This window comes from Nannobrachium achirus (genome assembly GCF_963921795.1).
Source record: "Nannobrachium achirus genome assembly, chromosome: 19".
Taxonomy (NCBI): Eukaryota; Metazoa; Chordata; class Actinopteri; order Myctophiformes; family Myctophidae; genus Nannobrachium; species Nannobrachium achirus.
Window position 1 is genome coordinate 53,853,945 of NC_137826.1, and position 144,179 is coordinate 53,998,123.

Below are 144,179 nucleotides of genomic sequence, written 5' to 3' on the forward strand. Positions count from 1 at the left end.
GGACTGCTTGAAGAAAAAGAGGCATTGTATAAGAAGATTGTTGGCGATCTGCAGAACCAACTGGACCTCACGCAGGGCAAACTGAGATCCAAAGCTGTTCTTTGGTCAACAGAGGAGGGGAAATGGGAAACGGAGAGACGGGGCTTAGCTGAAGAAAACAAGTCTTTGGCTGAGACGAAGGGGAAACTCCAAAACCATCTGGACCTCGTGCAGGACGTACTGGGATCCAAAACTGTTCTTTGGTCAACAGAGCAGGAGAAATGGCAGAAGGAAAGACAGCGACTAGCTGAAGAAAACAAATCTCTTGCTGAGACAAAGGGGAGACTCCAAAACCAACTGGACCTCGCGGAGGAGGAAATGGGGGAAAAAGAGACCGATCTGTTAAGGAGTCAGGAGATACGGTGGATGGAGAAACAGCGACTGGCCGGCGAAAATGAGGCTTTGGCCAAGGAGAATGGGCAACTGCAGAAACAACTTGACGTCAACCGTGATGAACTTAGATCCCAAACTGTTCTTTGGTTGACTGAGGAGGAGAAATGGGAGAAGGAGAAACAGCGACTAGCTGAAAAAAACAAGTCTTTGGCTGAGACAAAGGGGAAACTCCAAAACCAACTGGACCTCGCGCAGGCTTTGGCTAAGAAGAATGGGCAACTGGCCGGAGGAAATGAAGCTTTGGCTAAGAAGAATGGGCAACTGGCCAGAGAAAATGAGGCTTTGTCGAAGAAGAATGGGCAACTGGACGGAGACAATGAGGCTTTGTCGAAGAAGAATGGGCAACTGGTCGGAGAAAATGAGGCTCTGTCTAAGAAGAACAGGCAACTGCAGAAACAACTGGAGCTCAGCCAGGACGAACTGAGATCCAAAACTGCTCGTTGGGTTAGGGAGGAGGAGAAATGGAAAAGGGACAGACTAGCTGAGAAAGCGAAAATGGAGAGACTAGCTGAAGAAAACATATCTTTGGCTGAGACAAAGGGGAAACTCCAAAACCTACTGGTCCTCATCCGTAAAGAGATGAGCGAAAAACAGAATATTATGTTAAATAAGGAGCAAACGTCAATTAGGCAACAAATGCATTCACGTCAAATAGAAGCAGAAAAGGAGGATTTGATTAAGAGAAATGGACAGCTGCAGAAACAACTGGATACTTTCAACGGATCCTTTTGGTCACGGTATGATGCAAGGTCTCCTAAGAGGATTTAAACCCAAGAAAGCACTATGGCTTATTTCCGTTGGGGTCCTTTGTATTCAATTAATTGAGTCTAGGTCTAGACTGGAGACATTAAGGTGTGGGTCATGAGGCCTTGTGGTTAGACTAGAGTGTCCACCCTGAGGTTAGGAGATCTGTGTCCGTTCCCCGGCCCGGACACAATATATAAAAATGGGACCAAAAGAGTACTGAAGTCCTGAAGTCACTTGTTCATCCCCTGGCTCGTGGAGGCCTTTTCACTATATGGAGAATAACATTGGGTCATTTTAAAAATCTTAAAATATAAGCATTGTGGTACTTAATATCTAAAGAAAAGTAGGAAATCAAAATGAGGATAAAACGCGAACCAGGTAGGATGTGCAAATTACGTCAGACTTTGGTGCGCTATGCCTCTTAGCTCGGCACTCGGCATCAAGGGTTGGATTGGGGGTAAGTCCATGCGTCATATCCAGGGGAGGTACTTGTACACTGCTGAACCACCCGGACCTCAACCAGGAAGAACTCAGAACTCAAGATGTAAGTTAACTACTAGCGGCAATCTGACGGTGCACATGTAGGCCATATTTGGCTATGACGGTATGCCTCTTCCTGGAAGAACTGAGGACCAAACAAAAGCTGAAGGAGGGGGAGAAATGAGGAAAGATTAGCCAGAGACTAAGAAGAGACAATAATAGTTACCTTCCTAAATTCAGTATTTTCATCCCAACTCAGCTGATTCGCTGCCCACAAGGAGCACGTGAGCAATTAGGGGTTAAGAGTCTTGCTCAGGGACACACATCGACATTGCTACCCTGGCCTGGAATCGAACGAGGGACAACCAGGGGCTCTGGTTCCCCAGGTGGGCTCCCTAACCATTCAGCTATGCCGCCACCATAGGGAATACAGTAGCAGCGGGCATGGTTTACTGGTGCCACTAAAAATGGTCCATTCATTTTTCCCCATAAACCTTTTCTAGTGGCACCAGTAAACCACACCCACTGCTATGCCCTATATGCGACTCCAAAACAAAATGGACCTCAGGACCAAATATAGGACTCTGGGACTCGCTCTGCTCAAGAAAAGGAACCAACTAACTGGATCTCACGAAGGCTAAACCGAGAATCAATGCAACGCGCTGGTAAAAAAAAACACTCTGTTTTCTAAGAGTGGCAACCGGTGGCCAAGAAAGACATAAAGATAGCTTTCAAAGCATTTTCACATAAAGTAACATCGAGTGTCATTCGTTATGATCGCACAGTGTGTGAGTGTACACACACGCACGCACCCATGCATACATACATACCAGGCCACAGGCTCCCTAGCTGTTGCCCCTTTGTCTCAAAAAAATATATGTACTGTATATATTGTGAAAAGGTTCATTATTTTCCGTAATTCTTATATAATATAATATATATTTTTTGTTTTAATTTGGATTTCTATGGCATACAGCTCTTGATAATCAAACATCCATAACTCAAAATATTGCAATATTACAGGAGACCAACTTCTGAGGTCAGAGTTGAAGTGCAGTGTGAAATTTCCACAGTCAGTGATGATTTGGGATGATATGGCATCTGCTGCTTCTAATGTTTTTTTTTTCTCTTCTATATAAACAGCTGGGCTTCGAACCCCGGCCTCCCACGTGATAGTCCGATATCTTAATCAGACCAAAAATCATCTCTGTGGTCAGAGGGAGATACCAGACTTTTGAGGCTTCAGGCTGGGGCTGCGACTCTCTCCGCCACATATAATTTGTTTAGACAAAGCTGTGTGGATCTGGTTCTCCATTCCACAGGACAAATATCAAAAACAGGATTCAGGGGTCTGTCATGAGTCATGATGATAATGGTGATTTTGAAGTAATGAAAAAATTACCGTACTCGAGTAAAGTAACTAGACCAGGTCAACCTGGTTGTGCCAGACCCCCTGTCTGTCATCATCATTTATGACATCATGCCTTTTGTAGGCATGTCATCATCATGTCATCATCATATATACCCTTTATATAGAAAACCAGGACAGACAGACAGACCGACATTTGCTTATGTAGGCCTACCCATTTCATGGGTCTGGCAAAAAGTACCTCAAAATTGTACTCAAGCACGGTAAATATGCGCATACTCTACCACCACTGGGCGTGAAGTAAAGATAGCCTACACTGCTTCACTGGACCAGGCCTACACACATGCAGCCCATGACCAATGGCAAAACCCTTGTATGTGGTGTAAATGTTAGCGTTTGTATGTGGCATAATCCAATGGGAAAACCTTTGTATGTGGCGTAAATGTTAGCGTTTGTATGTGGCATAATCCAATGGGAAAACCCTTGAATGTGGCGTAGATGTTAGCGTTTGTATGTGGCATAATCCAATGGGAAAACCTTTGTATGTGGCGTAAATGTTAGCGTTTGTATGTGGCATAATCCAATGGGAAAACCCTTGAATGTGGCGTAGATGCTAGCGTTTGTATGTGGCATAATCCAATGGGAAAACCCTTGGACCCTAACATTTACGCCACGTAAATGTTAGCCTATCTGTTTCTGTTCATGTCAACCAATGGGAAAACCCTTGAAATGACAGATTGATGTCATCAACGGGGTGATGATGTCACCATCATCACGATCAGCCCAATGAGGGATCAGCATTCTTGGTGACATCTCCATCAACAAATGTGATCTCATATACATTACGAGGAGTGCTCTGCTGGCGCACAAAGGCCATACATGGCCACGAGTGCACGAGGAGCAAGTTGGCACCTCAACAGAGTGCAGTCTAGTTAACTTGCGCAAGCAGAGCGTGCAGGCGGCTGGGTATATGTATAGGGCATTAACAAAAAAGTCGACAAGTCGACTCCCACCATGCAGAAAAAGTCGAAAGTCGAAGTTAAAAAAAAGAAAATACTTTCTATTGTGAAAATAGCAGATGTAGATCGGCTATTTTCACAATGTCTGTCTCTATATATTTGACAATTTGGCCAATGTTTAATTTGCCATTTTATAGGTATTAAAAAGTCCTTAAATTGGCACTTTAGAAATGTGAAGATACCCTCTATAAACTTAAACTTTATGTTGGTTTGTTTACTGTTCAGTGAGAAAACAATGTTGCACATTAGGTTAATCATCTGGGGACCCCCCCAAATAATTGGGGGGTCGTGTGTGATGTGATGACATCATCAAACGATAAAGTCGACTTCAACTCAACTTTTTACTGAGTCGAGTCGACTTGCAAAAATCTGATTTCATTTCTTTGCTGTATAGTTACTATATCGATCAAATCATTTAATCGAATCATATCGTATCGCCATGAATGAACCAATATCGTCCATGTATCGTATCGTTAACCATGTATCGTGATGCGTATCGTATCGCTGTTAAAATGTATCGTTACACCCCTAGTATGTATGTATGTCGGTGTCCGTAGCCCAATCAGGGACCAGCATCTCTGGCAACGTCATCATTAACAGACAATGAGGGACCATACACAAGTACTTGTGCACAAGGAGCAAGTTGGCACCGCGACAGAATGTATTTCTAGTTCAACTTTGTGTGTATTTTCGTAAAAGAAAAACTGAGAAAAAGCATTAAAACAATAGCAGATCTATAAGCTCGAAATAGTTTAGGCTTCCACCGGACAGAGACAACGTCTTACTTTGGAGGACAGTTTAAAAAGTTGTCCTAATTTCAGCTGGCAATTGTCCAAGGAATTTCTGTAGAATTTATATTCCCAGAGATCTTGTGTGTGTGCGTGCATGGACAGTTAACAGCCATGACTGTTAATACATGATCCAAGCTGGTCCAACCCAGGCGCATACTGTATTTATGCATGTATGTAGTGCGGCGGCAGTGGCTCAGGGGTAGAGATACCGTCATTAGAACACAGAGGGTTCACCAGTTCGAATCCGGGCTCCCCCAGAGTTAGTGTCGAAGATTCCTTGAGCAAGACTCTGAACCCCAATTGCTCCCGGTGAGCAGGTTGGTGCCTTGCATGGTTTCCTCCGCCATCGGTGTATGAATTGAAGGGTATATAATTCCACTGGGATTTCCCCAACAGTGTGGTTAAAAGGTACTCAAATGTTTTACTCAAGTAAAAGTATCAATAATGCAATGTAGAAATGCTGTACTACGTTAAAAGCAAAAGTCCGGAATTGTATGTACTTGAGTAAAAGTACCAATTATTGGCATCAAAATGTACTTAAAGTACCAAAAGTACTCATGATCCCATTTCAAGTTTTCAAATGAAAATGGCAGATCTACAATGTGTTGTGTCGTGACATGACGCATGCTTTGTGATATAATCATAATCTACAAAGTAACTACATTTTTCAAATAATTGTAGTGGAATAAAAGTACAATATTTGTCTCTGAGATGTAGTGGAGCAGAAGTAAATACGGTAGGCCTACTGGAAACTGGAAATGCTCCAGTAATTGATTAGTCACCTTTACAATGAGGTACAGCCTGTAAGCATCAGGCATTCATGGAATGAGCAGCACAGCCAAAATACCAAGTGGGTAGCGCCCTCCAAACTCTGTCAAAAAGGCCTGCAATATTGTTCTGTTGGTTTTCACCTTTGTTGCTTGGTGCATTGAATGATTGCACTCTACCATAGTAATAAGGAAAAGGAAACACAACACATATTGGCCATTTTTACACTTTGTTAAGACTTTACACTTTGTTGGTGATAGTGAATTGCCTTCACTCTGCACTCCAAGTCACTTTCAGAGGAAAACGACAAGTGCCACCAGCAGTGTGCGCAAGTAGCTGTCTGTATGTATGTGGGAGGAAAAGTTGGCACTGTGTCGAGGTGCCAACTTGCGCCCTGTTATTTATCTCAGGTCGCACTTGGTAGTGGTGACGTCACCAAGAACACTGCCCCCTAATTGGCTAATGGTCCTGCCTTTGTACTGTCGGCCGGATACAGAAACCCGGATACAGAAACCCGGATACAGACAGCTGGACACAGAAACCCGGATACAGACAGCTGGATACAGAAACCCGGATACAGACAGCTGGATACAGAAACCCGGATACAGACAGATGGATACAGAAACCCGGATACAGAGACCCGGATACAGACACCTGGATACATGACTGCTCGCGGGTCTCCGGGAGAAGACGTTAATTTCTGTGACGCTCCCGGGTGGGATGTCTGCATGGGTTCTGACCTCACATGATTTTCTTACGTCTTACATCATGCCCTGGGCCAGACTGGCTATTTAAACTGACCAGACTGTTCAAAGTGCCTAGACTACGAGGAATGGCTAGCAACAAGGTCTATCTTTGGTTAATGGAGAAGATGAATTGGGGCAAGGTGAGCCAGGGACTGCCCGAAGAAAAAGAGGCTTTGTATAAGAAGATTGTTGGCGATCTGCAGAACCAACTGGACCTCACGCAGGGCGAACTGAGATCCAAAGCTGTTCATTGGTCAACAGAGGAGGGGAGATGGGAAACGGAGAGACAGGGCTTAGCTGAAGAAAACAAGTCTTTGGCTGAGACAAAGGGAAAACTCAAAAGCCAACTGGACCTCACGCAGAAAGAAATGGGGGCTCTGGCTAAGGAGAATGAGCAACTGCAGAACCAGCTGGACCTCACACAGGACGAACTGAGATCCAAAGCTGTTCTTTGGTCAACAGAGGAGGGGAGATGGGAAACGGAGAGACAGGGCTTAGCTGAAGAAAACAAGTCTTTGGCTGAGACGAAGCAGCAACTCCAAAACCAATTGGACCTTGTGCAGGACAAACTGAGATCCCAAACTGTTCTTTGGTCAACAGAGCAGGATAACTGGCAGAAGGAAGCTGATCTTTGGTCAACAGAGGAGAGGAAATGGGAAACGGAGAGACGGCGACTAACTGAAGAAAACAAAACCTTGGCTTTGGCAAGACTCCAATTAGAACAACTGAATTTTCAGCAACTAGAGGGCTTAGCTGAAGAAAACAAGTCTTTGGCTGAGATGAAGGGGAAACTCCAAAACCAACTGGACCTCACGCTAAAAGAAATGGGGGCTTTGGCTAAGAAGAATGAGCAACTGAGCTCCAAAGGTGTCCGTTGGGTTGCGGAGGAGGGGAAATGGGAAAAGGAGAGACGGCGACTAACTGAAGAAAACAAAACTTTGGCTGAGACAAAGGCGAGACTCCAATTAGAACACCTGCATTTACAGCAACTAGAAGCCGAAAGGGAGGATTTGGTTAAGAGGAATGGACAACTGCAGAGACAACTGGATCTTTTCAACGGCTCTTTTTGGTCAACAGAAAGGGCATGGGGCACGGGGCAATATTAGTTAAATACTTTATTGGCACTTCCCAGAAGAAAAGCACAGGAAAGTACAGTTCAATACAAGGTCTGCTAAGAGGATTTAAACCCAAGAAAGCACTATGGGTTGTTTCTGTTGGGGTATTGTATTCAATTAATTGAGTCTAGGTCTAGACTGGAGACATTAAGGTGTGGGTCATGAGGCCTTGTAGACTAGAGTGTCCACCCTGAGGTTAGGAGATCTGTGTCCGTTCCCCTGCCCGGCAACAATATATAAAGATGGGACCAAAAGAGTACTGAAGTCCTGAAGTCACTTGTTCATCCCCTGGGTCGCTTAGGTGTTTTCACTATGGAGAATGACATTGGGTCATCTTAAAAATCGTAAAATATAATCATTGTGGTACAAAAATATTTTGAAAAAAAAGTGTGAAATCAGAATGGTGTAAAGAACGCGACAAAGGTAGGATGTGCAAATTACGCCAGCCTTCGTGCTCTATGCTTCCCTGCTTGTCACAAGTTTGATTTGGGGAAATGTCCCTGCGACATACTTGCGTCATGTCCAGGGGATGTACTTGTACATTGAGGCTGCCTCACGCTGCAGAAACAACATGGCTCTGCAATATAATGGAATATAATGGATATTGTCTGTAAATCCGTAAAAAAAAAGAAAAAGTTAATATATTCTAGATACATTGCACATGCAGTGAAATATTAAAAGCTTTTTTGTTTTAAATGAAGCATAGCGTTATTTTATGCAGGACACGTGAGTCTCGCCCGTCTCACCTGTCAGTCAGATCGGTTCCTACTCCTCCACAGATCTGCTAATCATTACGTCACTCTGTCTAATCCAATCAGAGCTCTCGCTCAGTAAGGGAGGCTCGGGGCTTTCAAGCTGTGACATCATTTTGTACTCAGACCTCCAAGCAGATTTATTGTCGATAAATATATATAACTACTAAAGTATAATTCTACCACTTTCCTGTCAACACGAAAGAGAAGAAAAATTTGTAAATAGTAAAAATAGTAAAAAGATTCACGGGCGCTAGTGCCTTCTGCCTACAAAATGATGTCAGACTTAAGAGCGCCATAGCTCTGCTCGTCTTTCATCCGAAGCTTCGGATCTGCTGCTGTTTAGCTACCTCCGCCCCCCCAGCCACCACCTTTTGATCAGAGTCTGCCATAGGCTCAAATACTTGCAATGTTATGTCTGCTGATCCAAGCTAATATGTCAATGTATTGCTATTGTACTACTATTGTATACCAATGGGGGATTTGGCTTAAAGTTCCCTGATTTTGCTTAGCAAGCATGTGTGTACAACATTCAGGGAACATCTCTGAACGCAGAGCCCTTTAACGCCAAGTCTAACTGTATTCCATGTGTGCAGTAAATGGTTAAATCTACTTAGACTTGAGTGTTCCTGACTAAATTTAGAATTTTATGGCATACAGCTCTTGAAAATCAAAAATGCATTTAACTCTTAAAGAGGTGCATGGTGCCATGCATAGTTTTTTTTACCGTTTCTGTTTTGTATGCGTGTCTATGATGTTAACATGACTAATAGACCACTAGGTGGGGTTATAATGTGCAAATTTGCCTTCCTTTTATATTTGTGTTTAGGCTACTTCCTGAAAGCTGAAAGCCATCTGAGTCAAAAGTCCCAACTGAAAAACACTGAGTTAATGACATCATATAATCATCCCCTCCCCTTTTACCATACACCCAACATACCATACACCTCAGCTTGGTCACATAAAAACCTAATGTTAACACTTTATGTACACTTTTTTGGAAAAGATCTTCCTCCTAGTATAATCATAATACCTGATGGCACCCCATCTTTAAAATAATACACGAGACCACTCAAAACATGGATTTATTTGTCAACCTTCGCAAGGGGAGCACACACTGGACGCGGGCGGCTGCGCAGCGTCACAGTATCGACGCACTGAAGCGCTGCGCGGTAACCCCAACTGGTGCGGCGCTTAATAGACCCACATGTGTGGTTGTAAAATGCAAATATTATTTTCATCTGAGGAGCTGGGCAAAATATTTATTGCTTTTTACGTTCCCTGCTGGAATGATAGATCCAAACTAGACTTAAATTGGCCTTGCTAATCCCCTTGCGAAGGTTTTTTCTTTCTTTTCTTTTTTTTTTTTTGTCTTTGCTGTGTATCATGGATGTACTACTGTTGTTTTGTTTTGTATTATATTGGTATGTACAGCGGAGATGTGAAATCTGTGTTTAATCTGCCTCTTGGCCAGTTCCCATTTGAAAAAGAGACTTTGTCTCAATGTGTTTTTTACTAATAAAGGTTAAATAACAAATACAAATTAGAGGAAGCCTTTTTGACCAAAGTGCAAAAGTATCACCAGCTAGAGCAGACCCTCTCACAGTTAGGCTACAGATGTAAACTCTTAGCTTGTATCTATTGCCCAGGGCAGGTGTTGTGCACAAGTTGGTTGTGAGGGGGTCTTCAAATGGCCGCCTCTCCAAAAGGAGGGCCAAACAGTTACCAAGTAACTGCTCAGTGTCAGCTGTTGCAAGAAGCCGCTCAGTTTTTGAGGAGGCGTTGTTTCCTTTATCCATGATTGATGTATGCTGTCTATGACAAGTATGTCAACTGTATGGTATGTAACAATGTTCTGCCTTGCAGGCACTAGTCTGACTGCATTGGCAATGTCTGTCCTTTGTACATGGTATTCCTGACATACATACATACATACATACATACATACATACATTACATACATTACATACATACATACATACATACATACATACATACATACATATATATACATACATACATACATACATACATACATACATTACATACATACATAGGTCTACATACATACATACATGGGTGGGTGACGTGACGTAGCGTTTTCGCTGTCCTCGGTGTCAAACATGTATAAATAAAAAATATATTTGTCAAAAACCTTCTGAATATTGTGCAGGACATTAAGCTTTATGTGAACTTACTCAAGATTAAAACATTTCATTCCTCATTTCTTCAGAATCTTCAACCAAACATGGTAAATGTCATCTGGTGTGACTGTCCCGACCTTGTTTCTCAAAGTGGGAACTTGAATAAAACTAAGAAAAAGAATTGCTAAAATTCATTTAAAAATGAATTTAGGCAAAAAAAAATGTCTATTTGTGAGCCTATATCTTTTCAAAGTCCAAGCATAATGTTTTCAGTCATTTCTGATCAAAAAGATTTTGTCCCCCAAACCAAAATCATCTGGTGTGACACTAGTTTGGAAAAATTAAACAGGCAATAATTTGGACACCTACTGGGCTAGAGAGGTCCTTCTTCTGTAAGGCTATTCAGCACTCCCAGCACAACTGCAAGACAGGTGTCTGAGGTGAGTTATGATTTTAACATTTTCATGAAATGCCATCTTGTTGAAACTTTGACAAGTGTGGCACTTCTGGATGTCATCTGGTGTGACACCTTTTTCATTAATAAAGCAAAAGTTATTTGAAACTTTGGTCATAATTACATGTAAATCTAGGTTGTTTTGTTATAGCTAGCATGTTGTTAGCATGCTAATGTGTACCTGGTAGCCTCAAGGTAGTCCTAAATGCAGAAAACGTCATCTGGTGTGACACTTCGTCATCTGGTGTGACATATCTGCTTGTCACGCCAGATGACTTGATTGTCACACCAGATGATATATACTGTATTTTCCTACAGACATAACAATAAATAACAAGTCCCATGTTTCTTTTGTCCATTTAAAACATTTTAACATGTTTAAAACAACATTTTAAACATTTTTACATAATTTAATTTAGCTTCATTCGGTGATACAGCAAATTCATCAGACAGAGCAGAAACCCCTTCACAGAAACCTAAACCTTATATTGTGGTAACACTTTATAATAACTATCCGTTATAAGCAGTTAATATAAGACACTTGACAACAGAAAATGGGTGGTACAGAAAATGTGATTTTATTATTTCCAAAATACACAAACATACTGTATAGTGATGAATGAATGGATATGGAGGAAGGGCATTTAAACAAAACCATAGCTGCTCTTATCCTTACTTGGATACAGCAAAACAAAAAAAAAGAAGGAAAAAAAGTAGGACTACTAGTTATAGATTTAGCACAATTCAAATAAATTGATTAATTTGGACTCACTGATGTGTTCAACCAGAGGCTCAGTGCGATTGCAAGTCATCAGCTCAACTGGCTTCATCAGGTGAAGCAGTTCAGACACATCAAGGAGAGCATCCAACCCAATGAAATGGTCTTGCATATAGACTTTTCTGAGGGCGCACCTGATGGTGTGGGAGGGGTGCTGAAGCGTAAGGCAGACATGTATGTCCTCGGAGGCAGTGACCTACAAACACCGAGGGATCTGTGTGAGTATTTACAGAAGTCCTCTGAAAAAGTCACTGTCATGTGGATCGAAGAAGAGAAGATATCCAACATGGATGAAATGGTCCCTCCATCAGTGCGTCCAGTGACTGGCATCAGCACTACGCACCAGGTTCTTTCTATCTTCCCGGGAAAGATAGTTTACAGAGACCTGAGTTGTTTCTGCCAGTTTCCTCAGATCTGCACCTGTCACAACCCATGGAAATTACAGTTCGACCAAGTCTCCAGGGCTGAGGTGCCAGGTGACAAGACAAGTGATGAGTAAGTATAACTAAATCATTCTCTTTGCCAATTTTATGATACCTGTAATTGTACCTGTTTAATGACAATAAAGTAACTTATGTCATCCATTCATTCCTTTTCTTCCTTAACTAAGTGGTGGCCCATCTGCGGAACTGCCCCCTTCCCAGGTCAGCTGCAGGCCCAAAACAGCTTCCGGAGCTCAGTGAGTATAACATACTTGGCAAACTTGAGGACTTGCTAGTAATTACATTTTACTACTAAAAACAATCTACCTGACAAATAAATTACATTTAAATGTCTCCTCCTGAAGGTCTTCTACTCAGGTGCTGGACACAAGTGCATCTATTGGAGAGGCCCAAGCTGAGGATTCAGACACCTCCTCAGATGAATACACACAAGGACAGTTTGTCATAATCAAATATGAGGGAAAGCCATATGTGGGGCAGATTGTTACCATTAATAAGGAGGGGCTAGAGATAAACTGCATGAATCAACTTGGAAAAATGAAAAATGGTTTTGTCTGGCCAAAGGGGCGAGACTGCATTTTCTACAAAGAGCAGGAAGTTGTCTGTGGCATAGCAGAACCGCAACAGGGCAAACGGTTTGCTACCCTCACCAAATGTGACTGGCTGATGTACAATACAGTCTAAATGTCTAGATACCCTCACCAAATGTGACTGGCTGATGTACAATGCAGTCTAAATGTCTATTCTAATCTAATCTAATACTTTTGTACTTTCACTCACTGGACTGGACAATGAGGTAAGGTAGGACCCGAGACAAACATAGCGAAAATAGCTGATCTACAAGCTCTCAACGCATTGTGCTGCGAGAGCTTGTAGATCAGCTATTTTCGGAGTTGCACAACCCAGCACTCTTTAGCTAGTGGAGATGTGGTGTAACGACATGATTCGTAAATAAATTTGTTCAACTCAAAATGCTGTGTTCAAGTTCAGGAGACTTCGGAAAAAAGTAATACACCTGAATGCTGAGTTGTTTCCAATAATTGGTGTTAATAAAATGTTGCCTTGGCTCCCAGTGTGGCTATGCACCTTATTGTCTCTTTAAGATCCTTCTGCCGTGGGCCGGCAGAAGACTTAGGTGTGCGTAGCATTCCTGTGCACATCCTCATCATCCATCTACTACTACAATTCTTTGTTATCCTATGTTAAGGCCCAACAATACTATCCTGTTCAGAAATATTAAGGCCATGTTATTTAATGTTAAAGCAATTTTACTGTTGCTGTTTTTCCTGGGTAATTGTTTAATCAATCAGTAAAGTTCAGTACTCACTAATAGGTAGGTTAAAACACAGTTTGCTTTGACACATGAAGATATGGTCATCTGGTGTGACACTAAGTCATCTGGTGTGACATTCCAAATAGTGAGAAATCATACCTTTATTAATGATGAAACCGAAAAAATGTGTATGGTTTACATAGAAAATAGTATCAGGAAGAGTCACAAATATTTGTGTAATTTTAAAGAAAGTTTTTGTCAGAATAAAATTAAAATATGTTGAAAGATCGACAACATGGGCCTCACACAGAGTGTTGATTATGAAAAAAATATACAGATTCAATTAATTTTCACAAAACTATAGTGGATCACAGGTTAGTTATGATAAAGGACTTTGATAAAGTGAGTAACTTAAGAAAGGTGTACTCCATTTTCATTTTATGAACAATTATTGTCATGTCACACCAGATGACGGTTTTAGGCACAAGTACAACACACTGCTCAATAAAGTCTGATTCCAATAAAATATCTAAAAACAAAATGTGTTTCCATAAAGTTGAGAGTGAGTAGAACAAAAGTAAATAATTTTTATGCCTGCTATTTAAAGTTTTTTAAAAAACATGTTTTTTGGGGCGTCACGTCACTGACCCACATACAAGGGGGAGTGTAGAAAGCACAATGGATTGTTTACATTGGGGTCCTTTTGAACTCAATTCATAGAGATTCATATAGTGTGTGTGTGTGTGTGTGTGTGTGTGTGTGTGTGTGTGTGTGTGTGTGTGTGTGTGTGTGTGTGTGTGTGTGTGTGTGTGTGTGTGTGTGTGTGTGTGTGTGTGTGTGAATAAAACCGAACTCCAGTCAACCCCTATATAACCCGTGACTAACAAGCCAAAGACTTTTTTTGTCTTCTTTTTCCCAGGGATACAGTCAGTACAGGTGACTGTCACGTTACAAAGGGACCCCGCCGGATGACTCACGGAGCACAGATTACCTGGCCTCTCTCTCTCTCTCTCTCTCTCTCTCTCTCTCTCTCTCTCTCTCTCTCTCTCTCTCTCTCTCTCTCTCTCTCTCTCTCTCTCTCTTGTCATTAGCAGAGCGGGCCATCAATCATTCACCTGGTGGGGGAGGATCCGTGAATAGAGCCCAAAGACTCCTGTGTTGAGGGCTAATTGATGCTGGCGCCAGCCGAGCCACTGAAGGTAGTCATTTAGATGTAATACAGCTTCTCTGAGGGGGAGGGGGGGGGCGGGGGGGGGGGGGGGGGGGGGGGAGAGAGAGAGAGAGAGAGAGAGAGAGAGAGGGAGGGATAATTAAGAGAGAGAGAGATAATTAAGTTGTTAATGAAAACAATGTGCTGACAGTGAATTGGATGGGGCTTTGGTGGGCTTTGGTGTGTGTGTGTGTGTGTGTGTGTGTGTGTGTGTGTGTGTGTGTGTGTGTGTGTGTGTGTGTGTGTGTGTGTGTGTGTGTGTGTGTGTGGTAGAAATGAGTAAAAGTCCCCACAAGTTTAGTACGATTTGAGAAACAGACATTAAGAGAGCACATTTTCCAGGCCCTCACAAGATAATGGTTTGTTGTTATGGTTCAAATGCATCGTATTGAGTTAAACTTAATATGGTGGATTGCTGGCTGGCAAATCTTCTTAAGTTTTCTCAGAATACATCGTCACTGTTGGGCAGAAACCTTGTATCTCCAAGTTTCTGTTTTTTTTTTCTTTCTTTTTTTTCGCAAAGTTAAGCACTGCTTCATCACATAAGGCCATCGCTCAAAAGTAGTGAAATCAGCCGATCTACAAGCACACAACGCCTCGCACTTTAAAAATGATAGATACAAAACAAACGGTTTTGGAGATAGAAGGTTTCCACCCGACAACGACGATATATAGTGTGTGTGTGTGTGTGTGTGTGTGTGTGTGTGTGTGTGTGTGTGTGTGTGTGTGTGTGTGCGTGCACGTGTGTGCGTGTTTCTACTATACAGACTAGAATATAAGATATTGAAGTTGTGATAACCATTTTCCTGGTCACTTGCTAGCTCTGGTCCATCGCGTCAGCTGCACAGACGCTCTGACACACCCGTCCCTACATGAATAGGGATTTCTCAGCCCCTACAAGCGCTCAACTTGAGTCAAAATAAACTAAACTACTTCACTACTCACCAAACCAAAGGTAGTTTTGTGTTGTTGAAAGTCTATTCTCTGCGGTGGGAAACCTCTCAGCACCCCACCCACTCTGTAAAATACGTTATTTCTGTTATGAAATAAAACACATCCAACTCGACCGCCGCTTATTTCCGGGTTGTGAACCATTCTGTGGTGGCTGCTGGGTGGCTCGAGGTGGGTGCGTTTTATTTCATGACAAAAATAATGTATTTTACAGAGTGGGTGGGGTGCTGAGAGGTTTCCCACCGCGGAGAATAGACTTTCAACAACACAAAACTACCTTTGGTTTGGTGAGTAGTGAAGTAGTTTAGTTTATTTTGACTCAAGTTGAGCGCTCGGAGGGGCTGAGAAATCCCGGTCTATTCATTTAGCGACGGGTCTGTCAGAGCGTCAGTGCAGCTGACGCGATGGACCAGAGCTAGACTCTTGCCAGTGTCATTCACTATTTTCCAGCTTTAGGATCACGGTTAAAAATGGCTCGATTCATTGAAAATAGCATTCGTATCAAATCTCTGTCCTAAAAAGCTGATGTCCTCACAAGTATAGAGACACAAACCTGCGTGTGTGCAGGTTTGAACCACAAGGTATGAACCACACGAGGGTTCATACCCTATAGCTGTACGGTTTGTAGGAAGTGTTATCTGAAGCGGCACAGCTTTTGTGGTAATAGTAGTAGTTCTGAAGCAGCACATGAAGATTCATACAGGGGAATCATAACTGCTGTACACTTTGTGGTAACAGCTTTAGCTGTGACCGTCAGGTCGCAGTTACTATCAAAACCTCCACCGACTGTCAGTCTGTCAGTCACGTCAGACTTTTTCCCTACTCTTATCTCCGCCCCTATACATGCCAAACTTTGCACACACTCTCCTTGGCTGCCAAACCACAACCTCCACCCCTCATTTCTCACATGGCCCTCTTCTAGCGCCACCATGAGGCCGATTCTTGCAAAACACATTTTTGGACACTGCTCCTACAGATTTTGCCCAAAAATCACGCAAAGCAGTACACAGTATCTCTAAAGTATGTGTATCTGTCCCATTTGCCATATTCCCTCCTGATTGGCTACCATTGCCTTCTAAAGTTTGTGTATGCGACCTGACAGTCGCTTATCTCCCGATTAGGTAGTCTATATCTGCAAAGTAACCAGTAACTAAAGTTTTCAAATAATTAAGGTGTGGAGTAAAAGTACAATATCTGGAACTGAGATGTAGTGGAGTACTGGAAATACTCAAGTAAAGTACTGTACAAATACCTAAAAAATGTACTTGAGTAAATGTACTTAGTCACACCACTGTGCGTGTGTGTGTGCGTGCGTGCGTGCGTGCGTGCGTGCGTGCGTGCGCGTGTGCGTGCGCGTGTAACATGTCATAGACACGGTGCAGGGCTGGTCTGACGGGCACCACAGCCCTCCCTGAGGAATGAATGACAACACCGGCTTCCAAGGTTACAGAGGCGTCAATTGGGTACGGCAAGGTATGGCAGCTGCCATACCTTGGCTACAGGGGGAAAAAAGTAATTCTTAAAATAATTCATCATGCCTGTTGCTAAGGTATGGCAACATGACTGGTGTCTTGCACACACGCCTTGGCGCGCGTGCAAGACACCAGTCATGTTGCCACACCTCAGCTTTTGCTGAACTGACCCTGCTGCCGAGTTACAGTTCGTTTCATAAACACGTCGCGTCACCTGCCTCTCGTCTGTCACCGGGCAATTAAAGCAGACAAAAGCAATTATACGGAACGGCAGAAGTGGTTCTTCCTGTCTGATATAATACTACGCACAGGCGATGCGTGCGATTCACTTCCCCGTAGCTCACGCATGCAACGTGACCCGGCACTGTGAGGACAGAACTGTGTTGATCTGAGGGAGAGAAGGGTAGATTTGGTAAGGCTGATACATGGACAACAATCGATGAAGATTGATCGATGTGGTCGATCCTGTCTTGATTCAACTGTGTACAACACTGCACATTCAGCCATTTAGGCCTGAACGCAAATCTGTGTCACTTGAACCACTTTAACCATTATTTTATGCTTTAACTATTCAAAAATAGCAGATATATAAGCTTGTGGCGCGGCACCAAGTGCCAAACTTTGTTCTCAAACTTTTTCATGTCAAGGACCCCCAAAATGACATGTATTTGACCGCGGACCCCCATCTCAAAATATGTTGTTCCAGGGACCACCCAGAAGCAAATATTTGCGTTACAAATGTTCACTTTTAAAAAGATATATTCAAAGTTCAAAGTATTTTAAAAATAGCAGATACAAGATCGCAGCTTGTATATCGGCAATTTTTCAATAGTTAAAGCATTAAATAACTCTAGGCCTAAATGGGTAAGTTATGTGTTTTGTCAAATGTTAAATAAACTGGTAACATTTATATAGCGCCTTTATCCCAGGCGCTTTACATACTAGTAGATTGTGCATTACATTCACCCATTCACACACCGATGGCGGAGGAAACCATGTACGGCACCAGCCTGCTCACCGGGAGCAACTAGGGGTCGTTCAAGTCTTGCTCAAGGACACGTCGACACTAACTCTGGGCGAACCCGGAATTGAACTGGGAATCCTTCGGCAACCCTCCGTGTCCTAAGACGGCAACTCTACCCCTGAGCCACTGCAGCCCCCCCAAAATATCACATATAAACTCCTAAGTGTATGAAAGCTCCAGCGTAAGCATGTAAACTCACTAAGTGAAGGGGTCCTGTCAGTTTGTTGTTGTTGAATTGAGACAGGGTTTGACATTGGAATATTATATAACAGTGTGTTGAATACTAGTGTAGTAATTTGTGCTGTGGTATTGCAGGTCTGTGATGTGTGTGTGTGTGTGTGTGTGTGTGTGTGTGTGCGTGTGCGTGTGCGTGTGTGTGTGTGTGTGTGTGTGTGTGTGTGTGTGTGTGCGCGTGTGCGTGCGTGTGTGTGTGTGTGTGTGTGTGTGTGTGTCCTGGCACATCAAAGCTGCCGGTGTAATTACAACACACTGAGGTGTGTCTGTTCCCACATAACCACAACAATAAGACGCTTACCCTCATGCACACACACACACGCACGCACACACACACACACACACACACACACACACACACACACACACACACACACACACACACACACACACACACACACACACACACACACACACACACACACACACACACACACACACACAGTACACTACAAATTACTCTCCCTGTAATCAACTCCAGAGGTATTGTGGTAAAAAAGGGAAGTGGGACATAGAGAGTGTAGTCTAGCCGACCCGACACCAACTCTGGACTTGTGAATCGTTGCCCTCCACTATCTAACTAACATCATGGTTTTATGAGCACTACAGTGTTGCTAAGCTGTCGCGCCGCAATGCATCTACGTAGGTGGTGCAGCTTCTTGCCTTTCCTGGCTTTGCCCTGGGTTGGCTCCAGGGACGTGCTGGGCCCCTGATTCAGCCCGGGAAAAAGAGTTGGAGAGGCCCGCATTGGCGCGCTATAGAGAGAGAGATCTCTCTCTATAGCGCTGCTGCTACTCAAAGATTTGCCATTTCAGATCATGACAAGTTACAAGCCAGTGGGTCAATTACATTGTTAAATGTTGTCATTGTTGGGTGGAAACCTTGTATGTCCAAAACCGTTTGTTTTGTATTTATCATTTTAAAAATGATTTAAACTAGTGAAAACAGACGATCTACAAGCACACAACGCCCCGCGGTGCGAGGCGTTGTGTGCTTGTAGATCTGCTGTTTTCACTACTTTTGTGCGACAGCCTTATATGGTGAAGCAGAGCTTTGCTTTGCGAAACAATTTACACATTTGAAACTTGGAGATACAAGGTTTCTGCCCGACAGTGACGATTTACTTTGTTGACTGCCCAGCTCCCAAAATGGAACGAAGGCCGACATTTTATATTATTTTTTTTCCTAATGGCCAGCCTGGACCGGCCGGGAATGAACCGGCCGTTAGGGAGTTGTCCCGCTTTTCCCAATAGCCAGCACATCCCTGGTTGTCTCCCATAGTGTCAGTGTGCTTGGCTCTAGTTCTGGGTGTCTGTCGCCCAGGGGTGTCCCACCAAATTCTGAGCCCTGGGTATTATTACCCTGCTATTATCTGCTATTGAAAAATAGCATATATACAAGCTCACAGCGGAGCTTGTAGATCTGCTATTTTAGAAAAATCGTGAACATTTTGAATATTTCAAATCCTTCTAAGGGTTCTTTTATTTTTAAAACCTATGTTTCTATGTCAGTGGTGCTCAAACTGTTTCATGTGAAGGACCCCCCCAAAATGATATGTATTTGGCCACGGACCCCCATCTCAAAATATTACAGGGGACCCCCCTCCCCCCCCAGAAGTAGAATTTGAGTTACAAATGTTTGCTTAAAAAAAGATTTGCCCACATTTTCACAACTTTTCAAAAATTGTGCGTGGCACAGAGTGCTGCGCTGCGAGTTTGTAGATCTGCTATTTTTCAATATCCCCCCCCCCCCCCCCCCCCCCCGCAGTGCCCTGCCAGCCTCACCCTTCTCTCTCTCTCTCTCTCTCTGTCTTTGTCTGTGACCCGTGGCAGGTCCTCATAGACCAGTGGTTTTCAAAGTTTTTCATGTCAAGGACCCCCAAATTGTGACTCCATGGGAAACCTTTTGTTGCATAGTCCACCATAATTCTGAGAGTTCCAGAACTGTTGTGGTCATTCAGGGCTATATGTGGTGTTATTATTGTCTGCTAATGTCTGTTAAAAAAAGAGAGAGAGATCCACCACAAAGCCTTCACCACATAAACACCCCTAAAGTAGCCGCTCTACAGCCGCTGCGAGCTTGTAGATTGGAGAATGTGCGCCTCCACCAGAACAGGGTTCATGTGGTCAAGGAGGAAATCAGGACGGTATGGGAAGGAGAGGAGCAGGGGGAGGGGGAGGGGGGAAACTTCTCCATGTCAGAACCAGGGAGGAGAACCAGGCAGCCCCGGGAGCCCCCGTCAACTGTGACTGACAGACAGGCTTTCTGTGTGACACAACCAGAGGCTGCTGGGCAGGGACGTGCAGAGAATGTTAGAGAGGCAGGGGCTGACATTTTTAAAAGGGTCTTTTGTTGGAAATGTTGAAAATAGCCGACCAGTGACCTCCAAGCTCACAACGCGTTGTGAGCTTGAAGGTCAGCTATTTTCGGTATAGGCTACTTGATACCACACTAAAATAAGCATAATCAAGTCAACACTGGAGATTGACATACGGCATGGATTTCTACACAGAGAGGGCAATTCTTTCAACATAACATGCTGCATTCAAGTTCCGGAGAGTTTGGACAAGGCAATTCTCTTGAATGCTGCCTTCAGGTATGGCAAGGAAAAGGGGGCATTTCTTTCACCATAGTGAAAACTGCATTCATGGTCTGGAGAGGACACTTTTTAGTTTTTACAGACGGATAAAAGGGCAGGGGCTCAAGCCCCCTTTGATGTCTATGTGTGCACATGCCTGGAGCAGGGAACTCCTGAACAGTTAAAAAAAGAAAAAAAAAGAAAAAAAAAAGAAAAAGCAGAAAGGAAAGGAAAGCAGTGAGTTCCCCTGAGGAGGCTGCAGTGTGTTTGATCTGGCCGCTGGCTGGCGCCTGCCGCAAACCCTCTGATTGTCTGTGAAATAACCTCACTTTAATAGACGGCACGGCCACCGCCCCCCTCCCCTCCCCCTTCTGCTGTTGCAACGAATACATGAAAGGTCGACCTAAAACAAAGTCGACTCAAACTCGTTTCCCAACGGGTCTGTGGCCTTAAGCTAGATGCAGAATAGACCGAAATCTAATCTTTGCTTCCGGGGGTCCCTGGAACAAAATATTTTGCAATAGGGGTCCATCCGTGTAAAAAAATATTTTGAGATGGGGGTCCTTAACCACAATATGCACATTCTAAAAATGTCTTCTCAATCCTAACAGTTTTCCTGAAAATACTTATGTTGCTATCATTGTTTCTCAAACTTTGTCATGTCGAGGACCCCCAGCATGATATGTATTTGGCCACGGACCCCATCACAAAATATTTTGTTCCGGGGAGTCAGGGACCCCCAGAAGCAAAGATTAGATTTGTGTCTATTCTGCATCTAGCTTAAGGCCACAGACCCGTTGGGAAACGAGTTTGGGTCGACTTTGTTTTAGGTCGGCTTTTCCTGTTACCGTTGCAACCACCCTGCGCCATTTAGGCCTAGAATTATTGAATGCTTTAACTATTGAAAAATAGCAGATATACAAGCTCACAGCGCAGCACCGAGTGCCGCGCTGTGAGCTTAATTGGAGATCTGCTATTTTTGAAAATGTGTGCAAATCTTTGAATATATGTATTTTTTAAGCGAACTTTTGTAACTCGATTTTTGCTTCCTCGCGGGTCCCTGGAACTAAATATTTTGAGATGGGGGTCCATGGCCAAATACATAATATCATTTTGGGGGTCCTTCACATGAAAAAGTTTGAGAACAACTGACAGGTTTTTCAAAAAACCTTAGAAGGATTTGAAATATTCAAAGACTTGCACAAATGTTCACGGTTTTTCAAAAATAGCAGACCTACAAGGGTGCAGCGCGGCACTCTGTGCCACGCAGTGAGCTTGTAGATCTGCTATTTTTCAATAGTTAAAGCACAACATAATGCTTAATAATGCCTTCCCAGTCTAAATGGGTTAAACCCCCTCCCCCTATGAAGAACATTCATGGGGGCCCCGCAGTGAATCCATGTACCCAAGGCCCAAGATTTTGGTGCGATGTCACCCTGGTTGCAACCACATTAAACATTAGAGACTTTTTTTTCTTTTTTTTTAAGTTTAAGAAATACAGAAACTAGACTACTAAATAGCACACCAACAAGCTATAAATGTATAAATCACGTATCACAATTCATGATGACACAGACAGGCAAACAGGCAGACAGAGAGACCAAATTGACAGAAAGACAGACCTGACCATATTGACAAACATACCCAATCGCCAACATTTTGATCTCTTCTCAAGTCCTTCACAATTCACATGACGTGGGAACTTGAATATCGGCGGTTCGGCGCATGCAGTTTTGCTTTAATATCCTGGACTTTTAAGGTCTGGCAGTGCTAACCTCGCCTCACCAGGCTTTCCTGAGAAGGCAGTGCCGACAGCTGGAGTCACGGAATTCCACAGGTCACCAATGTCTGCGTAAACGGCTCACTCACTCCTACAAGTTGTTGCGCGGCAGCGATTGGCTCCAGTTCAGTTCCTCCATCCCGGGGCGATCCAACACCTCCTCCTGCAGTCTCACATACACACATACACAGTCACACACATAGGCATACAGACTGACAGACAGGCTGGGGGACACAACAAGTTCAACGCTACCGGACGGGATTTATTCAACTGTTTCTAAAACAAACATGGATTCTCGTTTGATTTTGCGTGGGGACAGCAGGGACGCTCATCATCACGGCAGCTCATCCGAAGAGGAGCAAACGGACGAAATGGACGAAAAGGAGAAGAAAAGAAGAAGTTCTTCTCCTCCTTCTCCACCGCAGAGATGTCACCAGCAGCAGCATCATCACCCCTTCAGCGTGGAGGCTCTGATCATGTCCACGACCACTACCACTGCTGCTAAAGCCGAACATCAGCGCGCCTCGGCGGCGGCGGCGATCAGGGCGGCGCAGAGCCGGTATGTGGTGTACCAGCACCACCAGCAGCACCTCCAGCAGCAGCGGGACCACCGGGACTACCGGGATGATGACCGGGAGGAGACGTGCAGCCCCCCCGGGCCGGGGGGCCACGGCCCCGGCGCGCCTTCGCCCGTCAAGTCGGAGACGGGCTCCGAGGAGCCGGAGGACTGCGGTTCAGCCTGGGTGCTGAGCCCTGGTCCCTTCTCCAGATCACAGAGCCGTGAGTTTTAGTTTTATTATTAAAAAAAAGAAAAACTTTTAACTTTTTTGATAGGCCTACTACAATGTTTTGATCTACCAATAAATCAAATACAGTATTATTACACTTCACTTTCAATATCTCCTATTTCACTTTATTACTGGCTATTATTTTCTCTTCCCCCTGTTTTTTTTTCTTTTCTTTTTTATGATGTCTTTTTTTTTTTTTAAATCTTTTTCCCCTTTTGTTACTGGCAATTCCCTATGCAAAGTAGTAGCCTACTGTGTATACTCGTCTGTCTTTCAATGTTATATGAGATACATAAAGTGGTTCCTGTGTAAATAAGTCGAAAAAAATTACTAAGATCTCCTTTTAGTTTACCTTGTGCCAGTGAACTGTACTATCATGAAACTTTCCTATGCAAACTTCTAATAAATTATTCAACCAACCAACCAATCAATCAATCAATCGATCCATTTGAACAATTTGTGGTAATGAACCAAGTAACCAGTGATGACGGTTCCCAAGTAGCCCAAACTATAGCCTATTATTTACAGTTCTAGGCTACTTTAATTTTTAAATAGGCTAATTTATTGCTCACATCATTAAAGCAATAGCCTAAATACAAACATTTTATTACGTGCTAAGTACACAAATCGTCTTGGTATTTAAGAGGTGATTGATCATTAGTTAATGGGTGTTTAACCTGTAGGGTTCTATGTTGACACAGGAGTTCCTAAAGGCTCCCAAGTAACCAAACTAGACTATTATTTTTAGTCTTGAGGTGCTTTATAGGCTAATTCATTACTCGCACCTACTTCTCAGAGTTAGTTTGCAATTTATATTATTATAGGCTTCTACAAAACATCAAGTGATAAATGATGATTTAATCTACTCAGCAACACATAAAGTGATTGAATTCGCACCATCTTTACCAGCTGCAAAGTTAAAGTGATAAACACATTAATGCATGCAATTACAAGCCAATATGTTTCATAATAACATGCTTGTGAGATGGACTGCATAATGACTACTTTTATAGATTTGTTACTGAATAGGTTATTTGTGTTGCCAATACTTTTGTATTGTTACTAAAGTAAAACATGGAATGCACTTGTACTTTATATATTTCTACAATGTGGCATTGCTACTTTTACAGACTTCAGCTTCAGTAAAAGTTTAACATACAGTAAAACCTGTATAATTGTTGTGATGGAGAGAAGCGCTGATTGGATCAGGCCAACTGTTGATCATGTGTTTTATTCATTAAGCCTGGTTTATACTTTGTATCTGTCTCTCGCAAAACAATAGCAGATCTACAAGCTCACAACACACGTTGCAAGCTTGTGGATTGACACAGGGGTTCCTAAAGTTGTCAGATACCCCCAAATATCCATAGGCTCTGCATGCACTGCAGCCTTTTCTTGTATTATATTAACAAGGGGAAGCCAATAATCTACAAGCTCACAGTGCGATATGTATGCTTGTGGATCGGCTATTTTCGATCAGCTATTTTTGATCATTTAGCTACAGGCTCACAACAAACATCGCTTTATTTTTTTTCTTCTGTTTTTGCAAATATTTAAAGCTTTTCGAATTTTCTTTGAAAGTAACTGCATGCCCCAAGATAGAGACACCAGGTTGGAAGAGGTTAAACTGGCACAATCACCTTGAAGATTAAATGTATGCACAGTATGTTGTGTGTGTGTGTGTGTGTGTGTGTGTGTGTGTGTGTGTGTGTGTGTGTGTGTGTGTGTGTGTGTGTGTGTGTGTGTGTGTGTGTGTGTGTGTGTGTGTATGTGTGTGTGTTGTGTGCGTGGGCACGTGCGCGCGTGCGTGCGCACTTGCGCGCATGCGTGTGTGCTTGCATGTGCGTGTGTGTATACAAAAATAGCACAACAAGTTTGGTAACTTGTGTTTGATAGATTACGTCTCTATTGTAACACACACTGTTTCTTGGCTATTACTCTTATACTGTTGTAAAGCCAGTTTGTTTCCCTTCAAATGGCATGTACAGTAGATCAGCTATTTTCACAATATGTGCCTCTTTCTTATGTAATATTTGACAGCTCGGCCAATTTGGTATAAAAAAGGTCTTGAAAGTCCCTTAGAAATGAGCAGATAGCCTGTATATATACTGTATATATAGTTCTACTGCATGTTGGTTTGTTTACTGTTGGGTGAGAAAACAATGTTGCACATTAACTCATTCGTAGTTTACGGCCGTAAAGCCCGTTAATTTCTCTATGTCTTTCACTGCCGGCTTCTCCGAGTCCTACCTGTTAACGTGGGCGCTCGTCCAGTTCCCATCGTGCGTGATCGGACACTGCTCGTGTGTTCGCGTATTCCATCAGCTTCTCAAATCCGTTGAAACTTTTTCAATTGATCAATAAGTTCTCCATCTGTAAGCCGCGGAGTTCAGACAGTAAGCTAACGGGCCAAAATAGAGGACGGACTTCCGCTTCCGGTTCCGGTTCAGGGACTCCAATGTTAAAGTTGTCCGCTCAATAATGTGTCCGTGTAGAAACCGATCACGGAGCATTAGTTCCGGCCTATTTTAGTTGCGCTTCGATAAAAAAATGTTTTTAAATTATTTTTTATTACATTTACGGGTTCTACGGGCATGGCAGAGAAGGGGTACAAAGGGGTATTTTTGGGGCAGAGTTTGTGTTAAGCCAATCATCTGGGGATAGGGCTGTCACGATTATGACATTTTACATGACGATTAATAATCACTCAAATAATTGCGATTAACAATTTAATTGTGTTCTTGTCGTTGACAATTACATTTCTGTTTGGCTTATAGGCTTTGAAGTTGCACATGGTAGATATGACACATTACAGAAATATACAAAGAAATTACTGACACATTTGACAACTTTATACTTAAAAAAGAACATTGATAGGACACGTTGTGAGCTTGTAGATCTGCTATTTCCACTATTTCTTTTTTTATTTAAAAAACAACAACAAAATATTTTGAGATGGGGGTCCGCGGTCAAATATACAGTATATTGTTCCAGGGGTCCTTGACATTAAAAACTTTGAGCACTACTGGCAACATTTATTTTTCAGAAAACCGTCAGGTCACACGCATATCGACTAATTGTCCTTTGTCGTCTCTCTCCTAACAGGACAGGCCAGTCCCGCCACGGCGGCTTTCCTCCCGCTGCGGAAGCACAAGACCAACCGCAAGCCCCGCACGCCCTTCACCACCGGCCAGCTGCTGGCGCTGGAGCGCAAGTTCCGCCAGAAGCAGTACCTGTCCATCGCCGAGCGCGCCGAGTTCTCCTGCTCGCTGGCGCTCACCGAGACCCAGGTGAAGATCTGGTTCCAGAACCGCCGCGCCAAGGCCAAGCGGCTGCAGGAGGCCGAGCTGGAGAAGTTCAAGATGGCCGCCGATGCCAAGACGGCGGCTGTGGCGGCCGCGGCAGTGGCGCTCCAGCACCCCGGCGGTTATGCGCTGCCGCTGCCCCTGTCGCTGTACGGACAGTCGTACTACCAGCAGTACCAGCAACACAGACACATACTGCCTCTGTCACACTTAGGGCTGTACTCCACACCGCTGGCGTACAGCATGTACCATTTATCTTAGCGGGGGGAAACGTTGCACCAAACGATGCTCTTTGGACCCTCTTACCACCTAAAGAGAGAGAATTAACATTGTTCCTCTATAATATCATGTACAGTATAGCCTAATGAAGTTCACTCATCAAAGGCACCGCTCACTTCACACTGGGTGTGATTTTTCTTTTACTGTTTTTATCTCTGGGATCCCAATCTACACTGTACATTGATTAAGTACTTATTTTACTTTTGCGCCACCTTATCCCTTATTTTGAAAAAGAAAAAAAAAAGAAAAGAAAAAACATTAAAAAATACGTACAAAATAGCCTATCTACAAGCGCACAACGCCTCAATTGTCTAGTTGAGCTATTTAAAAAAAAGTCAAATGTGGCTAATCTGTTTAGGCATAAGGCGACACGCAATATACAGTAGGACCCACTGTGTGTTAGGGGTGGGCAATATGGCGAAAAATATCGTTGAGATGATACAATAATACAATACCACAATATGCCTTTTCAGAGATATTGTATATATCGGGATACAATGAGGGAGCCTTACAGACAATCCTGTTGAATTGTTAATACAGAGATTCATTGCAGAATTCAATTTAAACCTGCATTTTGGTCTAAATCAGTAGTTCTCAAACTTTAAAATGTCAAGGTCTCCCCTTAGTTTGTGTTACCTTGTAGGCGGTTGTACTGTTAAGTAACTTGAAAAGAATAACCATAAAAAACATGAAAAAGAATCAAATTGTGTATCGTGACACAGCTTTGGAAGATATTGTGATATTGTATTTTTCCATGTCGCCCACCCCTACTGTGTGTCCAGATGCACCACTTTCGCTCAGTTCGTACGTACAGACCCACAAGAGTCAATATAGACCGCGGGTGGTCCCCGGACCTGACTTTGAGAACCAGTGGCTCACCCAAAAAATTACATTTTTTCCCCCACTATTAATCACTCGCCCTGCGTTCCACAAGCGAGGAACGAAGGCGCCTGGCCCTCCCATTCGGGATTCTGTTTTTGAAGTAGCAAGAATATGGATGGTTGCAAGACACTTGAATTGTACTCTTATGAGAACTGTGTTGCACTTTAGGAATATATTTTTGCTGTTTTCAATCGTGGATCCCGATATATATATTCTTTTATTCATCAGGCATTCTCTACTTTCTCCTCTCGTTTTTTGATTCTTCGTTGACCGTGAAGAAATATGACAAAAACAAAAGAAAATCCCCACGTATTCAAGGCTTCATGTAATGAGTACGTGAAAAATCACACTTGTGTGAACTGAGCGGTGGAGGCTGTGTGTGTGTGTGTGTGTGTGTGTGTGTGTGTGTGTGTGTGTGTGTGTGTGTGTGTGTGTGTGTGTGTGTGTGTGTGTGTGTGTGTGTGTGTGTGTGTGTGTGTGTGTGTGTGTGTGTGTGTGTGTGTGTGTGTGCGGGCGTGAATGTGAGTGTGAATGTGAATGTGTGTGAGTGTGCCTGGCCTCAGTGGCCTGAACAACAGCGCCCCTCCCTTAACATGTGTGGTCAAAAAAGGTACTTCAGGCTACAGACAGACAGACAGACAGACAGACAGACAGACACACACGGATACACACACGGCCACGCTATGGAGACGGTGTGACCACCGCTCAAAAAGGGAGATTTGGTGGGTGTAGTGTTCCTTTAAATAACGGTTTCATACGTTTGACGCATTCCTTCACCAGAAAGAGACACGAGGACGCTTGTTTTCTATGCAGTTCTCTTTTTTACCAGTTTTAAACGTTTAAACGCCCCCAGGAATTCAATTCGGGCTCTCCTTGTGCAGCTCACGCATTGAAGTCATACTCAGAACTATTTGTGGCTGGCTACTGCGTCACAGGATAACATTCTCGTCGCTGACCTCTGGTGGCCTGTGGACTCGTTTACATGACTCCTCTGTCACTGAAGAACAGCCGAGGGCCATGACACTGGCCGTCTTCATCGTTTACATCTGGGATAACTGGACTCTGTCTGGACTGGGACATGTGACAGTGACCAGGACATTGTTTGCAGGGGTGTCGCACCAAATCCTGGGCCCTGGGTACAAGGATTCACTGCGGGCCCCCTATGAATGTTCTTCATAGGGGGAGGGGGTTTCGCCCATTTAGACTAGGAACGCATTATTTTGTGCTTTAACTATTGAAAAACAGCAGATATACAAGCTCACAGCGCTGCACCGAGTGCCGGGCTGCGAGCTCTTAGATCTGCTACTGTTGAAAAATCTTGAAAATTTGGGCAAGTCTTGTGAGCTTGCATATCTGCTATTTTTCAATAGCTAAAGCTTAAAATAATTAAGGCCCCTCCACCTTGGGCCCTAGTAACTCAGTCCCACTTTTCCCCCCCTTGTGACGCCCCTGATTGTTTATATGCAGACTAACAGCTTGACGGTTCAGACACAAGTGCCTTCCTCTCTCTGCAGACGTTATGTGGATGTCCGCGTTGTGAACTTGTAGATTGGTTATTGTCAGCAAACGTTCCCCCCAGAATAGGGATATGGATGCTAGGGTTCAAATGCCATGTAAAAAATACAAATACATAAAAATAGGGGCCTGGACCCCCTATTGAAGACCCTTGCTCTAGAAGTTATCTCTAGGGATGGAGCTCGAAACAAAGGTAGGGTGCACTACAAACTCGATAACACATTATAAATAAGCTTTGGGCTTATCAAGCTTGCTATTGAGCATAGCAGCCCATGACGTCATGTTTAAACAATCAAGACCGGACGGAGGCGATCAAGAAATTATGACAGTGGTATTCATAACATAAAGCCAGCCATTTAACACTTATTGTACACTAATGAACGATTGTTCTAATGATATTTGTTACTTTGGTCACTTGTCATCCTCATAGATCTGTCCAGAATGTGTCATCTCACATCTACCCACAAAATATTAGAAAACACTCAATAGTGGGCTCGATAAAAGCCCGGCTCAATATGCAGGATCGTTAAGGTGCTCATTGTCAATACAAAGTAACGAGCTCCGTCCCTAGTTGTCTCTGTACACATGCCTTTTCCTGTCTACACCAAATCTCTTTGCCAAAAAATAGCAGCGAGCTTTTAGATCTGTTATTTTTTGGCCTTTAAGGTTCAACCTCCAATGGATCCAATGCAGTTATTATTATTAATCACAAGCTCTTTTTTGTACTTCGTGCATAAGTTCGATACTTATGAAAAGCCACAGACACACTTAACCTCTTTCACTTGCAAAATATTATTCAAAGAGAGTGGGAATGGCCGATCTACAAGCCTCACAATGCCTTACGAGCTTGAAGATCAGATAGTTTTGCGACAAAGTATCGCATTAATTTACAACAAAAAAGAAAAACATACTTGCACTGCAATATTGAGAAATGACTGTAAGTTTCTGCCTGACAGCCTTTTACAGCTCACTCAAACCTCATCAGAAATCATTCCACCAGTTAATTAATGTACGCCTATTTATTTATTTTTTTACTCTCTTTTCATCTTGCTGGAAATGAATGAATATTTGGTGTTGTTTGTATTTATGATGATGCATTGATGAATGTGGCACAGATGTTCTGAACAAAAACATTTTATATTTATACGTCACCGTTTTTGGCCTGAAGTCTCTTTGGAAGGGGCTATTATGTTACGTTATGCTATGCAGTTTTATAATGTGGTGTCAATGATGAATATAATCATTCAAATGAAACCAAAAATAAATTCGTAAAAAAAAGAAAAAACTCTCCTTTTGTATGTGATTTGATTGATTGATTGATTGATTGATTGATTGATTGAATACTTCAGTGTTATAATGTCAAACGTATAGGCATGTTTCCACAGCTTTCCTAGGACACTGGTTCTCAAGTCCCGAAATTATTTTGGGGGGTCCCCAGATGATTAGCTTAATGTGTGACATTGTTTTCTCACTCAACAGTAAACAAACCCTCATACAGTTTAAGTGTATATAGGGTATCTGCACATTTATAAAGTGACAATTTAAGGACTTTTTAATACCTCTAAAATGTGGAATTAAACATTTGGCCAAATTGTCAAATGTTAGAGGCCGAAATTGTGAAAATAGCCGTGCTCACAATGCCTCAAGTTGCGAGGCGTTGTGAGCATGTAGATCGGCTATTTTCAACTCTTAGTGCTCGTCAGGTTCATCACTAATACAAATATACTACAGACCACATTGGAATAAGACTCAGTAGAATCCTGAGGTACAGACTACAGAATAAGACTCAGTAGAATCCTGAGGTACAGACTACAGAATAAGACTCAGTAGAATCCTGAGGTACAGACTACAGAATAAGGCTCAGTAGAATCATGAGGTACAGACTACAGAATAAGACTCAGTAGAATCCTGAGGTACAGACTACAGAATAAGGCTCAGTAGAATCCTGAGGTACAGACTACAGAATAAGGCTCAGTAGAATCCTGAGGTACAGACTACAGAATAAGGCTCAGTAGAATCCTGAGGTACAGACTACAGAATAAGGCTCAGTAGAATCATGAGGTACAGACTACAGAGGCCAGAGAATCGTTCATGGAGCTAAACTACTGTATGCATTTTGAGGACACAACTTATTTTAGGTCAGTGTCTCTTTCACATAAGTTCTTGACTCCTTACCCAAACTCAACACTGACCTCAAAGAAGTCGTGTCCTCAAATTTTCTTTTTTTTACTCAGAATACTTCACAAAACGTTTTTTTTTTTTTTTTTTCCTGCTTCTCCCCCCCCCCCCAAAAAAAAAACTCTTTATAGAAACAGCTGTTGAATGCCTGAGAAAGAGAGAATGTGTATATTTAAATCTGTGTGTGTGTGTGTGTGTGTGTGCGTGTGCGTGTGCGAGTGCGTGCGTGCGTGCGTGCGTGGGTGCGTGCGTGCGTAGGATTGACTGTCCCCATGAGTAGAATTTGATCAATTAAATAGGCATTGTGGGGACAATTAACCCGGTCCTCACACCGGGGGAAAAAAAAGGTTGTTTTATGGTTAAATAAAAGTTTCGGTTTAGGCTTGATTTATAGTTTGTCGTATCGCAGCGTGACACATTGTGAGCTTGTAGATCTGCTACTTCGTGTGTGCGACAGAGGTGCACAATTAAACACAGGTTTAGGGTTAAAAGTGGCAAGAATGATTGATTGATTGATTGATTGATTGATTGATTGATTGATTGAATACGTTATTAGCATTTTGCACAAAAATACAAAAAGGTCACACAGGAAAGTAGCCTTTACGGTTCAATACAAGATCTGCTAAGAAGATTTTAAACCCTTGTTTCCATTGGGGTCCTTTGTACTCAATTCATCAAAAGATATGATACAAACGGAAAGAATATGAAATGAATGATTACAAAAAAATTTCCTAAGATGTTGATGTCCTCACAAGTACGGTAATGTGTGCACGTGAGTGTGTGCATGTGCGCGTGTGTGCATGCACGTGCGCGCACCTGCATATACATTTCCCGTACGACAGCGGTCGACTCGAGGCAGCGCTCAAACGAACCAGAAACGATACCCATAAATTACCCTGCTCTGTGGACATGTTGTACTTTATATTACTGGCTTGTCAGAGAGGAAAGCCACAGTTTGGTGGAAGCTCTTGATTCACTGAGGTATGCACGTCCCCACATCAAAGCAAAACGCTCTGTTTATACAGGAATGCACTGTCTCCCCCCCAACACACACGCACGCACGCACGCACGCACGCACGCACACACACACACACACACACACGCACGCGCACACACACACACACACACACACACACACACACACACACACACACACACACACCCCCAGTGGTGGAAGAAGTACTCACGCTTGTTAATCAAGTAAAAGTATCAATTTAATAATATGATGAATATATTACTAGTAAGACGCCTCAGGGCGACAAGTCACCTGTGCCACAGTGATGTGGACATCAGGGATGTGGACATCAGGGTTCTCCATATATGGGCATAAAAGGGTTTGTTCCCCCTGGCATCACAGGGATCTCTCTCTAACAGGGCATCATTAATATTGGGCATAAAAGGTATTCTGTTAGTGTGACATCACAGTGAAGCCAGGGCGTGATGTCAGAGCGGCAAACCCATTCTGGTAAAGTGGTTCCCCTGACATCACAGTGACATCAGAGCATGATGATGACACACAAAATGGCTAGGAGCAGTGTCCAAAAATGTGCAAGAATCGGCCTCATGGTGTCGCTAGAATTAGCAGCCAAGGAGTGTGTGTGCAAAGTTTGGCATGGATCGGGGCAACGGTGGCGGAGATATGAGTAGGGGAAAAGTGTGATGTGACGGACTGACAGACAGACAGACAGACAGACAGACAGACAGACAGACAGACAGACAGACAGACAGACAGACAGATTGACTGACAGCCGGTGGAGGTTTTGATAGTAACTGCGACCTGACGGTTGCAAAATAAATGTTGTGGAGTAAAATATATTTGCCTGGCTGTAGCGGAATAGAAGTAAACGTGTTGAAAATTGTACGTAAGTACTGTAGTACTACTTGAGTACATGTACTAAGTGACTTTACACCACTGCTCCTGCTCTGGAAACCATTATCTTTGCATTTAACATGAAAAGGCCGACCGCATGTTTTATAGAGTTGTCCGGGTTTGGGAATTAAGACATTTAAGCGTTATTAAGACGTGGCATGAAAGCGGGACCAACAGAAGTGATTTCTCATAATTTATAAGGGAGTAAAAGGAGTTCATAAATGTTAACCAGTGATTTTAAGTGGAAACATTCTCTACTGTTGTATTACCTTGTTAAAGCACTGGTTCTCGAACCTTTTAATGTCAAGGACCCCTAAATTAATGTGTATTTGGCCACGGACCCCCATCTAAAAAGATTCTGTGCCAAGGTCGGACTCCCCTTACTGGGATTCATGGTGTTAACATTTTCAAAGAATGTCAAGATTTGCAGTTATAATTATTACAACCCCTCTTCCCGTGAGTGTATTCTTCTACTTGCTGAATAAAACCTGGCACTTTGGTCACATCAGCCTCTGGTTCTGTTCATTCTGAACCCGTACCTAATTTGGGAAGCTTAACTTGCTTAGTTACATTGTGCAGCATATACTGTACAGTATATGGTTAATGGAGTTAAAGGAGTAGTTCACCCCCAAAATGTAATATTTTTTCCTATCGATTACTCACCAGCATGGAGACTTGTCACGTTCCTAAGCCAAAAATTTTAGGAGACTCTTTGTAAGACTCTTTTAGTGCCACCATGAGGTTGCTTTTTGCAGACAACATTATTGTGTAGGCTATACATGCGACCTGATGGTCGCTTATCTCCCGATTAGGGAGTCTTACTGGTGAGTACTTAATAGTTTTGGTAGCCTACTTTAAGTACATTTTCATGCCAATATTTTTGCACTTTTACTCAAGTAGCCTACATTTTGAATCCTGGACTTTTACTCAGTGTTTCTACTTTAGAAACACTGAGTTCTACTTTTTTTCTACAGTATTAATACTTTAAAGGCCCATTCAGAACGGGTACACATCATTGTGTATCATTATTTTATGCTTTAACTATTGAAAAATAGCAGATATACAAGCTCACAGCGCGGCACCGAGTGCAGCACTGCGAGCTTGTAGATCTGCTATTTTTGAAAAATCGTGAAAATTTGAATTTTGACCCGATTCTATAAGTGTCTTTTGAATCCTTCTAAGACTTTTTGAAAAACCTATGTTTCTATGTCAGCAATCTGGCCAGCCATCGTCAAAGAAAAGGTCCTTTTCACTTAACTGGAGCTCAGTTAGTCTGTTCTTGAGAGACTACTATGTCAGTGGTTCTCAAACCTTTTCATGTGAAGGACCCCCAAACTGATATTTATTTGGCTACCCCATCTCAAAATATCTAGTTCCAGGGACCCCCCAGAAGCAACATTTGAGTTACAAACGTTCGCTTTGAAAATACATATATTCAAAGATTTGAACACATTTTCACAACTTTTTCAAAAATAGCAGATCTACAAGCTCGTGAGCTTATATCTGCTATGTTTCACTGGTTAAAGCATTCAATAATTATAGGCCTAAATGGGTTAAAGGCCCATTCCCACTGGGCAAGATAAAGATAATAAAAATAAATCTTTCTCCATTGAAGTGGACGAGAGTGGACTACCATCCACTTCAAATGAGAAAAATACTTTTTGATCTTTATCTTCATCTTGCCCTGTGGGAATGGGCCTTAGGTGAACTGAATATGTGTGTCCCCAGACAAGGTGACACGGGCTGGGGACATGGAGGGGCGTCAGGAGCGCTTTAAAAGGTGCCATGGCTTTGAGGCAGCTTGTAAGAGCAGGATTACGACTTCCGCGGGACTTTGATGTGATGAGGAAATCATTTATAGCCTGCGGTGCATTTACCAGAGCTCCCTGTAATCAGAACAAGGTGGTGGTGGTGGTGGCAGGCACCACAACACAGAGGCGTCAATTGGGTACGGCAAGGTATGGCTATGGTATACAGGGGAAAATAATAAAATGTACTTCTTAAAATAAATGAATTGTGCCTGTTGCTAAGGTATGGCAACACGACTGGTGTCTTGCACGCGACCGTGGTTTTTCCCGGTGACCCTGATTGCAACGGTGGGGGCCGATGGGCAAGGAGCTAGGGTCACAAGCTTATGAGAAACCACTAAAATAAGACCTTAAAACCTGCCGAAAACAGTTGCGTGCATTAGCACAAGATTAGATGAGGATAAAGGAAATCATTAAATAAATGGAAAACATTAAATTAACTTCTGAAAAGGCTTCTAAGCCTGCACTTGACTAGCCTACAAGTAAAACTAGTGGAACCGTGATCTTGCCACACGTGAATAATTGTGTGAAACAATAACACAGACAATTGTAAATCCTTATTAGTCTAGTAGTGGGGGTTATCAATCATCATGGCCCCAAATAACTTTTAAATATCTTGCAATTGGCAACGAGTCTCTACGAACAGTGCCTTTCAGTCTCAATACATAATGCTAACCTCTCCATCGGCAATAGTCAGTGGTGTGTTCCCAGTTGTGCTCAGGGTCACCAGGAAAACCACGGTCGCGTCTTGCACGTATGTGCAAGACACCAGTCATGTTGCCATACCTTAGCTTCTTCTGAACTGACGCCACTGCCACAACCCCAAAACCCCAGTGGTTCCCAAACTTTCAAGGTCGAGGCCCAAAAGAGCGAGTAAAAGTTTGCCCGGCACCCAAACTAGTGAAAATAGCAGATCCAAAAGCATACAACACGTCGCTTTGCAGCACTTTGTGAGTTTGTAGATTGCCTTGGGAAAATCCTTTGAAATATAGGAAAATAAAATGGGATTTTTACTCGAGTTGTGACCCATTAAAATGGGTCCAAAGACTCCCAACCCAATGCTTTCTAAAAATTGCATTACAGGTTATTTGACATTTCTTAAGTGACAATTTAAGTGCCTTAAATGCCTAAACTGTAAACTGTAAGGACTTTTCAGACCTTTCCAATATCTCTAGAAGAAAACACAGAGAGAGAGAGAGAGAGAGAGAGAGAGAGAGAGAGAGAGAGAGAGAGAGAGAGAGAGAAACACAATTTAGAAAAAAAACATTATTCTGTCAAAAGTAACCATCAAACTAGACTATGCAAATGGTCAAACATTGGCCACTTTGTCAAACAATAAGAAAGAGGCAGGAACTGCACTTACAGGGACATTTATAGTAGGCCTACTGTATTTTATAAATTGTTCGTGTTTTTTGACAGCTTTAGGTCAATACCTGGACATGTTTTTTAAACTTGTGTTTTTTGTGTAGGCCTACATGCTTGCAATGTTATTGTGGTCATGTGGACAGGCTGTGCGCTAGTCTCTTACCCCCTCTAGTGGTGATTTATTGTATGACTCCTGAGAGCAAGACTATTTGCCATTCAGCACTATTTTATCCTTCTCGTTGTATGATGGGGTTTCAAAGAGAGAAAAAAAAATAGCTGATGCAAGCTCACAAAGCATTGTGATGCAATGTGAGTGTGGTGTCAGCTATGTTCACGTTTTATTATTATTATTATTACAATAATTGGTTTAAGGTGTAAACATAGAGTGATTTATAATCCAACCCATAAAAAACATCATGTTTTCACAGATGTTTGTTGGCATAAAGTTGATAACAAATATGAAACAGAGTGTTGACAGAGATAAAGAGGAGAACCCAAGCCGTCTGCATATCTGTAATATTGATCGTCATTTAATACAATCACATATAAAAGTACTTTTACCGTTTCATGAATGGACTTCATAGTAGGTTGGTTGTGGCTGATGGAGCCTATAGTCAACCAGCAACATTGTGAGAGCATTCAGAGACGAGTCTGTCAAATATGAAGGCTTATAGCCTTTACAAAAATGACATGATGATGATACACATACTCATACAACATGTCAAATATACAGTGTTCCCAATGTGTGAAATATCACAAATCAAATTAGCTCCAATCAGAACCTTTCCCTCCACTGTACAGCTCTGAGATGATGTTCCACATCAGGCACAGCCAACAGTGGCCAAGATTGTTGATTCTTACCTTTTTCCACACATAATGTCCAAAAAGTAAAGGTCGTCTCTGTCGATATGTACAGTACATGATCAATACATGGACACTCTGATATTTACAGTATATGATCAAACATACAACTGGTCAAATGACTGTTCCTCAGTCTATTGAGCAAAAATATCAATATCAAAGATATAATGTACATCAAAAGTAGAGTATGAGGTATGTTTACTTCTGCTTGTCATTAGTTAGGGACTTACGGTCTCCACACGTTTTGTCAGAAAACAGAACAGGATACGATGAAAAGTACAGGCGTTGTGTGTTTCCTGTTATGTTACAATATATACAGTACATAGGATATAGCTTATACAGTATAGCTGGGTAGCTCAGTCAGTAGAGCACTCGCCTTTGGACCACAAGGGCATGGGTGTCATCCCGGGCACCGCCGACTCAGCGTATGAGTAGCACAGCTTGGTTGCGGCAAGTCACGCTGTAAGTACTGTGAGCTGATGGTAGGTGTGCCGCTCCACCTCAGCAATCCATCTCCCAGGGGTCTAGAGCATTTGAACATGGATAGACTTATATTGACAATAAGCCTTTCCCGAACTTCATATTATACCATCCAAGAAAAATAATAAAAAGAAAAAAGAAAAAAAAGAAAAGGGTACACCGTCCAGTAACCATCCAAGGAAGTGTATCTGAGGTGAGGTGAGGTGAGGTAGCAAGTTATTCATGTGATAATATGGCATCTGAGGTGATGTGTAGCTATTGTCTTTACTCTTTAGGTGATAATGACCGCTAGTCATATTAGTAGAGGATCAGCCCCTGAGGTCTGGATCTAGTCATATTAGTAGAGGATCAGCCCCTGAGGTCTTTATCTAGTCTTCGAATCAATGGTGTTAGACTTCTTCTGGTCTGTCAATGGATCCTCCATTCAGCATGAATGTCGAGGAACAATAACACTGGTAGAAGAACCCCTGCTCCATCATGACATCTCTTCCTTCCTAAGAGAAAAATAACAACGCTACTGTTAATTAACACATTCAGTGTAGAAATATTATTGACATTGAGAATATTGGTGATGAGAAACATTTTGACCAGCGACAGAGTGGTCCTGTAATTCAGGTCGGGAGTCATACACCCTTCCAGGCCAGCCTGCCACCTGCTGACACTGCTTCAGTTCAGACCATAGGGCTACAGTAGTAGTCACTACAACACTCATTACTGTACAGTAAGTCACCCACAGCAACCCACAGTTACAGCATTTCCACATGGGTTAAGTAATCACCAGAAATCCTTATTCCCTATATAACAACAGTCACACAAAAGTGTTCTATATCCAGTCCAGTGCTTTTGTATTCCATACATACAACAATCAAATATTGTCAACAAAATATATATGTTTTACAGCTAAAGATTCAGCAATATTTATAGAATAGCCTACCAACGTGTGTCATGTTATGAGTTTACCGGCTAGTGAGAATACAATGGTTAGTAACATACCGTAATCCCTAGGAACAAATAACTCAATATTATACCAGTTATGTCCAACTATGGACTGTTTGGGTTGTGGCATCTAGGTCCGTGATTCTCAACTATTATTTTAATGACACACCTAATGACAAACAAACATCTGGTGTCAAACCCCAACCAACAGGTTCCTGGCACCAACCTCCCAAGGAGACAGTGGTCTAACCCTCAAGGCTCAATCCTTTCAGGACTGGACCTGCTTGGCCAGCCTTCACAGATGGGGCCGCAGCCCAAGCCCTCTGTGGGCTTGTGGAGAGGAGCAAACTATGGAGCACATCATAGAGGTTTGCCCTCTCCAGAGACTGGAAGGAGGATTAGTCATCCTCCATACAGCAGACCAGGAGGCAACTGCTTTGCTTAAGGACTTTGCATTCGGTAAATAAAAATAAATGACCCACAGCTGCAGTGCATATGTCTTGATTCGACCACAGACCTGACAGCTGCTGCTGAATGATTATCATTTTGTGTCTAAATTCTCTGAATCACCTGCTGTAGTTAAATGACAAAATGTTTACTTTAATATGAATTAAATGAAAATGACTTACAGCTCAATGAGAAGGAACTTCTCCTCTTGCTCGAGACCTTTGTAGAAAATGTCTTTGGCTCTGATGGAGTTCAGGAGATCATAGACTTCCCTCATCATCTCCTCACGGGTGGACTTAGACCTCACTTTACGGTAGCTCTCTAGGGTGATGATCTCCTCCTCGATGAGTATATCCAGGATGGAATCCACTGCGGTCACATTCTTAATCAGGAAACACCGGTGTATGTCGACAAAGTGTCTCTCTGAAGCTGAAAGGAATGAACATTGAGTTGTTGGTGAAACATCTTTAAACATTCTCTAAAATGGAAAGCCTTTTATAACTCAGTTACTGAAATATTAGTGTTAATATGTGTGTTGTGTAAAGGCCTGTCTCAATTTTTGGAATTTAATACAGACAATATAGAATCCAATAATTATTAATTAATTGGTTAATTATATGAATTATTGGTTCCTGCAAGTTTCATGATTATTGGAAAAGGCAACAAGCCTTCATCGCTTTTCAGACGGGATGCGGTCGCAGCGTTCTTTGTGACATCACAAGTTGCAACTTACCCACCCACATAGATACAGCTTGCTCGCTCTGCTGGCGCACAAGGCCACGAGTGCACAAGGAGCAAGTTGGCACTAGGGATGTGCGCAAATATTCAGGTATCCGTATAAACGGTTGGTAAAACACTATTCGTTTTGAAAATACAATTTGGTTATTCTACCAGTAAGACTCCCTAATCGGGAGATAAGCAACCGTCAGGTCGCAGCGTGATTTTAGGGCAAAATGTGTAGGAGCAGTGTCCAAAAATGTGTTTGAAAAAACCGTCCAGATGGTGGCGCTATATGGGACAGATCCATGTTGATGACATGAGTGTAGACATAGCCTATAGGCCTACTGTGTACCGATTTGCACGATTTTAGGGCAAAATCTGTAGGAGCAGTGTCCAAAAATTTGTTTGAAAAAATGGGCCTGATGGTGGTGCTATATTGGACGGATTCATGTTGACGGCTCTCTTGGCGCTGCCGAGGCGGACGCGTGGGTACCGGCTCCGGCTCTCCCGGTCGCTACTACTCGTTAGTAGCTACCACTTTTGCACCCATTCTGGAGCACCAGGAATCGGTGGTCCCCGGGAATTCCACGTGAACAGCCCCGTCTGGGTGGTCATTTGGTCATTTTTGCACTTTTTGGCGGCGGCGGAAGGGGGTCCCTGGGGGTCCCTGGAGGGGTGGAGGTTGTGGATTGGCAGGCAAGGAGTGTGTGCAAAGTTTCATGGATTGGGGCAACGGTGGCGGAGATATTAGTTGGGGAAAAGTGTGACGTGACGGACAGACTGACTGACTGACAGACAGCCGGTGGAGGTTTTGGTAGTAACTGCAACCTGACGGTCGCAATTAAATATATTTTTAATTATTGAGATATTAACTTTATTAAACATTTACATTTTGCACCCATATTACTGTCAGGTCTAAATAAAATGTTGCTTTTAAAAAATACAATAAGCAAATCAGGTATTATGGCATGATGGCATGGTTGATTAGCGGAGCTGTTGCGCAGTGGTCGTGCTGACCTGCGCTCAGTGCACACACCATGCAGGCAGGCAGGCAGGCTGTCTTCTGCCTCTGCTAAGACTCGTTCATTACACTGAAAAGTGCTACAGTGCAAAGTTTGTATGAATAATTTGATGGCAAAGCATCGTGATGGAGAAATCACGACAATAAATAAAGACCTACTGCTGGATGTGATTGTGAACCATTTGTTAGTCGTTATCTCGAGTAACTGTACGCTGCCCAGTGGTGTGATATGGATTTTTTAAGTATGGGTACTCTAAATTCATGACGTCACGTGAACGTCACGTATGCGCGGCTTGCTAGTTGCTAGTTTAAACAACACTGTACAATTGCCCGAGTATATGCAAAGTTTATACAGTGTAACTGAGGACGTAGGTGAGGCCTGCTTGCCCATATTTTTATGCAAAGCAGCCAGGTAGGGGAATGAAGCGTGGACCACGCCGTCACACATCTTGACGGCGCGCATGCACGCGCGTGCATGTGGGGGGCGCGTGCGTGCAGCTTGAAAAGAATGGGGACGCAGTACCTCCAGCTCATGTCTGTCTTTCTGTCCACCTGGACAGTTTACAGTTTACGGCCAGGCTACACCAGAAAACGTGCACGTATGCCTGCGCTTGTCTGTGCGTGTGTGAAAAGCCCCTGGCTACACCAAGGAGGGGGTTTATGTGCCGGAGACCATGGGAGTTTGTGTACAAAACGCATATGCGGCACGCACAAAATAGAACCAATCCTATTTTTAGGGAATGCGTATCCGTGGTTCGCGATATCCGTGTGCCTGGTGTAGCCGGCTGAATTGATATATATTGAATCTTTCCAAAACGAAAAACGAAAAAATTACTTAGGTAGACCAAGCACCTAATTAGTACAACATTTTATATATAAAACCAAAGAATGCTATCTAGCTTTTCATGTCTTCAGGCCACGGCGGAAGCTTGGGAGTGAGTCTTTTGTTCTAAGTGCGACAGGGAGTTTATTCCACAGTTTGGGGGCCAGGAGGACGAATTGTCTAGGACGAGTGGATTTCTGTCCTGAGGTTTTTAGCGAGGGTTCTGTCAGCATCCCAGTGTTGGCTGATCTGAGTAAACGGGTGGGGACCCATCTTGTTGGGAGAGAACAACAACATTTAATGGTGAGATAACCTCCTGGACTGTCCAGAACTAATACCAATACTAATGACGTAATTTAATGTCTACCTCAGTGTAGAAGATCTACAAGCTCTCAACTCACCTGGTACGGATGCAGCGTCTCCTCTAGATTGTGCTGCAAGACATAAAACAGTGTTCAAATTATTACAGCAGAGTACGCAAGTACTGTGAACGAGCACGCGTGCGAGAATTTCACGGGACCGTGCCCACTTGGCTCTCCCCTCCTCAACTTCTCAGCTCATCCCAAATAATCGCCAGTGTGTGTGTGTGTGTGTGTGTGTGTTTGTGTGTTTGTGTTATTGTTTTTTTTTTTGTCATAAATAAATGCCCTGATCACAGCGTCGCACAAAAGCATCAAGCTCTCAACTCACCTGGTACGGATGCAGCTTCTCCTGTAGATTGTGCTGCAAGACATAAAACAGTGTTCAAATTATTACAGCAGAGTGTGCCGTTCAGTGTGTCTGTATGTGACCTATGTTTGTGTTGTGAGTCTGTGTTTATGCCGTAACCAATCAGGGAGCAGTGTTCTTGGTGAAGTCACCACCAACAAGTGCAGCCTGATATAAATAACAATACTAATGACCAGTGTTGGGCAGTAACAAGTTAATAGTAATATATTACTGTAATAGTATTACTTCACCCATGTACCTGTCAACATACTTTATAAACGTTAAGGACGTCCACAATTACAACACCAGAGGCAGCGCCACAGATCACGTTCAACCCAGAGTCAAATCAAACAAAGGGTCAAACTCGTTCTTCTGCTATACCACCAAAATGTGGAACGCCTTACCGAAGGCCTTAAAGGAGTGTGGTTCCCTAGCATCCTTTAAAATCGCCCTGAAAAACCACTTACAGGCGGCAGCCGTTCGCAACTGGCAATAACGAACCTAGCCCAGTGTTGTGCAGTGATGTGATGTCTGTCATTCAATGTTATATGAGACACTTCAATGGTTTCCTGTGTAAATAAGCCAAGTGTTTTCCTAGGATCTCATTTTAGTTGACCTTGTACCAGTGAACTGGTACAAGTCATGAAACTGTACTTTTTCTATGTAAACTTCTAATAAAGTCTTCAATCAATCAATCAGTGTACAGAAATGGGAAACTGTCATATAACATGTTGAAAATCTCCGGTGATACAGCAAAGGTGTTACAACCACACTCTCCCCTGGACGATGATGCGTACGTCCAGAGGCAAATGAACTCACTTTTCTGAGCCTAATTATTCAAAAAACGACATATTACAGAAAAAACACTACATTTTTGGGGGGTGTAATTGAGGTCAGGAAACATTAAGGAGTAATAATAAGTAATACGTAACGATTACTCTCCTAAGTAATATTGCCCAACACTTCTAATGACTGATATAGTAAAATATAGAGAACTTGAATTAGGCCTACTATTTTGTTAATTTTTTTAAATAACATATCACTTCCAACCACTTAAATCCCTACTGAGCCCCTTTGCTAAAATGTACATAGATTTGATACTAATTCATGCTCAACAGCACTCACCTGAGACACATGTCTTTCCTTCAGGTCGATCTGCGAGAAAAACAACAAAAAGTGTTGGAAATTATATCAAAATGTCGAAATATGAGCTAATTCGTGTGGTTGCCCAGGGGGCAACACATTATAGTTCTAGTGCAGCTTTATTTTTATTCTGGGTAAACAATCCAGACTATAAATAGTAAGTCCATTGAGTTCAATGGGGGAGTGGTGCTAACTCGAGGATTGGTCAAGCTTCACATGACAATTTGGCTATCAAGACAATATATATAGGCAACCATACTCGCAATTTCCCAGAGGTTTTTTTTGAGCGGCTCCTATATGTGGCTGTGCGTGTGTCTGTAGCCTTTTTCCTCAGCGTTTTGCCATAGTAAAATGTGTGTACGTAGCATCATGTTTGTCTAGTGATGTCGTATGTCTGTAGCCTTTTTCCTCAGCGTTTTGCCATAGCAAAACGTGTGTGTGTAGCATAGCCTCTACATCCTAGACTTAAATCCTAGTCTGAAGACGTTATGCAAGCACGACCAACGCTCACTTCACATTGGGTGTGATTTTTTCCCTTATCGCCTGCTTTTAGTAAAATAAACTAAATTATCTTGTCACGTGAAACTTGACCAATCATGGAGACCTAGAGATCTCCTATTTGGTCTGGTTGGCCGAAATGTCACGTGAAGCTCACCAATTCACCAATCCTCAAGCTTATCGGACATGTTTATGCCTATCTGATTGGCTACGGTCATAGACCGATTGGTCTTATTGGCCTTACCCGTCCTGTCATGTGAAGCTTGACCAATCCTCAAGCTTAAATACTTGTGTCCTGCAGGAGGAAGGCCTGCAGTAAGGGTCACGAGAGGGGCTGTCTTTGCCCGTAGCCAAGGGCCACAAGAGGGGCCCGTAGCATAGCATATGCCAGATGGGCATAGATGGGCATAAACGGGCATATGTACGATAAACTTGAGGATTGGGGAGCTTCACATCACATTTTGGCCAACCAGACTATAAATGGGCCAATTTCCATGATTGGTCAAGTTTCACATGACATCATAATATCTTACTATAAAAGGGGTGAAGCGGGAGCAAACCTCTAGTATATTATCTTATAATACGATACAACTCTGCCTTTACCGTTCAGGTCAATCATCTTCTCCCAGACTATCTCGTCAGGTCCCAGCAGTTTCAATGGGATGACTTCTGCATCGAGAGCAATCGTCACCTCAAAGGTTGGATGGAAATTTGGTCCATATCTCTGACGATATTTCACATTCTGAAAACACATACACATAGTAGTAGTTGTGGTAGGGAAAAAACATATTGATTTTCTATTGGCACTATTTAATTCATCATGTCAAGTTACATACATTTTGATAACTAGATCATTAAACTATGTTCAGACATACAACTTCTTCACTAAAAAACAGCCGCCATCTTGGATTTATTTTTATTATATCCTATATTATTATTATATTAGGCATAATCCATACCAAATGTGATGCTGGTATCTGAAAAGTGAAAGATTGTGTCATTAATCTGCTGCACTAAGGGCCATGGCCTTCATGGTCTCCATGAAATGTCCTGCCCTGAACTATTAATTATGTTTCCCTGACGTGTGAGGTTGTAGTATTGATGTGTGATACCTTGGGATCTACTTCATATGAAGTATTAGAACATTGCAGACTGTAGCGCTGGCCCTCTGTAAGCTCACAGTCAGACGTGGTCAGCAGCTGTCTGTCCTCGTCATGTTGTTCCTTCACCTACCAAATGACAACCAAACATTTTGACAAGGGTTAAAATCATAATGATTTTTTCAGGCTATGAACTTGTAATGGTTGTCAAAAGTGCTCACACCTACAGACTAGACTTTAATACACTAAGGGCCATATCGTGCGCCGCCTTATCCCTTATGCCTAAACATATTAGCCATATTTTACTATTTTGAAAAGGTTTTTCTAATAGTTCAACTAGCCGGTCTACATCACCACGTTGTGAGCTTGTGACAGCGACACGCTAATTAGTAGCTTAATGACTAGTATAGTGGTATGATGTAACTACAGCGCATGATGTAACTTCCGTTAAACACAGCACTTTCGGTACTTCCTCTAGAACCAACCGGAAGTCATATTGTGGCCAGGGTGGGGGTAGCGTGACATGCAAGATAGGGTCCTATAATATCTAAATGTTTCAAAAGGTTATTAGCGCAACCCCGGTTACATGATAAGACAAGCGACGTGACTCATGTGAGAGCGCCTCTGGAGTGAACACAGAAGTATTACCTTTATACACTTCGACTTCTCACCTCACCGGCGGAGGCACCGCGCTGTCTATACTCTTGTCATTCAAGGACATCAAACACATTTTCTTGTACGTAAACAAGAAGGGTATTTCCGTGACTCACTTCACTAGTCTTATAAAACCGTGGTTACGCTAGTGTGACTCGTTATGGGAAGATGTGATAAGCTCCAGATGCAGCCACAGATGCCCGGACAGTGGCCACCAGTGAGTAGCAGCCTGCATTATACATCTACAAGCGTCTTGGGCTACCTCAGCAGGTCAGCCGGTGAGTAGTCTTGCGTGGCCAGACTGTTGACTCCCGCAATTTACAACTGACAAGAGACCGCCCCCCTGACACGGAGTATATACAGACGACGGAGCCTCCGCCGGTCAGGTGCGATCAGTTCCAACCAATCGGAGGATCGTCCAGAAGTGTATAAAGGTAATGCTTCTGTGTTCATGCCAGAGGGCTCTCTCCCATAGTGAGTCACAAGTGAGTCATAGATATAAAACCAATGTCACAGAGATGCTAGCAACTCAACAAACAACATTTTACCTCTTTGGGAGGCACATTTTCCGGCAGCACGAACACATTGAGTATCCGCCTCTTAAGTCCCGGTGGTCGAAGGAACAGCAGAACCTGAGCACATTTTGGTTGCGTTTTAAAGAAGCTTGAAATCCTCTCCAGGATCCCAAAGAGAGACAGGTGGGTCACATTTACAACCACATGAGTCTGGGTCACTCTCAGTGGTTCTAAGAGTTCAACCCCCTCATCTGTGATGTGGGCCACACACAGATCACCTGTGGAAAGGTTTTGAAACATTAAAGATTGCATTTTATGCAAACAAGCACACACACACACACACACACACACACACACACACACACACGCGCGCGCACACGCACGCACGCACGCACGCACGCACGCACACACACACACACACACACACACACACACACACACACACACACACACACACACACACACACACACACACACACACACACACACACACACACACACACACATCAAAATGCCTAACATCAAAATGCCTAACAGCCCTAGTCCAACAGTAAAACCAATCCATGAAATTACTCAAATAGAAAATATAATAGTCCACATTGAATTTAAACATTTGTCGTGTCTCCTAAATTGAGTTGCTTTTATAGCAGAAACTTGACAAAATAAAAAGAAAGAATGATTGGATGAATGGTTGTGATTTCTATTGTGCCTTAAGCTAATCAAAGTATTATTCCATGTCCTTGTGATGCATTTGGCAATAAAGTGTTTCTGATTCTGATTCTGATTCTGATTGCAACCGTAGGTCGCAGTTAACTATGAAAACTGGCACATCTTGTCCGCGTATCTCTGTCTGGGCAGGGATCTCCATGTATGGGCATAAAATGGTATGATGTCAGATGTCATAGACATCATCATGAGACTTTCACATAGCGAATAACTGAGTAAGCATGTTTGGGCTCTCACAGCATATCTCCATATAAGGTACATGGATCTCCATATGGTACCAGGGGTCTCCATATATGGGTAACTGGTCTGATATACATCACTGGCCAGATGACAACAAATTGTTGCCCTTTAGGGCGAGGTTGCATGTCGCCCTGAGGCATCTTACTAGTATTTACACATTCACATGCTGACTCACCAGGTGTGATGTCACAGTGTGGCAGGCCTATCTGGCAGACACACTTCTGAGGACACTTGATGTCAAACAGAGGACCTGCAGGAGTCCTTCCTGTTGACTGTAGACATCTTTCCTCCCACTGAACAGTCCTATAGACGACTTCTCCTTCCCCTGTTGTTCCAAAAAACAACCCTGTCGCTCTGCACTGGAACAGCCCCGCCCTGGGGAAATTGGACCTACAGTATAACACAAAACAACATGTTTTATTGAGATAATAAGTGTGCGTGTCTGTTTGTCTATTGAGATAATAAGTGTGCGTGTCTGTTTGTCTGTGTGTGTGTGTGTGTGTGTGTGTATGTGTGTGTGTGTGTGTGTGTGTGTGTGTGTGTGTGTGTGTGTGTGTGTGTGTGTGTGTGTGTGTGTGTGTGTGTGTGTGTGTGTGTGTGTGTATGCGTGTCCCCTGGACAAGTCTGACCAATAGAAAAAATGAGGATGTGTGGTCAGCCTTCCCATATTTATAGCATGTCTAAACATATTCAAAAGGGAAGCATTCCATACACTGGAGAAGGAAGGGAAGTCTGCACACTGTTCTTAACTCCCGGTAGAAACATTCATTTATAGTAATTATTAACATTAATTAGTCTTCATCCCCTGGTGAAGACCCACATGGGTAGATCGCTTATTTTTGCTTCTTTTGAATTGGACTCCTGAATTATTTTTGGTTATTTTTTAATTGGAATCCTCAAAAAAACATTTTGATTTAATTTCAAACGCATTTAGTTATATACTCATGTTAACTTTATGAACCCAAATACATTGGACATACAAAAAAGACATTTTAATACTACTATACTAGTCATTAAGCTACTAATATAGACTGAGGGAAATAAGGCAGGTCATGTTTGGAATTGTAACAGTTGAAATCAATAAGATATCATCAGTATTCCGGTATTAACCTGCGGGCCACACTAAGTGAAGGTGAGGGCCGCATGTGGCCCCCGGGCCGCCAGTTGCCCATGTATGTTATAGACCATCCATGACCTTCACTTAATGCAGCCCACAGGATGCTATTGGAATACCAACATATTATTGATTTCAGCTGTTACAATTCCAAACATGCAAACATGACCCGCTTGAATTACTTCTTAGCTTTATTCTAGTATTGCAATGTATTGTCTATTCACTATTCACTATGCACATGCCATATCACCTTGCATTGTTCACCCCTCTATTTGTTCACTATGGACTTTTTACCACCTGGCATTGTTCACCACTCACTTCATTCACTAGTCAAGTTCATTTACAATCAAAGTGGCTGGTTGAATAGAAACATTCAGTGGAAACAAGGACGTTTGTATAGACAGAAGGGAAACACGTGACGCCGGGGATGCGCCATGATGGGCCACGACGCTCACCATGGGTGCCAAAACTTGCACCGGAAGTGTGATGAAATACATGGCAGTGAATGGGGCTGGCTAGATCAGCTCATGAACAAACACAATTTATTAATGACTGAGACCTTTGCCATATTAGCGGTTCTGACATATTAAATAAGATAACATCAGATAAAAAAAAATCTGATCACTTGCTTTTCGATGTGTACAGTACATCATTTCATTGAGGATCTAAACAGTGGCAGTTATACTGTAGTTTGTCTCGGAAGTATCGCGAGATTTGGTTCAGTCTTGCGATACATAGCACGTTCAGAAACGTACTTTATACTCTTTAGATACCTCTATAAAATTATACAGTACGCACACCAAAATCAACTGTGTGTGAAATGTGTGACATACCTTCTTTTATTTGAGACGAGTATTTTATAAAAATTGATCAGAAATAGTGTTTATTCATGGCTTCCACTGACTACAATACATTCTACTGAACTTCCGGCTGCAGTTTGCCACCCATGGTGCGACAAATCTGCCGGTTGGAATTGCGTGATAGCGAAAATGACGTCGGTGTCCCTTCCTCTAATATTCTTTGAGTGTAAACAAGCAGCTAATGGGTTTAAAGACACAGCTTCTACTTCTATAGAGGAAGCTGTTTAGGATGACTGACCTGTATTGATTGGTTGACTGTACTGTTTGCACGCTGGGTTCAAAATGGCTCTGAAAGACACAAAGCAGACAGCAAACAATCAGAGATCCTGATGTTCAGTGTGATTGTTCTGTAGAGGTTCTACTGATGTTCAGTGTGATTGTTCTGTAGAGGTTCTAACAATGTTCAATGTGATTGTTCTGTAGAGGAGATGGTTCTACTCACTATGTCCATGCTGGAATGATGGACATCGTCAGAGGACAGTCTAGAAACACATGCAAGCACACACGCACACACACACACACACACACGTACACACACACACACACACACACACACACACACACACACACACACACACACACACACACACACACACGCACGCACGCACGCACGCACACACACACACACACACACACACACACACACACACACACACAATTAGTGTCTTTATTTCTAAAAAGTGTAATGTATTAAACATCTTAAGCATAAATTATGACAGTTCACTCTTCTTTAGCTCCACTTCTGGTCGCATACATACAGTAACTTTATATACATAATAGTTTATTAGGATTACCTTGTAAGGTTTGTCTCCTCTGGTCTCTCTGGAGTGTCTTCTGGTCTCTCTGGAGTGTCTTCTGGTTCTGGTCTCTCTGGAGTGTCTTCTGGTCTCTCTGGAGTGTCTTCTGGTCTCTCTGGAGTGTCTTCTGGTTCTGGTCTCTCTGGAGTGTCTTCTGGTCTCTCTGGAGTGTCGTCTGGTCTATCTGGAGTGTCTTCTGGTTCTGGTCTCTCTGGAGTGTCTTCTGGTCTCTCTGGAGTGTCTTCTGGTCTCTCTGGAGTGTCTTCTGGTCTCTCTGGAGTGTCTTCTGGTTCTGGTCTCTCTGGAGTGTCTTCTGGTCTCTCTGGAGTGTCTTCTGGTTCTGGTCTCTCTGGAGTGTCTTCTGGTCTCTCTGGAGTGTCTTCTGGTCTCTCTGGAGTGTCTTCTGGTCTCTCTGGAGTGTCTTCTGGTTCTGGTCTCTCTGGAGTGTCTTCTGGTCTCTCTGGAGTGTCTTCTGGTTCTGGTCTCTCTGGAGTGTCTTCTGGTCTCTCTGGAGTGTCTTCTGGTCTCTCTGGAGTGTCTCTTCTGGTCTCTCTGGAGTGTCTTCTGGTCTCTCTGGAGTGTCTTCTGGTCTCTCTGGAGTGTCTTCTGGTCTCTCTGGAGTGTCTCTTCTGGTCTCTCTGGAGTGTCTTCTGGTCTCTCTGGAGTGTCTTCTGGTCTCTCTGGAGTGTCTTCTGGTCTCTCTGGAGTATCTTCTGGTCTCTCTGGAGTGTCTTCTGGTCTCTCTGGAGTGTCTTCTGGTCTCTCTGGAGTGTCTTATGGTCTCTCTGGAGTGTCTCTTCTGGTCTCTCTGGAGTGTCTTCTGGTCTCTCTGGAGTGTCTTCTGGTCTCTCTGGAGTGTCTTCTGGTCTCTCTGGAGTGTCTTCTGGTCTCTCTGGAGTGTCTTCTGGTTCTGGTCTCTCTGGAGTGTCTTCTGTTCTCTCTGGAGTGTCTTCTGGTTCTGGTCTCTCTGGAGTGTCTTCTGGTCTCTCTGGAGTGTCGTCACACAGAGACACAGATCCACTCCAAACCCTGAACCCAGCATAGAGAGGTTCAGTGAAGGTGTTGTGGAAGGTGTACAGGTGTGTAAGTGTCTCAGAGGACACTGTGTAGAAGGACAGAGTCCCAGCAGGACAGTCCAAATACACTGCTGCTCTGTAGACATCCTGACCCCTGTCATCTCCTGCTGCTCTGTAGACACCCTGACCCCTGTAGTCATAGACAGGGACAGGAAGGTCAGTTCTCCTGTTATTGTGACTGACAGTGTAACTGTTTTCATGGAGACGACCTCTACAGTCCAGACTCCAGGAGTGCTCATTCCATCCAAGCCTACAGCCATCACCTAATCCTTTCCTGTTGATTCCTCTGGAAGTGACTGCTATCTGAACCCATCCAGTCCACTCCACCTCCCAGTAAGAGCGTCCAGTCAGACCCTCTGTACACAGAACCTGTGGCCAGTATTCAAACCTGTCACGATGTACAGATCTGAAACTACCCATATCCTCTCTCTCCACCCGTGTCTCCTCTCTCCATGTCACCTCTCTGTTGTTCTCAGACAGAGAGAGTTCTCTGTATGCTGTGTTTGTGTCCAGTGTGAGACGATGGAAATCTGATGAGAAAACAACACAGTAAACATTAAAAACATCATTCACTGACTGACATGCACAGTGCACACACGCGCACGCACACTCACACTCAGACACACACACACACACACACACACACACACACACACACACACACACACACACACACACACACACACACACACACCCACACACACACACACACACACACACACACACACACACACACACACACACACTAAGGCGTTCAGAATGTATCAATATTATATAACGTCAACTAGTCTCTCTGAGTAACCAAATGAAACCTTCTAGATATTTAACTCTTGAGAGCGTAAAATGAAACCAAAATTGCATTGCAAGTCTATCAGATGATGCATTTGTCACGCAGTAAAGCAGCCCACTAAACAGTCTCTCTCTCTCTCTCTCTCTCTCTCTCTCTCTCTCCACTCTTTCTCTTTAAATTCAACACATCGACTGTTGTGAGCTTGTAGATCGCCTATTGTCAAACAGCCTTGGTATAAATTCAAGTTGTGTTGCACTAGCCTGACACTTCCGTCCGCACATCACCCCCCCCTGCTGGTGGGTGGTTTGTAGTGTGGACTGAAGCTGCACACATTTTAATCTATTTCGAAGGCGCCCGAAGAGCGGGCGCATTGAATGGGCCAATCAGGGTTGTATGCTTGGGGCACGTGTGTGGCTGCTCCGGTCCCAGCCCCCTCCAAACAGAGCTCTTGAGCTCACGTAAGACTCACTCGTGGACTCTGATTGGTGTCCTCTGCCCACGTGAGAGTCTAGTGGACTCTGATTGGTCCGTGAAAACTGTCATGGCGGAGTCAGACTTGACTCGTATTATTTTAATAAACTATGAAATAGTGCCGTTTCTTCACGTTTTAATACCATTTTGCACTAACGTAAACATGCAGACATATAATATGTTATGAGAAATAACGTATTTTTGCAATGTCACGCCACGTCGCCGTCGCGCGTGTGTGTGTGTGTATGTGTGTGTGTGTGTGTGTGTGTGACGTCAATAGGCTTTAGCCCCCCCCCGCCGAAATGGATTGTCTGCCCGGAATGTCAGACTCTCTCCCCCCACGTAGTGTGGTGTTGAGATGTCGGACGCTAGCAGTCAGGCAAGTGTTGCACCACTTAATTTTAAGCATTGCTTAACAAATCGATGATTAAATCCTTAAACTGTGATTAAAACTTTAACCTGTGATTATTTCTTGGATTAAACTTGCATAGTGGGCAGTGTGGTGGTTTTATAGATCTGCCCCCTCGCACTACCGTGCTCCAGTCCAATCATTTCCTGCATAGTTTCACAGCCGGGCTTTTGCGTCAGTGCAATATATTATTAAGTGTGCCTGCCATGCAATGGCAAAACACTTATTGTAATCCGCCATACTTAATGATAATAATAACTAGAAAAGAAAATTTCTAAGAAATTTTAAGTGTGCCTGCAGCTCGCTAAGTGTGTGCAACCTTGTATAGCAGTTGGTGTTAGCATTAGCATTTTGCATTAACATTAAGATCATTTTTAGATTTTTTTACGTCAGCATTTTTATCATTAGCTTTAACATTAACATTTTTTTAGCATTAGCATTATCATTGATTTAGCATTTGTTAGCATTAGCATTTGTTAGCATTAGCATTTGTTAGAATTAGCATGTATTAGCATTAGCATTTGATAGCATCAGCATGTGTTAGCATTAGCATGTTTTAGCATTAGCATTAGCATTTGTTAGCATTAGCATTTGTTAGCATTTAACATTAGCATTAGCATTTGTTAGCATTAGCATTTGTTAGCATTAGCATGTGTTAGCATTAGCATTAGCATGTGTTAACATTAGCATTAGTTAGCATTAGCATTAGCATTTGTTAGCATTAGCATTTGTTAGCATAATCATTTGTTAGCATTAGCATGTGTTAGCATTAGCATTTGTTAGCATTAGCATTTGTTAGCATTAGCATTTGTTAGCATGTGTTAGAATTAGCATGTGTTAGCATTAGCATTTGTTAACATTAGCATTAGCGGTTAGCCGTTGGGACTGTGGGACCATCCACCGAGTTTGTGACCAGTAACGTGTTGGGAAGTGGAGATATGGATGTTTAAAGCCCAGCCAATAGGAAGGCAGAGGGGGCGGGGCTTAAGAATTTACAGATAGTTCATATTTGCCATGTAAGTACACACAGCGAGTTTCGAGACGGTACCATGCTGCAAACTGGAGATAAAGCTGTTTAAAGCTAAGCCAATAGGAAGATAGGGGCGGGGCTTAAGAGGGGGCGGGGCTTAAGTAATAAGTCCCTATTGGCCGTTTAAGTCCAGACACCAAGTTTCAAGACGGTACCATGCTGTGAACTGGAGTAGTGGCTGTTTAAAACCCAGCCAATAGGAATACAGAGCGGGGCTTAATCAATTACAGCTCATCCCTATTGGCCGAAAAAAGACCAAAGTTGTGTGTGCATTTTAAAGTTTAAATCACGTTGCTAGGCAAAAGTAAGGCAGAGTTATGTGGCGCCAAAGTTTCTGTTTTTTTTTCGGAGTCCCCCATTCAAAGTCAATGGGGGGTTTTTGCGCATAGTTTTTTTATGAATTACGTTGCCATGGTAACGCGGATCGGAAAGAAAAGTAATAGCACACCATTCCCGGCCGAGCCGCACATTTGATGTATATTTTGCGGGGGTGGCGTAAATCGTGCGGCATTTATTACGTGCTGAAATTTCCCCCATTCTAAGTCAATGGGGTTTTTGGGCGTCGTTTTTGGCGAATTACGTCGCAATCGTAACGTGGATCGGAAAGAAAAGTAATAGCAACCTATTCCCGGCCGAGCCGCACGTTTTGATGTATATATTGCGTGGGTGGCGTAAATTGTGCGGCAGTTATTACGTGCAGAAATTCGTGGCGAAACTAATTACTTAATGACTTAAGTATGGCGGATTACAATAAGTGTTTTGCCATTGCGTTGCATGGCAGGCACACTTAATAATGATCCCACAAATTTCGGCACGTAATAACTGCCGCACAATTTACGCCCCCGCAATATATACATCAAAACGTGCGACTCGGCCGGGAATGGTGTGCTATTACTTTTCTTTCCGATCCGCGTTACCATAGCGACGCAATTCGCAAAAAACGACACCCAAAAACCCCATTCACTTTGAATGGGGGACTCATTCAAAGTGATAACAGAAACTTCGGCGCCACATTACTCTGGCATACTTTTGCCTAGCAACGTCATTTAAACTTTAAAACGCTCACACGACTTTGGACTTGGACTTTTTAAACAGTCATAACTCCAGTTCACAGCATGGTACCCTCTTGAAACGTGGTGTCTGGACTTAAACGGCCAATAGGAACGTATTACTTAAGCCCCTCCCCCTCTTAAGCCCCACCCCCATCTGATTGGCCAAAACTTTATTTGGCTCTAACTCATCAACTGTTTGTTGTACAAGTTTGCGGGTGGTGTCATTTGACTTGTTTCAGAGTTCTTCACCTTAACCCTCTAAGGCCCGAATATAGAAATACTTGAAATAAAAAATTGAAAAAAATCAGATGGTGTTGTAGGAGTCCTATTAAGAGGAAAATGTAATGTTTAAAAAAAAAAAAATGTTTTTGTAAGGTTTTATAGCCATAAATCAAAAATCATAAATCATGCTCTAATTTACATATGGGGGATATTTTTCACAATAATAACATATGTACATGTTCTAGACATTCTAATGATCACCAAAAAAAAATAGTACAGGCATTTTACTTATGTTTTTGTGAGGAATAGCTTCCATGAAAAAGTGAGATGTTGTTCGTCAAAACTCTGGAATGTCAGCGGGTGTGGCGGGTGTGAATGTCAGCCCCTGTGGGGGGTATTTATATGCAAATATTGTGGCCAATGGCATTGTAATACTAAATAGAATCCAATGGTGATGTTTAGGTGGTAGGGGGAGCTAAAATAAAATGATTTAAACCTTTTTTTGGATAAAATACAAACGTTGTAATATTACAACCGTGGGCCTTAGAGGGTTAATTGGTTTAACTTAGTCCCGCCCCTTTTTCCGATTGGCCGAAACTTTATTTGGCTATAACTCATCAACCGTTTGTCGTACAACTTTGTGGGTGGTGTCATTTGACATGTGTCAGAGTTACACAAGGTTGCACACACTCAGCGAGCTGCAGGCACACTTAAAATGTCTTAAGAAATTTTCTTTTCTAGTATATCAATGATCTCGGCTACGGGAGAGTGTTGATATTGCGACATAGCATCTGTTCAGGGGCCCATTCTCTCGATGCGGGTTAATGTTAACCTGGTGAAAAGCTAACCTGCCGATGAGGGTGAATGTTAACCTCTATGCCTGAACCTAACCCAAACCCTAACTCTAACCTCAGTAACCGTGACACAGGTGAGTAGATAACCTGCCAACGCTGGTTGTCGAAAGAATGACCCATCGAAAGAGCGAGATTTCCCCATCGGCTACATGGATAGTGCGAGCCTTGGATACGCATGCAGTAAAAATAGGATTGGTTCTACTTTGTACACACGCGTATGCGTTTTGTACACAGACTCCCTTCTTGGTGTAGCCAGGGGCTTTTCGCACGGACAGTGCACGCGTGCACGCACATTTTCTGGTGTAGTCCGACCGCCAAGCCAAAAACATTGCCGCGCACGGGGTTCAAACACACTTTACAAGGCACGAAAAACAGAGCTTTAGCTGGGACTCAGTCGGTTGGGCACACAATGTTAGTTAGTTAGTTAGTTTAATTTTATTGTCCACAAAGTGGAAATTTGTCTTTTGTCTCATTACTCTCATATACATTTACAACAATAAAACAACAGATAACAGTAACAAACAATACAAACAATAACACACAAAGCATCTTTAAAGGCCATTCAGAAGGACAAAAGTGGCATATGTGAAAAGAGCAGGCAGATCAGCGAGACATGACATCATTCATTGCCTTAATGGCATTAGGAATGAATGCATTTTTAAAAATATTACGGCTACGGTGTGCCCAAGCTGTTCTATAGCGTCTACCAGAGGGAAGTAAGTCAAACTCCCTATGGAGTGGGTGAGAGGGGTCATTTATTATTAAGTGGGCCTGCTATGCAATAGCAGAACACTTATTGTAATCCGCCATACTTAAGTAAGTAAGTAAGTCAGTAATGTTCTTGCAAATTTCGGCACGTAATAAGTGCCGCACGATTTACGCCACCGCCGCAATATATACATCAAAATGTGCGGCTCGGCCGGGAATGGTGTGCTATTACTTTTCTTTCCGATCCGCGATACGATTGCGATGTAATTCGCAAAAAACGACGCCCAAAAACCCCATTGACTTAGAATGGGGGACTCCGAAAAAAAAACAGAAACTTTGGCGCCACATAACTCTGCCATACTTTTGCCTAGCAACGTGATTTAAACTTTAAAATGCACACACAACTTTGGTCTTTTTCCGGCCAATAGGGATGAGCTGTAATTGATTAAGCCCCGCCCCCTCTGTAACAGGAAGTGTCCTTCGCCAAACAGGAAGTGCCTCTATAACTCATGAACCGTTTGTCGTACAGACTCGCGGCTGGTGTCATAATTTTTTTTTCTCAATTTCTTTTTTTTCTCAAACATTTTTTTTTCTCAAAAAACTTTTTTTTTCTCAAAAAACTTTTTTTTTTCTCAAAAAACTTTTTTTTTTCTCAAAAAACTTTTTTTTTCTCACAAAACAATTTTTTCTCAAAAAAACTGTCGTTAAAGTGCGACCCGTGATAACGGCCAAAAATGCGCCAAAACGCCACTAATTAGTCGAAATGGCTGTGGGTGGTGTCATATGAAGAACCATAATGTTAAAGCTTATGCAAAAAATGCTAATGTTAAAAAATGTAACGCTAATGCTAACACCAACCGCTACACAAGGTTGCACAGACTTAGCGAGCTGCAGGCACACTTAAAATTTCTTGGAAATTTTCTTTTCTAGTCTTGACAGCTTTTTTCCCAAGCACTTCATTGTAGATACAACTTAATTGTTTTTGTTTTTTCCCTATGATTTTTGATGCTAGATTTATTATTCTCTGCAGCTTGCCTCTACATTGCATGTAGAATTAAATTACCACGCCCTTTAAAAAATGACCACACCATGTGTACTAACATACACATAGCTATATTTTCAATACCGTTTGTGCTACAGTTTTCATGAGGTGCTCAAAATGTACAGAATACCCAGGTCTAGAGGTACATAGTGTAAAATATCTAATTTTATATTTTATGAGAAATGAGGGAACTGCCATAATAGTTATTAACTTAAACTAACAATATTAATTTGTGTCATACAAGGGCTTTTTTTCTAAATAAAGCAAGCATTTAATTAATAAACGTTTTATTAAGTGTGCCTGCCATGCAATGGCAAAACACTTATTGTAATCCGCCATACTTAATGATAATAATAATAATGATCCCACAAATTTCGGCACGTAATAACTGCCGCACAATTTACGCCACCCCCGCAATATATACATCAAAACGTGCGACTCGGCCGGGAATGGTGTGCTATTACTTTTCTTTCCGATCCGCGTTACATTAGCGACGCAATTCGCAAAAAACGACACCCAAAAACCCCATTCACTTTGAATGGGGGACTCATTCAAAGTGAAAACAGAAACTTCGGCGCCACATTACTCTGGCATACTTTTGCCTAGCAACGTCATTTAAACTTTAAAACGCTCACACGACTTTGGACTTTTTCCAGCCAATAGGGATGAGCTATAATTGATTAAGCCCCGCCCCCTCTGGATTCCTATTAGCTGGGCTTTAAACAGTCATAACTCCAGTTTACAGCATGGTACCCTCTTGAAACTTGGTGTCTGGACTTAAACGGCCAATAGGAACGTATTACTTAAGCCCCTCCCCTAGGGTGGATCTTAAATTACCTTTTTTCGATTTTCTTGAGTCTCACCCCCCAATTATGTTCCAATGTACAAAAAACTGATTTGGTTAAAATTTGGTTGAATTTCAAGCATATTTAGAGGTAGCTCAATCAAGTCAAAGATTGTACATTTTATTGGTCAAAATCGAATTGCACTGCAGGCACATTTAAGTTATACATTACACATTATTCTTATACTAAGTACAGAAATTATATTTTTTAAGCTTACAAATCTAAACACAAATCTGATTACATGTTTGTCATATGTCAAACCAGAATTAATGTATTGTAGGAAATAGCAAAGCAAAGAATGACAAATTGCTATTTTTCATTTAACGTGCACAATGACATGTCTATTTGCACACTCTTCAATCATACTCACAACACACAACAAGCACACAGCCCCACTTCCTTGTTTACCCCCAAAACCCCCTAAAGTCACTGCAGTATAGTAATTCAGTTGTTACTGATCAATTAAAGTTTGTTTACGGCTATCGGGATACTTGTGCCGATGGTTCTGCACAATTTGCAGCAAGTATTGGAGTTGGGACTCATCTTTAGTAATGAGACCACACTATTCTTGTATTGGGCAACCCCATGCTCTGCATGATCATTGACAACATTCATGGCCTTCACTACAGCCAGAGCTTCTTGGTAGTCCACCCTGGGCTCCCACTCATCGGGATCAACGTCAAGGAAGTCATCTGGGAGATCCATCATTTTGAAAAGCACCTTGGATTTGGGAGACACAAAATCTTCAATGTTCTTCCTTGCAATTGTTCCAAGGTCAACAGTAATTCTCTTCATATGCCCCTGTTCTTGATCTTCATTTCCATCTTTCATGGCTCTCACCATCAGCCTCTTCGTTTGCACGCTCTCTTGACTGTCAAACAATGCAAGTCCGATGATCTCTGGAGCCAAATACCATAAGTGATTGGAAAACTTTTGAGAAGCAGCTTTAGACACCTCAGCATTTATTGATGAATATTCCAGCAACGATTTTAACAGCTGCCAGTCATTTAGTGGAGCGCTGACAGCAACAGGTGCCATCATCCATGCCTTCACATAAATGCAAACTGCAAAAATGCACAAATCCATGCATGCTTTTTCTTCCCTGAGGGTCAGTTTGAATTGGCCATGAAACATCCAGATCTTCAAACAATAAATAACATTTGCCATCCAACGGGCATGATGGGTAGCTGCGAGGTGCAGCTGCGAGGTATCCGGTTCATCAATAAATGCTGAGGTGTCTAAAGCTGCTTCTCAAAAGTTTTCCAATCACTTATGGTGAACAGGGGCATATGAAGAGAATTACTGTTGACCTTGGAAAAATTGCAAGGAAGAACATTGAAGATTTTGTGTTTCCCAAATCCCAGGTAACCTGACTTTCGCCAGATGGTTTGCAGCATTGCGTATGCCTGCATAACGCTCTGCTTCTACCATCTGGACTCGGTCCAGCACAACCGATGTAAGGGGCGGGCCATTTTTTAAAATTCTAAAGCAGGTGATTGGATATGGCCGTGCCAACTCCAACGACTCATATTGGCCTGTCTGCATGACGTTGCACCCAGAATCCGCCTCCTGGGTTTCCACGTGGTCTGCAATCAGACTCTATTGGCTCAGAGACGCTCAGAGCCCGCCCATAGCTGCCGCTGATTGGTCCGGCCAGGGACATTCCGAAGGGAACCCCTCCTCCGCAAGTGAACCCAGATGGTAAAGCAATGCATAAGCAATGCTGCCACCATCTGGCGAAAGTCAGGTAAAATCCAAGGTGCTTTTCAAAATGATGGATCTCCCAGATGACATCCTTGACGTTGATCCCGATGAGTGGGAGCCCAGGGTGGACTACCAAGAAGCTCTGGCTGTAGTGAAGGCCATGAATGTTGTCAATGATCATGCAGAGCATGGGGTTGCCCAATACAAGAATAGTGTGGTCTCATTACTAAAGATGAGTCCCAACTCCAATACTTGCTGCAAATTGTGCAGAACCATCGGCACAAGTATCCCGATAGCCGTAAACAAACTTTAATTGATCAGTAACAACTGAATTACTATTAAATACTGCAGTGACTTTCGGGGTTTTGGGGGGTAAACAAGGAAGTGGGGCCGTGTGCTTGTTGTGTGTTGTGAGTATGATTGAAGAGTGTGCAAATAGACATGTCATTGTGCACGTTAAATGAAAAATAGCAATTTGTCATTCTTTGCTTTGCCATTTCCTACAATACATTAATTCTGGTTTGACATATGACAAACATGTCAGATTTGTGTTTAGATTTGTAAGCTTAAAAAATATAATTTCTGTGCTTAGTATAAGAATAATGTGTAATGTATAACTTAAATGTGCCTGCAGTGCAATTCGATTTTGACCTATAAAATGTACAATCTTTGACTTGATTGAGCTACCTCTAAATATGCTTGAAATTCAACCAAATTTTAACCAAAGCAGTTTTTTGTACATTGGAACATAATTGGGGGGTGAGACTCAAGAAAATCTAAAAAAGGTAATTTAAGATCCACCCTACCCCTCCCCCTCTTAAGCCCCACCCCCATCTGATTGGCCAAAACTTTATTTGGCTCTAACTCATCAACTGTTTGTTGTACAAGTTTGCGGGTGGTGTCATTTGACTTGTTTCAGAGTTCTACACCTTAATTGGTTTAACTTAGTCCCGCCCCTTTTTCCGATTGGCCGAAACTTTATTTGGCTATAACTCATCAACCGTTTGTCGTACAACTTTGTGGGTGGTGTCATTTGACATGTGTCAGAGTTACACAAGGTTGCACACACTCAGCGAGCTGCAGGCACACTTAAAATGTCTAGTTAATTATCAATTGAATGTTTTTTTAACTTGAAAGGTCTTATGACATCACATTAAAATATATATATTTTTATGCATTTCTTTCATGTTTCCTGACCTCAATTACACAAAAAAAAACCTGACCTTTCAACATTCAGTAATTTTCTGTTTTTCTGTAGTTTTTTTGAATAATTCACCCTTTGTTAGCCTTCTGGTTGGTCCCTGACTGACCAACCAGCAGGCTCTATCTGCCTTGTCCCGCCCTGGTTCTGCCTTTTTTATGTTGAATTAGCTAAAACATAATTTTTGAAGAAATAAAAACATTTAAAAACATGCCGAGTCACTATACTGCCACTGAGCAGCTCCATTTCACTGAAACCAAGTTTGAAATGAGAATTGAATACACAGAACTAGAAAAGAAAATTTCTAAGAAATTTTAAGTGTGCCTGCAGCTTGCTAAGTGTGTGCAACCTTGTGTAGCGGTTGGTGTTAGCATTAGCGTTAGATTTTTTTTGGTGTTAGCATTAGCGTTAGATTAGCATTCGATTTTTTAACATTACCATTTTTTGCATTAGCTTTAACATTATCGACTGAACGACAAACGGTTCATGAGATATAGGGTCACTTCCTGTTTGGTGAGGGGCACTTCCTGTTTGGCGAAATAGGCCCCAATTAAGGTTAAGGACTCTTTATCAAGTCATTTGACGTCTCCCACAAGTCTGTACGACAAACGGTTCATGAGATATAGGGTCACTTCCTGTTTGGTGAGGGGCACTTCCTGTTTGGCGAAATAGGCCCCAATTAAGGTTAAGGACTCTTAATCAAGTCATTTGACGCCACCCACGCGTCTGTACGACAAACGGTTCATGAGATATAGGGTCACTTCCTGTTTGGTGAGGGGCACTTCCTGTTTGGCGAAATAGGCCCCAATTAAGGTTAAGGATTCTTAATCAAGTCATTTGAAGTCTCCCACAAGTCTGTACGACATAAGGTTCATGAGATATAGGGTCACTTCCTGTTTGGTGAGGGGCACTTCCTGTTTGGCGAAATAGGCGCCAATTAAGGTTAAGGACTCCTAATCAAGTAATTTGACGCCTCCCACAAGTTTGTACGACAAACGGTTCATGAGATATAGGGTCACTTCCTGTTTGGTGAGGGGCACTTCCTGTTTGGCGAAATAGGCCCCAATTAAGATTAAGGACTCTTAATCAAGTCATTTGACGCCACCTAGAAGTCTGTACAACAAACGGTTCACAAGATAAAGGGTCACTTCCTGTTTGGTGAGGGGCACTTCCTGTTTGGCGAAATAGGCCCCAATTAAGGTTAAGGACTCTTAATCAAGTCATATGACACCGCCCATGCGTCTGTACGACAAACAGTTCATGAGATGTAGAGGCACTTCCTGTTTGGCGAAGGGAACTTCCTGTTACAGAGGGGGCGGGGCTTAATCAATTACAGCTCATCCCTATTGGCCGGAAAAAGACCAAAGTTGTGTGTGCATTTTAAAGTTTAAATCACGTTGCTAGGCAAAAGTATGGCAGAGTTATGTGGCGCCAAATTTTCTGGGTTTTTTTCGGAGTCCCCCATTCAAAGTCAATGGGGGTTTTTGCGCATAGTTTTTTACGAATTACGTTGCCATGGTAACGCGGATCGGAAAGAAAAGTAATAGCACACCATTCCCGGCCGAGCCGCACATTTTGATGTATATATTGCGGGGGTGGCGTAAATTGTGCGGCAGTTATTACGTAAAGAAATTTCCCCCATTCTAAGTCAATGGGGTTTTTTGGCATTGTTTTTTGCGAATTACGTCGCAATGGTACCGCGGATCAGAAAGAAAAGTAATAGCACCCCATTCCCGGCCGAGCCGCACGTTTTGATGTATATATTGCGGCGGTGGTGTAAATCGTGCGGCACTTATTACGTGCCGAAATTTGTGGCAAAACTAACTAATTAATTAAGTATGGCGGATTACAATAAGTGTTTTGCCATTGCGTTGCATGGCAGGCACACTTAATAACAATACGAAACAACTGAATTACAATTGTAGTGGATGTCCCACCAAGACACAGCAACCAATGGGTGTGAAGAGGGGCGGGACAACGGGGGGGACTTGACAAAGGGTGAATTAGGCTCAGAAAGGTGAGTTCATTTGTCTCTGGATGCATCATCATCCAGGGGAGGGTGTAGTTAAGTGTGCCTGCCATGCAACGCAATGGCAAAACACTTATTGTAATCCGTCATACTTAATTAAGTCATTAAGTGTGCCTGCCATGCAACGCATTGACAAAACACTTATTGTAATCCGCCATACTTAGTTCATAATTAAGTGTGCCTGCCATGCAACGCAATGGCAAAACACTTATTGTAATCCGCCATACTTGATTAATTAATTAAGTGTGCCTGCCATGCAATGCAATGGCAAAACACTTATTGTAATCCGCCATACTTAATAAGCTAAGTTAAGCTAAGTAGGTCGGGAGTGGCTTATTGTCGGTATCAGCCGGTAACACGCGGGAGTCTGTCCCCGTTACAATGCGCTAGACCCCTGGGAGATGGACTGCTGAGGTGGAGCGCCACACCTACCATCAGCTCCCAGTACTTGCCGCACGACTTGCCAAGCCATGCTACTCATACGCTGAGTTGGCGGTGCCCGGAATCGAACCCATGACCTTGCGGTATAGAGGCGAGAGCTCTACCGACTGAGCTACCCGGGCACCGCCGCAATATATACGTCAAAACGTGCGTCTCGGTCGGGAATGGGGTGCTATTACTTTTCTTTCCGATCCGCGTTACCATTGCGACGTAATTCGCAAAAAACGACGCCCAAAAACCCCATTGACTTAGAATGGGGGAGATATCGGTACGTAATAACTGCCGCAGGATTTACGCCACCCCCGCAATATATACATCAAAATGTGCGGCTCGGCCGGGAATGGTGTGCTATTACTTTTCTTTCTGATCCGCGTTACCATGGCAACATAATTCGTAAAAAACTTTGTGCAAAAACCCCCATTGACTTTGAAAAAAAACAGAAACTTTGGCGCCACATAACTCTGCCATACTTTTGCCTAGCAACGTGATTTAAACTTTAAAATGCCCACACAACTTTGGTCTTTTTCCAGCCAATAGGCATGAGCTGTAATTGATTAAGCCCCGCCCCCTCTGTATTCCTATTGGCTGGGTTTTAAACAGCTACTACTCCAGTTCACAGCATGGTACCGTCTTGAAACTTGGTGTCTGGACTTAAACGGCCTCTTAAGCCCTGCCCCTATCTTCCTATTGGCTTAGCTTTAAACAGCTTTATCTCCAGTTTGCAGCATGGTACCGTCTCGAAACTCGCTGTGTGTACTTACATGGCAAGTAGGAACTATCTGTAAATGCTTAAGCCCCGCCCCCTCTGCCTTCCTATTGGCTGGGCTTTAAACAGCCATATCTCCACTTCCCAACACGTTACTGGTCACAAACTCGGTGGGTGGTCCCACAGTCCCAACGGCTAACCGCTAATGCTAACAAATGCTAAAGCTAACACATGCTAATGCTAACTAATGCTAATGCTAATGCTAACAAATGCTAATGCTAACACATGCTAATGCTAACAAATGCTAATGCTAACAAATGCTAATGCTAACAAATGCTAATTTTAACACATGCTAATGCTAAAAAATGCTAATGCTAACAAATGCTAATGCTAACACATGCTAATGCTAATGCTAACAATTGCTAATGCTAACACATGCTAGAGCTAATGCTAACACATGCTAATGCTAATACATGCTAATGCTAACAAATGCTAATGCTAATACATGCTAATGCTAACTAATGCTAATGCTAACATATGCTAATGCTAACACAGGCTAATGCTAAAAATGCTAATACTAAAAATGCTAATGCTAATGCTAACAAATGCTAATGTAACAAAATGCTAATGCTAACAAATGCCTAATGTTTAAAGGAACACTTAGCGAGCTGCAGGCACACTTAAAAATTCTTAGGAATTTTCTTTTCTAGTTAATTAATGATCCCACAAATTTGGTGCGGTAATAACTGCCGCACAATTTACGCCACCGCCGCAATATATACATCAAAACGTGCGGCTCGGCCGGGAATGGTGTGCTATTACTTTTCTTTCCGATCCGCGTTACCATGGCGACGTAATTCACAAAAAACGACGCCCAAAAACCCCATTGACTTAGAATGGGGGAAATTTCGGCACGTAATAACTGCCGCACAATTTACGCCAACTAAGGACAGTCTGAAGCAGCACATGAGGATTCATACAGGGGAAAAACCCTTTAGCTGCACAGTTTGTGCCAAAAGCTTTACTACAAATAGAACTCTGAAGCAGCACATGAGGGTTCATACTGGGGACAAACCCTTTAGCTGCACAGTTTGTGGCAACCACTATAGTCACCTTAATTGGGGCCTATTTCGCCAAACAGGAAGTGCCCCTCACCAAACAGGAAGTGACCCTTTATCTTGTGAACCGTTTGTTGCACAGACTTCTAGGTGGCGTCAAATGACTTGATTAAGAGTCCTTAACCTTAATTGGGGCCTATTTCACCAAACAGGAAGTGCCCCTCACCAAACAGGAAGTGACCATATATCTCATGAACCGTTTGTCGTACAGACTTGTGGGAGGCGTCAAATGACTTGATTAGGAGTCCTTAACCTTAATTGGGGCCTATTTCGCCAAACAGGAAGTGCCCCTCACCAAACAGGAAGTGACCCTTTATCTTGTGAACCGATTTTTGTACAGACTTCTAGGTGGCGTCAAATGACTTGATTAACTCATTAAGTGCCCGAACCGAATAATTTCGGTTCTTTTTTCCATTCCCATACTAATTTTTTAATCTATTTCGCTTACCCTGAGCTGCTAGTAGCGACGTGGGTGGTCCTGGCTCCTCCACCGCTTCACAACGAGCCATTCTACTTGTCCCGATGATTTATTCCATTGAAAATGGTTTAGAAAAAAGTTTAGAGCCCCCCCAAAAAAACGCTGTTTCAGCAAGACGTATTAAGGATTGCTAGAACCGACATTTTCCGGTTCCTTTAGTAAAATGAATTAAATAATCGGAGGCCTCAACGAAGCCCAAGGATTCTTGGGCTTCCAAAAAACCCAGAAACTTTGGCGCCACATTACTCTGACATACTTTTGCCTAGCAACGTGATTTAAACTTTAAAATGCACACACAACTTTGGTCTTTTTCCAGCCAATAGGGATGAGCTGTAATTGATTAAGCCCCGCCCCCTCTGTAACAGGAAGTGCCCTTCGCCAAACAGGAAGTGCCTCTACATCTCATGAACTGTTTGTCGTACAGACGCATGGGCGGTGTCATATGACTTGATTAAGAGTCCTTAACCTTAATTGGGGCCTATTTTGCCAAACAGGAAGTGCCCCTCACCAAACAGGAAGTGACCCTATATCTCATGAACCGTTTGTCGTACAGACTTGTGGGAGGCGTCAAATGACTTGATTAGGAGTCCTTAACCTTAATTGGGGCCTATTTCGCCAAACAGGAAGTGCCCCTCACCAAACAGGAAGTGACCCTTTATCTTGTGAACCGATTTTTGTACAGACTTCTAGGTGGCGTCAAATGACTTGATTAACTCATTAAGTGCCCGAACCGAATAATTTCGGTTCTTTTTTCCATTCCCATACTAATTTTTTAATCTATTTCGCTTACCCTGAGCTGCTAGTAGCGACGTGGGTGGTCCTGGCTCCTCCACCGCTTCACAACGAGCCATTCTACTTGTCCCGATGATTTATTCCATTGAAAATGGTTTAGAAAAAAGTTTAGAGCCCCCCCAAAAAAACGCTGTTTCAGCAAGACGTATTAAGGATTGCTAGAACCGACATTTTCCGGTTCCTTTAGTAAAATGAATTAAATAATCGGAGGCCTCAACGAAGCCCAAGGAGCACAAGGCCGCGATTCTGTTTACATGGCCCGTAATGGGAAAAAAGGCCACGCCACGCCGCCCACTCCAATAGAAAAACACATCTTTACAGCGGATTTTCTCCGGATTGTGTTCCGAGGCCAGCAGAAAAGTTTTTTTGGCGGCTGAATAACTTTAGATCGGTCTTCTAAAAAATTACATAGCCGATTGCTAACTGAAAGCTAACTTCCTCCGGCTCGCTAGCATAGCACTCATTCCAGTGTAAAGCCAAGCCAGCTCAGGCTGGGGACCCGGATGTGATAGTGAATGTCTACGGGAGAATGGCTGGCACTCTAGCGGCACCTTGCGGCGCGCGGCAGTAATTGAGTTAAGAGTCCCTAACCTTAATTGGAGCCTATTTTGCCAAACAGGAAGTGCTCCTCACCAAACAGGAAGTGACCCTATATCTCATGAACCGTTTGTCGTACAGACTTGTGGGAGGCGTCAAATGACTTTATTAGGAGTCCTTAACCTGTTAACAATCCTGTATAATTTGCAAAAAACGCCTATACACAGCATACCCAAAGTAAATTGATTGCTGTTTTTAAACCATTTGGAGTAATGCATTGGGCATGGTCTCATTTTGAAGGAAACATTTTGAGGTTTCCCCCAGAAATAAATAATCACTCTGTGTGCAACTGACATTGAGTAATGCAAGTTTTAACTTACTGAAATAGCAGGTATTTAATCCTCGCCTAAATATTTTCAATAAATAGATGCCTGCATAACACTGTTATTATCATATAGGAGCTGAAAAACACAATGTGGACACATTGTGAAGCCTTACCTAGCCCAATTTCAAAGGACATGATAAAACTACAGAATATGAATATTTTACACATGTTTTAGTAATTGTATGTCTATGCGTTTTCATTTGGAGACATTTGCATATATTATATAAAAAGGTCAAAAAAGGGCTAATAGACTGGATTTTTTTTATTTTTACTTTTTATTATTTTTATTTATTTATTATTATTATCATTTTATTTATTTATTTTACTGCTTTTTCTAACATTCTTCGTCTGACATTCAGCGTGCCTGTGCGTATTTACGCATGGCCACGTTCCTGTTGGGGTTTTGGGTAATGTAATTGGCTTCTACCAAAAAAAAGTAGACATAATTCTAATGAGAATTTCATTGGCTATAAGATGTGCCAGTCATCAGAACAACCTGAAGCCATTGGCTGAATCTATAGCCCAGGAAACGTGACCATGCACCTCCTATGAACACAGTCCATTGGTCGCTATTGGGGGGGTGGGACAGGACTAGAAGCTCCAATTGGGTGAAATGAAGTGTCGTCATAGTTTGGAACAGACCCCCAGCCATTTTAGAAACCAGGAAATGTTGGTATAATGAAAATGTGGACTGGATTTACAAGGAAGAAAACATGAAGAATTGTTATTGTCGTCATTGCGTTTGTAGCGGTGGTAATGGGAACAGTGATATCATGAAGGAAAACATGGTTTGGACTATTTTCAATCAATGGCTTGGATTATGTTTACTTTCCACGAAATAAGGACATCATTATTGTGGAAATAGATCATGTTGGTGGACTAGAATCCAACTTTGAACGTGAGTAGCAATAACTTTATCAACATTTGTTTGTTTATGTATGTTGGACTTCAACGTTGATAGTAGCGCGAGACCACGGGGTTTGCAGCTCTGTAATCACAAGACTCGTGGCTTTCTATAGGTATGCGACATGCCCGTTTAGGTGAAACACACGCTTGCGTGGACGTGAATGTTTGTCAAAGTACGGCCGGCGGGCCCGCCGGCGGGCCGAGAACTGATAAGAGGTTAACCTTAATTGGGGCCTATTTCGCCAAACAGGAAGTGCCCCTCACCAAACAGGAAGTGACCCTATATCTCATGAACCGTTTGTCGTACAGACTTGTGGGAGACGTCAAATGACTTGATTAAGAGTCCTTAACCTTAATTGGGGCCTATTTCGCCAAACAAGAAGTGCCCCTCACCAAACAGGAAGTGACCCTATATCTCATGAACCGTTTGTCGTACAGACTTGTGGGAGACGTCAAATGACTTGATTAAGAGTCCTTAACCTTAATTGGGGCCTATTTCGCCAAACAGGAAGTGCCCCTCACCAAACAGGAAGTGACCCTATATCTCATGAACCGTTTGTTGTTCAGTCGATAATGTTAAAGCTAATGCAAAAAAAAATAATCTAATGCTAATCTAACGCTAATGCTAACACCAAAAAAAATCTAACGCTAATGCTAACACCAACCGCTACACAAGGTTGCACACACTTAGCAAGCTGCAGGCACACTTAAAATGTCTTAGAAATTTTCTTTTCTAGTAATAATAATAATGACGGTGCCACAAATTTCGGCACGTAATAACTGCCGCACAATTCACGCCACCGCCGCAATATATACATCAAAACGTGCGTCTCGGTCGGGAATGGGGTGCTATTACTTTTCTTTCCGATCCGCGTTACCATTGCGACGTAATTTGCAAAAAACGACGCCCAAAAACCCCATTGACTTAGAATGGGGGAAATTTCATCACGTAATAACTGCCGCACGATTTACGCCACTGCCGCAATATATATATCAAAATGTGCGGCTCGGCCGGGAATGGTGTGCTATTACTTTTCTTTCCGATCCAAGTTACCATGGCAACGTAATTCGTAAAAAACTACGTGAAAAAACCCTCATTGACTTTGAATGGGGGACTCGGAAAAAAAACCTGAAACTTTGGCGCCACATAACTCATACCATACTTTTGCCTAGCAACGTAATTTAAACTTTAAAATGCACACACAACTTTGGTCTTTTTCCGGCCAATAGGGATGAGCTGTAATTGATTAAGCCCCGCCCCCTCTGTATTCCTATTGACTGGGCTTTAAACAGCCACTATTCCAGTTCACAGCATGGTACCGTCTTGAAACTTGGTGTCTGGACTTAAACGGCCAATAGGGACTTATTACTTAAGCCCCACCCATATTAAGCCCCGCCCCTATCTTCCTATTGGCTTAGCTTTAAACAGCTATATCTCCAGTTTGCAGCATGGTAACGTCTCGAAACCCGCTGTGTGTACTTACATGGCAAATAGGAATTATCTGTAATTGCTTAAGCCCCACCCCCTCTGCCTTCCTATTGGCTGGGCTTTAAACAGCCATGTCTCCACTTCCCAACATGTTACTGGTCTCAAACTCAGTGGGTGGTCCCACAGTCCCAACGGCTAACCGCTAACAAATGCCTAATGTTTAAAATGATAAAGGGAAAAATTCAATGATAATGCTAAAAATGCTAAAGCTAATGCTAATAAAAATGTTTCTAATGATAAAAATGCTAATGTAAAAAATTCTAATAATGATGTTAACTCATTCGGAGTTTACGGCCGTGAAGCCCGTAAATTTCTCTATGTCTTTCACTGCTGGCTTCTCCTACCTGTTAACGTAGGCTCTCATCCAGTTCCCATCGTGCGTGATCGGACACTGCTATGCGTCGTGTGTTCGCGTATTTCCATCAGCTTCTCAAATCCTTTTAGATTTTTACAATTGATCAATAAGTTCTCCGTCTGTAAGCCGCGGAGTTTAAACAGTAAGGTAACGGGCCAAAATAGACGACGGACCATCGGCTTCCGGTTTAGGGGCTCAATGCAAACGGGTCCGCCCAATAATGTGTCCGTGTAGAAACCGATCACGGAGCATTAGTTCCGGCCTATTTTAGTTTCGCTTCGATAAAAAAATGTTTTTTAATTAATTTTTATTACATTTACGGGTTCTACGGGCATGGCAGAGAAGGGGTACAAAGGGGTATTTTGGTGGCAGAGCTTGAGTTAATGTTAATGCAAAAATGTTAATGCTAACACCAACTGCTATACAAGGTTGCACACACTTAGCGAGCTGCAGGCACACTTAAAATTTCGTAGAAATTGTCTTTTCTAGTTGTACCCTACCGTACCGTACCGCACCGTTCCGTACCGTACCGTACCGTACCGTACCGTACCGTACAGTGCAGTACGGTACTGTATGGTACGGTACAGTACCGCACCGTGCCGTACCATATCATACCGTACTGTATGGTACCGTACTGTATGGTACTGTACTGTATGGTACCGTACTGTACTGTACCGTACGGTACCATATAGTACAGTGCCATACAGTATGGTATGGTACTGTACTGTATGGTACTGTACCATACCATACGGTACATTACCATACTGTACGGTACTGTACTGTATAGTACTGTATGGTACTGTACTGTATGGTACGATACAGTAACATACAGTACCATACATTACTGTACTGTACCGTAGCGTACCGTACCATATAGTACAATACCATACAGTACCGTACAAGGTATAGCTGCTCAAATTCACCACTCCACTTCGAACCGATGGTTAGATTTGTTTATAATTTGTTATGAAGTTTTTACTGAATAGGTGCTTGGTCTATACCTGTTTTCTTAGATTGCCTATTTCTTTCCATTTGATGTATTGATGTTGATGTACTGATGTACTGATGTATTACTGTACCTTGCTTGTTGTAAATCGCTGTGGATTAAGAGTGTCTGCTAAATGCTTAAATTGTATGTACGCTGTCCAAAACCTTTGCTTTGTATTTTTCAATAAGGGTTAGGGTTATGGTTAGTAAAAAAAAATAAAAAATAAAAAAAAAACATTCAATTGATAATTAATAAAACGTTTATTAATCAAATGATTGCTTTCTTTATTAGAAAAAAGCCCTTGTATGACACCAATGAATAAATTTAAGTCTGTAAAGTTTAAGCTATAACTATTATGGCAGTTGCTGTATGTAGGTAGTTTTATGTAATAAGTGGACAGTTTTTAGCTATTTGTGGCCATTTCTCATAAAATATCACATTAGATATTTTACACTATGTACCTTTAGACCTGGGTATTCTGTACATTTTGAGCACCTCATGAAAACTGTATCACAAACGGTTTTGACAATATAGCTATGTGTATGTTAGTACACATGGTGTGGTCATTTTTTAAAGGGCGTGGTCATTTTGGGGTATTTCGCCAGGATACAGAATTTCGCACAGTTCTTAAGTTGTTCCCAGGGGTCATATTAGTCTAGAACAGTTGAGAAATTCTCTCCTAAGTTAAGTGCATACATATCTTAGCTAGGTCCTAGACTAATAATGAATCATTCCATGACAATCTTTTTGTTCAATGAGGTTTTTTCCTTATAGAATGGACATTGGTCTGTGTTTCCTTAATTTTTTGACTAGTCGTGTAGTGTGTTACAAAATCATAGTGTAAACATCCAAAATAGGACTGTCATTTTTTGCTTGCAGCCCTTGGCCTTTTGGTATTTTGCTGAGTGGCCCCTGAGCCATCTTACTGTAAGTTGAGTAGCCCTGGCCTACTGCATCTAAAGGCTATAATAACCATCACAGGTAGCTTAAACAAATTGGCAAAATAAATAAATACATAAATAATGGTTAATTTGTTTACCATCTCTCCATCATCTAGCTAGGGACCACCTGGTGGTCCCCGGACCACTGGTTGAGAACCACTGCCCTACTTGATCATACTGCAGTGTCACACAAAAGCATAAAAAGTAGTAGATCTGCAAGCTCAAAACGGGGAGCGGAGCGACACGTTATGAGAATGTAAATCTGCAACTTCTCTTCCTCCTCTCAACATATAAAGAACAAGAACATAGCTTAATCTTCACAATGTTTATATGTGGAACCGAGTCAAACTAAATGTAATGCGCCATCACCTCCTCCTCCTACAGTTTGAGTCAAACTTTGGAGCAAACACGGGAGGTTGTTGGTTGCTCAAAATCATCATCACAATCTTTGGATAACTCATGTGGCTGTCCTCTAGTCTAAGGCGCCCTACACACAGTTGCGACAGCTATCGTGTCCGTGTAGTCCGAGATTGAGGGGGGGAGGGGCAGATCCAATGCATTGTCAATGGAAGGTTGTTTGTTTTTTTGTAGTTGCCGTGTCTCTTGGCCAAAAGACAGCCTGTGGTTGAGCTAGAGACACGGCAACGACAAGAAAACCAAACAACCTTCCATTGACAATGGTTTGGACTTCCCCCTCATTCTCAGACGATACCGAGAAGATGTTACACGCATATGTGTAGGGGGGGCCCTTGGGTTTGTAAAACCCATCAACCCAGTGTAAATTTCGCTAGTGCTCAGAGGCTCTGCTTTTGTCTAATGCCCACAGCTGGAGCAAATGATCATTACGAGCGACACATTCAGCTGCGCAGTGCACTGACTGCCGATACATGTTAGCTGCCAGCTGCGAGTGAAGTGAATGAGATGGGGACGAGGAAGGCGCAGTACATTCTACTTTCTGAAGCTGGATTTCAAAATAAGACTCCGATTAGTGTTAACATATCATGATTAGTAAACACAGGTTTATTTTTTGAGGTTCATCCACAACAACATCCTTCCTTTTCTTGGTAATTGGGGGACACCAGACAGACAGACAGACAGACAGACAGACAGACAGACAGATAGACAGACAGACAGACAGACAGACAGACAGACAGACAGACAGACAGACAGACAGACAGACAGATACTCACATCTTGTAAGGAGTTGAGGTTTAATCCAGAGTTCTCCTCCATGATTCACTCTGTAGGAAGTAGAACAACAATGAATCAATGTCTAACTGTCTAACACAACATCCACTATCTGACACTATTATTATTTATATTGTATTATTGTCTCTATGGTGCAGTCTTTTTTGTCTTTGTTTTGGCAATATGGTAAAGGGCTATATCAAGGGTCAGTGACACGAAGCCCATGACCATTGGCCAAAGGGTGGCGCTGTAGTGATCAATTGAATGCAAAACTTTGAACAGGCATAACTCTCCTGTTTGACTTACAGCCATGGAACTTTGATATACATGTGTCTTCTCATGCCAAACAACTTTCGTGATTTGACTTTTGACCTCAGAACTAGAAATAATAATATCATATTTTATTTCATATTTCTTGTAGAACCGTGCAGTTGCTTTTTTATGAAATGGAACAGAGTGGTAGAGGTCATGCAAAATGTCCAAGAAATTCACAAACATTGGCCAAAGGGTGGCGCTATAGCACTCAATTGAAATCCAGACTGGCATAACTCATGGCCTGTTTGACCTACAGTACAGCCATGATTCTTGCCTGGCCTTGCCAGACTATAACACACTTCGTTTTGGGAAGAGAGTCTGGTATTTCGGGCAGACATTCCACTTCTGGGGGGGCGGGCTAAAGCCTATTGACGTCACACACACACACACGCATACACACACACACACACACACACACACACACACACACACACACACACACACACACACACACACACACACACACACACACGCTTAGAGCCCCCGAAGGCGACGTGGCGTGACATTGCAAAAATACGTTATTTCTTATAACATATTATATGACTGCATGTTATGTTAGTGCAAAATGGTATTCAAACGTAATGAAACGGCACTATTTTATAGTTTATTAAAATAATTTGTGTCGAGCGGGCGTCCGGCTGACTCCGCCATGACAGTTTTCACGGACCAATCAGAGTCCACTAGCGACTCTCACGTGGGCAGAAGAGCTCTGAAGGGAGGGGGCTGGGGGGGGGGGGGGGGGGGCTGGGACCGGACCAGCCTTGCCAAACCACGTGCCCCAAGCATACAACCCTGATTGGCCAAACAGTGAAGCTGTTTGGGGAAAAAATCATCTAAACCAAGCGGTACCAGACCGTACTACAACACCACTACCGCCAGGGGGTGTTGTTTTTCGGTCTGGTTTACCAGGCAACCATGATTCATTACACATTTGCATCTCCTCATGCTGAACAGCTTAAAGGTGTTACACCATGAAATTTCACTTTTCCTATTTTAAAACCTTTTTTGGGGGTCCCACTAGCACCTTCTTCTATCCTCACAAAGTCCCATTTCTGACTGTCTTTCTCTGGTTTTGAGAAGGCGAAGGTTATTATTATCCCACGGGTTCTCAAAACAGGCTATCAGATTTGCTGCCGATGATGACGTCATCATCTTTTGAAGGGGGGGAGGGGCGGGGGGGGGGGGGGGGGGGGTGTTGCAGTTCAGGCCAAAGGTGGTACTGCAGCTGAAAATGCTCTGAGAGCCATTAAAAAATGAGAGAGGCCCTCTATTCAGGAGTGGTAATTTAGCCTCAAACCTTTTGAAAAACGTTTTTGGGACATAAACAATATGACATAAATACTTTTTAAATGCTTGGTGTATCACCTTTAAAGGAGACATCCAGACCAAAACACATATAGGGTTAAATCTGCCTTTTATCATACCCCTTCATACCTGCTTTAGTCGATTTTTTTCATAGCTGCCCCTGTTGCTAGATTTCGTCTGCCCCTGTTGCTAGATTTTGCGGGCTCTCTCATAACTAACACAGTGGATTGTCCTTAGGCTAGTACGGTTATTTCTTTAGCTTCAAAGTCAGAATTTTTTTATTGGATTGTGTTTACACAACATCCTGAGACCAACCACACCGCTGTTTTGACCTCACAGGCACCCTTACTTGTCAAACAGACCCCTCCCTCCCCTACCTTTCTAGGCTCTCCTCTCCCTGCTCTGGTGCAGAGCAGAAGCCGTTTGACAAGTAAGGGTGCCTGTGAGGTCAAAACAGCGGTTTTGTTGGTCTCAGGACGTTGTGTAAACACAATCCAATAAAAAATACTAACTTTGAACCTAAAGAAATAACCGCACTAGCCTAAGGACAATCCACTATGTTAGTTATGCGAAATCTAGCAACAGGGGCAGCCGAAATCTAGCAACAGGGGCAGCTATGAAAAAAATCGACTAAAGCAGGTATGAAGGGGTATGATAAAAGGGAGATTTAACCCTATATGTGTTTTGGTCTGGATGACTCCTTTAAAGCTCTGACTTTGACATCTGACTTTAGATCTCCCACCATTTTGAATTCCACCATTTTGAATTATATGAAAAACTGTTATAAACAAGCTCCTGGGATTTTCTCACAATGTGCACGAAACTCTTTACACATGAATCCATCGTGGAAAGATCTTTGTGCGTGAAATAATTAAAGGGATATTTCACTTTCACAAAAAACGTCTAATCAGGCTTTTATGAACACCCTGAACAGATTTAAATTTGCTTCATTCGATATTTAGATATTTGATGTAAATGCTATCAGTCCTCCTCCAGGAGGAGGGCCCCATACACACCCATTGTAACTTAAAACTCCATTTTAACCATGATAGATTCATTAAAAACACCCATTATTTTTTTCTGGTGACTCATACTACTCTCCTAATTTGTGAGCAGGCTGTTTTGATAACCTTTTTCATTTATTTTTAATAATTCTTGAAAAACAATTAATACAATAAAAACAAAATTGTGAAAAGTGATGACTCATCACTAAACTATAAAATAAACATGCGCGCATGCAACGCCGCTCCCTGCAAATCTACCCCACTCCTTCAGCTTCTGGCTAGGGGAAACACTGTGCTCATATGCAAAGCATTCTGGGATAGGTGGCTAGTGACAATGAGGAAAGAAACATATTGTCATAAAACAAATGTGTTTAAAACAGCTGTTCATGTTTAAAGAAGGGGGAGCAGGAATATTTCTTTATCTAAATAATGATGCATATCTCTCAAAGACGATGTCCAAATAAATTTAAAATAAATAAATACACAAAAGTCATAATGCACATTTGAAGTTATAATCAGTTTCTCCCTCTACTTCCCTCTGCTTCCCTCGACTTCGGGACCACGCCTCTTCCGTGACGTCCCATTACGTCACAGCCATGATAATGCCTCGGCTCGTTTCAGTCAGAGAGACAGACAGACAGACAGACAGACAGACGGACGGACAGACAGTCACCCCCCTCCCTCTGCCTGTTTCTGCAGGACTCTCTGCAGTCTGCACTGTGAGAGTGAACGATTAGTGAAATAATTGTTTAATGTTCTGATTGTGTGTACTTTAGCCTACTTCAGTAGTAGCAGTGATACATTGCAGACTGTTTGATTGCGTGACTGTTTGTGCTCGCTGCTCGCCGCACGCCCGGACATGTCCGCATGTGTAAAGTAACTATAAGTATATTTACTCAAGTACTGTACTCAAGTATGTTGAGGTATTTGAAGTTTACTTGGATATTTCCAATTTCCAATACTTTCACTTATACTGCACTACATCTCTGAGGCAAATACTGTAGTTACACCATTAAAATAATTTGAAAGCTTTAGTTTCTACAGAAATACATTAATACATTATAATATTATAAACATACATTAACTACTTTAGCCCTATTTTATACCTTGGCCATGCAGCTGCTATCACCCGATGTGTATGGAATATGGATATGATGGACACTGGCTGGGCAGCATAGAGAGACGTCACGCTCACAAACTCACACTCGAGTTTGTGAAGGACCTTATAACTTTAATTCCGGTGGAAAGTATTTGGCTATACCTTCTTTTGGGTGAGTTAATCCAGTGTCGTGTCATTGTTTGGTCCAGATGTATAGAACAAATGAATCGAGAGGCAGGGGAAAAAATGGGAGAAAAAAACAAACAAAAAAACACACATCCACAGTCAGGCACCGAGGCAACTATGGAATTTGGCCGAAACGAGCGCCCATCTGGGCTTACTGTTTCTCAGTGCCCCGCTAGAGAACTGGGTCGCGAAGAGACACGCCCCCAGGCTAGTGCATGCTTCACTATATAATGGATACGGAAAAAATGGTCAGCTGATTCTTAAAGAAAAATTGCAATTGTATAGCAGACACGTTGTTGGTCATGTCAATTAAGAAAGTTATGAGTTCACTTTATTATAAAGAGTGTAGAATATAGAAATTTCCAAGGCATTTTCCCCATCCGCTTCAATGGGATTTTAGAGAATCACGTGATGTAGATCAGTGCAATGAGTCATGATTTTGCTCTGCGTTTCCCAAGCTCGTGGAGGAGGAGTTTTGAGAAAGCGGGATGTTGGAATCTCCGTCTGAATACAACTCTGCAAAGAGGCAAGACAACTATTTGGTTGCATTGGCAAATCATATTTTCACAACTACCTAACAATTAAATTGGGACAAAGTAGAGGCCATGGTGCTACTCTGTCTTTAAAGGGTCATTCCCACAGGGCAATATTAACCCTATAAGTGCCTATCCCGAACATGTTTGGGATATTCGGGATCAAAAACAATTTTTTATTTGCTATTTTACCTACCCCGAGCTGCTTGGAGCAACGTGGGTGGTCCCGGCTCGCCCAGCGCTCACCAACGAGAGACGCTGGCTAGATGCTCCGACGATTTATTCCATTGAAAATGGTTTAAAATAAAGTTTAGAGCCCCCCAAAAAAAACCTCGGTAGCGGTACCGGTACCGGGACGTATTCCAGGGTGCCTATCCCGAACATGTCCGGGATATTTAATAAAATGAATTATTTAATCGGAGGCCTCAACAAAGCCCCGGTCTAGACGTCCATCCATGCCCGGGACTTAGACTCGGCCATCCACGGGCCGTATTCGCGCTAACGGCCGCATCGCGCCGCCCACTCCAATAATAAATCACATCTTTAGACAGGATTTTCTCCGGATTGTGTCCCCAGACCCAAAGAGAAAGTTTTTTGCGGCTGAAATAGCTTTAGATCGGGCTTCTAAATGGGTTAGCATTTTGGCTACGTGTCAGCTAGCTTCCTCCTCTAGTCACCCATAGCATTGACTGGAGTGAAAACACAAGGCAGTTGGGAGAGGGTCGACGAAAGCTATAAAGAAGGTCTATGGAGAAATTTCTGGCACTCTAGCACCCCTTGTGGCCGGATGGCACTGTATGAGCTATCAATAGTAAAGATAAAACGTTTTCAGGCCAGGGACCCCCAAACTGATGGGGAGATGGAGCAGGGACCCCCTACCTTGTAGGGTGGGGGTGGGGTTACAGCATATATTGTATATGTATGTATAAAGTTGTGCTTCATGTGTATAAACATACCATGTTATTGTGCATTCAATACTATGCTATTAAAATAATAGATGAATATATTCATGCTTTTATTTTAAACATGCATGTACAAGTGGCCACACCACTGCCATTTATAAACATACCTTATTAACTGAGAACCAATTTCAATACTATCAATCTATCACTAACAATCTGTCAATTGCAAGATAATCATGTATATAAGCTATTCATAAGAGACAGAATCATGTTAATTCATACATAACATTTTTTCTTTTCAGTATCCCTGCGGACCCCCTGTTGAAGACCCCTGGCCTAGCGCTTTTCTAAGCACTCAAAGGGCTTTACACTGGTCCATTAATTCACACAGTTAGGTTATGGCCGCACTCCCCCACCCCCACCATACAGCCATTGAAACATTGTAACTTACAATGTTTAAGGGAATGCACCAACACACTACTCACTTGAGAGTCTTGAGTCCAGAGAGAAGTTTCAGGGCTGACTCCGGCACGATGTTGAAATTCAAGTCCAGGAGTCTTAGATGGGAGGGAGTAGAGCTGAGAGCTGAGGCCAGGACTTCAAATCCTGTCTGAGTGATGTAACAGCCAACAATTCTGTAATGACATGTTAATTATAGATCAGAATTAATCAAAGATTAGTTTCCAAAGTGCATTGACAATAAAGTTAATTAAAATGTCTCCTATCCAGTTTTCCACAAGTGTTGTGCACATTTACAATGACAAAGCTCATTGTTAATATGAGCTGGGTCTCTTATGGTGTGGTCCATTTCTCATTTTGTATGATCCATATTCATTTTAGAATAGCTCATGATGACACTTGCACAAAAGATAGTGATCACTTTAATTACATAACTATAACACCAAACAGCAGACAGAGGTCAGGAGCCAACGACAGGTGACTTTTATAATCTGACATTGAATTAAAATTGGTTGTGAAGTAGTCACACATGATAGATATGGGGGATAGAGCCATGGAAGTCTGAGCTACACTGGATAAAGTTTCTACTTCAGTGTCCTCCCCTGCCTGTCCAACCTCTTCCACTCAGTGGCGTGGACAGGAATTCATTAGTGGCCTGGCACGAAATTAGTGGGCACAGTGTGCCCACTCATGAAAAGCTTTAATAAATGAATGACTACATGACTGGTACCCTCTATTTTCATCATTCTGATCTTTCTTTCTAAGCAATGATCAAAATTATGTCACTATTTAGAACGAGTAACGGCCCCTCTCATTGAGTTCAATGGACAGGTTGGCACCATCAAGAGCTGTTTTCAGCTATTACTTTCAATGGTGTGACACCACATTCTCGTACTGTACTGCATTGGTTCTCAAAGTGGGGTCCCATTGAGTGGGGTCCAGGGGGTTAAAAGAAGCACTCTATGCTGCCCAGGCTGCCTCACACTCTACAGTCCTGATTCTTCTGGACTTATCAGCAGCATTGGACACAGTGAAGCACCAGCTGCTCCTGGACACCCTGGCTGACCTAGGTATCGTTGGGACGGCACTAGAGTGGTTCTCCTCCTACCTAACTGACCAAACCTACCAGGTCTTGTGGTTTGCGGTGCTGGAGTCCCGTAGGGATCTGTACTTTGCCCCCTGCTGTCATCTCTGCTATGCTCATGACACTCAACTGTTTTTTTTTATCCCCCCCTCTAAGACCCAGGTGGAAGAACGCATTGCTTGCCGACATCTCACAGTCGATGTCAGCCCACCACCTCAAGCTGAACCCGCACGCATTGGTCACTTCGGTTCCAACAGCTAAGAACCATGGTGTGGTCCTGGTCAGTCAGCTCTCATTCAAGGCACACATCAGTCACCCGGTCCTGTTAGCCGGGGACCCAGTCACCCAAAATGTGAGATGGCCTGTGATGTCATGCTGTGTTTTTTATTTCTGTTTTATCTATTAGTTTTGTTAAGGTCCACAGAATGAGAGGCCTGCTCTGCCGGAAACGTCGCGAAAAAGAGTTATGGCCATTTGTATATTCACTGTCCCATCAACTTCAATATACAGGAAAAGAAAAATGTAAAAAAAAAGAAAAGGATCTGCTTTAAGTATCATGTGAGGGGTCAAATTAGGGGTTTGTCATGATTCTGAATCCATTACAGGCATTTGTTTTGCATGAAAAATATTCATTGGGCAAAATTTCAGCCCCATCACAAAACTGTGAAAAGTGATGAGTCAACACTTTTTTTTTCACTTTTTCTTTTGTGTAAAATTCCTTTGAAAATAGCAAATCTACAAGCTCAAAATGTGTTGCATCGCAATGCATTGTGAGCTTCAGCTTAGATTGGCTGTTTTCAAATCGCTGAAATATGTGCGGAGCCAATGTGGTTAATGTATATTTTTGTACTAATAATCAAACTAAAGTTGTGAAATGATTACAGTGGAGTAAAAATACTATAATCCACCGTTTGTCAGCCTTCTGATTGGTCCCTGAGACTCCCTGACTGGCTAACCAGAAAAAAACATTCACTTTTTGCTATCGGGGGTGGAGTTTGTGCAGTGGAGAATGTTGCTTCAGGCTTTCAACAACGGTCCGCTCTGCGGAGCACGGCGTTCGTGGAGTACGGCCGCGCGAGGTGATAGCGATTTCGCTCATTATAATGAATAAGCTTTAACAAACTAGTTCACATGGACCTTATCAATGTAACTAAGAGTTACGATTGGGTACATATATTTTAAATGGGCAGAATTACGAAAGCCAGCCTATTATGTGAGTAGAACTATAATCTGTCTGTCATCTTCCTACCCAAGATGCACTGCGCTTTCTCTTTCTATTTGTGTCCTCTATCTGATCCAGAGGATTAAACTAATTAAAACATATATTTTCGGGGGAAAACTACTGTTTTGCTATGTAATTACTGTACTTTTTTCTTCCCTTTTTATTAATATCACGTAGATATGTTTTTTTTTGGTACTTTATATAGCTGTAATGAGGCTATGAAAAAAAAAAAGAAATCCCATCCACTTCCACTATAAAAGAATCTGCAATGGTGATTCTGTCCCACTGGGATTAAACAAATTAAAACATATATTTTCGGGGGAAACCCCCTGTTTTGCAATGTAACTACTGTACCTTTGTCTTCCCTTTTTATTAATATCACCTAGATGTTTTTCCTTTGGTACTTTAAATTGCAATAATGAGGCAATGAAAATACCCTCTCCCCCCATTCACTGCCACTATAAAAACAATCTGCCCAGGGTCATCTGTACCACCATAGTAACAGGGCAGAATGGGGCGGGATTTGCAAATGAGAGAATTGTCTCAGAGATGTAGACCCTAATTTGACGACTATTGACCAATTATTTGTTTACAAACATTGAGACTGAATGCACAGGTGACTGTATTATGTACTCAATTCCCAACAGATCCCCAAACCTGTTGTTTTGGGGAGCAGTTCAGTTCATTCAACCTCCTCTTGTGTGCTAGTGAGGTGCACCCATGGGCAGTAGGAGCGAGATCATTTAGCGACCTACAACTGGGTTGCAACCTGGTCGGTAGTTTTCACCGACCTGGTTGCTAAATCTACCGACCGGGTCGCTAAATCTACCAAACGGGCTGCAAAATCACCGACCGGGCCAGGTCGGTGATTTAGCGGCCTGTTCGGTAGATTTAGCGACTCGGTCGGTGATTTACCGGCCCGGTCAGTAGATTTAGCGACCCGGTCGGTAGATTTAGCGACCTGGTCTGTAGATTTAGCGACCCAGTCGGTGATTTACAGGCCCGGTCGGTAGATTTAGCGACCCGGTCGGTAGATTTAGCGACCCAGTCGGTGATTTACCGGCCCGGTCGGTAGATGACCCGGTCGGTAGATTTAGCGATCCAGTCGGTGATTTACCGGCCCGGTCGGTAGATTTAGCGACCCGGTCAGTAGATTTAGCGACCCAGTCGGTGATTTTGCGGCCCGGTCGGTGATTTAGCAACCCGGTCGGTAGATTTAGCGTTAGCGACCCCGTCGGTAATTTAGGGTTAGGCTTAGGGTTAGGGTTAGGGTTTGGGTTTGGGTTAGGGTTAAGGTTAGGGTTAGGGTTAGGGTTTGGGTTTGGGTTAGGTTAGGGTTAGGGTTAGCAGCCCGGTCGGTGGATAAGCGACCCGGCCGGTCGATTTAAAAACTACCGACCAGGTTGCAACCCAGTTGTAGGTCGCTAAATGATGTGGCTCTCTCTCCCCATGGGTGCGCCCTAATCGAGACATATCTGTATATACTCCATTGCGCAACGGTATTGCAAATCAAGAGTAGCTGATATACAAGCTCACACCACGTCACCAATGCAACCGTTCTGAGGTTGGAGGTCTGCGTGCGACACCATTGCAGGACTGAGCATAAATCAGGCTTGATGGACGGCAGCTGGGCAAGCAGTAGCAGCGCTGGTGTGTTCATGTCAAGGTGTGGGTTTGTCCATATGTCCAAATATAATGTCCATGTATTTGCTAGAGAATCACAGTGTTTACTTATATTTATATCCATAATAATAGATGTTTCCCTTAAAAAGCCTGCACGATTGACACGTTTCACACACATTTAATTTCTTTGCTAAATAGTTATTATATCGATTTTAAATCATTGAATCAAATCGTATAGTATCGCCATGAATGAAACAATATTGTTCATGTATCATATCACCAAGAATGTTTCGTGATGCGTATCATATTGCTATTAAATGTATCGTTACACCTCTAGAAATGAAGGATTACAGATTTCAAGAGTGAGAAATTACAGTAAAAATCCTAAACATTCTTCCTCCACACTGGGAGAAAACAGCATCTGAATGTTTGATGGAATGCATTTTTAAACGTGAGTGCAGTGACAACTTATCCATTGCATTCTATTGGCGGTGGGGTTTATTTGGTGCCGACCTGTGTGCATCTTGGTTCTTATCAGTGTGTGACGTGGACCATTAAGGCATCTATACGCAATCTAACACTATGGCAGCTTGTGTCTATGTCTGTGTCACAAGTGAATGTTTTCTGTAGCCTACATATTAAGTCATTTTTCTACATTTGGGTCTCCAAACCTTTGTGTTAGGACCTTTTTCTTAACCTGACTTGCGTCAGATGGTGGCAGTAGTGCGCTACCGCCCTACTTTACCATCTGAGATCTCTCGGTTAGAGTTGATAACACTCGTAAAGCCCCGGCCGGACCAATCAGCGGCAGCTACGGGCGGGCTCTGAGCGGCTCTGAGCCAATAGAGTCTGATTGCAGACCACGTGGAAACCCAGGAGGCGGATTCTGGGTGTAACGTCACGCAGACAGGCCAATATGAGTGGTTGGAGTTGGCACTCCCAGACTGTGATAGAGAGACGGCCCCGCCCCTTACATCGAGTCTGCCGGAGCAATCCCAGATGGATAGTAAGCAGAGCGGTATTCAGCCAGGCATACGCACTGCTGCTATCATCTGGCGCAAGTCAGGTTACCTTTTTCTTGCATTTACATTGAACGCTTGAACCCTAATATCCCTATATTCTGAGGAGGGCTTTAGAAGAGGTAGAGGGAAAAGAGCAGACCATGGTCAAGTTTACAAAGTACTGAGAGTTTAAAATGTTTGATAAAGAGAAAAAGAAAAATCACAGTTCTGTCAAACAAATCTATGACGCTATCTACGACCAGTGTTGGGTGTAACGGCGCTATAACTAACGACGTTACGTACGTTAGGTTTGGTGGCAACAGAGAAACTTAACGAGTTACATTTGCAATTTACAAGTTACATTTTTTGAAAAATAACTGCGTTAATTAGGTATTTAAGACCTATAATTCCCTGTTCTTTCTGTTGCCACAAAAGAAAAATAATCACATTTATGCTGTTTCCTGAATGAACTCTTCTCCTCTGTCAGAGGAGGATCCTGAGCAGGCAGCATGGCCCGCATTTTTACACGGAAAAGGGTGACTGACCAGAAATATGTTGCCAGCCTGTGGTGGTTGCGTAGTCATTCTACAGTTTACGACAGGATATGAAATTTGGTGTAACTTGGGGTTACCCGCGGTCATCTGACTATTAACAACATAAGGAGAACTTTGTGCGTGTCTTTTTTACATTAATTTACAGTCACACACGACATGGCATGGCTTCAGAGAAGCTCTTTAGTAAGGCTGTGGAAGGATTCACACGCACACAGCTGACAAAAAAACAAACAAAACACTTGGCAGCCCTGGGTTCATCCAAATGCCAATCTTGACTAGTGTGTCTTGACAAGTTCTTATTGAACTGATTCATTTATCATATTTTATATTTATTGTGCATAATTCTACATGTACCCCTGTGTTGAGTCACATAATGAAAACTAAACTAATACAAATAATGGTGGTAAATTAGTCTGACCTTAGGGTCTGCAGTCTACAATGTGGACTCTTTAGTGCAGCAGAGATCAGCTCCGTGGAAGAATCATTCAGGTTGGTCTCACTGAGGTCCAGTTCTGTTAGATGTGAAGGATTAGAGCTGAGAGCTGAAGCCACAACTTCCCAGTCTGTCTTTTTGAGTTTACAGCAAGCAAGTCTGTGAAGATGAAATGTAAAATCAAACCGATTAGACCACATTCATTGACAATGAAGTCAACTAAGATCTTCTATCTAGTTATAAATGTTGCACTTGTTGTAAGGTAGAGCACCACCAAACGTCCAGTGATCCTATTCTGGGCTGAACATTCAGCCAAAATAGCACATCTACAAGCTCACAATATGTCACACATTGAGAGCTTACATAAACATCAAAAACAACAACATATATTGAAAATAATAATATAAATGAAGACTGTGAACCTTCATGCTCCCCAGAGGAAAAAGGGACAAGGACGGAATTAATTGTGTGATTTGTGTCGCGGCAACCACACTGGTTGGACTGACACAATATGTCCATATATGGGCATTCCCAGATATGGGCTTTATATTGATGGGCATAAAAGGGATTCTATTAGTGTGATTGCCCTAACAGGGCAACATCTGGGAATCAGATGTAGAGGTCAGCTCCATATGGAGATCAAAGTGACCAGTTGTCTCCATGTATGGAAAATCCAGGGTTTGATGAGGGCAGCGTTGTGATCCTTCATATATGGATATCCAGGTGATGATAGCCAGCAGTCTTGATTTGCAAAAAAATCTTGGCCATATAGAGCGTCCATATATGGGCATTGCCAAATATGGGCTTAATATTGATGACATCAGGGATCTCCATATATGATTGTCAGAACAGGCTGTCTTGGTCATTCAGTCAACAATGCGATGACACAACAGGTCAGCTATAGATATTGAGGTGTTACGGACGGACTGACTGACAGGATGTGCCAGGTTTCAACGTAAAATGCGACCTATGGTCGCAACTAGTCACTGTGGGTTACCATGATGTCAACCTTAGTCACACTCTTCAAATAAAGACTGACCACAATATTCATGTTACAATCACACATTAAATAGTAAAACTAAAGTAATACATATAATGGTGGTAAATTAGTCTGACCTTAGGACCTGCAGTCTACAATGTGGACTCTTTAGTCCAGCAAAGATCAGCTCCATGGATGAACCGTCCAGGTTGGTCCCACTGAGGTCCAGTTCTTTTAGATGTGAAGGATTAGAGCTGAGAGCTGAAGCCACACCTTCGCAGTCGGTCTTTTTGAGGTCACAGCCAGCAAGTCTGTAAAGATGAAATGTAAAATCAAACCAATTGGACCACATTCACTGTCAATGAAGCTAACCAAGAGATCTATTTAGTTAGAAATGGTGTAAATTAGAGCGCCACCATATGGCCTATTCAAACAATTCAAACAAATGAAACCACATTCACTGCCATTGAAGTTAACGACGAAATGAAAAAAAAAAAAAGACACATTTTGGCATTCAAATAATGAGACACCACCATATGGCCAATGACCCTATTCTGAGCTGAACATTCAGCCAAAATAGCAGACCACAAGCTCACAATATAAACACAACACCACCAGTCACTATTTGAAAACAAATAGTTCACTGGTTTCCTTCAAAACAGCCCTTTTAGACTAAGTAACTGGCTGTGATCTTTCCCTTGCAGCCATGATGGATCACATACTGTAGTCGCTGCCCCTTATCATTATTCTAATCAGTGTGTGTTACCATGATGTCTACCTTGTTCACAGTTCACACTCTTCAAATAAAGTCTCACCACAGTATTCATGTTATAATCACATAATAAATAGTACAACTAAACTAATACAAATAATGGTGGTAAATTAGTCTGACCTTAGGGTCTGCAGTCTACAATGTGGACTCTTTAGTCCAGCAAAGATCAGCTCCATGGATGAACCATCCAGGTTGGTCCCACTGAGGTCCAGTTCTTTTAGATGAGAAGGATTAGAGCTGAGAGCTGAAGCCACACCTTCACAGTCGGTCTTTTTGAGGTCACAGCCAGCAAGTCTGTAAAGATGAAATGTAAAATCAAACCGATTGGACCACATTCATTGACAATGAAGCTAACCAAGAGATCTATTTAGTTAGAAATGGTGTAAATTAGAGCGCCACCATATGGCCTATTCTGGGCTGAACGTTCAGCCAAAATAGTACATCTACAAGCTCACAATATGTCGCACATTGAGAGCTTAAATAAACATCATAAACAACAACATATATTGAAAAGAACCAGTAAGACTCCCTAATCGGGAGATAAGCGACCGTAGGTGGCTTATCTCCACAAATAGGGCAAAAATGTGTTTTTCCAAAATCTTCCTGATCCATGTTGATGACATGAGTGTAGACATGCTGTGTAGTGATATTCGTGATTTTAGGGCAAAAACTGTAGGAGCAGTGTCCAAAAATGTGTTTTAAAAATCGGCCTGAAGGTGGCGCTAGAATAGGGCCATGTGAGAAATGAGGGGTGTGGTCTCCGCGTTGCCTTGGCGGACGAATAGGTACCGGCCCCGGCTCTCCCGGACGCTCCTAGGCCGAGTTACGGCATTTTATGTGCGCTGCAGTGGCAGGGGGTCCTCCACTGGGGGCGCCACCACTTTTGCTCTGGAGCACCAGGAGTTGGTGGTCCCCGGGAATTCCCTGTGAGCAGCCCCGTTGGGGTGGTCATTTGGTCATTTTTGCACATTTGGTCATTTTTTTACATCTGGGGGTCCCCCAGGGACCCCTGGGGGTCCTTGGAGGTTGTAGTTTGGCAGGCAAGGAGTGTGTGTGTAAAATCTGGCATGGATCGGGTCAACGGGTGCGGAGATATAAGCAGGGAAAAAGTGTGACGTGTGACGTGTGAGCACATTTGGTCATTTTTTACATCTGGGGGTCCCCCAGGGACCTGGGGGTCCCTGGGGCTCCGGGGGTTGTGGAGATATGAGCAGGGCAAAAGTGTGACTGACTGACTCACTCACAGACAGCCTGTGGAGGTTTTGGTAGTAAATGCGACCTACGGTCGCAATAATATAAATAAAGACTGTGAACCTTCATGCTCCCCAGAGGATGACCCCAACTGATTTTAGTGTTCAAATAGTATTTCTACTAGCGCCAACTTTAGGTCAAAATGTTCACTGTTACAACATTTCTAGTTGTAAAAGTCATATTGTCATGAAACTCGATCACATTTATTCTCCCACAGGATTAAACCTGCTGCTTTTACTGACCCCATGACCTCTACTCTAGCACCACCTTTAAGCTAAAATGTCCACTTGCACAAGATGTGTGAAAATCTCATGTGAGGAATGTCATGACATTTTTGGAGCACATTAATGCTCCCTGGAGAATGAAACCTAATGATGAAGTGACCCCACGACTTTTCATATAGTGCCACCCTTTGGCTCCCGAATAATTGGAACTCCATCAGATTTCTTTTTTAAAGAGAAGGTAATATGTTGTTAAATAAATCAGTTATTCAAGAAGAAATGCAGATCTACAAGTTCGCAACACATTATGAGCTTGTGGATCTGCTTGTTTAATAGCTGTCAACGAAAATCCCACATACATGTCTCATTATATATTATAGTCATGAAAGAGCTTTGTTTAGCTCGTCACCGTCTCGCCTTTGCCTTAATTGAATAAAGGGGTGTTAAAATCAGGTTCTTATCGTCAACGAATACAACACAGACAGACAGACAGACAGACAGACAGACAGACAGACAGACAGATAAATGTACAAATAATAATAAAACTAATGATTCACATGAAGAAAATGAATTGAATATAATTAATTTATCAAATTAAAAAATACATTTCTCTAAATCAAATACGTAGCAGTTTTTCTTTTCATGAATTTTACTAAATACATGTCGAAGATCTGTGGCGTTATAATTATGAAATGAATAACTCAAAGGAGACAGACAGGAGACAGTATTATCATGCGATATTTCATAGTAATGGACTGTTTTACTCTGAAACTCTTAAGCCTCGATCAGAGTCGGCTCCGCGGTGGAAGGCTATCCACCGCAGTGTAGTCTTTTTGAGTCATGAAACTACAACGTTACGTCATTCCTCGCGGTGAAGAGCTTTCCACCGCGAGTCCCGACACATCTCTCTGTTTTTACTTTCAGACTGATAGGCTCTTCACCCCGTTCACTGATTGGTCGATCTAGACCAGTCAGTCACGGTGAATAGGACTTCACCGTGACTGACTATGATGGCCTTCACTTATTTTCTGACTTGAGGTGGAAAGCTTTTCACCTAAAATTTGCGGTGGATAGCTCTTCACCGCAGACTCTGATCGAGGCAGACACAACAGTGATCATAATTCATCAGACTGGTGCTGGTGGGCTGAGGAACCAGCAAACTTTCCAGTCTGTGTTTACACCAGTTAATTTGACAGTCAAATGATTACATAACTGGATGTGATCATTCCCTAGCAACCATGATCACATACTGTAGTCACCGTAATTCTTATTCTATGTGTTCTAGAGCTATGAAATCTGTGTTCTAGATCTATACATTATATCTTCTAGATCTATATATAATATATCTATATATGAATTCTGAAGGAATGTATGATTATGTCTGGAGGGCCAAATTGTCATGTGAAGCTTGACCAATCCTCAGTTCTGCATGCACGGGACAGACATGGGACAGACATGGGACAGACAAAGCCACACCTTGGAAGCGGCTTTCACCGCTTCAAAACTAAACTAATTCAATTAATGGTGGTAAAATAGTCTGACCTTAGGATCTGCAGACAATGTGGACACTTTAGTACAGCAGAGATCAGCTCCATGGATGAATCGTTCAGTTTGGTCCCACTGAGGTCCAGTTCTGTTAGATGTGAAGGATTAGAGCTGAGAGCTGAAGCCACAACTTCACAGTCTGTCTGTTTGAGGATACAGCCAGCAAGTCTGTAAAGATTAAATGTAAAATCAGAAATGATAGATACATAAATGTACAAATAATAATAATACAAATGATTTATATGAAGAAAGTTAATATTAGAATATTAATTATTTCATAAAAACAAACAAAAAAACATGTATCTACATCATATATGTAGCAGGTTTCTTTTTTACAAATGAATGTGGAATATCTGTGTTGTTATAACTATAACTAAACTATTAAGGGTAATAATAATAATAATAATAAATAATAATAACAAATAATGGTGATAAATTAGTCTTACCTTAGGGTCTGCAGTCCACAACGTGGACTCTTTAGAACAGCAGAGATCAGCTCCATGGTTGAATCGTCCAGTATGGTCCCACTGAGGTCCATAAATGTACAAATATTAACAATACGAATCATTTACACGAAGAACATGAAACAAATATTAATAATGTATCAAAATAAAAAAATACATAAAATCACAATATCAATATCAATATCACAAGATCACAAATCACAATATTTAGCAGTTTTTCTTTCCATTACTTTTACTAAATACACATGAAAGATCTCTGTTGTTATAATTATGAAATAAATAGCTAGCAGGAGACAGTTTAACAGCAACTTCAGAGAAATGGACTGTTTTACTCTGAAACTCTTACAGACACAACAGTGATCATAATTCATCAGACTGGTGCTGGTGGGCTGAGAAACCAGCAAACCTTCCAGTCTGTGTTTACACCAGTTTGACAGTCAAATGATTACATAACTGGATGTGATCATTCCCTAGCAACCATGATGGATCACATACTGTAGTCACTGTACCTTATCATTATTCTAGTCAATGTGGGTTACCATGATGTCAACCTTATTCACACTCTTCAAATAACAAATCACCACAGTATTTGTGTTACAATCACATATTAAATAGTGAAACTAATACAAATAATGGTGTTAAATTAGTCTGACCTTATGGTCTGCAGTCTACAATGTGGACTCTTTAGTGCAGCAAAGATCAGCTCCACGGATGAAAGGTCCAGTTTGGTCCCACTGAGGTCCAGTTCTGTTAGATGTGAAGGATTAGAGCTGAGAGCTGAAGCTAGACCTTCACAGTCTGTCTGTTTGAGGTCACAGCCAGCAAGTCTGTAAAGATGAAATGTAAAATCAAACCGATTAGACCACATTCACTGTCAATGAAGTTAACTAAGAGATCTATCCAGCTAGAAATGGTGTACGGTAGAGCGCCACCATATGGCCAATGACCCAATTCTGGGCTGAACATTCAGCCAAAATAGCAGATCTACAAGCTCACAATATGTTACACTTTGAGAGCTTACATAAACATCATAAACAACAATATATTGAAAAAAATAATAAAAAATTAAACCTCGGTTCGAAGTGGAGCGTTGAACTTTTATTCTATGTGTGCTAGAGTTATGAACTCTGTGATCTATACATTCTTTATATATTCTGAATTCTACATTCTTTATATATTCTGAATGAACGAATGATTTTATCTGGAGGGCCGAATTATCATGTGAAGCTTGACCAATCCTCAAAGTATCCAATCATCAGACCGGGAGGGACACTACACACATATTCTGGACGTACAGGACAGATACAACCTGTTCATTCTGAACTGAAATGGCCATATATGGACATGGGACACACATTTTTCTTTTTGAAAAAGCCTATTCATTCTGGACAGATATTCTGGACGTACGGGACAGATAAAACCTGTTCATTCTGGACTGAAATGACCATAATTATATGGACATGAGGTGACAGACATTTTGTTTTCGAAAAAGCCTGTTCATTCTGGACTGAAATGACCATATATGGACATGTTACACACATTTTGTTTTTGAAAAAAACTGTTCGTTGTGGACTGAAATTACCATATATGGGCGTGGGACACACAAAGCCACTCATTGGAAGCGGTTTTCACCGCTTCGAAAATAAAGCTGCAAGCAGCGATAAAGTGGCCAAGCCAGGAAAAAGTAGGAAAGGAAAAAAGCAGAAAAAACAAGAAAAGTGGGAAAAGTAATCAAAGAAAAACTAGAAGCAGTGTTCTTCCGAGAACAGGTCTCCGGCAGGTCAGGTAGGTTTTTTTGGCCTCCTGATGGCGCTATAATAGGCCATGTAATTTATATAGCAATATGAGGCTATGAAAAATCTTGTTTTTACAATGGGAGTGGATGAGGGAAGACTTTTTTGTCCCACATTGTAACAGAGCGACAGGGGGTGGGACTTGACAAAGTGTGTATTGCATTAGCCCATGTTCTCATCATAGCAAGAGTGGTTTAAAAGGCTAACTTTTAAAATAACTACAAGAGGCAGCCAACCTGGCACATATGTAAATCAGCGTTTCCGTTACTATACATAAAGTGTTTTATACTATGATATTGAATGTTTTTGATGCTACTTTATATGTTGATGAATTGAATACCAAGGACCCCAACGGAAACAAGACCGTAAGGTATTTTTTGGTGTGTTCCTTTTAGGCAAAGTAGCTGGATGTGATCAGCCATGATGGATCACATACTATAGTCACTGTACCTTATCATTATTCTAGTCAGTGTGGGTTACCATTATGTCTACCTTATTCACACTCTTTAAGGTCTCGCCACAGTATTCATGTTATAATCATATAATAAATAGTAAAACTAAACTAATACAAATGATAGTGGTAAATTAGTCTGACCTTAGGGTCTTCAGTCTACAATTTGGACTCTTAAGTCCAGCAAAGATCAGCTCCATGGATGAATGGTCCAGTTTGGTCCCACTGAGGTCCAGTTCTGTTAGATGTGAAGGATTAGAGCTGAGAGCTGAAGCCACAACTTCACAGTCTGTCTTTTTGAGGTCACAGCCAGTAAGTCTGTAAAGTCAAACCAAAATCAAACCAATTAGACCACATTCACTGTCAACTAAGAGATTTTCTGTCTAGTTACAAATGGTGTGGTAAGTGCCACCATATGGGCGATGACCCTATTCTGGGCAAAACATTCAGCCAAAATAGCAGATCTACAAGCTCACAATATGCTGTAGAGATTACATAAACATCATAAACAGCAACATTTATTGAAACAAATAATATAAATAAAGACTCCCCAGAGGATGAACCTAATTTATTTTAGTGCCCAAATAAAATTTGTTCTTGCGCCACCATTAGGTCAAAAAGTTCACTGTCACAACATTTCTAAATGTCATGAAACCTGTTGATTAGGCGTGGGGCGGTATCGACATTTTGTTACCGCGATTACCGTCTCCCCCCCCCCCCCCCCCCCCCCCCGTATCTATTAATTAAGGTTCGGCGATAAGCCAAAATATTGCAATCATCTTCCCAAAAGTCGCCTCTCCACAGCCTGACTGCCCGAGTTATACTTCTCCGTACAGCACAGCGGGTCTGGCTTTGAAAGGAGCAGATCTACAACGACGCGTTCTGAGCTTAGATCTGTGGACTGTCGGGTTACCATAGTAACGTAGGCTAGCTACTTGGGCTTTTCAGACACAAACAGCTGTGTGTGAACAAACCAGAAGAGGACGGATAGTCAGATCGTGTACAGTGATTCTGTAAACTCATGTCACGTCTCAACTCTCAAATCGCAGTGATTGAGTGCTGCTATATACAGGTTTTAGTTACAAGACTTGACAGAAAAGGTTATAAAATCGCAGACGCGCCGCCGGACGGGGCACAGCGCGCGACGCGGTGGAAAAAGTTAAATTGTTTAATTTTCGGTTTTAGTCCACGCAGCCCGCGCTCCGCCAGTAATCCGTATGAATAAAAAATTAACTGCCACAACACAAGGTATGTATTAACATCCTTGTGTTGTGTGGATTACAGAGAAAGTTTACGCTGCTCTGTACTCCTCTACGAGGCTGCTGCCTGCCCAGGCTTTGCAGGTCTGTGTCTCAGAGTGACATATGTGGCTTCCAAACATGTGGTACACGGCCCAGAGCAGAGCGGCATGGAGCGGATGCGGTCCTCGCTTCTCCCCTGTTTTAAAACTCGCTTGTTTTCCAATAAAAAATATTTTTTTTTTTCTTTTTTTACCGCGGTAAGCACACTGACACCGCGGTAGACCTCGGTATACCACGGTACGGCAGTACGGCGGTTACCGTCCCCAACCCTACTGTTGATCACATTTATTCTCCCCACAGGATTAAACCAACTGCTTTTACTGACCTCATGACCTCTACTCTAGTGACATCTTTAGGCAAAAATATCCACTTGCACACATGTTGTGTGAAAATAATGTAAGGATGTCATGAAACTTATGGAGCACGTTGATGCTCCCTGGATAATTAACAATACCGATTAAGAGACCCCACAATGTTTCATATAGCACCACCCTTTGGACATAAAGCACTACATTAAAGTTGTTGCTGTTACAATAGAGTGAATATTTCAGTGAATATACAATATAAAACCTAGCACAAAAACATAACATTTATTTGTATTTTCTTCTACATAGAGAGCTGGGTTATAAAGCCTGATTTATAATTGTTTGCTTGGAAGCAATGAGCACCTCACAACTGTGAGCTTGTACATCAGCTACCAGACATAATGTTACTTGTCTTACTTAGCTTTTATTTTTAGCCACTGGCTGGGAACCCACATTGAGAACCTATGTCTTATTCTATTCTAGTACATTTTCTATTCACATGAATACTAACCGAGCCTTTCTGCAGTTTCTCACAGCTGGGATCAGCCTCCGTCGCCCCTCCTTTGATGTGTTGTATGTGTCCAGGTTGAACTCATCCTGAGCCTCCTCTGACATCTGCAGCATAAAGGCCAGAGCTGAACACTGGGATGGAGACAGTACTGTCATTGATCTGTCCCTTGACTTCAGGTACTGTTGGATCTCCTGAAATACTGAGTGGTCGTTCATCTCCATCAAACAGTGGAAGATGTTGATCATTCTCTCAGGAGAGTGATCATTATAGGTCATCTTCTTCAGGTTGTTGATGACTCTCTGAATACTCTCTGGGCTGTTCTCTGTCTGACCCAACACGCCTTGCAACGGACTCTGGTTGGACTCCAGTAAGAGGCCATGAAGGAAGCGGACAAAGAGGTCCAGGTGGCCATTTTTACTCTCCTGGGATTTTAGCGTGACTCTGTACAGGAAGTCTTCCAGGGTTGTTATTCCTCCTCCCAGGAATGTCTTCAGTACCTTCATGTTCTTCTGTGTGAAACAGTGGAACAGGTAGACTGCAGCCAGAAACTCCTGGATGCTCAGATGAACAAAGCTGTAAACTGTTCTCTGGAAGCGCACACTCTCTCTCTCGAAGATCTCTGTGCACAGTCCTGAGTACAGCGAGGCGTCTTTCACATCAAGGCCACACTCTTTCAGGTCTTCTTGGTAGAATGTGATGCTGCCTTTCTCCAGATGTTCAAATGCCAGCCTGCCCAGCTTCAGAAGAACCTTCCTGTCAGCCTCCGTGAGCTGCAGTTTCTTCTTCCTCTTTGTCTGGTCCGGAAGGAACCAGCCGTACATCTTAGTCATGGTCTTGTTTGTTTTCTTTTTCTCGTGTGTCTTGTCATACTTCAGATTATTCCTCTTTGTCTGGACCCACAGGAAGTGGCTGTACATCTGAGTCTGGGTCATGGGCAGCTGTTCTGTCTCGTCTGTCTTCAACATGTCCTCCAGAACGGTAGCGGTGATCGAACAGAAGACTGGGATGTGACACATGATGTGGAGGCTCCTTGATGTCTTCACGTGTGAGATGACTTTGCTGGCCAGCTTCTCATCACTGAATCTCTTCCTGAAGAACTCCTCCTTCTGAAGGTCTGTAAACCCACGTACTTCTGTCACCAGGTCAACATATTCAGGAGGGATCTGATTGGCTGCTGCCGGTCTGGTAGTTATCCAGAGGAGGGCTGAGAGGAGCAGATTCCCCTTGATGAGGTTTGTCAACAAGAAGCCCACAGATGATGTCACTGTGACATCAGAAACAATGTCGTTGCTTTGGAAGACATCAGAACCAATTTGAATGTTCTCGAATTTCAGCTGAAACCTGCTCTCATCCAGACCATCAAAGATGAAGCCAACTTTCCAAACAGCGAGCTGCTCTGCTGTGACCTCATTTAATTCTGGGTGGAAAAGATGGATCAGTGAGAGAAGACTGTGCTGCTCATCTCTGACCAAGTTCAGCTCCCGGAATGAGAAGGGAATCAGGAGAATGACATCTTGATTTTCCAAACCCCTTGCCCAGTCCAGAGTTAACTTACGCACAGAGAAGGTTTTTCCAATGCCAGCGATGCCCTTGGTCAGAACTCTTCTGATGGGTTTGTCACTGCCAAGGAGGAGGGGCTTAAAGATGTCAGAGCATTTGATTGGTTCGTCATGGAGGGTCTTCTTGGAAGCTGTCTCTAACTGCCAGACCTCATGTTGGTTGTTAACCCCTTCACTCTCTCCCACTGAGATGTGGAGCTCTGTGAAGATGCTGCTGAGGGAGGGCACTTCAGTGACATATGTCACACGATCAAGACGGTTCAAACCAACCTTGTAATCCTTTAAATGTTCACCTGCTATGAGAAGACAATGAAAACATTTTAAACATTCAGCTTCATTCATAACTTTAGATTCTAACAGCTGTGTATGAACATTAATAATGAAATGCCCTCCAGACTATGTCTTCTGTCATTTATGCATGTCAGTAAAACAAAATATTATTGCAAACTGTGTCCAGTCTTACTTTGTCCACTTGAGGTTTGAAGGGACGTCTTTAGTCCAGGTGTGATCAGAGCACAAGTCCTCTCTCTGTGGATGAGAAGGAGATATGACTATATCATACACTTATATGATATATGTGCAGTGTTGGGTTAGAAGGAGATATGACTATGTCATACACCTATATGATATATGTGCAGTGTTGGGTTAGAAGGAGATATAACTATGTCATACACTTATATGATGTATGTGCAGTGTTGGATTAGAAGGAGATATAACTATGTCATACACTTATATGATGTATGTGCAGTGTTGGGCAGTAACAAGTTACTTAACACTTGGGATGCCTAGTTTTGTAAAAAAAAAAAGAAAAGAAACAGGGTCCTGGCATTGCACCGCTGACAAACAGACCGTGTAGTCACAGCAGAGCGTGCGCCTGAGAGACCACTTTTCTAGTTAGACTCTATGTCTATGTCTAGTTTTATACTAATTTACACATGTTACTTAGCAGATCTCTGTGTCGTTTATTTGTATAGAAGGATTGTCATACTGTGTGTGTGAAGGTCCAGGTTCATTAGTGTCTGAAGGAGGATCATCTTTAGACCGGTAACTGTTCACTGTTGGAGACTCTGGTCTTTGGTGAAGACTTCTGGAAGCATACACATGTTTAAATAATTACTATTTGAATGAAAAGGTCAGTTTGTTGAACATTATTTATTGTCTCCGCCAGGAGAGTATGTTTCCCCCCTGTCCGTCTGTCCGTACGTGTGTTCAATTAGTTTAACAGCTCATTTCCGGTGCCGTTGGCCCGGGCGTGGCCATACTGTACACACACACTCCATGGATGCCAATTCAGAACCACTGCCCCACATTTCTCACATGGCCCTGTTCTTGCGCCACCATGAGGCCGATATTTTCAAAACACATTTCTGTACACTACTCCTACAGATGTTGTCCACAAATCATGCAAATCGGTAGACAGTAGCTATACAGTCATGTGATCAACATGAATCTGTCCGAATTTCCATATTCCCTCCTGATTGGCTACAATTGGCTTCCAAAGTTTGCAGGATTGCTCAGTTTTGAACAAAATGCCTCAAATCATGAACACAGTGTGCAATCTTGGTGAAATTGGCCACACAGGTTCCCACTAGGGAGAGGAGAAATGCCACTTCAAATTTCTCAAATCAGCCTCATGGTGGTGCTATAACAGGCCAATTTGTGTTTTTTGTTTTTGTTTTGTTTAAACATGTATTTATTGAATTTCACATTGAGAAATTATTTGTACATAATAGATCTCTTTTTTTTCTCCCCCCATCCCAAACACACTCATGGCAGTACAAGAATTAACATAATTTAAAAAGAATAACAAATTACAGAAACATACAATAAAAACAATAGAAAATGAATACCAACTAAAATAAATACAGGCAAATAAAAATAAAATAAAATACAATGTACAATATCTATTCTACAGTTCCAACTTCCCTACCCTACAACTAATGTGTTGACCTATTGTTCCAAAGCTTTTTCAATATTTCCTTTGTGCATGAAATCTAAGAACCTCTCCCAAATCTTATCCACAAGTTTCCTACACCCCATAGTGCATCGCGCAAACGTTTGCATCGATCTTCCGGCGCCGATTTACAAGCTCTCGACAGGTTGCATCTGCGACGTGACGTGAGCTTGTATGTCTGCTGTTAAACCCGGAAGTTTGGTCCGGATAGTCTCCATAACTCCCGCGGAAACTTGTGGATAGAATACAGTGGAAATCTTTGTATGAGCAGTGAACACTGAGGTTGCTTTTTGCAGACAACATTATGCGACCTGGCGGTCGTTTATCTCCCAATTAGGGAGTCTTGTAAAACACATTCTTTGCTATTACTCCATCAGATTTTCTCTGCAAATTACGCAAATCAGTACATAAAGTATCTCTGTAGGCATGTGATCAAACCCTATCTGTCCGATATTTCATATTCCATCCTAATGGACTAATGTTGGCTAATATTTTTGAACAAAATGCCTCAAATCATGAACGCAGTTTGCGATTACCGTGACATTTGCCACACACATTCCCACTAGGTCAAGGAATAAATGCCACCATTTTCACATTGGCCTGTTATAGCGCCACCAGCAGGTAGACTTTTGCAAAACACATTTTTGGAACACAATGCCTCAAATCATGAATGCAGCGTCCGATTGCCGTGAAAGGCCTAAGATTGGTGAAGAAGACATGCCACCTGTTTCACATCAGCCTATTATAATGCAACCAGGGCACCTGACCTGGCGGAGACCTGTGCTCGGAAGAGCACTGCACTGTTTCTAGTTGTTACTCATTGATTGTCATCTCATTATGGAAGTATAACAGAGTAAATGTTTGGAGGTTTCAACTCCTGGACGTTGCAACACATTGCAGCTTCACCACTGAACAGCACATAGTGATTTGTAGCACTTCATTAACAAACTGCACACGCAGTAACTTATAATTTATAGATAAACATTGGAGGACACACTGTTATTAGACCGCCTTACCCTTTATCCCTAAAAGTATTAGTATTTTACTATTTTGAAAAACATTTTAAAATAGTTGAACAAGCCCATCTACATCAACACACTGTGAAAATGGCCCTCTGCACAATTATGTAGCTTAGCAATAGATCACTATAGAAGGATTTTGTGTGTGTGTGTGTGTGTGTGTGTGTGTGTGTGTGTGTGTGTGTGTGTGTGTGTGTGTGTGTGTGTGTGTGTGTGTGTGTGTGTGTGTGTGTGTGTGTCCAGGTTCATTAGTTGTAGTGTTATAGTGTGTATATAAAGCAACAAAGTTAGACGTAATTTACCCATTATACCGGCTTCAAATTTTTTCTCCCCCATTCTGAATTCCCATAGACTTTTCTCACATCGCATCATATAAGAACTGTGTTCCAAACATAAACAAATGATCCGTTTGACTCATATGGATATGAAGAATCAACTGATGGTGAGAAAACAATAATGTTCAGTGTTGGGCAATATTACATTACATTATATTAGGGGATTAATCGTTACTTATTACTAAGGCCGGGACTTTAAAACGTTCATTTCGATTAATTACAGAAAAAATTACGCATTTTAATCGCACATATTTTTGCACAGCAGAACCTTTCTCACTGGACGTGTTTGAGCGTGCTGTATCTAGCGGCGCACCAACCTGTAGCTAGCGTTGCTGCTGCTGCCTCTGCAGCCTCTGCAGGGCAGGCAGTGAATCTCCCCAGTGCACGTTAATAGTGCCGTATGCTGTCCAAAATACAGCTCCCATAGGATTTTTGTGCAAAAATAGTTTTTTTTTCTTTTGTTCTATAGGGTCCAAACTCATCAGAAAATGACACGGTTCAAATTTTCAGAACCTCCCTCATTTCCTGGGGGCGGGTCACTTAGGTTTTGGCTCTATTTGGCTATGTATTCCCAATTTCCCATATATATATATATATATATATATATATATATATATATATATATATATATATATACATATATATATATATATATATATATTTTGCTAATATTAATTTGTTTGCTGTTTTGGCACATGAAAAAGACACCAAGCATACTGAAGCTGTCAGATCTTCAGGATGCATTAACAAACGCATCATAACAATGATGGCTGACTATGTTGAGGGTCAAGTTGTTTTTGATAATATTAGGTATATGGATCAATCATTCATCCAGGGATGCAGATGAAGCTCACTATGTCCATCAAGGAACTCCTGACAGCGTGATCAACCAAGGAGAAGTTGACATGTAGGCCAGGGTCTGCTTGAGTATTTCTCAAGGGACAGTTCTTTAATGCTCGTTGTCATTGCGACCGTAGGTCGCATTTACTACCAAAACCTCCACAGGCTGTCTGTGAGTGAGTCAGTGAGTGAGTCAGTGAGTCCGTCACACTTTTGCCCTGCTCATATCTCCACAACCGTTGCCCCCATCCATGCCAAATTTTGCACACACGCTCCTTGACTGCCAAACTACAACCTCCAAGGACCCCCGGGGGCCCCAGGGACCCCAGATGTAAAAAATGACCAAATGTGCTCACACGTCACACGTCACACTTTTTCCCTGCTTATATCTCCACACCCGTTGACCCGATCCATGCCAGATTTTACACACACACTCCTTGCCTGCCAAACTACAACCTCCAAGGACCCCCGGAGCCCCAGGGACCCCCAGGTCCCTGGGGGACCCCCAGATGTAAAAAATAACCAAATGTGCAAAAATGACCAAATGACCACCCCAACGGGGCTGCTCACGGGGAATTCCCGGGGACCACCGACTCCTGGTGCTCCAGAACGGATGCAAAAGTGGTGGCGCCCCCAGTGGAGGACCCCCTGCCACTGCAGCGCACATAAAATGCCGTAACTCGGGCTAGGAGCGTCCGGGAGAGCCGGGGCCGGTACCTATTCGTCCGCCAAGGCAACGCGGAGACCCCACCCCTCATTTCTCACATGGCCCTATTCTAGCGCCACCTTCAGGCCGATTTTTAAAACACATTTTTGGACACTGCTCCTACAGTTTTTGCCCTAAAATCACGAATATCACTACACAGCATGTCTACACTCATGTCATCAACATGGATCAGGAAGATTTTGGAAAAACTAATTTTTGCCCTATTTGTGGAGATAAGCCACCTACGGTCGCTTATCTCCCGATTAGGGAGTCTTACTGGTATGATACCTTCATCAAGGGACATGATTTTGAGGAGGTGCACACATGAAGAGGCTGCATGCTGCTAATGGTGCCTTGCGAGACATGTGTTTGGTCACCTGACACCGATGTCCAATTGCCCTGAGCCCTGAGCTTCCAACCCGTTCTCATCCCTAGTGCGTCTCACCCTTGACGCCGGGTCCCCAATGGCGTCAGTTCCAAACGTGCTGGGATGCTTTCAGCGTCTATAGCTGAGACGCGCTGAGAGAGTGTTATGCGCATGCACCGACACATGTTGACTCGAATATTTAGCTCCCTGGATGGGAAGCGAACCCTGGCCTTGGTTGCGACCGTAGGTCGCATTTACTACCAAAACCTCCACGGGCTGTCTGTGAGTGAGTCAGTGAGTGAGTCAGTCAGTGAGTGAGACTTTTGCCCTGCTCATATCTCCACAACCGTTGCCCCCATCCATGCCAAATTTTGCACACACACTCCTTGACTGCCAAACTACAACCTCCAAGGACCCCCGGAGCCCCAGGGACCCCCAGGTCCCTGGGGTACCCCCAGATGTAAAAAATGACCAAATGTGCTCACACGTCACACGTCACACTTTTTCCCTGCTTATATCTCCGCACCCGTTGACCCAATCCATGCCAGATTTTACACACACACTCCTTGCCTGCCAAACTACAACCTCCAAGGACCCCCGGAGTCCCAGGGACCCCCAGGTCCCTGGGGGACCCCCAGATGTAAAAAATGACCAAATGTGCAAAAATGACCAAATGACCACCCCAACGGGGCTGCTCACAGGGAATTCCCGGGGACCACCGACTCCTGGTGCTCCAGAACGGATGCAAAAGTGGTGGCGCCCCCAGTGGAGGACCCCCTGCCACTGCAGCGCACATAATATGCCCTAACTCGGCCTAGGAGCGTCCGGGAGAGCCGGGGCCGGTACCTATTCGTCCGCCAAGGCAACGCAGAGACCCCACCCCTCATTTCTCACATGGCCCTATTATAGCGCCACCTTCAGGCCGATTTTTAAAACACATTTTTGGACACTGCTCCTACAGTTTTTGCCCTAAAATCACGAATATCACTACACAGCATGTCTACACTCATGTCATCAACATGGATCAGGAAGATTTTGGAAAAACAAATTTTAGCCCTATTTGTGGAGATAAGCCACCTACGGTCGCTTATCTCCCGATTAGGGAGTCTTACTGGTTATTGCGACCGTAGGTCGCATTTACTACCAAAACCTCCACGGGCTGTCTGTGAGTGAGTCAGTGAGTGAGTCAGTGAGTCCGTCACACTTTTGCCCTGCTCATATCTCCACAACCGTTGCCCCCATCCATGCCAAATTTTGCACACACACTCCTTGACTGCCAAACTACAACCTCCAAGGACCCCCGGAGCCCCAGGGACCTGGGGGTCCCCCAGGGACCCCCAGATGTAAAAAATGACCAAATGTGCTCACACGTCACACGTCACACTTTTACCCTGCTTATATCTCCGCACCCGTTGACCCGATCCATACCAGATTTTACACACACACTCCTTGCCTGCCAAACTACAACCTCCAAGGACCCCCGGAGCCCCAGGGACCTGGAAAAAATGACCAAATGTGCAAAAATGACCAAATGACCACCCCAACGGGGCTGCTCACGGGGAATTCCCGGGGACCACCGACTCCTGGTGCTCCAGAACGGATGCAAAAGTGGTGGCGCCCCCAGTGGAGGACCCCCTGCCACTGCAGCGCACATAAAATGCCCTAACTCGGCCTAGGAGCGTCCGGGAGAGCCGGGGCCGGTACCTATTTGTCCGCCAAGGCAACGCGGAGAGCCCACCCCTCAAATCTCACATGGCCCTATTCTAGCGCCACCTTCAGGCCGATTTTTAAAACACATTTTTGGACACTGCTCCTACAGTTTTTGCCCTAAAATCACGAATATCACTACACAGCATGTCTACACTCATGTCATCAACATGGATCAGGAAGATTTTGGAAAAACAAATTTTAGCCCTATTTGTGGAGATAAGCCACCTACGGTCGCTTATCTCCCGATTAGGGAGTCTTACTGGTTCTTGTAGTATAGGCACCATGCTCAACTGACTGAGCTTGCGAAGGGATGGCCAAACCCCCTTTTTTTGCGCCTTTATCTTTGAGAACGTGGATACTGGAATATTTACCATTCTGTCCATAACGGCACATTGCTCAGTAATGCCGCTGAGTCAGCTTATCCGACGTTCGCACCGGTCGTCATGGCGACTCGCTCGCTACCGGTGTAGCAAGTGTAGTTTGTACGCATATCATTAACGAGCACATAACATTAACGAGAACTCTCTCTGGACCAGAGCTATTTTCTTTGGATAACGTGAAGGCTAAAGGCTATGCTAACTGGCTAAAAGCGACAGTCAGTGCTTGAAGCTTGAATGTGCTGCGGGTGATATGCAAATGCTTTATGACATAATGTGCACAAAACCGTGCTTTTAATTGTCCACGCCCCGCTCCAGATTTAAAGCAATCGATTGCTTTTTAAATGTAAATGTCCCATGATCCAGTCATGTAAACATGCCGTGCTGGTAACGGGTCTGTTCGCCCTCACGGCTCCCGGCTCCCGGCCGTATGACAGCCTTCAGTGCAGCTGAATCTGATCCGGTCAACGGTCGCGTCATAACTGTGCGCTGGCCGCCGCACATTCTAAAAATTACAGACCTACAAGCCACATTGCATCTCTGTTGATAGCTTGTAGATCTGTTCTATTTCTGCATGCGGCAATGTGCTGCTAGCTATCTAATGCTGTGCTGCTGCGAGTAGATGAATGAACAAAAACACAAATATGTACGCTCAAATCAAATAGCTCTGGTAATGACAAAAATAACAAGGTGTTTTTTTGCCGCAGTAATGCGTTATATGTTACCGTTTTTGGCAGAGTAATACCTTACCTTACTCGTTACTGGGTAAAGTAATAATATTACAGCAATATATTACCGGTATTAGTCATTTGTACTGCCCAACACTGCTAATGTTACTGTTGCCGAATTAGTTAAATTTTCGCTAGAAACAGGCTTTATCAAATATGACAAACATGACTATGTATCATAAACGATACATAGCCACCTCCCCGACAATATCGCCAGGACAGTTTGTTTATTTTTGGACCACAATGCTTATATGAGAGGATTTTAAGATGACCCAATATTATTCTCCATAGAGAAATTACTTCCGTGAACCAGGGGATGAGCGAGTCATGACTTCGTTACTATTACTATTGTATGGTGTTATAGTGTATATTGTAGAAAAGGATTGACATACTGTGTGTGTGAAGGTCCAGGTTCATCAGTCGAATCAGGACGAACATCTTTCAATGGTGGAGACTCTTCTCTTCTCTCCTCCTCTCTTTCCATGTTGATCTTTATTCAACCTGTCAGGATTCATAAAATAGATCAGGAAACAGTAAATGTGCACGCGCGCGCGTACACACACACACACACACACACACACACACACACACACACACACACACACACTCTGGCCAGGTTTTTTTGGCCGCAGAGAGAGTGTTAGCCAATTAGATAGAATATGATATCGTACAAATCTGATGATAGTGCTGTCAAACAAGTCTATGAAAAGGTTTAATCTGCAACTGTTTTATATAATACAGTAGGCTAAAATAGCCTACAGTGGGGGTCCCTGCTTGATCTCTCTCTTCTCAGGATCCTTGACCTGTATTATATTGTACTAGAAGCTCGGCCGCCCCGAGCGTCTAGTCGGCGACCTGGCCAACTCGGGAACGATGTAAATAGTGAATGAATGCCCCGCCCTTTAATGCAAACCCCATTATACCTGTTGCCATAGCCATAGGACCCGTTTTGTTGTTGGCCAATCGTCTAGTCGGGGGCCGGCCTACTCGGGAATTATGTAAATAGTGAATGAAAGCCCCACCCTTTAACGCAAACCCCCATTTATCTGTTTCCATTTATGCCCATATATAGAGATATATGCAATAACCATCATACCGTTGTTCTGTAATTGCCTAGCAGACATCAGCGCATACAGAGAATCCGAACCTTCCGCCCCGGTTCCGGAAAATCGCATATCGGGTCGGGTCGAGGCCGGGCACTGCACTCCCTGCTGTGGCGGTACAAACCCCATTATACCTGTTGCCATAGCCATAGGACCCGTTTTGACCATCTGTTTGCCTGTGTCCCTATATGGAGATATCTGTCTGTTTGCGACCCGTTTTGACCATCTGTTTGCCTGTGTCCCTTTATGCCCATATATGAAGATATCATGCCCATATATGGAGATATCTGTCTGTCTGAGTCCATTTCATGCCCATATATGGAGATCTCTGTATCTGTCTGTCTGTGTCCCTTTTATGCCCATATATGGAGATCTCTGCCCTTCGGGTGGCCAATCGTCTAGTCGGGGACCGGCCTACGTAAATAGGGAATGAATGCCCCACCCTTTAACGCAAACCCCCATTTATCTGTTTCCATTTATGCCCATATATAGAGATATAGGCAATACCCATCATACCGTTGTTCTGTAATTGCCTAGTGGACATCAGCGCATACGGAGAATCCGAACCTTTCGCGCCGGTTCCGGAAAATCGCATATCGGGTCGGGTCGAGGCCGGGCACTGCACTCCCTGCTGCGGCGGGGAACGCGCGTGTCGAATTTGAAGCGGGTGGAACAAACGGTTCTCGAGATACGCGGATTAACATACATACATACTGTACACACTCACAGAGATTTTTTGTTGACTCATGTGGCGTACGTGATGTCAGAGCCTTTTATGATGTGATGTCACAATGAGTCAGCACTTGCGCCGATTTCCTCAGAAACAGCTTGATGTCAACAATCCTCTCCGCATACGGAGATTCCGAATGTTTCGCTCCGGTTCGGGAAAACAGCGCGTCGGGTCGAGGCCCAGCACTGCACTCCGCACCGCTTCGGGGAACGCGCGTGCCGAATCTGAAGCCGGTGGGACGAACGGTTCTCGAGATACGCGGGGCACATACATACATACATACATACATACTCACAGAGATTTGTCGCATAGATAGAATGAATGTAATTTAAGATTTTGCCATTTCTAGCCAAAATGTTTTGAAAACGTAGATCTTTGAGTCACAGCGCGTTACGTTATGAGCTTGTAGGTCTGCTATTTATGTACGTGCGAGACACCGTAGAGCTGCCAAGTATAAATCAGGCTCCTCTCTTTGCAGAGAGAGAACAGCAGCAGCAGCAGACGGCAGCAGAGTGTGCTGCAGAAACAGTAAAAAGTTGTGAAACAGTGTAAAATACTTTGTTTTAAACGCTAGCTGCAGGCCCAGTAACATTGTTGTAGTTCATATGTGTGTATAGTTAAAGCGTAGAAGCTTCTGCTTGGTTTAAATCAATTCCGTCAAAGACTCGACAAGAAGAACAAACGGGCATGGAATGTGGATAATATTATCACGCAGCGTGCTCCAGTCCAGTGGCACAACAACAACACATCAGATGTCAGAACTAATCTTGCATTTTTAACCTGTGGGCTCACGGGTGCTGTCTGTATCTGCAGTCGTTAGGTTGGGTGTTCACTGCGCTCGCTCTGCTGCTCAGTGCGCTGTGGAAGACGCATGTCTGTTGAGTCGCTACCAAGGGCTTCTTGGGGAGGGCTGATGGGGCATTCATTGCGCCTCGGAAACACAGGATAGAATGAAATACTATATGCAAAAACCGGAGTTTACCGATCCAGAGACTCACGATACGATACATCACGATTTCAGCCGTCAATTGTACCGATACACACTGAATGAACCGAATCACTCGTATCGAATACGTTTGTATCGCGATCACGATACGTATCGATTTATCTCCGCATCCCTAGTGTAGACTACTACACCTTCCTCCAACGCATGCCAGGCCCTGCCGACGGACCAGGAAGAGATTTCGAAGCTCTGGGTCCAAACTGAATTAGTATTTAATGTGTAAAATGTGTGTAAAAATCCGCTGTATTTCCATTGAAGAGAATGAAGCTAATGGAGGCGCGCTGTGAATGAATGAATGAATGAGAGCTGACTGTCCAGAATAACACCAAGGTTCTGAACGGATGGACAGACGGACGGACGGACGGACGGACGGACGGACGGACGGGAGCTGACTGTCCAGGACAACACCAAGGTTCTTGGCTGTTGGAACAGGGAGTTGTCTATAGACATAGTTTAGATCCTGCATCAGGACTTACCTGGGAAGTAGAGAAGCTCAGTCTTGTCTGGGTTCAGCTGGAGGTGATGAGAAGACATTCAGTGTCCAGGCATGTAGTGATGAGCTCTTCTACCTGAGTGGCAGAGAGAGAGAGGGGGGGGGGGTTGTCATATTATTAACCCTTTACCACGCACATCATACTGAGATTCATTAAAGGAAGTTTGTCTATAATTCAGACACACACTGCAGTAGAGGTGGAAATTACTTTTAAGAGTAGTTTTTTTGAGGATCTGTACTTTTAAAATACATTTTTGCCCATTCCCACTGGGCCAGATAACAGATAAAAAAAATATCTGCCACAGATAAAATAAATATCTGTGGCAGATATCTTTTTTATTTGTATCTACCATCCACTTTGAATGGAAAAATATCTGGAGAAAGAGATTTTTTTTATCTGTTATCTGGCCCAGTGGGAATGGGCCTTTACTCTTACTTTTGAGTAATTTAAAAAGTAAATACTTGTACTCGTTACTTTTCATTTGGACAATGAGTAAGAGTAGTTTAAATTCAGTAAATAAGTAAAGTATTTTTTTAAAGTAAAGTAAGTTTTTGCTGCCTGCGAGCAGCTCTTTAGCTGTGCAGGGCAGCTCTTCACAGCCAATCAAGCCAGGCTAGACTGTGTTCATTTTGAGAACCAACTAGTGTTGAAACTCAACAGGAAGTTAAAGCAGAGTTAATAATATATTGTGTACTGTAGATTTACAGTAATATTTACATTTGGTGAGCCATCACCAAATGTAAATCGGACAAATCTGATGATAGTGCTACAAGTCTATGAAAAGGTTTAATCTGCAACTGTTTTATATAATACAGTAGGCTAAAATAGCCTACAGTGGGGGTCCCTGCTTGATCTCTCTCTTCTCAGGATCCTTGACCTGTATTATATTGTACTAGAAGCTCGGCCGCCCCGAGCGTCTAGTCGGTGACCTGGCCAACTCGGGAACGATGTAAATAGTGAATGAATGCCCCGCCCTTTAATGCAAACCCCATTATACCTGTTGCCATAGCCATAGGACCCGTTTTGTTGTTGGCCAATCGTCTAGTCGGGGACCGGCCTACTCTGGAATTATGTAAATAGTGAATGAAAGCCCCACCCTTTAACGCAAACCCCCATTTATCTGTTTCCATTTATGCCCATATATAGAGATATATGCAATACCCATCATACCGTTGTTCTGTAATTGCCTAGCAGACATCAGCGCATACAGAGAATCCGAACCTTCCGCCCCGGTTCCGGAAAATCGCATATCGGGTCGGGTCGAGGCCGGGCACTGCACTCCCTGCTGTGGCGGTGCAAACCCCATTATACCTGTTGCCATAGCCATAGGACCCGTTTTGACCATCTGTTTGCCTGTGTCCCTATGGAGATATCTGTCTGTTTGCGACCCGTTTTGACCATCTGTTTGCCTGTGTCCCTTTATGCCCATATATGAAGATATCATGCCCATATATGGAGATATCTGTCTGTCTGAGTCCATTTCATGCCCATATATGGAGATCTCTGTATCTGTCTGTCTGTGTCCCTTTTATGCCCATATATGGAGATCTCTGCCCTTCGGGTGGCCAATCGTCTAGTCGGGGACCGGCCTACTCGGGAATTATGTAAATAGGGAATGAATGCCCCACCCTTTAACGCAAACCCCCATTTATCTGTTTCCATGTATGCCCATATATAGAGATATAGGCAATACCCATCATACCGTTGTTCTGTAATTGCCTAGTGGACATCAGCGCATACGGAGAATCCGAACCTTTCGCGCCGGTTCCGGAAACACGCATATCGGGTCGGGTCGAGGCCGGGCACTGCACTCCCTGCTGCGGCGGGGAACGCGCGTGTCGAATTTGAAGCGGGTGGAACAAACGGTTCTCGAGATACGCGGATTAACATACATACATACTGTACACACTCACAGAGATTTTTTGTTGACTCATGTGGCGTACGTGATGTCAGAGCCTTTTATGATGTGATGTCACAATGAGTCAGCACTTGCGCCGATTTCCTCAGAAACAGCTTGATGTCAACAATCCTCTCCGCATACGGAGATTCCGAATGTTTCGCTCCGGTTCGGGAAAACAGCGCGTCGGGTCGAGGCCCAGCACTGCACTCCGCACCGCGTCGGGGAACGTGCGTGCCGAATCTGAAGCCGGTGGGACGAACGGTTCTCGAGATACGCAGGGCACATACATACATACATACATACATACTCACAGAGATTTGTCGCATAGATAGAATGAATGTAATTTAAGATTTTGCCATTTCTAGCCAAAATGTTTTGAAAACGTAGATCTTTGAGTCACAGCGCGTTACGTTATGAGCTTGTAGGTCTGCTATTTATGTACGTGCGAGACACCGTAGAGCTGCCAAGTATAAATCAGGCTCCTCTCTTTGCAGAGAGAGAACAGCAGCAGCAGCAGACGGCAGCAGAGTGTGCTGCAGAAACAGTAAAAAGTTGTGAAACAGTGTAAAATACTTTGTTTTAAACGCTAGCTGCACGCCCAGTAACATTGTTGTAGTTCATATGTGTGTATAGTTAAAGCGCAGAAGCTTCTGCTTGGTTTAAATCAATTCCGTCAAAGACTCGACAAGAAGAACAAACGGGCATGGAATGTGGATAATATTATCACGCAGCGTGCTCCAGTCCAGTGGCACAACAACAACACATCAGATGTCAGAACTAATCTTGCATTTTTAACCTGTGGGCTCACGGGTGCTGTCTGTATCTGCAGTCGTTAGGTTGGGTGTTCACTGCGCTCGCTCTGCTGCTCAGTGCGCTGTGGAAGACGCATGTCTGTTGAGTCGCTACCAAGGGCTTCTTGGGGAGGGCTGATGGGGCATTCATTGCGCCTCGGAAACACAGGATAGAATGAAATACTATATGCAAAAACCGGAGTTTACCGATCCAGAGACTCACGATACGATACATCACGATTTCAGCCGTCAATTGTACCGATACACACTGAATGAACCGAATCACTCGTATCGAATACGTTTGTATCGCGATCACGATACGTATCGATTTATCTCCGCATCCCTAGTGTAGACTACTACACCTTCCTCCAACGCATGCCAGGCCCTGCCGACGGACCAGGAAGAGATTTCGAAGCTCTGGGTCCAAACTGAATTAGTATTTAATGTGTAAAATGTGTGTAAAAATCCGCTGTATTTCCATTGAAGAGAATGAAGCTAATGGAGGCGCGCTGTGAATGAATGAATGAATGAGAGCTGACTGTCCAGAATAACACCAAGGTTCTGAACGGATGGACAGACGGACGGACGGACGGACGGACGGACGGACGGACGGACGGACGGACGGGAGCTGACTGTCCAGGACAACACCAAGGTTCTTGGCTGTTGGAACAGGGAGTTGTCTATAGACATAGTTTAGATCCTGCATCAGGACTTACCTGGGAAGTAGAGAAGCTCAGTCTTGTCTGGGTTCAGCTGGAGGTGATGAGAAGACATTCAGTGTCCAGGCATGTAGTGATGAGCTCTTCTACCTGAGTGGCAGAGAGAGAGAGGGGGGGGGGGGTTGTCATATTATTAACCCTTTACCACGCACATCATACTGAGATTCATTAAAGGAAGTTTGTCTATAATTCAGACACACACTGCAGTAGAGGTGGAAATTACTTTTAAGAGTAGTTTTTTTGAGGATCTGTACTTTTAAAATACATTTTAAATGATTTTGCCCATTCCCACTGGGCCAGATAACAGATAAAAAAAAATATCTGCCACAGAGAAATATCTGTGGCAGATATTTTTTTTTATCTGTATCTACCATCCACTTTGAATGGAAAAATATCTGGAGAAAGAGATTTTTTTTATCTGTTATCTGGCCCAGTGGGAATGGGCCTTTACTCTTACTTTTGAGTAATTTAAAAAGTAAATACTTGTACTCGTTACTTTTCATTTGGACAATGAGTAAGAGTAGTTTAAATTCAGTAAATAAGTAAAGTAATTTTTTAAAGTAAAGTAAGTTTTTGCTGCCTGCGAGCAGCTCTTTAGCTGTGCAGGGCAGCTCTTCACAGCCAATCAAGCCAGGCTAGTCTGTGTTCATTTTGAGAACCAACTGCTGTTAAAACTCAACAGGAAGTTAAAGCAGAGTTAATAATATATTGTGTACTGTAGATTTACAGTAATATTTACATTTGGTGAGCCATCATCAGATTGATTAGAACCACTGATGTTGAGACAAAAAATTTGACTTAGTGAGTTCAGAGTTATGGAAGGGATGGGACTAGGGGTGTAACGTTATAGTAACTGCATCGAAATATATTTTTTAACTTAAAAAAACGAAGTATATCGAAATGAAAACAGCTAAAATCGAATCGTATCGTTTTATTTTGTATCGTATCGAATCGGCAGTGCAAAGAATCGATTGTATCGATACTACCTACTTGTGCATTGTATTTAACATTTTTAAGAAGAAAAAATTAAAAGGAGGGGTTTAATTACTTTTCCTTTCCATATAGCTACACTGGTCTATCGATAAATGTGTGTAATCTCTGGGTTCATGTCAAGGTGCAGGTTTGTCAATATACAATGTCCATGTATTTGGCAGATAATCACAGTGTTTACTTATTTATATCCATAATACATGTTTCCCTTAAAAACCTACACTATCCACACCTTTCACACAGATTTAATGTCTTTGCTAAATAGTTACTGTATCGATTTTAAATCATTGAATCGAATCGTATCGTATCGCCATGAATGAACCAATATCGCCCATGTATCGTATCGTTAACCATATATCGTGATATGTATCGAATCGCCATTACAATGTATCGTTACACCCCTAGATGGGACCCATAGACTTGAGTCTTAAGTTGATGCTGCATCAATGGATATTTATTTGTGTATTTGTATTATTTAATTAAATTATTACTTTCACTTATATTGATTTATTTATTTTATATATTTTATTTGATGTCCTTTGTTTCCAATATCTGTGGCATTTGATTTCTCTGTATTGTTTACATACAGTTTACAAATTATTACTTTCACTGTTATCACTGACATCGCATTGGGAAAGCTTGTAACGTGTAACATGTAATTAATGTAAAAAAGCCATTCAGTCATTCATCTAGGCAGTCATTCAATCATCCAGCCATTCAATCATCCAGTCATTCACCATTCAGCCATTCATCTAGGCATTCATTCATCTAGGCATTCATTCATTCATTCATTCATTCATTCATTCATTCATTCAGCCATCCAGTCATCCAGACAGTCATTCAGCCATTCACCCATTCAGTCATTACTTGAGCAGTAGAGCATGCAAGATACTGCTTTCGGTGCTGTCTGTTTCTGTCCAACAGTACAAAGGTCGTTGCCAATGAGGGAGCAGCGTTCTCGGTGACGTCATCACCAACAAGTGCGACCTGATATAAATAACAAATTGCAAATTGAAATAACAACTTGACACCTCGACAGAGTGCCAACTTGCCCACCCACATACATTCAGACAGCAGTACTTGCACGAGTAGGCCATATATGGCCATGCCCATGAGTGAGTGCACAATAGCTGGGTCATTTATGGCACTTCCGTGACCACGAATCTAGGAGGGTTATTAAAAAGAATTGGCGGGGGTGTATTTTTTAAAATGGTTGGGGAAATGTTTGACAGCAAGGGAAATTTTCAGTCTCATTCACTTACTATACCTTTGACTACACTATAAAGGAAAAAATTACTCCCAAAAAATCTGCTTCAAGTGGGATGTGAGGGGTCAAACATTCCTTTGGGCTAAAGACGGACCCCAAAAGACTGTGAAAATTGATGACTCATCACTAAACCACCGTTTTGAGGGGCAATTTTTTGCCCATGGAATGTTTTTAGTGCAAAACAAATGCTTGCAATGGATTCAGAATAATTAAAAACCCCTAGTTTGACCTCTCACATCCCACTTAAAGCATATCATTTTTTTTCCTTTATAGTGTAGTGTAAGTGAAAGAGACTGAAAATTAGTAATTACCCTAGCTGTCAAACATTTTCCCGACCATTTTGAAAAATACACCCCGGCCAAATTCTTTTAACACTTGGGAGGCCAAACTCATTCAGTAACGAGATACGGCCACTACAGGTCACTCTGCCAAAAGGAGTTATCTCGTTCCTCAACGAGACAACAAAGGGTTAATGTGCAGCGTGCTGCGCGCATCCTGTGTTGTCTGTAAATGACCGGAAGTCCATACGTCATAACGTGGCTCGCGGAGAGAGAAAATGGCACGACCAGGCTGCATTGATTTCCATTCTAGGCTGAAACATAAAAAGGGCTTTGAATGAGGTGAAAAGAACGCCAGGGAAGCAGAGATCTGATTGTTTTCCCGGCGACACTATAACGTGATGGTCGGCCCCCGTTTGGATTTTAGTTTTGCAAGCGTTTGTAAACAAATGGATCTTCTTCCTCAATCGTCAGGACACTCACGTGCACACTAGGGATGCGGAGATATACCGATACGGATCGTAATCGTGATACAAACGTGCGCGACACGAGTGAATCGGTTCATTCAGGGTGGATCGGTACAATTGACGGCTGGAATCGTGATTGTATCGTATCGTGAGTGTCTGGATCGGTACATTCCACGGTTGAATCGGTTTTTGCATAGTATTTCATTCCGAGGCGCATTGAATACCCCATCAGCCCTCCCCCAAAAAGCACTTGTAGCGACTCTACAGACATGCGTCTTTTACAGCAGCACTGAGCTGTAGAGCAGTGAACACCCGACCCGACCGAATGCAGACAGACAGCACTCGTGAGTCGTGAGCCCACTGGTTAAACATGCAAGATTAGTACCACGTTTAGCTTTATAACATCCCTGTCCAATGTTCGCTGATGTGATCCGTTGTTGTGTCACTGGACTGGAGCACGCTGCGTGATATTATGATCCACATTCCACACCCGTTTGTTCTTCTTGTCGAGTCTGCGACGGAATTGATTTAAACAAAGCAGAAGCTTCCACGCTTTAACTACACACACGTATGAACTACAACAACGATACTGGGCGTGCAACTAGCGATTTAAAGTATTTGACACTGATTCACAACTTGTTACTATAGCTGCAGGCTGCTGCTGTTCCCTCTGCAAAGAGAGGCTCAGGCTGGAGCCTGATTTATACTTGGCAGCTCGACGGTGTCGCGCACGCACCTAAATAGCAGACCTACAAGCTCACAACGCGACGCGTTGTGACTCAAATATCTACGTTTTAAAACATTTTGACTAGAAATGGCAAAATCCTAGATTATATTCATATATTATATTATATTCACAATATAATAATAATACAGGTCAAGGATCCTTAACTGAGAAGAGAGAGATCAAGCAGGGACCCCCACTGTAGGCTATTATATAAAACTGTTGCAGATTAAAACTTGTCAGACTTGTTTGACAGCACGATATCATCAGTGACATTAATACATTATGTTGTGTTTATTTGTTCACACATTATCTTTTCTATTAATATGATGGATTTATGTTATTCATTAGTCTATAATCCATTAATTATTATCTCTTAAACCCCCACTAAGTGTTAATGTATTGGCTAATGTTCCCCTATAGGGTTGCTACTTGCTAGGGTTCAATTGGTTACTGTAACAACTAACTATTAATATTTGGCCGCCTCAAATAACTCTGAGGACCCTAGGGGTCCCTGACCACCTGTTGAGGATGTAATGATATATAATGATATATAATAATGATATCATGATAGTATTAATCAAACAATTCTACCAGCCAGGGAGTGTTCTCCCAGATTTCAATAAGTTGGATTGTTAGACAGAGCCTAGTACTACAGTGAAACAATACATTGTTTGGAAATTAAATGTAATGCATTTTTAGTAATTTTTTTTTGGGGGGGGGGAATTTACATGGGCTTTAATATAAATCCTTTGCATTGTGTTGAATCGCACCGAATCGTGAATCGTATCGCATCGTAAGGACCAGGGGTGTATCGCAAAGTATCGTGAAACATATCGCATCGTATCGGGGTCAGGGGTGAATCGTGATGTATCGTATCGGCAAGATTTCAATGTATCGCAATTATATCGTATCGCTGGTAGTGTATCGTGATGCGTATCGTATCGCCTCAGTGGTCGAGATTCGCATCCCTAGCGCACACGCACGAAGCTTCCGAGGCTCTTCAAAATAAAGTGTGAGTGAACGGCGGCAGCAGCAACAGCTAGAAATGTTAGAAACCTTGGCTTCCCATGTGTTAATAACCCTCCTAGATGACAAATCCATTGAGAAACGGACCTTTGCTCTCGTGGTCACGGAAGTATCGGATTTGCCCCAACTACAAGGCGCAAGTTGGCACCTGGACACAGTGCAGTCTAGTTCAGTCAGTCAGTCAGTCAGTCAGTCAGTCAGTCAGTCAGTCAGCCATTCAACATATTAAAAACAGCAACTAACATCTACATCTACACAACTTCACAACAGAAAAGCAGATCTACAAGCTCACGACATGTCTGCAGAGTGACATGTTCCCTCCCCTCCTCTCATCCATCCGGACATACAGTCTAAACCTATACTAGGTAGCTAAACAAAAGCAACAAAGAACACTTTTATCATTTAATGTGGACACATTAACAGCTTTAAGTACAATGACATACGGGACAATTCATGAAACTATAGTAGCGCTCATTATTTACTTATTAAACATATTAAACTAATGCAAACTCACCCTACACATTTTGTCTCATGTTGTTCGGTGTCGTCTGTAAAATACTGTTTGAACAAACTGTGCTACTTCCTGTTCTACTCCCTGACAGACAAACACACACACACACACACACACACACACACACACACACACACACACACACACACACACACACACACACACACACACACACACACACACACACACACAAACTTCTGCTATTTTCACTCCTGTTTTTGCCTGACTGCAACTATGCTACAACAACAGGTCCAACAGGTACCCCCCCCCCCCAACCCCCAGGCAGAGTGAGCCAGAGAAACAGACATAACACACAGCCAGTCACACACACACACACACACACACACACACACACACACACACACACACACACACACACACACACACACACACACACACACACACACACACAGATGCCTCCGTTACTGAACAAACACTATGGGTCAGTCAATCTAAGAGAAAATATGGCTTAACCCCCAAAACATTGATACAAAAGGTTTTGGATTCTGGTAGTGAGCCTTGGGTGTGCTAAATAACATACTCAAAATCTACCAAAATCTACCCCCCAGAAAGCCACCATTTTCAAGATGGCAAATATTTTGTCAACTGATTCTGGTACTACCTCTGGACATGCTTAGAGCATACTAAAATAGAGGAAAATATTCCTTTTGGGAAGGCTTCATTTTCAAGTTGGCGCGTGACTGGCGTCCACGTTGGCTGCCGGGAGCTTAACATGCCTATAAACTGGGATTTAATATGTAAAAAAATCATAACAATTATACACTTGGTGACACGTATTTGACTTTTGGAATGGTGTTGGGTAATGGGTATGGACTTAAGGTTTTCAAAAAACATCGGCAACAAGTTGGGCTTGCCCCCTAGTGGTCTGTTTGAAATTAATCCATTATTAAATAGGTCTGTACATGGTTGAAACCCCAAATAATTGATGTAAGAGATTTTCAATGGATTCTGTTACTATTAGGTATGCTAAATAACATCCTAAAAGCTTAGGAGAAACAAACCACTGAAAAGGCATCATTTTCACGATGGAGTCCATAGGAGCTTAACATGCATATAAATTGGGAAAAAAAACTATGCATTTCTAGTAGTTTCTTTTCCCTAAGCTTTTAGTATGTAGCATGTAGATCGGCTATTTTCTAGGCCTGGGACGAAATATCGATATGGCGATATATCGCGGTATTACCTTCCGCGATAATTATCGATAAATTGACGGCAAATATCGACTTTTCATAACACCAGTGATTTCCCATTTAACCTACTGTATGGTGCAGTACTATGGTGCATTGGCACTGCCAGCCGCCTGCACTGTTTGTAGTGGGGGCGCTAGTGAGATAAATTAGACTAGAGTGGCAGTATTATGCACATGTGAGGAAGAGAGTGTGAAAGTTACGTTGTTGTTCAGACCAGAGTCCAGACGCAGACTGTCAGCTGCGCTCTCTGACCATCAGAGGGGCAGAGAGGAGGAATGTAGAGGAGGATACATTGCTTCTTATTTTCATTTTACAACAAGGTAATTTGAGCAACACAACTCTGTTTGTGTTTAGTCAGTGGACACACACATAGGCTACTGTACTGTACACATGCAGCCACAGCCACCATTACAATACACAAATGCATGATATGCACACCCACGTTAATATAATGAATGGAAGTGATACGCACACTCAAACACAATGATGTTCCCCCTTTGCCTCGATCTCCCTCATGTTATTGTATTTATTCATACATCCTCACCACTGATATGGATTTAACTTCATTGTATTGTATTGTATTATTATCAAAGCAATAAGAACATGAAACAAATTGGTTACTTGCACTCTCACTATTGAGGAAAAAAAATGTCCTCCTGTAAATGTATTTTGCACAATATAGCCTATTTTAGAGGTTATTTTAAAGGTTCCAGTCAGTGTTTTTGCTGTTAAGACAAGAGGAGGCACTTTGCATGCATGCACATTTTTTACATATGTCAATCTTATTTTAGGCTGTGTGTTTCTTGACAATTAGGCTACATTTTCACTGAATGCTTTTTAGTTATGGATTGATTAGTTAGTAGGCCTACCCATTGTTGTGCTGGACATGCAGACAAATTGTGGGCAGGTTCAAAAGTTGCAGTGTTTGTTGTTTGAGGCAAGATCAATTTACTTATTAGCCAATTTATAAAATAATCTTGTAAGATTAATGGAATACATGTATAATTCCAGAGTTTTGCCTTTTATGGTTATTTTTAATTTTCAGTTACAAATATCGTGATATATCGTTGATGACATTTCTTGCAATATATCAAATATCGCAATATATCGAATATCGTGATATTATTGTTATTGATTAGGGGAGAGTGGGGTAAACTGAGACACTTTTTACATTTGCTCCCCTCTAGGCGAACTAAAAGATATATCAGTAAAAATGTACACATTTTCCAGTAATTTGGGATGTTTCCTAACAATGGAAGTTATCGGAACATATTCAAGACAAAAGGCAGAGAAAATATGATTGTTTAAAAGTGGTCTTGTGTTTACCCCAGGCTGGGGTCCCCAGCACCGGGGTAAACTGAGACAGACCAGAGAAATCAATGGGGTAAGGGAGTGTTCGTTAATTATCCACTAGGGGTGCTGGTTTGCAAGTTATAGAATTCTTTATTTCTTGGACCCCCCAAATGCTTAAAAAAAATCGTGATCCCCCTTTGGTGACTTGAGGAAAATGCATGCCCCCCCCTCCCTCCCAATAAACAATATATACATAGGTTTATGTTTTAAATTCACACCAACAGTAGCAGACAATAACATGAATGCTGACCTATTAATATAGCACCCTATTTGACAATTGATTGATGGTTAAATGATTCCCGTGGTCAGACTTATGGTGCTGAATAAGAAGTAGTTCCATTGAGTTGGCTGGCCCTAAAATGTTATAATAAACTAATCCACAAAACTGCTGTCATTATTATTGTTGACATATTTCTACTATATAGAGCGAGTCACATGGTACTATTTCTTGTGTCGAGTAAGATCACTGCGCCCTATCACGGCGTGTGCTTGCTGTGCTGTGCTGCAGCACAAGCCCCCATAACGGTAGGTTCCGTACGGAACCATTGTTTACTTAGAGATGGAAGGATGACCTCCCACTTGGGTAATGACGCCCCCTGGCGTTCATTCAGAGAAACTACTTCAGCTCCCGTACTATCAAAGGTAGGAAGGGCCTGTCACTCAAACCGGAGTGACCCGCCTCCAGGCTATATAATCCCCCGGAGGCGGAAGTAACATCCTCTTAATACCACTCTCTGCCACATTCAGTGAAACAGAGGGGCATTACGTGGGAGGTCATCCTTCCATCTCTAAGTAAACAATGGTTCCGTACGGAACCTACCGTTTACTGTCAAGATTCCAGGATGACCTCCCACTTGGGATTCTTAAACTCCCCGATAAGCCACAACCTACTCTCATACCCCCACACACCCCTCATACGGGTGAGCACAGCCCAGACGGGCGTGACCCATCACCCAGAAGGTCCCAGGCCCACCGGACCTGGGTGTGAAGGAATGAGAAAAAATAGAGAGAGACCCTGAGAGACCGAAGTCCGCCTCATTCAACTAAATGAAAGGACAAGTCCGCCTTATAAGTAAGACACACTATATAAGGAAAAACAGGGTCCCCCTCCAAAACACCCCAGGTGGCGACATGCCCACCTGTGGGAGGGGAAGATCCGACTCCTCTATGACGTAGAGGAGGCAGCTGCACCCAGAACCGAATGCGCTAGCGAAGAGGATTCGATATCCAGGTGATAGTAGGCTGCAAAGGTAGAAGGCGAAGACCAGTTCGCCGAAACACAAATCTCCTGAACGGAGACTCCCTTTGCCAGTGCCCACGAAGTAGCCACACCCCTAGTACTATGGGCTTTAAGTGCCGCCGGCACTTCCACGCCAGCACTAGAGTAGGCCAGCCTAATAGCATCCACAATCCACCTCGAAAGAGTGGGTCTAGACACCGGCTTTCTGACAAGAACATTGCCCATTTCCACGAAGAGCTGAGAAGAAGCTCTAGAACTAGCAGTCCTGTCACAGTAGGCCCTCAGTGCCCTGACAGGGCAAAGGCAATTCAGCCGCTCATCCTCCACCGAGACAAACGGAGGAGGATGAAAAGCCAGAAGAACTACAGGCTCCTTAGGAACCACCATGTTCTTAGGAACAAACTTAAGATGAGGCTTGAGCAACACCTTGAGATCATTGTTCATAAACTGCATGCACTCCGAAGACACCGAGAGAGCCTGCAGATCACTAACTCTTTTAGCTGTAGCCAACGCTAGCAAAAGAGCCGTCTCGAAGCTCAAAAGCTTTAAAGGCATCCCTACAAGCGGCTCAAAGGGAGCCCGACATAGGCCCCCAGAACCACCTGCAGATCCCAAACTGGGAACAAAGACCTAGTCACCGGCCTCAAACGTTCAACTCCTTGCATGAACTTGATGACCTCCGGGACTTTAGAAGGTGCCTTGCCCGCCACCCCCAGGTGACAGGCATTAATAGCCGCCAGATACCCCCTAAGGGTAGAAAACGCAAGACCACTTTTCAAGCGGTCCTGCATAAATTCCAGAATTTCCTGGGCTGACGCCACATGAGCCACCACAGGTGGAACACGCGACCCACACCAGTCCTCAAAGGCATTCCACCTTCCATCATAAGACGCCCTTGTCGAAGGCGCCTTAGCACTTTGAATGGTAGCAACCACTTCAGAAGAAAAACCGGCCGCCAGCAGGTTTAACCTTTCACGTGCCAAACGCACAGGTCTAGGGCCTGCGGGTCTTGGTGGAAGATCTCCCCCTTGGCCTGACTCAACAGACCTCTGCACTGAGGCAGCCGCCAACCCGGTTCGCAAAGGAGAGGGGCGATCGCCGATCTCCACGTGCCCTTGTAGGGAGCCACCAGGAGCATCTCCAGACCGAACCTCCTGACTCTCTCCAGAGTGGGACGGATCATGTCGAAGGGGGAAAACGCGTACAGTAGACCTCTCGGCCACGTGTGCGCTAAGGCGTCCAACCCCAAGGGGGGACTGCCCTTCACTGCGAAGAACAACGGACACTTCGTATTCTCCGCTGACGCAAACAGGTCCGCCACTGGCTGACCGAACTTGCGAAAAATTTGGCTCGCCACCCTGGGGTGGAGACACCAATCCTCGTAGTGAGGACCTCCCCTGGACAGGAGATCTGCTCCGCTGTTGAGGAGACCCGGGACGTGTACGGCCCTGATCGACTTGAGGCGCTACACGCACCAAACCGTCAATTCTCGAGCCAGACGATCCAGTGGCAACGAAGACAGGCCCCCTTGTTTGTTGACATAAAACATGGCCGTCGTATTGTCGGTCCTGACCAGAACATGACAATGTAAAATCCAAGGCTCGAAATGCTTGAGCGCCAGGAGTATAGCCATCAACTCCAAATAGTTGATGTGACGACCCCTCATCTCCAGGGGCCAAAGCCCCTGCGCTGTGCGCCCCTCGTGAGTGGCTCCCCACCCACTGAGGCTGGCGTCTGTCGTGATCGACTTGTGGGAGACCACCTCGCCCAACGAGACTCCGCTGGTGAGGAACCCCTCCGCCCGCCAAGGAGACAGGGCGATCGCGCAGGAAGGGGAAAACCGTAACCTTCTTGTACTTCAAGGAGGGCGGGATCCCGAGAGGTAACATCCAACGTTGAAAAGGTCTCATATGAAACCTGCCTAAACGCAACAGATGTACTGCGGAAGCCATCATTCCCGTCAGTACCATACAACTCCTGTAAGTGACCACCTGGCCCACTTGAAAGGAGTCGAGGCATTCCCGAAACCTGTCCACCCTCTCTTCTGAGAGACGGGCCGACATGTCGGACGAGTCCAGAAGGACCCCCATGAAGGGAAGACGACGTGCTGGAATCAGCATGCTCTTGCCGTGGTTGACTATGAAACCCAAGGCCTTCAGGTGAGCCAAAACCACTTGTGTGTGACGCGCCACTTCGTGGGCGGAGCTCGCTGAAATCATCCAAACGTCTATGTACGTCGCCAACCTGACGCCCTGCTGTCTCAGAGGCGCGATGGCAGCTTCGGTCACTTTCACGAACACCCTCGGGCTCAGTGAAAGACCGAAAGAGAGTACTGTGTACTCGTACAGGCGTCTCGCTGAAATCATCCAAACGTCTATGTACGTTGCCAGCCTGACGCCCTGCTGACTCAGAGGCGCGATGGCAGCTTCGGTCACTTTCACGAACACCCTCGGGCTCAGTGAAAGACCGAAAGGGAGTACTGTGTACTCGTACAGGCGACCCTTGAAGGCGAAACGTAGAAATTTTCTGTGTGGAGGATAAATCTGAACGTGCCGATAGGCGTCTTTCAGATCCACTGAACAGTGGAAATCCCCTTGCCTGACCGACCGTAACATGGTGGGTACTGTTAGCATCTGGGACGTAGCCCCCCCCCCTTTCTTCTGCACCAGGAAATAACGGCTCCAAAATCCCAGGCAGGATTGGGACTCGTCCAGCTCCACTATAGCCTCCTCGCTTAGCAAGGAGCTGATCTCCTCTCTCAAAAGATCTGCTTTTACCCCTCGCGCCCTGGTATAAATAACCCTGCTTGAAAACGGGGGTATGTCTGCGAACTGTAACCTGTAACCTCTGGTTTACTGTCAAGATTCCAGGATGTCATCCTTCCATCTCTAAGTAAACAATGGTTCCGTACGGAACCTACCGTTATCGTTCGGAATACCCAATGGCTCGGGTTGCATCATTTTCACTGGTTCGCGCAGCGCGCCAGCGTGTTTTGAGAGAGAAACCACACCACTGTGCTTCCGCGACGTCGGAGCTTTGGGCGACGGGACCGGAAGCGGTAGGCCTGCGTATCCGTCTCCGGAACGACCGGAAGCGGAGAGCAAGGGCTCAATAGGCCGCATGGCTGAGGAAACACCTTCTGGTTGTACCGCTTGACTAGCGGAGCGTTTTGGCGGTGGGACCGGAAGCAGGGAGCGAGTGAATCCGTATCCGGTGTAACCGGAAGCGTTCGAACTTCGCTTGATAGAGAGGCAGGAAGAACATAGCGGTTCGTCTGATAAGCAGACTCGCCCACAACTAAAGCATTCTCCCTGGGCGGGGAAGGAACTTTACGTTTAGCCCCTGCTCTAAGGCCTTTATGTCTGTCCCTTGACAAGGGCTCATAGTGGGCCGACAGAATTTGTAATTCCATGCATTGTCCACGCGAGGGATATTCTCCTCGCGTGTATGGGGAACCATATAATTGTTTGACAATAACATTACTGGTTGCTGATAAAACCTGTGATTGACTAAAGAGTCCTGACGGGACTTCATCAATTTTACAGGAGGCATGCATTTATCTTAGCCCCTGTCCTAAGGCCTTTATGTTTGTCCCTTGACGAGGGCTCATTAGTAGGCCGGCAGAATTTGTGACTCATTGTTAATTCATTGCATTGACCACGCGAGGGATATTCTCCTCGCGTGTAAGGGGAACCATCTAAATGTTTGACATAACATTACTGGTTGCTGATAAAACCTGTGACTGACTAAAGAGTCCTGACGGGACTTCATCAATTTTACAGGAGGCATGCAAGATGGAGTCGTCTGTGCAATAGAGTTGGACAGAAACAGACTTTGTTCTTTCAACAGATTTATCTGGGACACAAGAGGCATATACATTGACATTCTCATTTTCATTTCCCCGACGCGGGGTACAGAAAATAAACGTCCTCGTTTGGGGGGAGGGGAACCGGGTGACACCACGGACCCCTGCCCCAACACAATCCCCCTCTACAATGTCCGCAACTAAAGCATTCTCCCCTGACAGGGGAGGAACTTTTACGTTTAATACCTGCGCTATGGCCTTTATGCTTGTCCCGTGACGAGGGCTCATAGTAGGCCGACAGAATTTGTGACTCATCGTTAAATTCATTGCATTGTTCACGCGAGGGATATTCCCCTCGCGTGTAAGAGGAACCATATAATTGTTTGACATTAACAATACTGGTTGCTGATAAAACCTGTGATTGATTAAAAAGTCCTGACGGGACTTCATCACTTTTACAGGAGTCATGCAAGATGGAGTCATCTGTGCTAGTGCAATAGAGTTGGACAGAAACAGACTTTGTTCTTTCAACAGATCTATCTGGGACACAGGAGGCATATACATCAACATTCTCATTTTCATTTCCCCGACGCGGGGTACAGAAAATAAACGTTGTGCCCACCACTCTATACTGGGGTCTGACAGAACCCAGAAAAGATTGTGCTTGTGTAACTTCCATGAGGATTGTAGCGCTTTAGTGAATCCAACATCTCCGTTGTAGAAAACCAACGTCCTCTGCCATCGCTCCACCCGCCTGACTGGCGGGTGGAGGGGCAGTAGAGCCTGATGAGGACTGGGGGGGGTCCCTACGGCGACCAGTTGAAGTGCTGGCGCCGCAGGGGCATTACCTTTCACTGTAAAGACAGGGCGAGAGCCATCCTCCTCCGCCATGTCCTCCTCCTTCTCGTCCTCAGAGTATCCTGAGTACGAACCCTCGCTCTGACTGGAGCTCAGGTCCGATTCGCGCCTGAAGGATCGGACTGTTTTGCTAATGTTCACGTCGAAGGGGACGTCCCCGACGGTCACATCACAACGCTACTTTTTAGGCACCGCGCCCGTAGGAGAAATGGTCACCGGAGGGATATTGTTAGACTTCTTAGTCACCTTCCTCGCGGCAACTCCGCCAGACCCGCCAGCTCCAGTGACAGTGGAGCTAGCTGCGGTCGGCTGCACGGCAGGCGGTGTCTCACGTCGCTTGGCGCCATCTTGACCAAGGCGCGCTGCTGAACAAGCGGTGCCCCGGACGGCAGCGCCGCACCTTGACTATCGGTGCGGGCCGCCTGGGGCGGACAGCCTGGGCTGTAGGATCCAGAGCGTTAAGCCCTCCTGGTGGAGCGCAGGCTCCGAGGCCTGCCCTAGCCAGGTGGAACCGATGTACCATAGCGAAGCAGTGTAGATAACGTTAACAAGGAAGCTGTCGAGCAACGAGCTAACGGCTAATGCTAGGCCAAGCTTGGTTCAGGCAGAGGCCTGAACAAGCTAACAGCAGAACAAACATACATTCCCTCGGCAGAAAAGCAAGAGGGTCCATAGCGAAGCAGTGGAGCTAACGTTAACAAGGAAGCTGACGAGCAACGAGCTAACGGCTAATGCTAGGCCACGCTTGGTTCAGGCAGAGGCCTGAACAAGCTAACAGCAGAACAAACATACATTCCCTCGGCAGAAAGCAAGAGGGTTCATAGCGAAGCAGTGTAGCTAACGTTAACAAAGGAAGCTGTCGAGCAACGAGCTAACGGCTAATGCTAGGCCAGGCTTGGTTCAGGCAGAGGCCTGAACAAGCTAACAGCAGAACAAACATACATTCCCTCGGCAGAAAGCAAGAGGGTTCATAGCGAAGCAGTGTAGCTAACGTTAACAAAGGAAGCTGTCGAGCAACGAGCTAACGGCTAATGCTAGGCCAGGCTTGGTTCAGGCAAAGGCCTGAACAAGCTAACAGCAGAACAAACTTTTTGAAAAGTAGTAGAAAACCGTCGATTTGAGACGGGAAAAGGTGATGATATTTTTCTAGTACGGGTAAAATTCAACACTCACCGGTGGGCGCCTCCTATGGCGCCGCTTTAGGCTAACGAGCGAAGATTAAATAAAATTGGCTGAGTTTCAACTAACTGAATGTGAACGCAGAGAGTGAAAAAGAGGATGTTACTTCCGCCTCCGGGGGATTATATAGCCTGGAGGCGGGTCACTCCGGTTTGAGTGACAGGCCCTTCCTACCTTTGATAGTACGGGAGCTGAAGTAGTTTCTCTGAATGAACGCCAGGGGGCGTCATTACCCAAGTGGGAGGTCATCCTGGAATCTTGACAGTAAACAAGTGGTTGCATGCAACCAGCATGGAATAGCCTAGCACAGCTAAGCTCTATCTGCCGTTGCTAACACAAGGGAGATATATTATCCACGCCTTACTGGATAAAAGAAAAACCTCTTCCACCGTTTCCCCAAGGATAAAGACACCAGACAAGTTTGGCTTTTTGGAGCCTGTGGGGTTTCCTGTTCTTTTTAGCTCTGGTCCCGTATCTAACGCTACGCTATGTCACTAGTGAGCACTTGCGCTCAGAGCCGCGGCAGCCCAGGCTGCTCAGCCTCTCGTCTGTAGTAAAAATTAAATATATACTTTCACTATTCACCAAAACAAAGACGGTTCTAAGATGTTGAAAGCCTACTTTCCATAGTGGCAACACTCGTAGCCCCCCACCTCACGTCTAAAATACACATTTGGTGCAGAAAAAGAAATATTTCACTGGAAGTTTTAGCTACTCCACACCGCCCTCTACAGATATTGTCAATAGAAAAGTCCATTGACCAGATTTTGCCTTCCGGTGAAATATTTTCTTTTATGGTGAAAAGTGAATTTTTAGACATGAGATTTAGACACAGATTGCCCCTACTACGGAGAGTAGGCTTTTTACTCTATGAAGATGTCTTCGTTTTGGTGAGAAGCGAAACTGTACTTTGTATTTTTACTACAGACGAGAGGGTGGGCAGCCTTTGCAACGACGCAAGGGCTCATAGGTGACATAGCACTATGCACTACTTCAGTGCACTACGCTATGGACCAGAGCTACAGTTCTTACATTGACGATTGACGAGGGTAAAACAACATAGTACTAATACATAAAATATATTGTCTGTACCATTGGTTCTCAAAGTGGGATCCGGGGACCCCCAGGGCAGGGTCTTTGAGGAAATATAAGGGGGTCCCCAGCTAAAATTATAGTTAGGACCGAAGGCGAGATTTTAGCTTTCAGCAGAGCTGCTTGTTTTGGGAGCGTGTGCTGCCGCGGGATGCGCCCATTGAGTTGAATGCGGCGCAGTGATCTACTCGAGAGAAGAAATAGTACTATGTGACACAATGTTGGACACAACGCACAGCTGTCTGGGAGCAACAGTTCGTTCGTCCAGACTCCAGCAGCCGACTCAAGGCTAGTTTTGCTTGTAAATGTTCGTCTTTTGTAGAATACAATATAAACTCAAATTTCTCTTTTGTGTCATTTGCTGACAGTCGCTGTAAGGACACTCTTAAATTCAAATGAATATAACTCTCTTTTCTGATCGCTGATCGTCTCGTCTCAACATTAGCCATTTTCTTCCTGTTTTGTTTTTCCCCCGGTGGTGCACTTCGCCGGCTGCGCCCAATGAATGTGCTACTTGTGGGGACTACAGAAGCGGAATATACCAAGTCAAGTCACCATCAGGGGGAACTTGATAAAGATAGGGGAGTAAACACGTATGAAAAATAACAAAAGAAAACATTGTTTTAATACAAAATTCAACAAATTTCAACAAGTTGATCCTTATTTAATTTTTCCTCTAGAATCCATTTCTGCAAAGTATATTGTTGTATTGTGCATAAATAATGAGATAATTAGCATATTTATATAATATATAAGTAGAACCGTGGCTCTCAAAGTTAGGGTCCGGGGTGTCTGTAGCTCTAAGAGTGTCACAAATGGAAACAAATTGTCCATTTGATTCTATTTGTACACTCCTTTACAAGGCAGCAGTTTACCTATAGGCAATGCCTGGGAAGTATGTCTGTAAAATAATGATTGTATTGATGCTATAATGAGCCTCATACTCCAGCATGTTCTACCCTAAGATATGGTGGAGCCCACATGTAGTAATGTACGTGCAAATAGTTGTCACATGACTGAAGCCCTTTGCACACAGGCGCGTTTATCCGCACGGATAAAACAGACAATTTCATTTTTTTAAAAGAAAACAATGATTCTCTACGACCTCATGCACACCGGATCCGAATTAGCCGTGCGACGAGTGGCTGCGGCCCTAACCCTAAACCTAAACCTAACCCCAAACCTAACATTAACCTCAGTAAAACTATGCCTAAACCTAACCCTAATCCTAACCTTAACCTCAGTAAAACTATGCCTAAACCTAACCCTAATCCTAACCTTAACCTCAGTAAAACTATGCCTAAACATAACCCTAATCCTAACCCTAACCTCAGTCAAATTATTCCTAGTTCCCCGAAGGAGGTGCCGCCTGCTCCACCTTGTGCACAAAAACGAGCACTCCTGTTCTCAATCTAACTGAATCTCAAACTAACTGTGACATATACACACAAACACACGCATGCACACATGCACACACGCATGCACACATGTATGCACTTATATGTACGCACACACGCGCACACACACACACACACACACACACACACACACACACACACACACACACACACACACACACACACACACACACACACACACACACACACATCACTTGATCTATTTAAAACAAAACCTGCCTCATGGAGGCACTACTGTATAACAGGCCATTTTGTGTGTGAGCATTGTGTTCACAATTCTTACCTGTGGGTGGAATTGACAGCATGTGTTCTCCGTTCCTGTTCAGCTGTGTGAAAGGGAGTTTCTCACTCTAATCACTGGACAAACACAATGCTTATTGTATATAATATTTTGCATGCAATGCTTCGCCCAATGAACACGACAAATGACAATTGCATAATACTAGTCTGGGATCACTTCACTTTTCGAGGTTTGATCCGGTCGGGAGAGGAAACCACTTTACGTCATGTTGTAGTACTCAAAGGACTACAATTTGCCGGAACTATCAAACCGGATTCAGTTTTAACCCAAAATAATTCCCCTGCGCTCAAGGTATTAGGGCCTATACCTAATAAACTCTTTGACGTGGCGTAGTTTTGCTTTCTTTGTTTGGGATATGCATCTTTTATTCCAACTCGTAGCGACTGGCAAGACTACGCTAGGCTACTCGAGCATTTTAATAGGGATTGGGGAAACAAATGGAGGGAACCAAAACAAAGCAACGCCGCTTCTTCGGCTTGTGGTTTCCGCCTAGACCGGATCAAACCGCCCGTTGTTAACGATCACCAGGCTTTCCCCCAGAAAGCCTGGTAGGCGAGGTTACATAATACACTATAGGCCTACTGTAGGCCTATAGTTTTTTTTTGCATGCTGTATAAACAGCGAGAAGTGAATGTGCAATATTATCTTCAACAACTGTACATAAAACATAACGCGTACCGTTTACAATTTCAAGATTCAAAGATTGATTGTACACCCTGTCTTATTTACAGATCGTTGTTGTGTCCGGTAAGTACAGTATTGATCTAGTGTCTACTCATCAACATGACAACAGTAGATTCCATCTGGTTTGTAGTTAAATACAGTTCTCCATGGATTAATTTAATAATCTTCTTTAATCACATGCAAGGCATGATCTTTATCATCATTTTGAGCACAACGATGTCAATGAAGTTGAAGGATACATTTAGGTCAGATAGTTCTGTACTATGTCTATGCAATATGTATTTACCATCTCCTAAAGCACAGTTGCATTCTTTATTTCATTTTGTATTCGTACATAGAAAAAGAGTGAGACGTCACCTTTCTTTCTTTTTTAACCTTTTAATTTGTATTCATCTTTACAGAGTGGTTCAGTCTCAGGGAACCAATCAGGGCTCATCTGGAGACCTCCAGGCTCCTGGTTCGCTGTACATCCCACTGCAGGACGGTCAGTATTTGAACCAATCGCGTTCATTCAGGACCAAAATCTCAAAGGAGCTATAGTCAACTTTTTCTAGAAAAACCTATGCTAAAATAAAAATAATCTTCGAAAATATTTTATAAAAAGAAATATGCTTCATATATGTGTTCAAAAATTTCCACAAATGATAAAATAATAATTTTGGCCTTTGTCTGACTGACACTTTGTTTACATCCTATTCTTTTATATGGATTGATAGGATGTAAACAAAGTGTCAGTCTGACAATGGCCAAAGTGATTATTTTATCATTATTTTAGGCTTTTTGTGGACAGTTTTGAACAGAAACACATATATGAAGCATATTTTTTTATAAAATATTTTCGAACATTATTTTTATTTTAGCATCTGTTTTTCAAGAAAAAGTTGACTATAGCTCCTTTAATGAATAAAATAAAAGAATAACAATTAAACATACATCTTCATTCATTAAACGGTTGACACATGTCCCGTCATGTTCCTGTGTGTTTGTTTTGCCTAATAAACGTAAAATTGAAACCTTGAAAAAAGTAAGTGCAACATGATAGTGAGTGTTTACTTTTTTTCCCCTTCAGGCAACGTAAGTGTCTGACGTAGTTCAACACCCCGATGAATATGACAATGGTATAGTATATAGTTTACAATACTATACAATCCAACTACTGTACTTAATATAATGTATCACTTAATTTGTTGTAGGCCTGAAAGTTTTCGTGGTCAATTCCTCTGTTCAAAGGATAGACCTAACCCTAACCCAGTGGTTACTGTGCGACAGTGTGACCACCTCCCTCACAAGCTTTCACATGAAGGCAGGGACGTGCTGGCCATTGGGAAAAGCGGGACAACTCCCGAACGGCCGGTTCATTCCTGGCTGGTCCAGGCCGGCCATTAGGAAAAAATTTAAAATAAAATGTCGGCCTTCGTTCCATTTTGGGGGCTGGGCGGCCTACAAAGTAAATCATCACTGTCGGGCAGAAACCTCGTATCTCCAGGCCCTGCTTCATCATACAAGGCCGTCGCACAAAAGTAGTGAAAACAGCAGATCTACAAGCACACAACGCCTCGCGGTGCGAGGCGTTGTGTGCTTGTAGATCGGCTGTTTTCACTAGTTAATATCATTTTTAAAATGATAAATACAAAACAAACGGTTTTGGACGTACAAGGTCTCCACCCGACAAAGACGAAATATAACTCATGTAATTGGCCCACTGGCTTGTCACTTGTCATGATCTGAAATGGCAAATCTTTGAGTAGCAGCAGCGCTATAGAGAGATCTCTCTCTATAGCGCGCAATGAGGGCCACTGCAACTGAATCAGGGGCCCAGCACGTCCCTGCATGAAGGAGACACTGACACACAGTTAATATGATTGTAAAGAGTTATGATAGCTACACCAGTGGTTCTCAACCAGTGTCCCGGGGACCACCAGTGGTCCTTGAGGGGGTTCCAGGTGGTCCCCAGCTAAATGATGGAGACTGGAGAGATGGTAACCAAATGGATCTTTAACTCTTGAGAGTGTAAAATGACCCCTCCGGGTCCATTTGGTTTCATTTTACACTCAAGAGTTAAATTATTGTTACACATCTGCATAACTTAACTTACTAGAACATGTACACATTATAGTGTATTAGTATTGTATGCTTTAATTATTGAAAAATAGCAGATATACAAGGTCACAGCGCGGCACCGAGTGCCGCGCTGCGAACTTGTAGATCTGCTATTTTTGAAACATTTTGAAAATTCGAATTTTGACCCGATTCTATAAGTGTCTTCCTAAGATTTTTTTGAAAAACCTTTGATTCTATTTCAGCAATCTGGCCAGCCATCGTCAAAGAAAAGTTCCTTTTCACTCAACTGGAGCTCAGTTAGTCTGTTCTTGAGAGACTACTATGTCAGTGGTTCTCAAATGTTTTCATGTGAAGGACCCCCGAACTGATATTTATTTGGCCGTGGACCCCATCTCAAAATATCTAGTTCCAGGGACCCTCCCCAGAAGCAAAATTTGAATTACAAACGTTCGCTTACATATATAATAGAATACATATATTCAAAGATTTGCTCACATTTTCACAACTTTTTTTCAAAAATAGCAGATCTACAAGCTCGCAGCGCGACACTCGGTGCCGCGCTGTGAACTTGTAGATCTGCTATTTTTCAGTAGTTAAAGCATTCAATAATTCTAGGCCTAAATGGGTTAACTTACTAGAAAGAAGTCAACACGATTAGAGAATAGAAGATGTTATTATGATCAACGTTTTGCCTGTCATCTCTCCTATATGGTACCACGTCAATACAGCCTGGAATTATGGACAAAATCTTTATCCAATGATAACAAAATATTGAGTCTTGAGTGTGAGAGGCCAAATGTCATCAAATGGTGGTCCATGGCTCAAATGCCGAATAAATAATGGACCTTGATATGGAAAGGGTTGAGAACCACTGCAGTAGATCAGGGGTTCCCAAACGTTTTTTGTCTCAGGGCACCCCATAAATATTTTTTTAAGGGGACAACCCAACATGACCGATGATTCAACGTTAAATCACCATGCAAATACACACACAGAGCAGTGGTTCTCAACCTTTTCAGACTGCAACCGCCACAAAATAATCCAATTTCAACTGGGGACCCCCCCCCAAATGTATCATATTTGAACTGGGGTCCCACCCCACAGTAAGGCGGCACGATATTAGGAAAAACTTCCATATTCAATATCGTTGTTGAATACCTCGATAACGATATATGACTCACACAATAAGTTAAAGTATGTGCACTATTGCACGTACAGTATTAGGCCTGCTACTGTACCATTCAGGATGGAAACAAAATTGTCCTTTTGGGGAAAAGTAGTTTCATGAGGGATTACTGGGAAGTACAGTACTTGATATCAACACGTTCAATTGGACAATATTCCATTTACCTAAATAAATGATGTCTCTCTCGATGTGCATATCGCCCATGATGATACCTCGATGAAGATGCATGTTCGATATATCTTGCAGCCTAACCCCACAGGTTGATTTCCACTGGCATAGACTAGTGTTTACATAATGTGCTGGGCTGGCATGACTGGCACTTTCATAGCTCAACTATGGCACTGCCAATAGGTCAATATTTTTGGGTAAATGTGAAACCTTTTTTTTTACATGAAAAACATTGTATATGAATGTCTCTTTAGTCTTTACTGTCCAAAAATGTGTCTAAACCTCAAATATAAATCACTGTTATCTTTACAACACACCCCACATGATCTAAGACTTGCAAAGTCACTGGCATCTTTTTACAGTCACTTCTGAAATGTCAAGATCTTTTTCATAGTGTTTATTTTGTGCCTCCTTTATCCATGCTTAATTAATTCATTGGCTGCCTTTAAATGGTTGTTTTTAATTTGATCTTTAGATTTTTACTTAAAGCGGTAACTTGTTTTGAATGGATAATGTACAGTAATTTTGTCCAATCTATATGGTTGATCTGAGCATGTTAATAAAATATATTTTAAACAATTGGGGTGGTTGTATTTTGTCTCCCTGTTCTTCTATTGAATCATTTTGATTGTGTAACGGTCATGGGTTCACCTAGATACAGGATCTGACACACATACCAGGAAAACAGATTCAAATCCGGAGTAGAATACGGTAGGAAAATTACATAGAGCAGCTTTAACTGTTTTTATTGCCTTATAGTTTAGCTAGCTATTTGCTTCATCTTGGTTTTATGACATACTTTCTAACCCTGTTTCCAAAAGTGATTTAAAAGAATAAAGTTTATTATAATTCATCATGACACATCTATGGCAGTGTTGGGTCAGTAAATATAAATGTTATTTAAAACCTTTTGTGTACATGCTTGCTATGTTACTGTGGTCATATGGACAGGCTGTGCTTACCCCCTCTAGTGGTGATTTATCATATGATGTCTTGAGATGAACTGACTAATGTATTTCTGCACTATTTTATCCTTCTCTTGTATTATGGCATTTATGTTGTGAGTTATGTTATGTTGAGTCTTTTTAGCGATCAGAATTAGAATAAACTTTATTGTCACATCACAGGTTTTGCAGGTGGAAAGAAGTGTGTGTCGTTTTTGTACAACCGTTTATAAATAATAACTAGAAAAATGCAATTCTGGGAAATTGCAACTGTGGTTGCCGTGACAATTCTGTCCTTGTCCCTTTTATGCCCATATAATCATGGAGATCCCTGATGTCATCAATATTAAGCCAATATTGGAATGCCCATATATGGGAATACTCCATAATGTGTCAGACTCTTGTGGTCTATGACATCAGACATCTATGTCTGTCATCTCGATATTTGTGAAAGGTTTACTTTCAGCATACTCCCATTCAAGTCAACTGATATGTATTTTGTTATGGTTCATATAATCCTTTTATCAATTCATATTGATGACTAACTGACCATCTGACCCTAAGACCCAGCTTGTGACTGTGCCATGCTATAATGTCATGTACAGCATTCACAAGGACAGGTCTCTGTCTATTGGAACAGGCCTTATCTACTGCCATGGAGCCTGTACCTAAAACAATGAGAATTGTTTTGGTTTATAAGGCTTCGCTGACACCATGGATTACAATGAACTCTTTGCCACGTAGTATATGGAATCCACTTGGATAAGAAGAACATCCTATGAAGGAAAGATGGAACACTACATGTACTCTGACTTGAATATAGATCAAAGATTTGTTAGAGCACTTTCAGCCAATTGATTTCTATCTATCTACAAGTACATGTCTTGTGAAATGCGATATAATGTATAACCATATGCCATTATAAACTATAGGCCTACTTCTACAAGTTACACTGTTTCAGCTGGATGTGAGATTTACCATTCTAGTAGTAGTGAACGAGGCAGCCCTGATCACATGACCACAACAATCCATTATCCAGTTCTAGGCAACAACAGCTGTAATGTAAATTATGACATGGTTCAAATAGAAAATTAGTGGTATTCCCATTTGATGCTTTGTTGTGTGAAATAAATGAAATGTAGCCCAACAAAGAAGTGTCAATGCTTTTCGTCAAGAATGATATTGTCGTAATGGTCTCGTGGTTCAGCAAAGTATAAATTAAATGAACCTGGACCACTTCCCTGTCAAAAACACATGTTATGGCCAGTCACTATGCAAGCTACAAGCTTGATTGCCATAGGGGAAAGAGGACAAGTTTTACTCATCTTGTCCTCTAGGCCAGTGGTTCTCAACCTGTGGGTCAGGACCCCCAGGGGGGTCCCCAAATAATGTTGGGGTTTCCCCAGAGAATTTACTTAACGTGCAATGTTGTTTTCTCACTCGACAGTAAAAAAAAAAAAAAAAAAAGTTTAAGTGTATAGAGGGTATCTGCACATTTCTAAAGTGACAATTTAAGAAAGTTTTTCTATTTTTTTTTTCAATGACAAATTAAACATTGGCCAAATTGTCAAACATTAGAGCCTTCCATTGTGAAAATAGACAATCTACATGCTCTATTTTCTATTTTCTCAATGGAATTGTGTTATACAAAATGTAATGCGCACTAATGCCTCAACTCTTCGTGCTTGTCAGGTTGGGGCGTGCCCAGTTAAAATAGGATTATTTTGGGGGTCGCGGCCTGAAAGGGTTGAGAACCACTGCTCTAGGCAAAGCGAAATGTGACAGTAGTCCAATCTAAACATCTACCCTCATTTCAGGATGTCATCTGTCATTTGAAATGCATGAGCAAAGGCCCATATAATAATATGAGTAATAATATGAGGCCCATAATAATATGAGTAGAGATTAAAGATAAAAGGTTGTGTGGCAGTGGCTCAATTAGTCCCATTGGTTACTTAAGTAAATTGACACAATGCAATGATATTTTGACTTGTGTGCTGCGTCCAGTTGCTGTTGCATAGGTTTTAGTTGGCCCTCATTTGGAGCCACTGTAGCAGCCATCTGGTTCTTCGTATTGAACAATGTGTAACTAGCACATCACCTGAAATCCACTGGAAGTGTGTGCATGACCAGATGAGTGATTGTGAAACTTTGTCCTGGCTTAACCGCGTCTTGTTTACATTCCGTTCACCCTGGAATTGCATTTGTAAACACAGTGGTGGACAGTAACATTTACTCAAGTACTGTGCATTTTTTTTGGTCTTTTTTTTTTTTACTTTACTGGAATATTCGCCATTTTTATATTAGTTAGTTACTTTGTAGATTAGTATTATTATTACAAAACCACTTCATTGCAATATACTTTGGCGATTTGAAAACAGATGATCTACAAGCATATAATCTGCTATATTCAAAGGATTTTGATATTTGAAAAGTTGTTAAATGGGACCTTCAGCATGATGAGTACTTCTACTTTTGGTGTAGTACGATTTTGACACCATTGCTGGTGCACTTTCAAGTAACTTGTACTGGTTACATACTATTTCTACAATATTGTTGATACTTTTACTTAAAGTTGTACCATGTAACTTTTTTTATAAAACAAATCTTAAAATGGTCCTAGCTGTTAAATCGCTAAAGTTTTAGAACCCCCACTCCGTTATTTTCAGCTTCTAAAGCCTTCTCTTTATATGTTTTCTATGATCCCTGCCCGGGACCGGTTTTCGCGCAAAAATTGCGTCATCACACTACCGGCCAATCACAGCGAGGGTTATACACTGCCAGCCAATCACAGCGCAGAACATACAATGCCGGGCTCTCTGGTGGGTTTAGGAAACACGCCTTCAGGAAGTACACTGCAGTGTTTACACTGGAGGAGTCTAGCATGTAACTCCCCAACCGCTGCTCGTAGAAGGACACGGGAGACCTCATTGAAAGCGTCTCGGCGAGGCGAGGCGGACGCGGTGGTCTGACGGCCCGGTCCGCGAGCGAAAAACGGACGAAAAAAGCAAACGCGACCGCGGTTTGCTATACTGCTACAGACCACCAGTTGAGCAACTTACACAGTATAGCTTTAAGTAAACAAAAACTAGTACTTGTTACATCACTGTGTAGCCTACAGTAGCCTATATATGCGATACTGTGCCTATGCTTCACACTCACTATCATAATGAACTTCAACTCTCTGTAGCTATGCTGCATAAACCTGTGACATACTGTATCCACAACTTTCCCACGTCCCGGCGTGCATTGTGCAGAAAAGGTGTACGGCAGTTTCCGGCGTCGCAGCCGAGAATGATCTACAAGCTCGCGGTTGCATCTGCGACACGACGTGAGCTTGTATGTCTGCTGTTAACCGGAAGTGTCCTACACATAATGCTACAGTAAATTCTCGCGGAAACAGGTGGATACATACAGTATTGTTTGTGACTTCTGGTGATGAGCAGAATGGATTAGACTTGTACTCACCACTGCCTGCTGCTGCCCTGCATATTATCTCTCTTCCACAAATCATCATTCCAGAATGAGTGAAATATTGGCATTACAAACCAATTCAAACCACCAACATGTAGGATACGTATTTTTAGATCTGTATACATTTGCTTTCACATAAGCGGTCATCCTTATCCTGACGTGTGAAAAATGAAGAGGGGAAGGGTCAACTTTATCCCACTGAGTCATCTTCCCCCGCTGTCCTCTGATCATGTGGTGTTATCAGTTCCATTATTGACTGATTCCACCTCTTCTCAGAGCCGTGTGTGCTGCACAAACTAGCTTTGAATGACAGCCTCATCACGCTGCTGTCGGGTCAAGATGTCTTGGAGATGGTGTGCCGTTGGAGTGTGTGTTCTCCTTGTGATGATGGTGGGGACCAGCCTGGTGATCTCCCTGTCCTTCCAGACCAGGAGCCACGGACGATTAAAAAGGGTGAGTTGGCAGCTGCTATTAGCTGTTATTGTGCTACAGCAGTGGTTCTCAACCTGTTTTGGGGGGGGTCCCCAGATTATTCACTTAATGTGAAACATTGTTTCCTCACTCAACAGTAAACAAACCAACATATATAAAGTGTATAGCGGGTATCTGCACATTTCTAAAGTGACAATTTAAGGACTTTTTAATAACTAATAAAGAAATGACAAATTAAACAATAAACTTTGGCCAAATTGTCAAATATTAGAGGCAGAAATTGTGAAAATAGCAGATCTACATGCCCCCAAACCCCTCCCAACGCGAGGCGTTGTGAGCAAAAGGTTGAGAACCACTGTGCTACAGTAACACTCATGGGCTAAAGTCCTCAATGTTGACACATGACTGATTTCAGTCACTTGGATTCTTTCATCGATCAATCGTTTGCAGGGGTCGTCAATATGTCCGTCCGTACACAGACAAATCTGTCCGTAGCAAGACTTGGCCCTTGTCCGTGGCACATTTGAACTTGTCTTTCAATTTGTCAGTCTCCAGGTTTTCCTCAGAATATCTATGACACTGATTGATTATGAAAGTATGTATGGCATATTAGGAGTCCACTATAGGACAGTGGTTCCCTGGTTCTCTAACAATTTATTTTTTAAGGGCCCCCATAACTCTGAGAGTACACACATAATTGTGTCCATTTGGTTCCATTTGTGCACTCTCAGTTACAAAGATACAGACATGTAAAGGTAATTTAAGGCTATAGCTCTTCTTGTGTTTCTGGTAATATTAGTGTTCACTTCATTTGTCCATGGCAAAAATATAGATTTGATAAAAATGTCCACCACAAGCCATGCTTTCAATTAGGCCTGTTATACAGTAGCACCAACATGAGGACATTTTTTGGAAATGTTTTCTCTTTTTGCTTGTAGGCTACTCCGAAATATTTATTTCAAAACAGCACACAAACCGGTGTCCTCTACATTATCGCAGCCTTATGCAGCACTCACACTAGGAACATCAGCCTTGGTGGTGGCGCTGTAACAGTCACTTTGGTACAATGTATAACTCTTGAACCGTAGGTCGTGCAATCGCAACCCTGATCACCACGCATGAAGACGACCAGACATAAAACAAGAGGTTAACTACTGTACTTAAAGGGATATTACACTTTCAAAACTTTTTTTTCGTCTAATCAGGCTTGTATGAACACCCTGAACAGTTTTTAATTTGCTTCATTCAGTATTTAGATATTTGATGTAAATGTTACCAGCTCCAACACGCCCAGGCCCTCTCCACATACACACCCATTGTAACTTCAAACTCCATTTTAACCATGATAGATTCATTAAAAACACCCATTATTTTTTCTGGTGACTCATAATACCCTCCTAATACGTGAGCAGACCGTGTTTTTTCAATAACTTTTTTCATTTATTTTCAATAAAATATTATTGTATTTAATGTTTTCCATTTTCCCAAAGAATTATTAAAAATAAAAGAAAAAGGTTATTGAAAAAACACGGTCTGCTCACGTATTAGGAGGGTAGTATGAGTCACCAGAAAAAATAATGGGTGTTTTTGATGAATCTTTCATGGTTAAAATGGAGTTTGAAGTTACAATGGGTGTGTATGTGGAGAGGGCCTGGGCGTGTTGGAGGTGGTAACATTTACATCAAATATCTAAATACTGAATGAAGCAAATTAAAAACTGTTCAGGGTGTTCATACAAGCCTGATTAGACGAAAAAAAAGTTTTGAAAGTGTAATATCCCTTTAACTGTCCATCCCCTCAATATTTTCCGGACAGGAAAGGATGCCTTTGTATCTCTGAACATTGTTCTTTATCTTTCTCACAGGAATTAGCTCTGACGGAGAAGAGCCACGTGTTTGAGGCCTGGAAGAAGCCGCCTGCTGTTTACCTGGAGTATTACTTCTTCAACGTGACCAATCCCCAGGTGTTCTTAGTTGGAGGGAAGGCGGCTGTCAAACAGATCGGGCCCTACACTTACAGGTAGACATGTTACAAATATTGTGTTCCTTCCCAATCCGATTCTGATACCTGCAACTCGCGGATATTTCAATACTGAATACTATTCCGATACCAATGTGTCAATTTCTTTTTTCAGCATGATACAACTAAAAATAGTACATTAAGAGTATAAAACAGTGGCCTACAGCATCAACTGAAGCATTCAGCATTCAGAGTATAAGTATAATCCTTGCGCTACTCTAATTGGTTGTAGGGGAGGGTATATCACTGTTGCTGTTTCCACTGTGTTTGTATCGTTCCAAAGTGGCTTTATGGGGCTACTCTGATTGGTTTTAAGTCTACCCAATAGAATCCATTTGAAGTTTTTCCAAGTCTTTCCCACACAGTGGGATATTGTCTGGCTATGCGAGGCTGCTAGGCTAGTACATATTTCTCCAAGCCTGAACTATCATCCCTTCCTGCTCCTCAGAGAATACACACAGTGGGAGAACGTGACACTCCTGGAGAACGGCTCCAAGGTCTTCGCCCGGAACCACAAAATCTTTGTCTTTGTCCCGGAGAAGTCATGCGGCGACCCCGAGGTTGACTTCATCACCACGGTCAACATTCCCGCCGTGGTGAGACATTTGTTGTCTCCGCCAGGTCGAAAGGCATGGCAGAGACTACGGTATATAATGTTTTGCACCCTGTGTCCGCCTGTCCGCGTGTCCGTCCGTCAGTTAATAATCGGGCGCACACACACTCCCTCTGCAGTGCATTATGCTGCCTTTCATAGCGCCACCAGGAGGCCATTTTTGTCCAAAACATAAAATGCTAGTTTTGTCCAAACATCAGGCAAATCGGTACCTCTATAGTCATGTGAACACAGATCTGTCTAAGTTGCACATCTTTTCGAGTACGTTTAGGCCCTCATTTTCCCATTTCGGAGGAGAATAAACATTGCCATTACAAATAGGGCATTGCACTACTGTGCAGTGCTCGGTCGCTAATTACAAATGGCTGACTTCCTGTTTGGTTTTCGGACATGGTGCCAAGAGAGTTTTTTGTAAGTCCATACTACATGATACAGGTGTGTAGCTGTAGGTGAAACCGTATAGTGGGGCCGTGCCATTGTTGTAGGGAGCACTATTGAGCCATTAGGCCACTTTGGCGAATTTTAAAATACGTAATTTTTGTGATGTGTGTGCAAAGTTGCACAACCTTTGGAGTACGTTTAGGCAGAGGTGTCAGGGAAAAATGCGAGGCCCCGTGCAAGGTACCCCGGATAGGATTACTGGTTGATAACTGACAATACGTGTTACAGTATTATTCTCTCTGCACTCTTTAGAGAATTTAACTTGGTGTTTTGATACTACCTCAGTTGCACTGTGCACACAGATTCACTTTGAAAACCTACTGTATGTTTTATATTCAAATAAATTGAATAATTTCGCTTATAAATGCCTCCTCATTGACCTTATATTTTATTAAAGAAAAACACTTTTTTTGAGAACCTTTCATCGTGAATCACCTAAATGTATTTGTGTGCTCCTAGATCTTTCAGCCTAGAAGCACACACGCTACTTCGGAAAATGCTAAACGGCCTGCCTGGGACCAATAAAGGTTTATCTATTCTGTCACATGGCTACACAGAGCTGGATATTTCTGAAGCTAGTGCTGTTGGGGCTTGCAGCCACGTGAAGCTGGATATTTCGGCCGCGAAGCTGGATATTTTTTAAACCGGATAAATAAGTGAAGACATTGAAAAATATCCGATTCACTGGATCCGTGTAGACACGGTACCCGGATATCTCTTAAGACTTTACTGTGTGTGTGTGCTTGTTCCTCAGTGGAGGCCTGTGGACTCTGATTATTTTAGACCTAGATATCTTTCTCGTGTGGACCTAGATATTTTTCTATGTGGATATCTGAAAAACTGGGATATATGAAAAATCCAGCTCCGTATAGCAGGACATTCTACCTAATCTTATTCTTTGTTGCTCTCCCTTCTCTCTCTTCTCCCCCTCCACTCCCCCAGTTAATCATGAGTTCCACCTATTGCTCCAGCTTCTTTGCTCGAAATGCTATTACCTGGCTTTATGGTAAATATCTTAACATCTTCATGACACGTACTGTCCACGAGGTGCTGTGGGGCTACGAGGACCCTGTGATGACTGGACTCAGCAAAACGAACCGTGACTTCGAGGAGTCACATTTTGGCCTCATGTGGAAGGTGAGGACCAGTATTTAGGGAGATGTGAAGGTACTACACAGTAAAATCAAGAGCTGTAAATTGAATTCCTGAGATTTAAAGGACAACTTTGGGTTCATATTTTAGCGATTTTAATGATTTTGATTTCAGTGGGTGGGGGTATGCATACAAGTGGCTAATGCAACGTACTGTATGTGGTCTAGTATGTTACTGTAAATAGTAATAAAGACATTGCTTCGTACTCCATTCCTATGGGAGGCGCCTTTAGCCGACCAAATACAGAAAACTTTCACTCGTTTACTCCCGGAGGACAAAATCATTGGCCGAAGGGCATGTCAGTAAGTCTCTGCTACAGCAGTCACACTGAACATTGTGTCTCGTCTCCATCCCATAGAAAAATGAAACTCACAAAGGAGAGTTTGTCTTTCACACTGGGGAGCAGAACGACATGGATCATGGCAAGATTGACACATGGAACGGCCTGAGGTAGAGAGACCTGTCTCGCTCCCTTTTTGTTTACTTATTTATGAATTAATTAATTAATTAATTAATGAAATAATAAGAAAATATTGTTTTACACTGGTCAACACTGTTAGACCAAGCCTTTGATATGTCTTGTTTTACACTGGTCAACACTGTTAGACCAAGCCTTTGATATGTCTTGTTTTACGCTGGTCAACAGGGAGATGACGTGGTGGTCGTCCAATCAGAGCAACATGATCAACGGCACTGACGGCAGCGTCTTCCACCCTCTGCTTTCCAGGAAGGAGCTGCTCTTCATCTTCTCCCCTGATCTCTGCAGGTAGAGCTGCACAGTGACCTGACCTCTGCAGGTAGAGGTGCACACCTGGGCTTTCGATCCTGGCCTTTTTCCTCCCTGGTGTAGTCATTTTGTAATATAAACATATAAATACAAAAGTAATATTAGTATGGGAGCGGTCACAGCTTGTCCGTATGTGTGTATGTCTGTCTGTCGGTCACGCCTGACACTGTGGTTCTATGCGTTTGTCAGAATGAAACAGAATGGGTTTGCCGCTCTGACATCGCGCCCTGGCTTCACTGTGATGTCACACTAACAGAATCCCCTTTTGTGCCCATATGTGAAGTTCCCTGATGTCATCAATATTAAGCCCATACCTTACAGGACTTCATATAGGAATGCCTATATATGGAGGCCACATGGGCCACATACCACACTAACAGAATGTGTATGGCAAAGACAGATGGCCAAGACAGCTCATATCTGTGTGGCTGGATCTCCATGTATGGGCATAAAAGGGTATGATGTCAGATGTCATAGACGTCATATTCACTAGCATGTTTGGGCTCTCACAGCATATCTCCATATACAGTACATGGATCTCTATATATGGGTACCAGGGGTCTCCATATATGGGTAACTGGTTCCGATATACATCACTGGCCAGATGGCCAAGAATAGGCGCTACCAAGGGCGAGGTCGCATGTCGCCTTGAGGCGTCTAAAGCCTCGATCAGAGTCTGCGGTGAAGTGCTATCCACCGCAAATTTGAGGTGGAAAGCTTTCCACCTCAAGTCAGAAAATAAGTGAAGGCCATCCTAGTCCGTCACGGTGGAGTCCTATTCACCGTGACTGACTGGTCCAGGTCGACCAATCAGTGAACGGGGGGAAGAGCCTATCTGTCTGATAGTAAAAACAGAGAGATGTGTCGGGACTCGCGGTGGAGAGCTTTCCACCGCGAA

General features: G+C 43.0%; 2 protein-coding genes across 2 annotated transcripts in view; one reads left to right on the forward strand and one right to left on the reverse strand.

Annotated features, from left to right (window-relative positions):
* Positions 1-39,452: 39,452 nt before the first annotated feature.
* LOC308304929 (protein NLRC3-like) lies at positions 39,453-107,616 on the reverse strand (the record flags this gene model as incomplete). The annotated part of the gene is made up of 12 exons (XM_080749553.1): positions 39,453-39,656; positions 42,240-42,272; positions 42,529-42,561; positions 43,672-43,701; positions 44,780-44,929; positions 45,300-45,416; positions 46,490-46,734; positions 47,598-47,812; positions 79,779-79,850; positions 93,290-93,463; positions 95,263-97,035; positions 107,483-107,616. The coding sequence occupies 12 exons, from the start codon at positions 107,614-107,616 to the stop codon at positions 39,453-39,455; spliced, it is 3,180 nt and encodes a 1,059-aa protein (XP_080605679.1).
* A 30,513-nt stretch (positions 107,617-138,129) lies between these two features.
* The window catches only part of LOC308304048 (lysosome membrane protein 2-like), an 8,184-nt gene continuing 2,134 nt past the window's right edge, over positions 138,130-144,179 (forward strand). Inside the window, exons 1-6 of the mRNA XM_080748609.1 lie at positions 138,130-138,290; positions 140,134-140,288; positions 140,737-140,884; positions 142,285-142,479; positions 142,853-142,944; positions 143,141-143,260. Coding sequence (XP_080604735.1) covers positions 138,144-138,290; positions 140,134-140,288; positions 140,737-140,884; positions 142,285-142,479; positions 142,853-142,944; positions 143,141-143,260 — 857 coding nt within the window. The 5' untranslated portion in view covers positions 138,130-138,143. The remainder of the gene's footprint in view (positions 138,291-140,133; positions 140,289-140,736; positions 140,885-142,284; positions 142,480-142,852; positions 142,945-143,140; positions 143,261-144,179) is intronic.